This window comes from Castanea sativa, chromosome 8, assembly GCF_040712315.1.
Source record: "Castanea sativa cultivar Marrone di Chiusa Pesio chromosome 8, ASM4071231v1".
NCBI classification, from domain to species: domain Eukaryota; kingdom Viridiplantae; phylum Streptophyta; class Magnoliopsida; order Fagales; family Fagaceae; genus Castanea; species Castanea sativa.
In genome coordinates, this window is record NC_134020.1 from 49967909 (window position 1) to 50108294 (window position 140386).

The following is a 140386-nucleotide window of genomic DNA, read 5'->3' on the forward strand; positions in this document are numbered from 1 at the left end:
CTTATGAAATTTCTAACGGAAATATATAAGATTTAAATTGCCACTCCCCTCAGCTATAGAATTATTATAAAAAAAAAAAAACACAACACAATTTATCTATAGAATCTGCTCATCATCATCTTGAAGAACTTAAAGTTTTTTTCTTCTCTTTTTTTGGGAGGATAATTGTTTCAATAATAAGGGAATGGGGATTCAAATCTTAATTACCCTCGTAAAGAAAACCAGACTATGCCTAAACTATAAGACTTTTGGCTCGATGGACATAATTTTCAATAATATCCATGTGTCAAAAACTCAAAATTGATGAAATAACTTGAATTTAAATAATATTTCCTATATTATTATGTTATTGTCCCTAACGCATGTAACTATTAAGACAATTTAAAAATTCTTAAAATTGCACTCTTTCTTTTGGTGCAAATGGAAATTAAATTATAACTGGGGAAATTAGGTACAGTATAGTCTAGGGTAGCTAATACTCCAAGCTTCATGCCCACACTAGAGTCAGGTCTCCTCAAAAAATTAGAGAAGGAACCTGCAATCATGGATCAGGGCACTGCAAAGATGACAATCAAAGCAAGAGTTAGCACTACCAGTGAGGACTAAGGATAGCTTTTGAATGCCCAAATTGTATGTTATCAAAGAATTTGTGTGTCCTATTTGAATTCTATAATCCATCTTTAAAATTGCACTCTGCAATTGTCATTCATTCATAAAGATATTTTTCCTTATCTTTTGGACTTTTAAAATTTTGCATGTGAATGGAGGCACCAATTGAAAGGGAACAAAGATATATATATATATATATATATATATATATATATATAAGATTATTTTTTCACAATCTCAATGAGCTGAAATTACCTACCTATTCTAGCATTAAAAAACTCATTCTTGTAAGAGCACCAGCATTGAATGGGCTAAACCCATTCTCTATGCCAAATTCTAAAGTAGTATAGCATTGAGGCCCAAAAGACAGCTCCATTGAATGTTGGGTTCTATAAGAATTGTAAAAAAAAAAATACCATGGAGCTACAGTGCAATTCTAAACATAGAATCGCACTGTAGCTCAATGGTATAAAAAAAAACTATTTTTTATTCGATTTATCTTCTCTCTCCTCTCTCTGCAAATCAAATTTCCATTATCTTTCTCTCTCTTTCTTTCTACTTGTAGACGACTAAATTTCTTAGTTCGAAATAAATCAAACAAGTAAAATAGTTTCACAAATACGAATTTGTATTGATAAATGTGTGGTATAATTCTCTGTAATTACAAAAGAGTAATCCTCTGATTCGATCTCCTTGAAAGATCTATTGATTGGAATTGTGGTAATGTGATTTTGATTTGAACATAAGATATTCTTCCATTTGGCTGAGGAATGGATCAAAGATCTTTGAAACGGAATTACAATGAATCTCTGGCTATGAGCTTGTTAGAAATTCTTTGTTCTTCGTGTTCTTCGTGTGTTCTTCGTGTTTGAAGGTTTGTGGTAGAAATTCTTCGGGGCTTTGGAGGCTTGAATCCGTAGAGCTTCACCAATTTGTGGTTTGTTGAGGTTTCTGGAGACTTTTGAGCTTGATTCCAGTGAACTTTGAGATCTGGACGAGTAGTTTGGATAATTTTGCTTCAAATGTTGTTTGTATTCGAGGTTGAAGTTCTTGAAATTCTTGGAGGCTTTGGGGTTTGATCCTGGCAGAGCTTCTGGGTTTCTGAACTCAAGATATCTTCTTCCTTCTCTCTGTCCTGTCTGTATTCGAGGTTGAAGTTCTTGAAATTCTTGGAGGCTTTGGGGTTTGATCCTGGCAGAACTTCTGGGTTTCTGAACTCAAGATATCTTCTTCCTTCTCTCTATCCTGTCTGTCCTCCTAAATGTCTTAGGAAGGCTTCTATTTATAGGAGTTTAGGGGTAGGTGAGCGACACGTGGCGGAGTCTGATTGGTGACACTTGTCACAGCTTGATTGGTCCGCTTATGTCATCGCTTACACGTGCAGGGCTGCTTGTGTCATCGCTTACGCATGCTGATGCAGTTTCATGCCATTATTTCAATAACACTTGGCAAATTTTTATTGGAATCTGAATAGTGATGGCAAAACCTAGCAGTAGTACATGGCGCTTTGTAATTGGTTGTATTTTGTGGACTTGGTAGTATGATGTGTCAGCTTGTGATAGGTCGGGAATTTTCCCTCTCTACACTACTCTCTCTTCTTCCTTCTCTCTCTTCTTCAACGGCATGGAGGCAACGGCATGGAAACTTGATCAGCTTCTGTGGTAGAGACGTGGAGGTCGTGAGTTTGTTCATGGGTTTCCGGCGTTTGGGTCGGATTTGGGTTGGCGTTTAGCGTTTGGGTTGGCGTTTGGCATTTGAGTTGGCGTTTGGGGGAATTGTTCCGATGGGTTTTCGGCGTTTGGGTCGGATTTGGGTGGCGTTTGGGTCGGATTTGGGTTGGCGTTTGGCGCATTTGGGAGAATTGTTCCGATGGGTTTGCTGGATTTGATGATGGATTTTGATTGAATACTAGTGGATTTGGCTGGATTTTGAGTACGGTGGAGATCGGCATGGGTTTTGACGAGATCGGTGTGGGTGTTGACAATGGTGGAGATAGGTGGGTGGCGAGATTGGGGTGGCAAAGATCAGTGGAGCTGTGGTGGCTGTGGCGAGATTGGTGTTAATGTTTTTTTTTTTTTTTGTGGGTTTGTTGGTATATGTGATCGGCGTGATGGTTTTTTTTTTTTTTCAGTCTCGCCGATCTAGGTTGATATGGATGAATGATGATGAAGGAGTTGTGTGGAGGAATTGAGTTGATTTGGATGATGGAGGAGGAGTCTGGAAGGTGAAAAATAAAATAACAGGATTCTGGAAGGAGGATACAATTGGAAAAAAACAAAAAAAAAAAAAAAGTAAAAAATATATTTTATTGTGAAAATATATTATTTTAATGAGTAAAATAGAAAAATAGAAATTTGGATGTTGGGTGAATTGAAAAATAGTATTGTATAATTGATATAGTGATTTTTTGATAGTAAAATAAGATAGAATTGAGGAAAATGAACATGGATACTCTAAGGTCAAATAAATTATGCCATACAGATATTTTTTTATACAATTGTCATTCATTCATAAAAAAATGCAGTTGTCATTCATGACGATTTGATTACTGAAGCACGTACTATCAAAATTTTAGAATAATAGATGCACATCAATGGTACGGTTTTGAATTTCATATTAGATTTTCTATTGAAAGTTTTGTGCTTTTGCGGTTGGACTTTTCTATTGATGGAATAAATAGGTACATGTTTCAGCATATTCTCTAATTAACCCATAAAATATGTGGGTTGATTAGCCTGGGTGATGCTAAATCGTGGCTATGGGTTTAGCCAGCAAATTCATTTAGGTCCATTTGAAATACATATTCAAATTGAGTTTGGTTAATGTATGCCCTTAGGACCTGTATTAACAAATTCATTTTTGAAAATTTTTTATTAAGAATTGAAAAAGCTATCAAAATTTTTTCAATTCCCAATAAAACTTTTTCCAAAAATTGTATACGTGTTAGTAAAATCCATTTAAATTTAATACGTGTTACTATCGCATTCTTGATGTAATAGTCATTTTACAAGTATAAATTTTTATGAATGTGAAAAAGAGGCAAGGACTGGAGTTATATTCTCTAGAAGAAAGTTTTAAAACATGAAATTGATGATATATAATGTACGATAATGAATATGTAAGGATCAATACCCTAGCATACTGCATATAGTTATCTCTTTTTGGGGGACATTTTTTTTTTTTGGTTTAATGGAAAGAATCTTTTATAACTTGGAGGATATCTATAATTGTACGTACAATGTCACACAATCAGTTGAAGACTACTATAATAACTAAAATATTGCCTGTCCTTTTCCATGTCTTTTTCGCTCATTTGATTTTTTTCTTTTCTTTTTAGATAAATTAGATTACAGTATTCCTCACTTCTTAAATAAAAAGCCAGCAGATTGCAGCTAGTGCTACACATTATAATCAAAATCAATAATGGCATTTCAAGGCTATCCAATCTTAGGCCTCCTAGCTCTTCTTGGCTCATTGATTAATGTCGTTGGTGTTACACAAAGCTATGACACCACTTCACTCAATCGGAGTAGTTTTCCAAGAGGTTTTATTTTTGGGACAGCAGCATCAGCAGCTTATCAGGTAATTAAGTCACAATTTTCTCTATGCTAATTTGTATCATAATTTTTATTCAAATGTCCTGAGATGTCAAGCATATGATGAATATAATTATGTGCACATGTGTGTTCTTTCAAATTTCCAGCAAGAAGGTGCAGCAAAAGAAGATGGTAAAGGACCAAGTATATGGGACACTTACACTCATAGATATCCAGGTCTCTCTCTCTCTCCAACGATATGAAATTTTTTTATTTATGAGTAGAACTTATGACACTTGAAAGTTGAGTTATCAATGAAATATTAAGTACAAGTTTGTCTTTCCATTCTAGATGCTCAATTCTCTGTACAAGTATTGGCGTCATAATTTTTTTTTCTTTGTTCCTGTTTTCCACTGGAGAAAGTGTACACCAAATTTGACAACAAATTTCACATTTGTTGACGTGACAATCTATAATTGATATGCCATAAAGTGATGTTAACGATGGTTCCAAATGACATTGATGTTGCCATTGATTATATTCTGCCAACTCAACAAGGTGTAAAAAAAGTTGTAAAATTTATTGTGCTTATAGCATTGTTCTTTTCATTGGCCTTGACTTTTAACTAGCTCTTGGGCACTAGTATTCATAATGTTTAATATTCCACATTTTTACATACACTTTGTGTTAATTGTCCTGCGTGGCAGATTGTAAATTATAGAGAAAAATTATGAATTTATGTGATAGTGACAAATAATCAATCACAACTTATCACATAAAATAATTATGAAAAAATATGTGAAAGTATATAGTGTTAGCATTATCAGCAATGTTTTTGTGTAATATTATGTGTCTAAAGGCTTACTGTATGACAAAAGAATATTACGGAAAATAACATACTCGGCAAGGGAAATGACAGGAGTCAATGTCAGAGCATACAAAACACTCCAAAACTGATAAGTTAATTCTATTACCAGTTATTTTATCTATTTTATCTTCTTACCTTATAAAATATAATATTTTTAATTTAACTTTTAACGTAGTAAAATAACCTAAAACACTCAATAAAATAATATATCATTTAACGGATAAAACACAACCACAGCCACCGTCAAAGAAAAATATGAGCAACCCCGATTGAAACTAAAAGAAAAAAAAAACGCAGATCGAAACCAGATCAGAAAAACCAAAAAAAAGAGCAGAAATATGAGCAACCCAAATTAAAACCAACAGATCGAGAACAACCAGCCCGAAACACAGAGAGAGGCCGAAACCCACACCTGAAACACAAACCCGAAACGCAAACGAAACCCAAAACCCAGCCCGGAATCACGCCGAAACACAAACACAAAACGCCGAAACCCATACCGAAACAGAAACACAACCCAAAACTCAGCCCGAAATCCACTCTAAAACACAAACACAAATGCCGAAACCCATACCGAAACAGAAACACAAACGCCAAAAATGGGTCAGCGATGGAGGCTTGGGGCTTGGGTCGGCGGCAAGTTGAGGAAGAAAGATGGTCTGAGCTTGGCAGGGGAGATGGAGGAAGAGAGAACCAAGAGCTTGGGAAACAAAGGGTGTCTGTAACGGGAAGAGAAAAAAAAAACATTATTTTAATAAGAGGTAAAATAACAAAATTACTAATTTTTTTTTTTTAGCTTTCAGCTAAAAATAGCTTCTTAGTATTTTAGCACCATTGTGGATGCTATAATGAATGTTGTAACCATTGACCCAGTAAAGGCCATTAGTTGGTACCCCTTTAGATTTATGATGATATTTAATTTAAGACATAAAATAAATTCATTTTTAATAAAGAGGATTTGCCCTTGTTTTAAAAGTCAGGGTCCAACACTTAGAGGAAGCCATGGCTTCATGGTTCATGCAAAGAGTGACGTGGGGATTTTTTAATATATATTTTATTTTATGGAGTTTTAATTTATGACGTACATTAGCTTTTGATGATTGTGTTTTTTATCATTAAATCAAGTCATCAATTCATTTTTGATATTGGCGATGATTGAACCATTGATCTCTTATTATATCATCAGAAATTTTATCTATTGAGATAATTAGAATTTTAATATATAGTAAACTCATAAAATTTGATAGTATTGTTGTTTGGAGAAAAAAAAAAAAACCTCTCTCTCTCTCTTGTGTGTGTGTATATATATTTATATATATATTAGGGCAATTTGAAGTTCTCTAAAATTTTTAGCGTGATTTCATTCTAAGATTTTTACAATTTCAACCATAAGTTATTTAGATTTTGTTACATAATTAATAACTTAAATAAATATCAATATAATACTAATAATGTTTATATAAATATTGGTAAGCTGACAATATCTACACCATTTATTTTGTTTTAACAATTATGATAGAATTTTAGAGGGTTTGGCTTACTTTTAGTACTTTTTTAATGGACATGTCATTTTGTTTTAAATATACATTGACAAATGGTCTATTTTTAATGGACATGTCACAAGTGGGTGATGTGACAGTCTCTCCTTAAAACAAAATGAGATTTAAAAAAAAAAAAATATTGGAGGTAAGCCAAACCCGACTTTGAGGATACTCTTCTCCTAATTGATTTTCTTTAAACAGAAAAAATAAAGAAATAAATAAATAAAGAAAAAGAAGAAGGAGAAGAAGAACACCATAGAGTGTAAACATTTCTATTTTTTACGGCTCAAATGACTAGTTCTTAGAAAGGAAAAAAAAAAAAAAAACCCTTTGGTGTTCTCTAAATACAATATTAACTTATCATGAATTTGTAGGTAGGATAAAGGATGGTAGCAATGGAGATGTAGCTGTTGATCAATATCATCGGTACAAGGTATGTTACTCCATGTTCATAATGAAAATTGAAAAGAAAGCGACTCATTTTAATTAGCATAGAAGTCGTGAATGTCAAAAGTTTTGTAACCCAATAATATAGCTTTGTTTGTTTTAAGTTTCTTTTATAAGTTAAAAATGTTTTGAAATCCGGACCGTTCATTAAACCGTAAAAGGGAGAGGTTCAAGGTTTTTGAGGTTGAAGCGGGGTCGAACCGTGATGATGTCATAATTAATTAAAGCCTAAATATAGATATTAAATTTATAAAACTAGCAAAATTGACTAATATATCTATATATTTGAGGGAAATTTAATAATTTTCAAGCTTATATTTAATAATTAAATAAGGAAGTTAATAAAATAAAATAATAACTATGAAAATATTAAAATTTATGATTAATTTTTGAAGTAAAGTTGAATTTCTTTGAAGGATTTTAATTATAATTTTTTTTTTATTCCTTGTAAGAGGTGGATAATTTAATTAAATAGAATAAAATTGTGTTAAGTTGTTTTTATATAAAAAAAAATGCTAAGGGGTTGGACTGCATGGTTCTTGACACCAGTTCGTGCGGTCCAACCCCGGTTTTAGGGGTTCACGGAATTAACTAAAAATACAATTTTTTATGTTTAAAAAACCGATTTTCATCCCAGTTCTCGGTTTTCATGGTCCGACCTCCTGGTCCGGTCCGGTTCTGAAAAGAGTATGATTCAAATCACCCCTCCCCTGCTTATTGCAACGAATTATCAAAGAGTAAATCAAAAAGTTCCTAATGAGTAGTGTGTTTTGACTTCTTTTACATTTTTTTGGGCCCAATTATGTTTGCCACATTGTACTGTCTTCTATTCGAAAGAAGTAAGCACATTTAATAAAATACAAAATAATCACAATATTAGAAATCTTCATTTAGATTTTTTAAAACAATTTTTATATCTTTTTTGCTATACATTGTAGGAAGATGTTGGGATTATGAAAGAGATGGGTTTAGATGCATACAGATTCTCAATCTCATGGTCCCGAGTACTACCAAGTAAGATTGTCCTTTTCATAGTCCTCTATTTTCTAATCTAAAAGGTTAGATCCATCTAATGATCAAAAGAACATAAAAATTTGTACCACGAAGTAAACATCTTAAATTGGAATGGAATGGCTACTGTTTTATGACCATATTATGTTCTTAACAATCTTATTTGTGGGACTAATTTCAGAAGGAAAACTATGCGAGGGTGTGAACAAAGAAGGAATCAAATACTACAACAACCTAATCAATGAGCTACTAGCCAATGGTCATGATGCATTCTTAAATTCCATCATGTGTCTTCAACTTATCATGCGCTCTTAATTCGCTATTGTTTGCAATGATTAAATGCAGGTCTACAACCCTTTGTGACCCTCTTCTACTGGGATCTTCCTCAAGCATTGGAAGATGAGTATGGTGGTTTTTTAAGCTCTCATGTTGTGTAAGTGGTTAATTTTTAACTTATGATTGACCATTTCTTTTTCATTGGAATTCTGATTAATATAAATTTCAAAAAATTTATCACGATGATTTTTAAAATTTAAATTAATTAGTGAACCATTTTCAATAAGGAATATGTTAACGTGTAATAGGTTGTGGCTGTGGGCTTTAAACCCATCTTGTTTACTTATATAGCATACATATTTGTACTACACACTTTTGAATAAAACGGGAGCCATTTGATGATTTTTTTTTATTTAATTAATGACCTATTTGTGAGGTTGCTAGCTCATTGTCTAACAAAAATATTGATTTTGATATCATTTGCTTAGATTTAATCATTACAATTTTTTATGTGAAGTTGTGATATGACATGTCAAAATAAAATTAACCTACAATTTCAGTAAGACATTTAACCTCCATTCATTTGCAATATAACCCTTCTTCCACGGCGCTCCAAGTAAGTCCACTAAAATGATATCGTTTTGAAAGAATAAATATATGTATATATATGTGTGTGTATATATATGAGATGGGTTTAAGTTACACATTCTCTAAACCATTTTAAATAGATCCAACGGTTAAAAAAGACACTCATTAATGCTAATATTTTTATTAGAATCTCATTAATTATCCCTTATTTATTGCATTCTACCGTTTCTCAAAAAAAAAAAAAAAAAAATCCTCCACTGCACGTCTCTCTATCTCTTTCTCCTCCACCGCTCTTCCACCTCCATAATCAGGTCGCCGAAAAAAAAAAAAAAAAAAAAAAAAAAAAAAAAAAACCGCTGGTTGCACAGCCAGTTGTGCACAACTGGTTATAACAAGGGAAAATTTAATAGTTAAGATAAAGGAAATGCGTTGGACAAACTTTCTCAAGAAAAAAAAAAATGTTCATCCTATGTAATTAGTTTTTTTTTTTTTTTGTCAAACACCTCAATTAATGGAAAATTCTTGATTTTGAAATATATGACATAGCTCAATATTGAACTATACTTATGAATGTCAAATTATATCTTTGTTTTTTAGGGTGAAGTGTGTGTATTGGTTTAATCATCAACGTAATTCGAACTCCATTTGTGGCATACCTAGTGAATTTTTTATGGGTTTTTAATACCAATATATATATCTCCATACCAAGATTCATCACAAGTATTGGTGTTGATATTGAACTAGTGTTACTATGTTGATACAAAAGCCGTTTACAAATGCAGTAGTTGTAAAGATCTGCAATGTTAGCATATACATTATCTAGTTCGCGAAAAAACGAAGTACCATTTGAAAAGATCTGCGATGTTGGACCATATGAAGAAAATGAACAATGTGGTGATGGCCGGAGATGTGACAGAGAAGGGAAATGAAATTGTACCTGACAACTTCAAAAAGAAACCATATGAAGTGGGTAACGAAATTGTACTTGACAACTTCAAAAAGTGGAAGACTAACCAGTTGTGCAACCAATAGCTTTTTTTTTTTTTTTTTTTTTTGCCGGTGACCTGGCCGTGGAGGTGGAAGAGCGGTGGAGGAGAAAGAGATAGAGAGACAAAGAAACGTGCAGTGGAGGAAATTTTTTTTTTTTTTTTTTTTTTTTGAGAAACGGGGGAAAAAAAATTAGAGAGAGATGTATACTTTTTTTTTGTGTTTTTTTAGGTTTAGAGATAGGTATGAAATGCAATAAATAAGAGGTAATTAATGAGATCCTAATTAGAATATTAGCATTAATGAGTGTCTTTTTTGATCGTTGGATCTATTTTTTTTTTTTTTTTTTTATACAAGATAGAATTCTACTCTAGCCTAATCCAAGTGTATATGTGTGTGAAACTCCCTCCTAGAGACTTGAACCACGACCCTTGCCCCCCACACCCTACAAGCACTTATACTTGTAGAGTGACTATCGCACCAAGGGTGTGCGGTAGTTCGTTGGATCTACTTAAATCCAATAGTTTAGAAAAGATATAACTCTAAAGAGTTATACCTGGTGTAACTTGAACTCATCCCTCTCTCTCTCTCTCTCTCTCTCTCTCTCCATATATATATATATATATATATAACTAAGACTAAGATTTAGGTACAATACTTAGGTGTTGTTCCTTAGATTCCCCTTTTAAGATTCTGCTATATGAATTTTTTTTTCATGGGATGGAAGTGTATTTTTTAGTTAAGTAGTCACATGGCTAAATCTTAAGATGAGAACCTAAGGAATAACACCTAAGATATTGTACCTAACTTTTATCCATAAACTAATGGCAAGATTAGAGCAATTTAGACGAAATGACTAAATTAAAAATATATTAAAATCAAAAATTAAAATGACAAATATGGGTTTAATATGTATAAAAGCTTTTTGCTATTTGGATATTTAGACCTTCTAGGTCATATAACTAAATCAGGCTAGCTAAAAATTTCGCGCTCAACGTATAAATGCACAATTAATTAGTGTAAGGCCAATTTCTAAATAGTTTGGGGACTTTTGTATGGTTACGTTTAGGGATGATTTTCGGGATTATGCTGAGCTTTGCTTTAAGGAATTTGGTGATCGAGTTAAGCATTGGACCACACTAAATGATCCATGGGGCTACAGTCTAGGTGGTTATGCATACGGGGCGTTAGCACCAGGTCGATGTTCTGATTGGCAACAGTTAGGTTGCATCGGTGGAGATTCGGGGACAGAACCGTATTTGGTGTCACACAATCATCTTCTTGCTCATGCATCTGCTGTCAAAGTATACAAGCAAAAATATCAGGTTCAACAGGCTGTATTATTTCTTGTATTATTTTAAAATGAACTCCATTCATTTTATCCAAAAGACAATCTAAGTTACTTCATTTTAAAAACTTCAAAATTTGCAAATTAAATTGCTTCAGTAATAGTAAACATTTCTCTTTTTGGTTAGTGTGGGTTTGAACTTTAAATTAACTTTTTGTTATTTTTTGTTAATTTAGTTAGTTGACAAAAATACAGTTCTCTTAGCTTGAGTATCTATATATAATTAAGCAAGATTTTGCTATGCGCAGGCAGCACAGAAAGGCATTATAGGTATAACCGTAGCTGTAAACTGGATGGTGCCATTTTCTGATGCGAGGCAAGACAAAATTGCCGCCCAAACAGCGCTTGATTTCATGTATGGATGGTAAGTATACTAGAACTATAAGCAATTTTTCTCTTGCTGTTCATCACTATCAATTTCCCTTTAACATTTTGGCTTAAATATACTTTTGCATACTGGTACTACTACATTACAATTAGCATCATGATCTAATAAGCTCAAATCGATCTATTGGTCATCAATCTAGCCAGAAAAAATTGTATTTGTAATGTCAGCAGGACTAGTACATAATAATGACACACTTTGATATGTTATTTTAGGATTTGTGAGTCTAATTAAGAGAACCAAATCTGTAGGTACATGCATTTTTATTAAACAAGTAAACTAGGCATTGGCAAAGGAAGGGGAAGCTGGGAGATATTACCATAGAATTTCATTTCCCCCTACCCTCCTGCATTTATAAGTATATAATTTAACATAGCTCCATAAATCAAAATATATTCAAGATACATTTTCCTAAAAATAGATAAATTTATATAAATAATTAATGCATTATTGTTTCCTCATATATCTCTTGTACCATAGTAGTTCATTAATTCAAAGCATATTCAAGATACATGTTCCTAAAAATAGAAAACTAATCCATTTTTAAAAAAAAAGCTTTTATTTTATTTACCAAAATTAATCTAGAATTTTCTAGTCTATAAATCTTATATTGAGTTCATTTTTATTTTTATACAATGCCCTCAAGATTATCTAAAAATTTTCCCATATCTTTTTTCTTTTCTTTTCTCTTTCTTTTCTTTTATTTATTATTTATTTTTATCTTGCTATTATTTCAAGTTTATTGGTAGTGAGATGAAGTTTTCCTTTAAACTAATTGAACTACTACCAGTCTTGCCATATCTTTAATTTAATTGAACTACACAATTCTTAATTTGTTTCAGACTTCTATTTGACTGGTAGTAGTTGCTTACAAAGAATAGAATTGTGGCAGGTTTATGGATCCCCTGACCACTGGTGACTATCCACATAGCATGCGATGTCTAGTTGGCGATCGATTACCCAAATTGACGAAAGAGCAATCCAAGCTAGTAAATGGTTCATTTGATTTTCTAGGGCTAAACTACTTCACTGCTACCTATGCAGCCTATTCAGATTACTCCAAAGCTGAAAACACAAGCTACATAACAGATTCGCAAGCTGATCTTTCTTGTACAAACTCAAGCATTTGGAGCTATGATTTACATTTTCTTATCTAACTCATATATATATATATATATATATGTATATGTATGTATGTATGTATGTATGTATGTACTAACAAGACCATGCTCTTTTTCTTTTTTTTTTATACTTTTGTTGTGGTAGCTGAACGCAATGGTATCCCCATCGGTCCAGAGGTGCGTATGACATACATAAGATTATATTTGTATGCTTGGAAAATATCATTCTCTTTTGTCTAATTATATGTTGGCAAACCAAAATAGCAGTAGTACTTCACAAATTTGAAGTATTTTTGGAACACTTCTTGAAAATTCTTATGACAAACTCCATTTTCTTTAAAATGAATTTTCAGGCTGCTTCAAATTGGCTCTATGTCTATCCAACTGGAATTCGAGACCTTCTATTATACACAAAGAGAAAGTATCACAACCCACTAATTTATATTACCGCAAATGGTACTTTTCTTTTTTACTTTCCAATCATGGTCACATAAAGTTATGATACTAATTGTAGAAATACAAAATTTGAAAGGAATGATAATTTGGTGTCTAATTAAATCTAAAAATCTGCCACTATATTATAGGAGTTGATGAATTCAATGATGCCTCCTTGTCACTTGAGGAAGCCCTTGAAGACTACCATAGAATTGATTATTACTATAGTCATCTTCACTATCTTCTTAGTGCTATCAAGTAAGTAATTAAGAACCTTCTCAAAAAAAAAAAAAAACCAAAAAAAACCAAAAAAAAAAGTAAGCAATTAAGATCTCTCTCTCTCTCTCTCTCTCTCTCTCTCTCTCTCTCATAGATCCACTATTTAATATTGTTTTATTATTACCAATAACAATATGCCATATTAAAAATTGTGAAAAAATAAAATTTGATGAGGCTAAAGTCCAATTTATCCTTTTTTTTTTTGTAGGGACGGTGTTAATGTGAAAGGATTCTTTGCGTTTTCATTGTTGGACAAGTTTGAGTGGGATGTAGGTTACACCGTTAGATTTGGCATCAATTATATAGACTACAAAAATGAGCTAAATAGACATCCCAAATTGTCAGCCCATTGGTTTAAGAATTTCCTCAAGAAATAGTGATGACAGATTATGGATGATACCCATGTTGAATTATCTAATAGCATCGAACCATCTCCAAACTATAAACTTTAAGATAATTTATTCTCTATTTTTTTCTTTTATTTCTCTGAATAATGTTTGTATTTAATAATAAAAAAAAAAATATTGTCACTCTTTACGAACTCAAATAATATTTCTTAAATTATATATATATATATATATATATATATATATATATATATATATATATATATCTCACATGCATGAGAAGGCTTTCCCACTTATTTTGGCAATCTCACACAACAACTTTGGAATCTTGTCTTTTGTTGTCAAATTCTCCTCATGACCGTAAGCATCATGTTCTTGAATGCCCCGCAGGGCAAAATATTATACAAATATTGGGCTTACTCAAATAAGTGTTAGTTCTTCTGTTTTGTTTGTTTGTTTGTTTGTATTTTTGTTAATTGAAGTCAAAGACGAGTTAAAGATGTGATTGATCACCTTTATATCTAATTTGTTTCACTTAATTGATCTAAAATCAATTCAAGAGTCTTTAAATTAATTAAGGCAAACCAATGTCTTCGAACCAAGGATTCTTGAACTCAGAAATTTGGTTATGGTAAGAGAAGATATCAGGCACCCCAACTGGTGAAGCTAGAGGGGCTGGGGGGCCATGCCCCCTAAGTTTTGAAAGTTTACATTAATAATAGTACTTTAAAAAAAATAATCTTAAAAATTAGGAAAGAACTTAACCACTGGCTCCCCCTAAGATTTTTGACCAAAAAAAAAAAAAATGTATGCACATTTCAGTTCTAAGAAGTAAAAACTTCCAAACTGTTCTATGGACTTTGGCCCATAAACAAATTTGCATAAAAAAAAAAAAAACTCAAATCCCTTCTTTTTTTTTTTTATTATTATTTTTTTATACAAGATAGAATTTATACTCTAACCTAATCTAAATGTATATTTATGTGAAACTCCCTTTTGGAAACTTGAACCCCAGCCCTTGCCCCTTACATCCCACAAGCATTTATACTTATGGAGTGACCACCACACCAAAGGTGCGCGGTGGTTAAATCCCTTCTTAATTAGGATTATTAGTGCTAATTAAATTAGGACTCTAAAATCCAAATAAATGCACATAAATCTTGAAATCAGCTTTACAAAACACTACCCAAACTTCTCAAGTCACGGGCCTTTACCCTTAAAATAAAATCTAAATTTATTACAAAAAACAAATTGTCATTACGCTGTCATCTAAAACCGTGCAAGTGGGACACCGATTAGTGATCCCTTTAAGTCTTTGATGCCATCGAAGTTCTAAGCAGTTGAGTTTAAGGCCTCATTTGGGAGAAGGAAATGGAATAGAACGGAATGGAAATGAATGGAAAGAATAATTTAAGAATATTCTTTCCTTTCCTTGTTTGGGAGTTTAAGTGGGAAAGAATGTAATGGGTAGGAGGAAACAATCATTCCTCTCTATTTCCTTATAACCTCACTTTTCATTCCCCCTAAAATTGGGAGGGATGGGAGGAAATAAAATTAGATTTAATGATTTTTTTTACTAAAACTCCTAAAATACCTCTATATATTCAACCCTTTTATTTTAAAATAGGGGTCTAATAGTAGTATTGTTATAAAATAATTTTATTCCATTCCTTTCATGTTACTCCTAAAAGTTCGGATTTGTGTGAAAACACAAGAGCTTGTTCAGACCCCCAATTAAAAAATACGGCTAGATTGCTTTTACTCTAACTTAAGCTAAGTGCAGAATAAGAGTAAATGAGCGCAAATAACCGATAACACTACCCTAAGCCATATTCATCCATTATTAACAATAAAAGAGAAGCTTAAAGAGTAGGGAAGAGAGATGTAAGCGCAAGATAAGACCAAGATGTGTTATCAAAAAGGAAACTGAAGAACCCAGCAAAAAACCTCTCTGCGACCCTCCAAGTCGAAATCGATCCGCTAGAGAATAAAGTTTGAGTATATGAATAATAAAAGACCCTCCAAGCCTAGTCTACCCCTTATACTTGAGCCCTCCATGCTTCTGCTACCAACTAGCTTCTTAGAACCTTGTTTTCTCTTGCTTTCCAAATCCCGCAATTCAGCCCGATTGCATCCGCCAATAAATGGCTCCTTCCAATACTTCTCAACAGCATCAAAATCTCACTTGACACTCAGAATGGGTGTGGTAAGTGTTTGAGCTATCAACGTCTCAAGGATATGGAGATGGAGAGGTAGAAGTTGACGAAAACTACAAGGAAATGTGTAGATAATTGTGGGTATAACAATCTCTAACTCTCAAGCGTATTTTTTATGGTTTTCTCTCTAAAAAACACTCCTTACAATTTGTGGGTAATAATGGTATATATAATGTGGGTTAAGACTTGGTAAAGCAAAACACAACTTTTTGTCAAACAGAGAGTTTTGTGAGTACTTCGCGGGATGACCCTTCCCGCGAGACATTCGCAAAAACCTCCAAGCTGGAATGACTCTTCATTTTCCAGTCATGTGCTCTACACTTGGCTCTTTCGCGGGTAAGCTTCTTGTGAGGCACTTGTGAAATCCGCTTGTTCATCCTTTTAAGCTTGAGTCTTCACACTCTCTCACACTTATCCCTTACAATTAAAAACCCACATAAATACAAGGAAATATGATTGAAGAAATTACAATCAAATTTGGCACGGAATTAAAGCCAACATAAAATAGTTGTAAATTACAACTTTACAACTCCCAAACAAGATTACTTATATTCCATTCATTTTCATTCTTTTCCATTCCTTAATTTTAAAACATCATATCAAGGTTATTTAATTCCATTCCATTTTATTCTTTTCCCTTACTTAAATACATTCCATTCCTTTCCTTCCATTCCATTTCCTTATGATCATTTCATTCCATTCTCTTCTATTCCATTCCCTTATGAACTCTCAAACGAAGCCTAAGTGATGAGCCATACGTCTCTCTCTCGTTCTCTGCTGCAACTTCAATTTTTTCTTTTTGATCCTTTTTGCTACTATTTAACTTTTGCTTGAGACAAGTTCAAGTTTTCTGGATAGAAGAGTAATGTAGTCTTTGACGTTTTGCTAATATAGAAAAATGTACAGATAATAAATATTATGGTTTGATTGAGTTTGTGGTTTCAATTAAGCTATCAATAGACTCTTTTAACAGTACTATAGCAATTTATTATAATTTGATAATAATACTTTTTTGTTAATTGTTTGTTTAATTGATAGTAGTAGCTTGAGCAATTAAATTAAATGATTGTTAGACTTGTTTATTCTCCGGAATTGAAGATTATAAAATTCAATATTCATATTTTCTATTTGTGAATAATTTACAAAGAACTAGCTTGAATCTTTTAAAAGAAAAAGGTTTTTATATTCAGAGGTTAATATCCAATCTTCTATCTCAAATGTTGAAACTGCAATTGCTGAAACACCTAGAACAACTCAAAGATTTGAACCTAAAGAAACAAATATTGTTCCTATAAAGCGATTGCTAAGGAATTTAGTTCAAATTCAATTACAAATTATTTTAATGTCATGAAAGAGAATAGGGCACAACTTTGTTCAGTTAAATTTAATTTATGAAATAAAAATATGTTAGTTTTTTTTTTAGTTAACTTAAGAACTTTATTGTATTTACCTTGGCCTCTCCTGGTAAAAATTCCTAGCTTTGCCACTGGGCACCCTACACCGCCTATCCAAAAGATAGTACATTTTTTAATTTAATTCTAATGTTAACATTTTAGGGAAAACAAATTAAATACTTGGCATTTGATTTTGATGAATTTTTGTACAAACAATATATATAGCATTTAAAAGAATTTACTACGATGCAATAAAAAAAAAAAGTATAGCTAACATGTGAGTATTTATTTATTACATACTCAACATATGATTATGTACATAAAATAAAAGATAGGAGATGAAAGATGTTACATTTTAGCACTTTATTCTTCACATTTTCATTCTCATGCACGAACACAATGAACTAAAACATTAGTGCAAATGGGAGGGGAGAATATATTAGCTTAATAGGATCTGTTGGTTCAATGGAAATGAACCACAAACACAAACCTATAAAAAATAAGTGCAATTCCAAAATGTTCAAAAAAAAACTTGTATCAAAAGAACCATCTAATTTTCTTTTGGAAAGATAAGCAATTTCTTGAACAAAACTTTAAAGGAACCAAACTTTCAAAATAAGTATTTTCCACTTTTTGACCCTGATTTTGGCTGCTGTTTGGAGGCCTTTGGTAGCTCATATTTCTTTAAAATTAGTGTTTTTGGAAAGTTCTGGATGTCTAGTTTCCATAGGATCTGACCTCATGAGATTTGGAGCTATAATTATCGAGATATTATATCTAGGACGGAGGGGACACAATGCAAAAAATTTAATAGCACTATTCTTGAAAAATTCATTTCTCCCATTCCGGAGAAAATATTGTCAACCACTTTTATGGAAGGTAGCTAACCCATCATGCTTCAATTTGTTCCAGGTGGTTCGCACTAGTTGTGGTTGGATTGGTATAGTTTATTGTACTATAAGGTTGAAATTTATCAACCATTTTGTTAGCTTTATTCCATGCCAATTTATTTGTATTTCAGCACTTAGAAACCCTGTATTTAGGTGGGATTCATGTAAGGGTAGTGTGTGAGAAAGTGAGAAGAAATGCTCAAGACTGTGCAGTGAAGCAGGGACTCGCGGTTGGATCTCGTGGGTGGCTCGCGGCTTGCAAGATGCCAGATGATGCACACGAGTAAAGCATGCAGAGAAGACGAACAGTCATTTCAGCTGGAGCACTATAGGACAAAAAGTCCAGTCTGGCCATTCTGTTTGCTTGCGACTTGAACTCGCGACTCAATCAAGTCGTGAGGCCAAGTTGCCAGCCAGCTCTATTTAGAAAATCTTGACTCTTCGCATTCCATTCTCACTCCAGTATAAATACCCATTATACCCACGAAATGTAGAGAACTTCTAGAGAGAATTTTTGAGAGAGAAACCCTAGAGAAAAACAAGATTGACTCATCCACAATCTTCACATAGAGACTCTTCAAATTCCTCTACTCTCTTCCTCTCCATTGTTACATCCTTGAGAGGTACATTACCAAAACCTTTTCTCACTATACCTATATCTGTGAGAAGGCTATTTGGTGCTTTGGGAAGCAGTTAAGAAGGGACCAATTTCATATTGATTGATGCTATGGGTCAGAAAGCGAATCGGTAAGCTAAAGAAGAAATAGGTTCGACGCAACTTTGTTGGAGTAGGAGCTTGGAAGGCTTAGGTACACTAGATAGATTAGGCTTGGAGGGTCTTCTGCTATTCATGTATCCCAACTACATTCTTTAGTAGATTATTGACTGCTTGGAGGGCGGCGGAGAGGTTTTACGCCGAGGGCTTCGGTTTCCTCTTCGATAACACATCGTTGTGTTGTCCTTGTGTTTGCATATCTCTTCTCTTAATCTTTGCCCTTTAATTTCTACTGTGGATGTGATTTTATTTGGTTTAGATTGTTTATCAATTCTGTTATAAGCTTATGTTCATTTTCCGCACATACTTTGTTTGATATTAAGATTGAATTGGTAATTTGTTTTTTGGGGGGTCTAAACGTTCGAAGGTGTTTTATACATGCTATTTTGAACTTTCATGTACAAAAGGCCCAAAAAACAACCATTTTACTTGAAAATAATATATTTAAGGTGAAAATATATTTTTGGTCCCTATATTTTGGGTTAATTTTCATTTTGGTCCCTAAATTGATTTTGCTACTAATGCAGTCCTTAAAAAAAGAAAATCGATTCTATTTTGGTCATTGTCGTCAACCCACTAACGGAAACCTCCTGTGTGGCAGACGAAGTGCCCTACTTGTTGACATGGCCATTAAAATATTATTAAAAAAAATTATTTAGCATTTTTTAAATGCCACGTCAGATTGAAATTAATAAAAATTAAAAAAATCAATTCCTCAATTTTAATTTAAATTAAAAAACAAAAAAAAAAAATTTACTTTTTTTAGATTTAAAGATTGAAGCTCTCTGTTCACAAATATATATATATTTCATATGTTCCTTAAAGCTGCTGGTGACCAATTTGTGTAGAACTTTTAGCTAATTAAAACACTCATAATGAAACTATAAAGACGTCTTCTAAGATTCTATTCAAAATAATTGGAAGAGAATAGCATGAAAATCAATCGATTAATAATCAATTGCCAATTACAAAAAAAAAAAAAAAAAAAAAAAACCCAAATTTGGAACATAACCCAAATACTAAACCCTAACTCTATCCTCCTCAACCTCCAAAACCATAGAGAGTCCTGCCCTGACTCTTCAAAGCATGAACAACATCTATGGCAGTAATAATCTTGCGGTGAGCGTGCTCGGTATAGGTCACAGCATCACGAATCACATTCTCCAAGCAGATCTTGAGCATCGCGAATCATGTTATCCCTTAGAACCTTACTGTGTTGTTTCGCTCCTACCTTTCCCAAACTCTTGCCTCCTTTTCCTCTTCCTGACTTTTCTCTCTCTTTCTCTCTCTCTCTCTCTCTCTTTGATTCTTTGTTTTTTTTTCTTTTTTTTTTTAGGGTTTGATTGGTTGTTTTTGTTTTTGATGGGAAGATGGGATAGAAGGTTGGTGGGTTTATATAAGGGGAGGGGGTGGTGGTATGGCTGTTCGATGAGGGAGCAATCTGTGCGCATTATAAGATCGGTGGGGTGGTGGTGGTATGATTGTGTTGGTTAATGGTGGTGGGATTTGGGTTTGATCGTGTGGGTCGGCGGTGGTGGTGGTTTTGAGATTTGGGTTTGATTGTAGTAGTTGGGGAAGAACATGAAGACTTCGATGGCCTGGATTTGTAGTAGATCTGATGGTGCTGGGTTTGATGATCTCTGAGTTGTTGAATTTGGGTTTTCTCTGTGGTTTGATGATTTCTTTGAGGTTTGATGAATTTGGGTGATTAGGTTGTGTTGATGGTGCTGGGTGATTATGATGAATTTGGGTTGATTTGGGTTTGATGATTAGATTGGGTTCATTGTTCTTCATTCTTCTTGTTAGTATTTGATTTAAGGGATAATTACACTTTACCCGCCTATAGTTTGCCTCTAATTTGATGTGCCTACCCGTGGTTTAAATTTTGACACTTTACTCACCTGTGATTCCCACCGTTACTCTGTTGTAACCCAACTTTCCCTTAGCCGTTACTCTAACACAGAATATGTAAAAAAAAAAAAAAAAAAAAAAGGCCTAAATAGATCAAAACACACTCATTCCAAAAACTCACTCACTCCCATCCAGCTTGTTCACCAAACTAAAATCCTACAATGGGCTTCGCTTGAGATAACTGGGTTTTGATCGTGCATGCAAACCGAGTCAAGGAAGAAGGAGACACAGTTGCTCTTCTGTTCAACTGTGGCAGGTAGATCAAAATCACCTAAGACAATGCAATGTGCTTCGCTTTGCTTAAGATAACTGGGTTTTGATAGTGCATGCAAACCGAGCCGAGGAAGAAGGAGACATAGTTGCTCCTCTGTTTAGCTATTGCAGGTAGATTAGGATTATTAGTTTTTAATTTTTGAAATCTAGGGTTTGAAATTGGGTTTTAAAATTCTTTCTTCCAAATTGGGTTTTTGCTTAACCATGGAACTGGTAGTGCTATGATTGAACTGGTAGTGCTTGTTAAACAACTATGTTTTAATTTCATCAAACTGGGTTTTTGCTTCCTAAAGTACAAGTTGTGATCTATCATGGAATTTGTTAAACAACTGGTTTTTGCTTCCTAAAGTACAAGCTTTTTGTTCTGTTAAACCTAAGGATTACTATGTTTTACATACTGTGAATATGTTCTGTGCCAACATATATATTCTGATTTTCAAACCAAATGTGAAAAAAGGAATATGCTTGTCATAAAAATATGTTCTGTGCCAATTACATCCATTTTCAGTCACCAACAAAGGAATATGCTTGTCATAAAAATAAAAATAAAAATGAAAACAAGGGGCAATGCAGACAGGTTCAATTCTAAGCTATGCTTTCTCATGAAATTGGGTTTTTGCTTCTATTTTTCAATGTGGAGCTGTTGAACCATTTTATTGATTATTGCTTTTTTGCTTTCCCTTTCCATGGGTTTGTCTCCCAAAAACAGAACAAAAACTTTTAATAATATTGTCTGTTTCCGTGTTGTGCTTTGTGTGGACCACAAGACCACATGATACTTTTCCACATGCAACCCTTCTCATACTTTATTCTGTTGTATTTTATATGCAGATGGCTAACTTGACATTCAATTTTGAGATTCATCATGGTGGCCAGTTTGTGTGGAACCCAGATTTGGTATATTTAGGAGGTAGTACTTCTTTTATTGATAATGTTGACCTAGATAAACTTAGTTATTTTGAAATACAAGGTATTTGTTCTAATGTGGGGGCAATTAGTACAAGTAGATTTCATTATCTTATTCTTGGAGGTAATTTGAAGCAAGGGTTAAGGCTTATAGATGGAGATGATGATGTAGCTTATATGTGTGAGATTCATGTTGCATGGCCTACAGATAAGATAACACTATATGTTGAGGGTGGTGAGGAGAACAACCATTTGGTAATGAGGAAGTAGCAAATGATGATGATGTGCATGAGGCACCTCAGAATGGTGATGATGTGCATGAGGTGGGTCAGAATGATGATGATGTGCATGAGATGCATGAGGGAGGTAATGTGGATGCTGAAGGAGGTGGTGGACAAGATTTTGATTGGTTGGAGGAAGGGTTTGAGGGGCCAGATTTTGATGATGATGTATTTGGAAATGTAGATGATGGGCCATCTACACATGATGGAGTTAGTGTCAATGCAGCAGCCCCACATAGGCCCTCTGAGGGAGATGATGGACCATCTACACATGAGGATCTACCTATGTATGCAGCCCTACATAGGACTTCTGCAGCTGACAATGACCCACCTCTTGAAGAGGGTGAATGGGTTGACCCACCTCTTGAAGATGACATGGAAAGTCTAGTAGGGTCTGGTGATGATTAGTCAGCACTAAATGTTGGAAAAGAACCTGAGTTTAATGTCCAAACTGACATGAGAAAACTAGAGTTAAAGAAAGGAATGAAGTTTCCGAAATCTAAGGTATTTAGGGAGGCATTGAGGGAATATGCTATAAAGAAGCCAGTAGATATCAAGTTCAAGCTGAATGAGAAGAAGAAGATATTAGTTTATGACATAAATGAATGTGGATGGAGGTGTTATGCATCTCAACTATCTAAGGAGTTGACATTCCAAATAAAAACATTCAATCCAGAGTGCACCTGCCCTACATCCTTCAGACACAGCTAAGTGACTTCAAGTCATGTTGCAAAGAAGTTTATGCAGGAGTTTGACAAAAATCCCAATTGGAAAGTGGTTGGTGTTCAACATCATGTGAAGCAAGTACTTGAAATTGACATAAGTTATAGTCAGGTGTATAGGGCAAAAAGGAAAGCTACTGACTTGATTATTGGGGATGAACAATGCAATATGGGAAGCTTAGGGATTATGCAGAGATGATAAGATTGAATGATAAAGGAAGTAGGGTTATTTTGCAAACTGAAATGGAAGATGAAAAGGCACAGCCCAAATTTAAGAGAATGTATATCAGGTATAATGCACAAAAATTTGGTTTTTTGGGAGGTTGTAGACCAATCATTGGTTTAGATGGCTGCCCCTTAAAAGGGAGATTTGGGGGGCAAATATTTTCTACCATAGCTAGAGATGCAAATGATAACATTTTCCCAGTTGCATTTGCTGTTGTTGAGCAAGAGAACAAAGAGTCATGGGTATGGTTTTTGCAGCAGGTTTCACATTGGGAATCCAGAGCAACTTAATCTGGTCTTCATCACTGATAGACACAAGGTATGACCTACAATTGTACTAACATATTTAACCCACATATTTAAAGTTCAATAATACATGCGTCAGTTCATTTCAACATGTTTAACTAACATATTTACTTGATCTGTTTTGCATATGAATTAGGGCCTTATACCTGCAATTGAGATGTTGTTCCCAACTTGTGAGCATAGGTATTGTGTGAAACATATCTATAATAATTTTAAAGTGGATCATAAGGGCTTGGAGTTGAAGGATGCACTGTGGAGATATGTTGGAGCCACAACAATTAGGGAGTTTGAGAGAAGAATGCAGGAACTGAAGGATTTGGATGTCAAGGCATGAGAGTATCTTGCTGACATCAACCCTGTACAATGGTCTAAGTCTCACTTTAGTAGTAGAGCTTTGTGTGACTGTTTAGCTAATAACTTGAGTGTCTCTTAATGCCATGATCTTAGAAGCTAGGGATAAGCCAATTTTAGCAATGTTGGAGTGGATCATAGTTAGGTTCATGAACAACCAATACAAAAAGATGAAAGGTATAGCAAAATACACTGGAAATGTGTGTCCTAATATTCAAGACAAATTAGAGAAGTTAAGGACATGGGATCTTTGCTATTGTTAAGAACCTGGAGAAAGTGGAGGACTATATGCATCCTTGTTACATAAAAGAGACATTTGTTTAAACTTACAAAGAGATAATACAACCAATGCTTGGCCAGTCTGAGTGGGTTGAGACTAACCAACCTGCTTCTATTGCTCCTCATGTGTATAAACCAACTGGCAAACCACCAAAGCAAAGAAAAAGAGATCCTGAAGAGCCAAGGAACCCTTATAGAGTTTCTAGGACGAACAAGACAATCAAGTGTGGGAAGTGCTAGAAAGAAGGACATAATGCAAGAGCGTGCAAGGCAGGCATCACTGGTGAAACTCCATGGCAGAGAAGAGATAGACTTGCTAAATCAAAAGTTGTAAGTATTTCCATGCTTTGAACTATATTCATTTCCTCAAGTATTTCATGTGTATATAACTTGTACAACCCTCATTGTAGGTACAAGGCAGTAAATCTACAAAAACAAAGCAGACTGCAACACCTCAAACTGCATCTCAGCCATCAAGTACTGCATCTCAGCCTGCATATAGAGCTTTTGGTCAAATTGCATCTTAACTAGCACCAAACAATAGATCTAAGGTAGCAACTTAACCTCCAACTAGATCTAGGGCCAACTAGTTCTCTTCATCCTCACAACCGAGTTTCCATACCCCTAGAGAGACATGGGATTCTTTACCATCTCAGGCACCTCTACTTTCTTCTATTTTGTTTATTTTTTTCCTCTTACTTGCTATTGTTGGACCATCTTGCTAACTGTTGGATTTTGGTTATGCAACCAAGTGTATCTGTGAGCACTAGTGGATTACCAAGTCAAGGAAGCAGTGGTGGTGCTACTAGGGGGTTTAAAGGCAGAAAGTTTAGTGTATTAAGGCCAAAAAAGTTTCAACTAGTTGGTAGAAAGGGCAAGAAGGCAGCTGGCAAGGGCACCAAAAGAAGTAAATGAAGATGGAAGATGTTAAAGTTTCAACCACTTTTTTTGTTATAGTTCCCATGCTTAATGTATTTGCTTAAAGTATTTGCTTAAGCATGGTCAAGTGTCAAAAACAATATTGGCAATTTTGGTTGGAAGATGTGTATGTCTGACGTGTGGTGGACTAGTAGTTGGGTTTTGGTTGGAAGATGTGTAAAGTCACAAGATGTGCCAAAAACAATATTGGCAATTTTGTATGCATGTGACATAAAGTCACAATGACTGTCTTCTCTTTGATTAATGTTAATGTGCATTGACATAGGATAAAGTATTTTGTTGTGTTGTACTTGTCTTTGCTTTTGGTGGATTTACACAAGACTATGTGTTTTGCTTGTCTTATGCTTTTGGTGGATTTACATAGGTGTATGTATTCACACAACAAATCATGTGTATGTGTAAAACATGTTCCATTTATGGGCAAGTGTGCATTGACACAGCAAACATGTTCCATGTTCTATAAATTAATTTTGCATTGACACAGGTGTATGTATTGAACCAACATGTTCCATTCATGTTATTAACATTTCCACGTAACACTTTGTGCCATTAGCATTTCCACATAACACTTTGTGCCAATAACATTTCCACATTTCCACATAACACATTGTTCCATTCAGGGACTTTGTATTTCAATTACCTAATAACATTTCAACATCCCCCCCAAGCATCATGGCAGATTAAGGCTCCTCACCCATACATTGTCGTTCACTAAGGCAAAACACAACAACAACATTACAAAAATGAAAAATAACCATGATAAAACTAGTGCCACTTTGTGCAATCTCTCACTCTCTCTAACCCTCTTAAGTTTCTCCATAACTTCTACATAAGGCTCATGAGTTTTTCTTTCCCTCCGGTTAGATCTTTCTTCCATTTCCCTAGTTGTCATTTCTCTCTGATTTGCAAGCTGCAGTTCATTCTCAAGAATACTTATCCTTTTACGGTCTTTCTTACAAGTTTTGTTATCCACCCACTGAAATAAGCCACATTTGGGACCAACCTGATCATTACAATTATAACAATTAATTTCACAGTTCACAATTAATCATAACTAATAATTCAATTCAATTCAAATACAACAATGTAATTGTTTCTAACATTAAATTGACTACAATCGAGGAATCTCCTTCCATAGTTACCAGCTTTTCGACTTGTTCGTAGGGCACAATTCTTAAGGGTACATAAATGACCATCTCTAGCATGGTAGAAACCACTAGTTGTAGAGCCATTGCTAGTTGATGAAGACATAGAAAAAGAGTGGTATTTCTACTGCCCTAGGGATAGGAAATACAGAAACAGTGCAAGGCTTAATCGGGTAAGTAGAGCTAGGTTTTGGAAAGCCACAGGAACTGACTGGCCTATTTACTCCTCTGAAGGTTCCAAGTGCATTGGCTCTTGATGAAATCCCTTGTGGACAAATGCATTCCTGCCAATGTAAAGTGTCTCATAAAACTGTACTATTCATTTAGATCTTTGCCTATGTTTTAATGATAATATTATTAACACAAATTTTTTCCCCAGTTTGCTAAAGTGACAAGTTATTATTAATTTTTATATAAATCAATTATAAACATAATTTGAGTTCTAGATATCTATGTTAAAAATACCAAAAAGTGTCAGTTGACCTAAAAGTTATTGGCTCCATTATTATTTAAACACAAAGTGACTGAATCTATGTCAAATTTCGCAGTTTGTTAACTTGTGCTAGTGGACACTTTTTGCCCACCTATTAACTTGACCCACTACTTTTTGTCAATTACTCATAATTGTGAAATTGAGCATGAAAATGGTTGTGTTCATAGTATTGATGGTTGGAATCTTACTAGGTAACAGAAGAACATAGTTGTATATGACAGGGGAAGCTAAATGAATAAAAACCCAAGTACCATGATTAGCCAAATAAAATAGAGACTTTTGAAGTACCATCAGTACAATTAAAACTCAACCAAAAGAGTGTGATAGCTAGTCTGCAAGAGTACCAAATCTCCATCTTTGGTAACCTCTGAGATCAATTTATGATAATACATCAAAGCAAAGCTACTTGAAGTCAAACTTGTAACATATAGAATTTTTGCTTCTAATACAATACTATTATAGACTCCTATTAACTAATTAAGATGTTGTTTCAAATGTTAGTTAATTGTGACAAACTTTCTTTTGTAACAGTTGATGGATATCAATGAAAGTCCTGTTTATGTTCTTCTCAATCCCTCAATTAATCATGCTCAAAAGGATCTTCTAGTCACTATATATGAAAGTGGTATGTAACCTGCATCATTACCTCTTAGAAGGAAGGATAATCTCAACTAAAACAAGTTAAAGTTAAAGTACAAGTACAAGATAAAGAGACCTAGGTTCATGCAGCCCCATATTGATGAAGGAAGGGTCCAGCAGCCCCACATTGATGAATACAAAAAAAAAAAAAAAGATTTGCATTTAAATCGTCCTTGCAACAACCCAATTTCGGGAAAAAAAATAATAATAAAACCCTAGGTTTCAAAAAATCAGATGAACAGAGCATATGAAAGTAAAAAACCAAAACTTAAAGCTCACCCAAGCAATAGATGAACCCAGAATCAAGAGAAAACAAACAGATCAAATACAAAAAATCAAAAATATAATTATTGCACAATGAACTCACCTAAGCAATAGAAGAACCTAGAATCAAAGCTCCTTCTTCCTCGGGTTACTTGCACGGTCAAAGCCCAGATGGTTCTTGGTCTAGAGTCTCAAGGGAAGCGCGTTGCCTTATGTAGGATCTTCGTTTGGTGAGCAAGTTGGGTTGGATGGGAGTGAGTGAGTTTTGGGAGTGAGTGTGTTTTGATCTGTTTGGCCTTTTTTTTTTTTTTTTTTTTTTTTTACATATTTTGTGTTAGAGTAACGGCTGAGGGAGAGGTGGGTTACGACAGAGTAATTGTGGGAATCACAGGTGGGTAAAGTGTCAAAATTTAAACCACAGGTAGGCACATCAAATTAGAGGCAAACTACAGGTGGGTAGAGTGTAATTATCCCTTGATTTAATTTTTTTCTTCTTGTTTTCATTTAAGTTCTAGTGATTTGGGCTTGAGTTTTTGGGTTGCTGGGTTTGTGTTCTTGTGATGGGTTTGAGCTCTTGGTTGTTAAGTTTAATTTGGAAACAATATGAAGAATAAGTTGTAAATTGAAGAACAAGTTAAAGAACATGAAGAACATTAAGAATTTTTTTTAATTTAATTTATTTTAAAATTTTTTTGACATGTTATTTAAAAAATGCCAGATAATTTTTTAATAATATTTTAATGGCCACGTTGGCCATATCAGCAAGTAGGGCACTCCATCTGTCATGTAGGAGGTTTCTGTTAATGGGTTGACGGTAGGAGCTAAAATAGAATGAATTTTTTTTTTTAGGGACTACTTTTGTAGCAAAATCAATTTAGGGACCAAAATGAGAATTTTCCCAAAATGTAGAGATTAAAAGTGTATTTTCACCTATATTTAATCAGGATTTTGGTAATTTCAATATATTTTATCCATTTTAAATTTGATTTTGGCCAGTGAACTGTCGTTTCAAAAGAACTTTCATGATATTTAAGATGGTTGAGTATCTCAATAAGTTGGTTGGATCAAAAAGTCAAAAAGGGCAAGTTTGGGAGTTTAAAATCTTGGATGGTTTGTTTTGACATTTGATGAGGATAAACATGACCTTTTTCATGTGGTTCTCTATTTTTGGTTTTAAAAATGCGATTTTCACATTTTTAGGGTCTAAATCAGCATTTCTGACACATTGATTGAGGTTGGATAAAATAAGCTATCGACACCTTTTAATCCCAATTTTATCTAAATAGAGTTTGAAGCGACAGAGTATGAAGAGAGTGAGACAATTATAAAAATTAATATTGATAGGTAGCCATACTAAAATAGAATAGAAAAAATAGGTAGTTATACTAAAATAGACATGAAATTTATATTTTGAAGAAATAGAATTTAGAATTGATAATTTGATATGGGTGTTTTGAAAAAAATGATTAAATAAAATAGAAAAATGGGTTTTTATGCTAAAAATCTAAAATAGATATAAAATTGATAATTTAATGAAATAGAGTTTAAAATAGATAATTTGACGTGGATGTTTTAAAAGCGTTTCTAAATAAAATAGGAAAAAAATAGATTCTTCTTTTAAAATAGACATAAAGTTTTCCATTTTTCCATAAACGATAAACAATCAGCTGGAAAATAGCTATGATCACTAACATATTATCCATCCAATTCCATTATTTATCCTTCCTAAATAAATTAGATCATGTAGTGCTCCTCTATAAAAAAAAAACCTGGTGCGACGAGGAAAAAAAAAACCAAAATCAATTATGGCATCACAAGGCTATCCAATCTCAGGCCTCCTAGTTCTTCTTGGCTTATTGACTAATTTCATTACTGTTTCATCAAGCCATGAGTCTGCTAGATTCAACCGTACCAGTTTTCCCAAAGGCTTTATTTTTGGGACAGCAGCAGCGGCTTATCAGGTAACTAAGTCAAAATTTTCTCTATGTTAATTTGTATCATACTTTTTTTTTTTTTTTCAAATGGCTTGGGATGTCAAGCATATGATGAATATTATTATAATCACATGTGTGTTCTTTCAAATTTCCAGTACGAAGGTGCAGCAAAAGAAGATGGTAGAGGACCAAGTATATGGGACACCTACACTCATGAACATCCAGGTCTCTTCTCTCTCTCTCTCTCTCTCTCTCTCCAACGATTTGAAACTTAAAAGTAAAGACGTACCAAGGCCCACACCCCCCCCCGGCCCAGAAAAAAAAAAGAAAAAAAAACATTGGGCCCCCTACCCAAAGAAATTTTTTTTTATTATTTTTAATTAATTAATTAATTTTATTTTATTTTTTTAGAGTTGCGCTTTCCTCTTTCAAAACATCCAAGTCTCTTCTTTTTATCTCTCTCTCTCCCCCAACGATATGAAACTTAAAAGTAGGAACGTATCCAGGGTGGCCTAGAGGAAAAGAAAAAAAAAAAAAAAATTTGGGTCCCCTGCCCAAAGAAAAAAAAATATATTTTATTTTATTTTATAGAGTTGTGCTTCCCTCTTTCAAAACTTAGACCTCCTTCCTTTTAATTAGCCTAACTCAACTAGCAACTACTCAACTCAAGAACTTAACAAAAAGAAAACTTTAAAATAAAAAATAAAAATCCTAGTCAACCTAGTATTAGAGTACTAGTATCAAGTGTTCTAAATGCAAAATATTTAGTGTGTAGAACACCAAATACCAAAAACATTACTATACGAGACATTTCAAATGCCATATTAAAGTAGAAAAAGTAATTTTTGGTTTGTGAAAATAATTTTTTTTTTTTTGCAATAGCTAATGCTCTTAAGAAACAATATTATTTTATGTTTTTTTTTTTTTTTTTTGTCGTTGTTGGAAAATGATTGCATCTTAATGTATTAAAAAATAATGATTTTGTTTATTTATCTGGGTTGATAGTTTGTTAATATTATATGAATACCTATTTGGTTTTTTTTCCCCCCTATACTTTGACCCCTCTAGCTTAAAATCCTAGGTTTGCTCCTACTTAAAAGTATGAATTACGAATGAAATATTATGCAATATTATGATGAAATTCAATTCTAGAAATAATTATTTCAAGGCATCTCCATTTCGTTAATTTTACGAATTAATTTATATATATAAATTTCTCAATGTACAGATTATCATATTATTTAAATTTTGAGTAAAATAATAGTCTATACAATTTTATAGATTTTTAAAGTTTATTTTTAAAATGGTATCAGAAGAGAAAATTGACAGTGAAAATGAGATGGAGAAGTGAATGGGATTGGGTTTTGAACTTTTGATTTTGTATTTAACCCAAACGAAATTATTTTTAACATGAAACAAATATGTTTGCTGCCACTTGCAATGCAGTGTGGTTAGTCCAATTTGTTGGTGGTTTTGGTCAATTTGGAGGAGATCATACAGTTTGAGAAGTTTGGTAAACACCCGTAACTACAACAAACAATATGCCTATAGTAATGAAATGTTTTTTGTCAAACAATGTACCTATCTCGTCACCAAAGACATACTACCCCGGGTCTCCAAATGTATTTTTGTTGCCGAATATTTTATAATTGTTAGATTTTTCTACATTATTAATAAAGGTATATTTAAAAATTTTAACAGTAAGTTATTTAGATTTTGCATCATTATTAAAAGTTAAACAAATATCAAGATAATATTAATAATATTTATTTAAATATTGTTGACCCAACAATATCTACTCCATTTATTTTGTTTTATCCAGATCTATGACTGAGTTTGAGGATACTTATCCCCAATTGTTTTTTTTTTTTAAAATAAAAAATAAAGAAAGAAATAACAACAACAACGTAAACGGTAAAACTTCACATTCCTAAACTTCACGTAAAGGATCCTTTCTTCCATAACGGAACCCCAAAATAGAAATAAGTTTTATATGTTATGGATGTGAGGCTTAAGTACTAGTTCCATTTTTCTCATGGCTTAAGTTGTATATTACCAGTTTTTTAATGGTAATAAATAAATAAAGCAATCCTTTGGTGTTTTTGTTTTTTTTTTTTAAGATAAAAATTCTACTCTAGCCTAATCTAAGTATATATATGTGTGAAGCACATTCTTAAAGACTTGAACTCTGGCCCTTGCTCCCTGTGTACCATAAGTACTTATACTTGAATCTCAGCCCTTACTTCCTGTGCATCACAACTACTTATAATTGTAAAGTGATCATCGCACTAAGGGTATGCGGTAGTTAGTGTTTTATAAACTCAATATTAACTTACAATGAAATTGCAGAACGAATAAAGGATGGAAGCAGTGGAGATTTAGCTAACGATCAATATCATTACTACAAGGTATATATGTTGTTTCCTGCTCATAATAAAATTTCGTATTCATAATAAAATTGGAAGGAAAACAACTCATATTAATTAGCAACTAATTGCCAAGAGTCTTGTAGCAACTTATAGTTATTTACATTTGCTTGTTTGCTTTTTTTTTTTTTTTTTTTTTTCTTTTCATAATATTGATTTTTTTTAGGTTTTGTTTTTTTATATTTAAAATATGGTCTTTAAATCTTGGCCCCGACCTAAAATCCTAGCTTCACCACTAAATTATATATATATATATATATATATATATATATATATATAAATATAAATATATTAGCTCCTAATTAGTTGTTAATTTTTGTGTTTTGGCTTTTCTAGATTTTTAGGGCCCGATTATGTTTGTCATATGCCTTTTTCTAAATACGTAGCATGCCTAACCAAGTACAAGATAATCACAATATAAGAAATTTATATTTCAGATTTTTTTAACAATTTATATACGTTGTGATTATACATTGCAGAAAGATGTTCGGATTATGAAAAAGATGAATTTAGATGCATACAGATTCTCAATCTCATGGTCTCGAGTACTGTCAAGTAAGATTATCCTTTTCATAAACCGTAAAAGTTTATATCCATAAAATGAAAAGGACATAAAAATGGGTACCATCAAGTACACATATTAGGTTGGAGTGGATTGACTATTGTTTTGTGACTATATTATGTTCCTAACAATCTCATTTTTGGGACTAACTTCAGAAGGAAAACTAAGTGGCGGTGTGAATCAGGAAGGAATCGAGTATTACAACAAGCTCATCAATAGGCTGCTGAGCAAAGGTCAAGAATCAATAATAAAATTCCAAAATATCATCAACTTATTTAACTTTTTATAATGCACACTTTATTTTTCTATTACTGAATGTAGGTATAAAGCCCTTTGTAACAATGTTCCATTGGGATCTTCCCCAAGCCTTAGAAGATGAGTATGGTGGTTTCCGAAGTCCGCATATTGTGTAAGTGAATGATTCGCCAACAAATTACACCCCCCCCCCCCCCCCCCCCAAAAAAAAGAAGAATAATTCACGCAATAATCCACCCCTCTTCTCCACTGATTATAGACATTTTACATATAATAACCATATCATATATAATTATTTATACTACTACCATTTTTGGATTAAAAATAAAAACAAATTAAAGATTGAGCCATTGAGGACAATAATATTGTGATAACCTACCATTTCTGTCAACACCTTAAAATTTTAAATTTATCCATTATTCTAATATTTCATATATTGATTTCAAGTCCCCTTAATAATTGGGGCCCAATTCATTGGTGGAGCTTAATATATGAGATTTTTTAAAAAATTTATTTATAAAAATAATGGGATGTAGAGTGGAGAGACAAGTTCAAACTCAATACTATGATAAAATTAGTAAGTCACCATTTGCCCCCCAAAATGTTAATCTAACATTTATGCATCTAATATTCAGTGATGATTTTCGGGACTATGCGGAACTTTTGTTCAAGGAATTTGGTGATCGGGTAAAGCATTGGATCACACTAAATGAGCCATTCAGCTATAGCAGTGGTGGTTATGTAGGAGGATCGTTTGCACCAGGTCGATGCTCTGCTTGGCTAAATCTAAATTGTACTGGTGGGAATTCAGGGACAGAGCCATATTTGGTGTCACACAACGAGTTACTTGCTCATGCAGCCGCCGTTGAAGTGTACAAGAAAAAATATCAGGTTCGACTTACAAAACTTTAACATATTAAAACCAAATATTTTCAAGTTATGCTAATTGATACTAAATATATGCCAAGAGCCATGTAGCTCATCTTATATCTCCTAGTGTCTCAGATGGAGACATTTAGGATTTAAATTCCCCTTCCCCGTAACTATGTCAAATTTATAATTTTTGGTTAAACTTGGTTTATAGATGATACAAGACCATCTGGATAGCAATTTCTGAAACTGATTTGAACAATTGTAGTGAACTTTAACTTAGATAAATATACAAAATCCCATGCATAAGCTTTTAGTGTAAAAAAATGTTCACCATGCAGGCAGAGCAGAAAGGAGTGATAGGGATAACACTTGTGAGTCACTGGTTTGTGCCATTCTCTGATGCAAAGAAAGATCAGGATGCTGCGCTACGTGCTCTTGATTTCATGTTGGGATGGTAAGTTTTGCTTTATGGATTTTATTTTACATTTTATAATTTAACCCTTGTAGTTTGGAGTCCAAATCTTCAACCTCACTCTCCCGGTTTCCTTTTATGCTTTACTAATAATTTTTTTAAAATGAATAAAAAATTTTAAAAATAAAACATAACGCATCCTTACCAGCCACCACTATCAACCTTGGCCGACGACACTGGCAAAAGATTGCCAAAGTCATTAACACCGCCAGTCATAGCCATACTATTTGGTTATAGTGAAAACTGAGGAGAGGAAACAAAGTGAAAGTGCTATTTTAGATTACAGATTGAGAGGCATTATTACATTGAGAAAATTTAGATGCCCGTGACTTAATTTTTGAACTTGATTTACAAAGATCAATTTTGGTTAGAAATTATAGTTCGATTGCTTGAAATTATTTTGTTATTGGGGGTTTTTGATGAATATAGAGGTGGGAGTAGCCGAATAGGTCAGTTGGGTTTAATTTATGCTTAGAAGTTATGAGAAGTTGTTTGAATTAAGTTGGGGCCAAATTGAAAATTTCTAGCTTCAGTGTTGTTTGTCTACTCTGTAACCATTACGAATGTGTGATACTGCTTTGGCTATTTGGAAATTTTGGTGTAATTTTTTTTTTTCTGGTTTACCACAAATTGGGCTAGGTGGATTTGGTGGCCATGTTTGCCGTTGATTACGTTGGCGATTTGGTAGTGGTGGACAAGTGATGGTGGCTGGTCAATGAGTATGATTATTTATTTATTTATTTTAGGAAACTTGAATAAAAAAGGGCAGAAAATTAGTTTTTACAAGTGGCAAGTTTTTATTTGTAGAGCATAAAATGGAGCGGGGAAATTGAGATAAAAGATTTGGATTCTATCTTTTGAAAAACTTAGTTAATGGGTACAATTTGTTAATCATACCCATATCACAAAATTTCTCAACCGAAATGAAGGCAAAATCAAAAGTAGATCTCCCAGTGATTAATTATATATTGAAGTCAGGGACAATAGTCGGAAATTTTGCTTGGGTGTAGGTAGCACCTATATATATGTTTTTTTTAATAAAAAAAAAGAATAAAGTCATGAATTTTTTAAAATGCTAAAATAAGTTATTATTCATTAGTATGTGTGTATGTGTGTGTGTATATATATATATATATTAATATTCAAAATTTAGAAAAAATTCAATTAGATTTAACTGAATTCTCAATTTTGCGCTACATGTTTTATTTAATTTTTAATTTTGTGCTAAGAGAATTATTAAATGTAAAAACCGAAAAGTCCAAATTCAGTTAGATTCTAAATGTAAAAACTATTAAATAGTTTAATTTTATCAGATATAGGAAATTTCATTCAAATATTTTTCATTTAGTATTTTAGCATATATATACCAGCCCGCATCTTGAACTTTCACAATAAAATGCATTCATCTCATTTATTTACCTTTAGCAAATAAGCAATAATCCAATCACGGAAATGCATCCAAACACACTATTTCTTATAATTTTCTTTTTGACCATGCATTAAGATGAAGTAGTCGCTTTCAAATTAAATCACACCACCTTTTCAGTGGCTTTCTTTAAAATTTGTTCAACTTAAGTATGTAAAAATTTAATAGATTAATAATATGCATAAAGTTAAAAATTTTCTTTGTTATTGCAGGTTTTTGGACCCATTGATAAATGGTGACTATCCACATAGCATGAGATCTCTCGTTAAAGATAGATTGCCCAAGTTCACCAAAGAGCAATCCAAACTGTTAAAGGGGTCATTTGATTTTCTAGGAATAAACTACTATACTGCTAATTATGCAGCTTATGCCCCTCAAGTAACTGGTGATAAAGCAAGTTACACAACAGATTCTAAAGCTAATCTTACAAGTAAGTACAAATTCAACACCTGAAGCCATGCTTATGAGTTTCTTATGTATCGAATATGGTAATAATAACTAGACCGTTCTTCTTTTTTTTCTTTTTTTCTTTTTTTTTGTCTTTGCAGCTTCACGGAATGGGATCCTCATTGGTGCACCGGTATGTACTATCTAGCTAAGTACATGTCAACATATATATTCTAGTAGTTAGAGGAAGAAAAAAAAAAAACTAAACTATATTATGAAAAACTGTAAAGAAAATAGTAAAGCTACCATCAATGGGTCAGCCTTTCAGAAATTTCATAAAGGATATAGTCAAGCTACTATCAAATTTATGATTTTTTTTTTTTAAAACATTGATATGGTAATAAATATGTGATGTCATATCATTGACATAATGAATATCTTAATTTTAAAAAAAAAATATTTTACCTTGCAATTAAAGATAAAAACATTGTGTTTGGGCCTTATGTTAATATGCCTAAATAATTGCAGGCTGCTTCAAGTTGGCTCCATGTTTATCCAAGAGGATTTCGAGATCTTCTGCTCTACATAAAGAGCAAATACCACAATCCACTAATTTACATTACCGAGAATGGTGATTTCCTCTAACTTCATTTTTCGTTTATTATCCCATAAGGTCATGTAAAATTGGAACACTAGTGCTAGTTATTACATGTCCATTTGAAGCTAAATTCCACTAACTATATTTGTAGGAATTGATGAGTTCAGTAATGCCACCTTGTCACTCAAGGAAGCCCTTATTGACAACCAAAGAATTGATTATTACGATAAACATCTTCGGTTTCTTCTTAGGGCTATCAAGTAAGTGCTCTCTCTCTCTCTCTCTCTCTCTCTCTCTCTCTCATAGAATTGTAACTACATTTCACTTCTTTCTCTGGTATATTTAGGGATGGCGTAAATGTTAAGGGATACTTTGCATGGTCATTGTTGGACAATTTTGAGTGGGCCTCAGGTTACACAGTTCGATTCGGAATTAACTATGTAGACTATGAAAATGGGAATAAAAGATACCCTAAGCATTCTGCCCGTTGGTTCAAGAATTTCCTCAAGAAGTAGACACGAACTATGCTCAAATTATGAACTATCTGTTTGCATCGGACTGTCTCCAAACAATAAACTGATGATAATTTCTACTCCATTTGTATGCTCTTTAAATTATGTAATTGGTATGGTGTACAAGACTATAATGTAGAAATGCTTGTTAAATAATATATTATCTTAAATGTACTACATAAAAGACACTCCAACTGGTTTAAACTTTCAACTCCAAGAAGAAGGAAAATGTTATAACTACTGTAAATGTTAGACTCTAACATGCTTCACCTCTTCCCACAAAAGAAATTTTGTCTCACATTTTTCTATGAAAAAAACAACAAAATTAGTATTGTATTTCTTAAGTAAAATAATATACATGAGTGCCTTTATATAGGAGGCATATGAGTGCTGTACAAGTAAATATGAGTGCAGTACAAGTAGTACAATGTGTGCTCTACAAGTAAGTGATCTAGATGGGCCAAGCCCATATATGAGTGTACGTTAACAGCCCCCCTCAAACTCAAGGTGGATGTGAGACCAACTTGAGGTTGTCAACCAAATCACGAAGGCGTCCCTTAGGATGAGACTTGGTGAAGATGTCTGCAAGTTGATCTTTGGAGGAGACGAAGAAGAGCTTGAGAGTACCATGAACAAGATGATAACGGATAAAATGACAATCAATCTCAATATGTTTAGTCCGTTCATGGAAGACATCATTATGAGCAATGTGAATGACACTCTGATTATCACAATAAAGAGGTGTAGCAGAGGATGTAGACACACCTAAGTCTGTAAGAAGCCATCGTAACCAAAGAAGCTAAGATGTGGTATCAGCAAGAGCACGATATTCTGCTTCAGTACTGGAGCGGGCCACAAAGGTTTGTTTCTTACTTCGCCAAGAAATCAAGGAAAAGCCAAGTAGAAAACAATAGCCAGTGGTGGACCTACGATCAGTAGGATCTCCTACCCAATCAGCATCAGAGAATGCACGAAGTACAAAAGGAGATTAAGCTGAGTAGAAAAGGCCATGGAAGAGAGTGCCCTTCAAGTAACGAAGAATGCGCAGAACAGCAGCATAGTGAGTCGACCGTGGAGCAGACAAATACTGGCTGACCTGATGAACAACATAAGAAATGTCTGGACGAGTAACTGTGAGATAAACTAGGCTGCCAACTAATCGTCTGTAAAGAGAAGGATTAGACAATGGTTTCCCCCTCGAGGGAGTCAGATGTGCATTAAGCTCAACTGGAGTGTCAACAGTCTTGCTGTCAGTGAGTCCAGTATGAGACAAAAGATCAGAAGCATACTTGGCTTGAGTAATATAAAGACCATCTGAGGAACGAGTGATTTCAAGCCCCAAGAAATAGCTAAGATGTCCAAGATCTTTCATCTCAAACTGCTGACTAAGAAAATCCTTGAGTTCTTGTATGCCACTAAGGTCATCACCAGTTATGATTATATCATCCACATAGAGGAGAAGTAGAATGGTGCCTTTATCAGTACGACAAAGAAATAAGGCAGCATCATAAGGACTGGCAGTGTAACCCAAGCGAAAAATAATAGAGCTAAATTTTGCAAACTAGGCTCGAGGAGCTTGTTTAAGACCATACAATGCTCGGTGAAGGCAGCAAACCTTGTTGGAGTCAATGGAGAGACCTGGAGGAGGTTGCATGTAAACTTCTTCACTCAAGTCCCCATTAAGGAATGCATTTTTAACATCCATCTGAAAAAGATCTCATTTTCTAGTAGCTGCAACAGCCAGGAGGGCACGAACAGATGAGATGTGGGCAACTGGTGTAAAGGTCTCTTCATAATCAATCCCATACTCCTGTGTAAAACCTTTTGCAATAAGGCGAGCCTTATAGCGCTCAATGGACCCATCTGAGCGAGTCTTAATCTTGTAGATCCACTTACAACCAACCACAGACTGTCCAGGAGGGAGAGGAACTAAGTCCCAAGTATGGTTTTTGGTTAATGCATCAATTTCCTCTTTCATTGCAATCTGCCATAAAGGGTCAGCGGAGGCCTCACGATAGGTTTGAGGCTCGTGGAGTGTAGCAAGTGCAGTGTAACAATGGTAATCAAGTAAATGTGTAAGAATGGATCTTACCCGGGTTGAGTGACGAGGTGGAATGTCTTGTGGAGGATCTTCAGGCGGAGCAGGAGCGAGGGACCCAGGCTCGAGTTAGGGTAGCTCGTCATCAATCTGCTCATCTTCGACCTGTCCAGAAGAGACATTAAAAGGATTGGGTGTTTGTATAGAGAAGTCTAAAGGAGGATCAATTGGAGTTGGAGAAGGAACATGAGACTCCTCTGGAAAAACTTCAAGTACAGATGAGGTAGTGAGGGAAGAACGAAAATGAGAGAGCTCAACAAACAAGCGATGTTCCCAGAAGACAACATTACGAGAAACACGAAGGCGATGAGAGACAGGATCATAACAACGATACCCTTTTTGTGTTTCTCCATAACCAAGGAAACAACAAAGTCTAGATCGAGGCTCAAGTTTGTTGTGCTCATGAGACTGAAGAAGAACGAAACAAGCAGATTCAAAAGAGCGAAGGTGATGATAGTTAGGGGGTGACCCAAAGAGGCGCTCATACGGAGTTTGATTATGGATGAAAGTGCTTAGAATGCGGTTAATGGTGTGAACAGCATGAAGAACAGCTTCACCCTAGAATGGAGGAGGAACCTTGGCAGAAAGAAGAAGAGTACAAACAGTGTCAAGAATATGACGAAGTTACGTTCAGCTCGACCATTTTGCTGAGAGGTACCTGGACAAGTTAGATGATGTACAGTGCCATAGGAGTGTAACAGAGCTTGAAAAGCATATTGAGTGTATTCAAGAGCATTATCAGAATGAAATATTTTGATTCTTTTGGAGAATTGGGTTTCAACCATTTTTGCAAAGTTACTGTATATTGGCAAAATTTCAGAACGAGATTTCATAGGAAATATCCAACTGTAACGAGAATAATCATCGATGAATACAACAAAATATCGAGATCCACCAATACTAGCAACAGGAGAAGGTCCCCAAATATCAGAATGAATTAACTCAAAAATACTATTAGAAATAGAATCACTATTATTAAAAGGTAAAGCTGGCTGTTTTCCTAACTGGCATGAAGTACAATCAAAATTGTCTTTGGACACAGAACCTAACAAACCCTTAGAAGCTAACTGTTGTACCTGAGAAGAGGATGCATGACCAAGACGAGAGTGCCAAAGTGAGAGAGAAGGTAAGGAAGACACCGCAGCAGCAGCAGCAGCAGCAACAGACACCGGAGCAACAGGTGGAAGATGAAGATTGTCCACTGAAAACATACGCCCAACTCTAGAGCCGGTCCCAAGCTCTTGCCCCGTCCTCGGATCTTGCACAATACATCTAGAATAGTAAAAAATAAGGCGATAACCTAGTTCAGCTAATTGTCCCACAGAACACAAATTATAGGATAGGTCAGGAACATGGTAGACCCCAGGAACAGAGAGGTTGGAGGTTGAAACAAAATCAAGACTATTCCCATGCATGATGGAACCATCAGCTATGTGAATATTGAGGGGATGTGGAGCAGGGTCAAGTTTGGAGAATAAGGACGAGTGAGGTGTCATGTGATTGCAACAGGCAGAATCAAAAAGCCAAGTTTGAGACTTACCGGGTAAAACTGAGAGAGCAGTGGAAAGAGATGCATTACCAGCCATACGAATAGCTTGAGCTATGATCTCCTGTAGGTTAGTGGGTGAGAGGTTGATAGTGGATCCAGAAGACTGGGACTCAGCTGAAATGGGAGGCATTGGCGAAGTAGACTTAGTGTTAGCAACTGCAGCAGTAGATTTGTTGCGACGGTAACAAGTCTCAATAGTGTGGCCAGGGCGCTTGCAATAGTTGCAGAACTTTTTATTGGTCTGTCTGCGACGATTGCTGGAGCCAGAAGAATCACCTGAGTGCTGAGGTTGCTCTATGGAAGGAGTAAGGGCCAGAACATTAAACTTATCCTGGGCTCGAAGAGTTGCAAGGCGAGCTTCTTCTCTGACTAACTCATTTACAGCAGTATCAAGAGAGGGAGGAGGACAACGATTCAGAAGTTGACCTCGAATGGGCTCATAGTCCTTGTGGAGTGACATCAGGAACTCATAGAGACGAAATTCATCTCTAATAGCAGCATATTGTTGGGCATCTTTTGAGCATGCCCAAGTTGGATCAGAAAGGTCAATTTGGTCCCAAATGAAGCGAAGCTGATCATAGTAGTCATTGATGGACTGCCCCGGTTCTTCCTTGAGTTGATGCAATTCAACCACTAACTGATATTTCATGGATCCGTGAGTGGTAGAGTATCTTTTGGCCAACATATCCCATGCTGATTTCGCATCATCAAAGCTGCCTAGCAAATTGGAGATGGAGGGAATGGAAGTATTTCGAATCCATGTGAGGATCATGTGATTGTGACTATCCCATTCAATCATGCGATTGAGAAAAACAGCATCTTCTTCACTTGTCCCCTTCACAGGAATAGTGATTGCACCAGTGCAATAATGCCAGAGCATGCGACCCTTAAGGAAACTGCGCATAGCTTGAGACCAAGATAAGTAATTCCTAGTCCCCTCCAATACAGTATTGATGGGGCGAGGAAGAAAAACCTCATTTTTATCCATTTAGAGACACAATATGCAAAAAATAGACTGTAAAAATGAAATCTACGCGAAAAACTGAGTAAGAAGCAAATTGGAGATGGAGGGAATGGAAGTATTTCGAATCCATGTGAGGATCATGTGATTGTGACTATCCCATTCAATCATGCGATTGAGAAAAACAACATCTTCTTCACTTGCCCCCTTCACAGGAATAGTGATTGCACCAGTGCAATAATGCCAGAGCATGCGACCCTTAAGGAAACTGCGCATAGCTTGAGACCAAGATAAGTAATTCCTAGTCCCCTCCAATACAGTATTGATGGGGCGAGGAAGAAAAACCTCCTTTTTATCCATTTAGAGACACAATTTGCAAAAAACAGACTGTAAAAATGAAATCTACGGGAAAAACTGAGTAAGAAGAACCTGGCCTGAAAAAGTCAACTCCAGAAAAAGTCAACGATCAAAGTCAACGGTCAACGGTCAACAACCAGAGGTGACGTCAGCAACGTGTTGGAAGTGACATCAGCGATGACGTGGCAAGCTGACGTGGCTAGGGCTGACGTCAGCAGGATGAACCTGGTGCGTGGCGGCGCGTGAGAAGGAGTTTCGGCGCGTGGCGGCACGTGGCGGCTCGGTTCGGCGTGTGGAGGCGCGTGGGCGCGTGACCTGCAGTGCAGAAACTTTGGGCGGTGCGTGAGGGCGCGTGGAGGCTCTGATGACTGTAAGGTTTTCATGAACAGGTAGATCGGAGCAAGACGATCTTCGTGGTACCTTCGGAAAATTTTTCGGAGCAATATTCATGGCGGAGCCGGAAAAAGGTAGTGGTCTTCGCAGTGTTCGAACTCCCCAACGGCGGCTGCTACAGGTCCGGAACCTGAGGACGATGTTTGGAAGACTCGAAGGTTCAACAGCGAAAGACTGTGGCAGTTGTTGTGACAGCGGAAGCAATATGAAGAATGGAGTTACACCAATAAAGACAAGACTGCGAAGAATAGGTCAGAGCAGTGGCTCTGATACCATGTTAGAAATACTTAATTGAATAGTATTGTATTTCTTAAGTAAAATAATATACATGAGTGCCTTTATATAGGAGGCATATGAGTGTTGTGCAAGTAAATATGAGTGCAGTACAAGTAGTACAATGTGTGCTCTACAAGTAAGTAATCTAGATGGGCCAAGCCCATATATGAGTGTACGTTAACAATTAGTTTTTTTTTAGGTAATAAAAAAAGGATACTAAATGGAAAAACTTCTTTCATCAATATTGTTTGTTCTGTTTAGACCCCTTTAAAACATATTAGTTTAACCTAATGAATTAGCCAAGTAGTTATTTAGGTTAATTATGAGATCTAAGTTAAACACATGCAAACATATTACTTAGTGCAGAAAAGTAATAAAGACAATAATATTATGACCCAAAAAAACTAATAAAATCAACAGTTTTCAGGTTAAACAACATAGGGAGGATTTAACCTAGCTATCTTGTAGATAAAAAAATCCACTATGATAGAATGAAAGTTTACGATAGATTTAAACCCTAAGGCTAAAGCTACTTTTTGTAGAAATTACTAACATGACCACATGCAGCTCCGATTCCACAAACTCTTCTATCTTGAATTTGCTAAACACAAATTCCATGTTTGTGAAATTGAGATCCCACTCAAAGTTTTCAAATCACCATCAGTATTAGATCTTTATGCAACAACTTGTTTCTACCAGTTCTTGATTGTAGATCTTGTTTTGATAGATGCTTGTAGAGTCAGAATGTTACAGAAACCTCACATATCTCACAGGAGTAACTCATAAGTCTTCCAAGAGCTTCTAAAATGTAATTAAGGTTTTCCTTTTATACCTAGCAGTGTTGGACTGAAATGCTAAACGTTTTCGCGGGTTTGGGCTTAATTTAAATTTTACTGAACACGATTTTCGATTAGTCAAACCTATTTTTCGATCGGTCGAGCTTCACAGTAGCTTACTTCTTCTTTTTGCAAATTGACAGTTCTTGAATCTCAACTTGATCAATCTTGAGTAATGTCTAACATCTAATTTAAACATGTTTTTGTTCTTGGTTTCACAACACACAAAAATTTGGAAACTAAACATTTAATCCTAAATATTTAGAACCTAACAAATATAAACAAACTAATTTTTCGTTGTTGTTGTTGTTTTTTTTTTTTTTTTTTTTTTTTTTTTTGACATCATGAGAGCTTGCAACACAAACTTTGAAACTTCCACAATTTTCCATATAACAAAATGTTTTTTTTTTACCACTCAATTACTTATTTTTTTCTGCCCGAATTTATTTGAGATAGGCTTCTTTATCGTAAGATTAGGGAGAAAAGAATAAAACCCTAAACTGGCAAAGAAAGATGTAATTCAACCTATTTTATGTTTTTCTATTGTGCGTTTGTTTGCTAAGAAAAGCTCATAAATTAGGCTAAGGAAATTCACCCCCAAATCTTTGGTTATTTTTATTAGGCTTTTATCCAGTTGAGGTTTTTATTGGTTTTTCAAGGTTAATTTTTGTTTGTGGTGTATGTCAGCACGTGGTGAGGACTTTGGACTAGTGTTAAATATCATAGAAACAAGGTCAAACCCTAAAAAGGAAGACCTAAGACCCTTCTTGTAAATCACTGCATTATCGTTGGAATCACATGTAGTCTAAGATAAATTCATATTGATTGGCCAAAAAAAAAAAAAATCTAAGCACATTCATAGAATGATTTTCAATAGACTGGCCAAAGAACCATAAGAACATGATTCTCTGTATTTCACTCTTTATTTTTTATTTGCCTCTGTATTTCACTTGGTATGAAGAAAAAATAGCAAACAAGCATTGGTTATAGACGTTTGTTATAGATTCAATATACAACAGAATATCCATAATTAATTTGAATGGTCAGCAATTGTTTATTGTAGAGTCCATACCACAACAGAACCATTAGCACATACATATGGGTAAAATATTTCTCACACACTGTTTTGGGGGGGGGGGGGGGGGGGAATCAATAAAACAATATGCCCGTGTGCTTGATAAAACAGTGAGCTCATGGGCCCATTAATGAGAAGAAAGAAAAGTATACAGGATGCAGTGGAAAACATCCGGCCCTTAAGCTGCCGCAGGGCTTATACACCAAAGATCCAGAGAAGAGGTTTGACCTCGGCAACAAAAGAGGGAGGTTGGGGAAGCCCCCCCAAGGATACCCCGTTCGTCAACCTAGTGTTGAGGACTCTCCTCAAAGGAAATGGAAGGGGGGAAAGGTGTACCAGTGAAAAGGGAAGTACCTTTTGGGAAGTAAAGAGTGGTAGCGTTCAAATTCAGAGTGGAAACAAAAGCACGGTAGTTTACTAAAATAGACATAAAATTTATATTTTAAGGAAACAAAATTTAGAATTGATAATTTGATACGGGTGTTTTGAAAAAATGATTAAATAAAATAGAAAAATGGGTTCTTATGCTAAATATCTAAAACAGATAAAATAAAATTGATAATTTAATGAAATAGAGTTTAAAATAGATAATTTGATGTGGATGTTTTAAGAAAGTGGCTAAATAAAATAGAAAACAATAGGTTCTTGTTTTAAAATAGACATAAAGTTTTCCATTTTTCCATAAACGATAAACAATCGGCTAGAAAACTTGTCCAAATCTTCTATCTCACTCTTCTAACTTCACTATATACTTTACAAATAAAAACATACCACATGTCCATCTATTTTATTAAATGCTAAATTTATGTCTTCTATTATTTCAATTGCCTAAATATGATAGGTTATTTAGCATAAATTTAGCATTTAATGAAATAGATAGACATGTGGTATGTTTTTACTTGTGGAGTATATAGTGGAGTAAAAAAAGTGGGACAGAAGATTTGGACTCTTGAAAAACGGGAAATTATTGTGTACTCCCAGAGTACCTTAAATGCACTCCCTCCTCCCATCATTCACGTGAGAGGGGGAAGTACGTATTTATGATACTCTGAGAGCACCTAATAATTTTTCCTGGAAAACAGCTGTGATCACTAACTTTTTATTTGTCCAATTCCACTTTTTATCCTTTCTAAATAAATTAGGGGTGAGCTTGTTTTAGCCTTTTGAAACTGGGCTTTTTGAAAAAGTGGGAGTTTCAAAAAGTGTGGTACAAAACTGGGTTTTTTTAAAATCTGAGTTTTGGTAAAAGTTGTTAAAAAATGCTTTCTGAAAAAGTTGAGCGTTTGACTAGTACTTATAAAAGTGACGGTTTGAATTATAAAGTTTCAAAAATGACAATGTATATATAAATGAGTTTAGTTCATACTTAAATCAGCTACTTAATAATACTTACTTAAAAAAAATTACTTAATAATAATAATAATAAAATTTATTGTTACGTAAAATTTGTTGTAAAAATATTTTAAAGATAGCATTACTCTAATATAATTTTTTTTTCTTTGAGCTTTAAAAAAAAAAAAAAAAGATTTGTTCATGCCCTTGCCCCACACCAAATGTATAACCAACACAACACCTTTTTTTTTTTTTTTTTTCTTTGCCACATTTTCTTCGCTTCGTCTTTTTTTTATTTCTCCCTTATCTCTATCTTCCTCCACACACACACACACTTTTTCACATTTTGTCTTCTTTCGAGGTTCAACACCTCTCTCTCTAACTCTATGTTTCACATATTGCATGCTTAACCCAGTACCCACACTTCAACAAAGTAATTTTTGTGAGTCACAGTTTCCTTCTCGCAGTGAGGCTTTGCCTCATGGCTCATCAAGAATCAAGACCCACTTCGACACAACCATTTGAGGCAGCTTTTTCATCGTTGTGTTGATCAGTGACTCCACGATTCTCATCAAGAATCAAGACCCAATTCACTTCGGCAATATCCACTGTAGCAGAGAGATGAGATCTAGTTCTGGAACTAGGGACTACAAATAGCCTGATCTGCCTTTTGAAACACAGAAGGCAATTTGGAAAATTAATAGTAGATTCCAACGGTAATATTAATAACACACTGTGGCTTTTTGCAAAAGCTCGTGCCCAAATGCCGCACAATATCTTGCGAGTCTTTTGTATTTGGAAAATAGGCTTTTCTAAAACGCGCATTTGCATTTCGTTACCAAACACGCTTTTTGAATTTTCAGCTCAAAAACTCGCGTTTTGGCTCCTTAAAGTGGAACCAAATGCACACTAGATCATGTAGTGCTCCTCTATAAAAAAAAAAAAAAAAAAAAAAAAAAAAAAAAAAATTGTGCGACAAGGAGAAAAACAAACCAAAATCAATTATGGCGTCACAAGGCTATCCAATCTCAGGCCTCCTAGTTCTTCTTGGCTTATTGACTAATTTCATTACTGTTTCATCAAGCCATGAGTCTGCTTCATTCAACCGTACCAGTTTTCCTAAAGGCTTTATTTTTGGGACAGCAGCAGCGGCTTATCAGGTAACTAAGTCAAAATTTTCTCTATGTTAATTTGTATCATAGTTTTTATTTTTTTATTTTTCAAATGTTTTGGGATGTCAAGCATATGATGAATATTATTATGTGCACGTGTGTCCTTTCAAATTTCCAGTACGAAGGTGCAGCAAAAGAAGATGGTAGAGGACCAAGCATATGGGACACGTACACTCATAGATATCCAGGTCTCTCTCTCGCTCTCTCTCTCCAACAATATGAAACTTAAAAGTAGGGACAGACCCAAGGGGGTCCAAAGAAAAAAGAAGAAAAAAAAAAAAAAATTGGCCCCCCCTGGCCAAAGAATAAAAAGAAATTTTTTTTATTGGTTATATTTTTTTTTTTCTAGAGATACGTTTTCATCTTTCAAAAATTTAGACCTCCTCCCTTTTAATTAGCTTAACTCAACTAGCAACTATTCAACTAAAAAACTTAATAAAATAAAACTTTAAAATAAAAAATAAAAATCCTATTTAGCCTAGTACTAGAGTACTAGTATAAAGTGTTTTAAATGCTAAATATCTAGTATTTAGAATACCAAATACCGAAAATACTATTGTACGAGACATTTCAAATGCTATATTATAGTAGAAAAATTAATTTTTGGTTTGTGAAAATAAATTTTTTTTTGCAATAGCTGATACTTTTAAGAAACAATATTACTTTTATGTTTTTTTTTTTGTCGTTGTTGGTAGATGATTGCATATTAATTTATTAAGAATTAATGATTTTGTGTATTTATTTTGGTTGAGAGTTTGTTAATGCTATATGAATATCTATTTGGTTTTTTTTTCTTATACTTCGGCCCCTCCTAACTTGAAATCTTAGGTTTGCGCATGCTTAAAAGTATGAATTACCAATGAAATATTATGATAAAATTCAATTCTGGAAATAATTATTTCAAGGCGTCTCCATTTGTTAATTTTATGATTAATATATATATATATATATATATATATATAGATTTCTCAATGTACAAATTATCATGTTATTTAAATTTTGAGTAAAATGATAGTCTATACAATTTTAGATTTTTAAACTTTATTTTAAAAATGGTATCAGAAGAGAAAAGTGAGAGTGAAAATGAGATGTAGATGTGAATGGGGCTGGGTTTTGAACTTTTGATTTTGTATTTAACCCAAATGAAATTTTTTTAACATGAAACAAATATGTTCCCTGCCACTTGGTGTGATTACTCCAATTTGCTGGGTGGTTTTGGTTGGTTTCGAGGTGATCATGCCGTTTGAGAAGTTTGGTAATAAACACCCCTAACTAAAACAAACAAATGCCTATAGTACTGAATTTTTTTGTCAAAGAATGTACTTATCTTGTCACCAAAGACATACTAAACCGGGTCTCCAAATGTATTTTCGTTGCCAAATATTTTATAATAGTTAGATTTTGCTACATTATTTATAAAGGTATATTTAAAAATTTTAACAGTAAGTTATTTAAATTTTGTATCATTATTAATAAGTTAAATAAATATCAAGATAATATTAATAATATTTATTTTAATATTGTTGACCCAACAAGATCTACTCCAAAATAGAAATAAGTTTTATATGTTATGGATGGGAGGCTTAAGTACAAGTTCCATTTTTATTATGGCTTAAGTTGTATATTACCACATTTGAAAGTCTATTTTCCCAACAACGTTAACACTTCACAAACACATTCTCTATCTCGTCTTTTCTTCTCCTCACCTCACGGTAGGAGTCTTTTCTTCTCACGTAGTGTGAGTGTTTCTTACTTTCTTGTCTTCTAATGTCGCCTAAGAGATAAGAGAGCTGGTGCCCCAGAGTGTCCGTGTGCTGGCATACCAGCAGCACCATGGATGCAGACTTCTTAGAAAGGATTCAAAGATTGCAGCTTACTACGGATGAAGATGAAACTATAACTATACGTCCAGTGCGAAGAAAAGAGATCCTGGAGGAGTACTCTCTAAGCCTAATCGGGAAGTTTCTAACCAAAAAACCGATTAACTTAAGAGCAGCAAAAAACGTACTACGATCTTTGTGGAAGATGGGGGACGACTTGAAGATTGTGGAGGTAGGTGATGGATTATTACAATTTAAATTTACTCTGGAAAGCCAACTACTATGGGTTTGGAATAATGGCCCTTGGTGCTTTGATAACCATATGTTGGCCGTAAGGAGATGGGAGAAAGGCATGACAATCAGATCAGTGACTTTCACACACCTTCCTTTCTGGGTCCAAGTGTGGGGCCTCCCATTTGATTTAATGACTGAAGAAGCAGGCCACGACATTGGGAGGAGTCTCGGCAGAATTATTGAAGTAGATTGTAAGGCATTCAAGGCCAACCAAGCCCGCTTCTTGAGAATACGAGTAGAAATTCCAATAGACAAACCACTACGACGGGGTGGTCCAGTGGTTAGCCCGGAGGGAGATGAAGTCCGAGTGGCATTCCGTTATGAGCGCTTGGTGGGGTGGTGTTTTGCATGCGGCAGAATTGGACATGATGAGAAGGAATGTAGTATGGCTGGAGGAGAAGACACGGGTATGGGGAATGGATGAAAGCCGGTGCTCGTATCCGTGCCGATGATCAGAGGACCAATCAACACAGCCCACGCCGCCGCTGGAGTGAACCAGCCACCCAACCTGATCCAAGTCCGAAGACAGCTGGCCCTACCTAACCCATTAATGCTGAAGCGGACAAGCCGGAAAATAAGGAAACAGATGAGTTGACCCACACGTTACGGACGTTAATGCAATCAAATCACCAGCTTTTACTTCCTGATACGTTACAGGTGGACGTGAACGATTCAGGAAACAGATTTAATGCACGATCAAGCCCGACCAAAATGCAAACCGGAAACATGGACACTAACCTTTATTGCGTGCCAATCAGCTATGGGGAGTCAAACACAAGTCACATGACATGTACCAAGGAGTCACGTGCACACGTTACTGAAGAAAAAACAGCGCCCACAACCACTTGGAAAAAAATACAAAGACCGGGGCTGTCCATAAACGAAACAAAGAAGGATGATCGAGTATCAGTGGGGAAGAAAAGACAACCTGAAACCAGTGAGCTTGATGATAGCCAAGGCATCAAAACCAGCAACAAATGGCTTAAGGGTGTGGCCGGATTAACACAACCTACCTCTTCAACAGTAATGGCTGCGTCACAGCCCGCCGATCACAATGATCGTCCTAAGTTGGAACTGTCGAGGGATCAGGAACCGCTCGGCAGTGGAGGTTCTTGCCGAATTGGTGAGAACACAAGTTCCCACAATTTTGTTTCTAATGGAAATAAAATTGACAGTGCGTGAGATGGAGCCGATTAAATCGGAGTTGGGTTTCTCTTCTATGTTGGCTGTGTCAAGTGAAGGAAGAAAAGGTGGACTGGCTATGTTATGGAAGTCCGATGTGGTGATTGATACACAGGCATACTCCCCACACCATATAGATGTCCAGGTGCTTGTCCCGTCCACCCAACCATGGAGACTAACAGGTATTTACAGTTACCCGGAGGAGCAGAGGAAGACTGAAACTTGGAGATTAATGCGGCATCTACGTAACAAGTCCACTCTGCCATGGCTATGCATAGGCGATTACAACGAGATACTACATTCTGAGGAAAAAAATGGCAGACATCCTAGACCATTACCACCGATGGTTGCATTCCAAAATGCCTTGTTAGCTTGCGGTTTGATTGACTTAGGCTACAGTGGGTACAAGTACACATGGCGGAATGGACAAGAAGGCGAAGCTTTCGTTGAGGAGAGATTGGACAGAGCATGTGCCTCCTTGGAATGGTCTGAGTTATACCCGGCGGCCAAGGTGAAACACCTGACGGCATCATACTCCGACCATGATCCAATTGTTATTAACACAATTCCCATGAACCACCAGCAAATACGCAGGAAACAAAAGCTTCACCGGTTTGAAGAAAAATGGGTGGCCAACCCGGAATGTGAAGGGGTAGTCCGAGATTCATGGACTCAAGTACAAACGTCGGGCAGCCCTATGTACTGCCTATTTGAGAAGATTAAATGTTGCAGAGCACGCCTTGTAGCATGGAGTAAGTCAGCCTTCGGGAACACAAAGGCTCGCCTAACAGAAAAACAAAAGGAACTAGAGGAACTAGGAACTAGTGAAACAGGGATATGCACTAAATCTGGAACGTATAAAAGTATTGAGAAGGGAGGTCAATGAATTGATACACCATGAGGAGGTTTTTGGGAGGCAGCGGTCTAGGTCATTGTGGCTTCCGGCGGGTGACAAAAATACCAAATTTTTCCACCAACGGGCCAGCCAAAGAAAGAGGAAAAATACCATTGATGGACTGTACGATGAAAATGGAGTGTGGCAAACAGACATGGAAAGGGTCTCTGCTATTGCTGAGAGGTACTATGCTGATTTGTTCAAAGGCCAAAGTCATACAAATATGGATAGGGTGCTGGATGATGTTGACAGGGTAGTCACGGATGAAATGGTGCAATTGTTGAACCAACCATATACCGAGGAAGACGTAAGAAGAGCTCTCTTTAGCATGCACCCATCAAAATCACCCGGACCAGATGTTATGTCTCCTTTCTTTTTTCAAAAAGTTTGGCACAATGTAGGGCCGGATATAACTTTGGCTGTGTTATCTGTCCTATAATTTGGAAAATATTTGAGGAAAATGAATTTTACATATATTGTACTCATACCTAAGAAGAAAGACCCACAAAATATAACGGAGTTCCGCCCCATAAGTTTGGGTAATGTCGTATCCTGTATTGTATCAAAAGTACTTGCAAATCGGGTAAAATCTATTTTACCCAATATTATATCTGATGCCTAAAGTTTTTTTATTCTTGATAGACTTATCACAGATAATATTACAGTTGCGTATGAAATGCTTTATCGAATGCGCAACAAGAGAAAAGGAAAAATAGGTCACATGACGATCAAGCTTGATATAAGCAAGGTGCACGATAGAGTCGAATGGAGTTTTCTCCGATAGATTATGCTCAAGATGGGACTACTGGATCAATGGGTGAATTTGGCTATGAAAATCGTGAGTATAGCCTCCTACTCCATACTCATCAATGGAGAACCAAAAGGCCTTATAAAACCAACCCTTGGAATAAAGCAATGTGACCCTTTATCCCCTTACCTCTTCTTATTTTGTGCTAAGGGACTATCTTCTATGATCAGGAAGGTAGTGACTACCAATAAATTTAAGGGTGTCTAAAGTTGCCGAGGTGGTGTTCATATCTCCCACCTCCTCTTTGCAGATGATAGGATGTTGTTTTGCGAGGCTAAGAGAGGTGAATACCAGCAGCCCCTTGACATCCTTACACAATATGAGGAGGCCTCCGGACAAGCAATCAACAAACAAAAAACTACAATTTTTTTCAGCAAGAATACTACCCCAAGAGTTAAGGAGGATATTCAGAATTTGTTTGGTGCATAAGTCATGACAAATTGTGAAAAATACCTTGGCCTTCCTATGGTGGGGGGAAAATCTAAGTTGAAGACATTTAAGGATCTACAAGAGAGGATAACAAAAAGGGTGATGGGGTGGAAGGAGAAGATAATTTCTAAGGCGGGAAGAGAGGTGTTGATAAAGATGGTGGCCCAAGCAATACCCACTTATTCGATGAGTATCTTCAAGATCTCTAAGAAGGTGTGTGAGGATATTAACTCAGTGTTGGCTAAGTACTGGTGGGGCCAAACACGTAATGAGAAAAAGATACATTGGATAAATTGGAATAAATTGTGCACCCCAAAAAATAAGGGAGGAATGGGCTTTCGTAATATTCACGCCTTCAATCTAGCTATGTTGGCCAAACAGGCATGGTGATTGGTCACAGGTACACAATCTCTATTTTATAGAGTATATAAAGCTAGATATTTTCCTCGGTATTCATTCTTGGAGGTTGAGTTGGGTGATTGGGTCCAAATCCATCATTTGTGTGGCGTAGTTTGATTGCCGCAAGAGAGCTCATCATAGAGGGATCACATTGGCAGGTTGGGAATGGGCAGAGCATCACCATTAACAACCAAAATTGGCTGCCCTGTCCACAATTATTCAAACCGGGGGTTGACACATCATTGAAGGTAGGGGACCTTATTGACAGACACACCAATCAGTGGAATAGGCCACTGGTACAATCCATGTTCATGCAGTCCACACAAGAGGATATTCTTAGCCTTAGCTTTGGTGACCTCCAGACAGAGGACCGAATTTATTGGAAGGAAAGTAAAGCCCATCATTTCATAGTAGGGTCAGCATACCATGTTGCCCTTCGCTTGAACCAAGAAGGCATGGTGGAGCATTCCAGAGCGCATGAAGACAAGAAGTTGTGGAATAAAGTATGGAGATTGCGTGTAGCACCGAAGGTGCGAAACTTCCTATGGAGAGCATGTTCAGACGCTCTTCCTACTTGGGCTAATATTGCGCGACGTAAACTCCCTATTGACCTTTGCTGTGCAATCTGTGGCCAGGCAGAGGAATCGGTCTGCCATGCTTTATGGGAGTCTCCATTAGTAGCCAATGTTTGGGCACTGGTTAAAGGAAAAATACAGAAAAGCCCAGCGGTAGTGCAGGATTTCCACTCCCTCGCTAGACAAATGGAAAATAAGCTCACGGGTAAGGAATTGGAGGTATGGGCAATGGTTGCTTGGTCTATTTGGAACGCTAGAAACCGGTTCTGTTTTTAAAAGAAGCAATCCCAACCTGGAGACATACTCCACAGTGCCATGACCCTACTACAAGACTACCAACGTCTGACTCAGCACACTGCCGGATAGGACCACCCAACATGAAAAGGACTCAGTGTTTATATGTAATGTAATTTCCTTAGATGGTATAAGTGGTCCATGAAATTGTAAGCTACTCTGGGGTTTCCCCGTTTTTTTTTAATGAAATTCTATCTTCACTGTCAAAAAAAAAAAAAAAAAAAGATGTATATTACCGGTTCTTAAATAGTTTTCCATCCATCCTAGTTTGTTTTTCCTTTATTTCATTTTGAGATATTTTAAAATATTGTCCTGTTTCTAAAATTGAAAATCATTAATTTACTAATATTCTTATTATGCCCCTACTATATTTTCAAAATCATTTGAAAAAAAAACAACAAATATTTTAAAAAATTCAAACTAATTGGGCACCTTTCCTGTTGCTTTATTAAGAATAACTCTTAAAAAAAAAAAAAAAAAAAAGATAGAAAACTCAATCTTACACGCCATTTTCTTTTTTTCTTTTCTTCTTCTTCTTCTCGGATGGGATCTTACACTCCATTCTCTCCAAATTATTGACCCCCAAAAAAAATCTGAATGGTCCACTCATCTTACTTTATCAACTAGCAAGTCACTCATCTTACTTTGTTTGAAAACACAAGAATTGAAGAGAGGAATACTCTGGGTCTGTTTATGTATGAGAATTTTATAGGCAACGAAATATTGCAAAAAAAAAAAAAAAAATCACTTAGGTGTAATTCTTTTTTGCCGCCACCATTAAAAAAAAATTTCAAGTTTGAATTGGCGCCAATAAAACTCCTGACTTAGAGTAGATAGAATTTGTCTTTTAGAAGTATTGAGTTTTTAAATTTTGATTAAAAAAGATAAACTAGAGTTTGTATTTGAAGTAATCCAAAATTGCTTGGAGCCAATACCTGATAGTTATTGTATTGTGGCAATTGTAGATTTTTCAAATTTGAGTTAGAGGATAAGTTACAATTTGTGCTATGTAATTTCAAAAATGCTAATACGCATAAGGAACATATTTTTGTGGCTGTAATTTCAGATTCAATATTCCAATTTTTTGATAAATTTATTTAAGGGTAGTTTTGAAAATTTATACATTTTTTAAGGCAGACAAGACAATAAATGATTTTCTCCTAAAAAGTTTAATTTTTGAAACAAGACAATCAAATTGGGCCAGAGGGTGTAATAAATAAATAAATAAAACAATCCTTTGGTGTTTTATAAACCCAGTATTAACTTACAATGAAATTGCAGAACGGATAATGGATGGAAGTAGTGGAGATGTAGCTAACGATCAATATCATTACTACAAGGTATATATGTTGTTTCATGTTCATATAAAAATTTAATGTTCTTAATAAAATTGGAAGGAAAACCACTCATATTAATTAGCAACTAATTGCCAAGAGTCTTGTGGCACAATTGCATAGTGTGGTTTTCCAATTACTAGTTTTTTGTATGTGGAACCCTTCAAAAATGCTTTGTCCCTTCTAAAATAGGAAAAAAAAAAAACAAAAAAACAAAACAAAAAGCTGTCCAAGAAAAACAGCTTTGACAACAAGAAAAAAGAAAAAGAGTTACACAGTAATACAACATTTAAATACTTTGAAGACTACAGAACAAAAAGGATGAATTCTATTTTTTTTATTTTTAAAAGCAATCAAGGTGGTGAAATGCGTATACAACTTTATTGGTGTATCGATATAATCTTATTTTAAAGAGTCAAATTAGATATCAAAACTTTATATATTTAGATTAGTCTTTTTTTTTTTTTGGAAGCCTTCTTTTGCTATGATTGTTAGTAAGTGGTAACTATGAATTGGCTATTTTTGTTTCATTATTTTAGTGAAATAATATATATATATATATATTTGTAGTAAAATAAAATTATGGAGAATCAAGAGCATAATAATTAGCCTAAATTGAATTCTACTAGTTCGTATCAAGGTATATTTTACAGACCTTTGTACAATCCCCCTTTTAGAATAAAAATTTCGGAAAAGATGAAAAAAAGATCGAGAGCTATTGAGAAAAATAAACTAAGTACAAAAATTATAGTTATTTACATTTGTTTGTTTATTTTTTGTCATAATATATATTTTTAAAATATGGTCTTTAAATCTTGGCCCCAACCTAAAATCCTAGCTTCGCCACTAAATTATATATATATTAGCTCCTAATTAGCTGTTAATTTTTGTGTTTCGGCTTTTCTACATTTTTTGGGCCCGATTATGTTTGTCATATGCAATTTTTTCTAAACACTTAGCATGTCTAACCAAATACTAGATAATCACAATATAAGAAATTAAGAAATTTACATTTCAGATTTTTCTAAAAATTTATATATGTTGTGATTATGCATTGCAGAAAGATATTCGGATTATGAAAAATATGAATTTAGATGCATACAGATTCTCAGTCTCATGGTCTCGAGTACTGCCAAGTAAGATTATCCTTTTCATAATCCGTAAAAGGTTAGATCCATACAATGAAAAGGACATAAAAATGGGCACCATCAAGTACACATTAGGTTGGAGTGGATTGACTATTGTTTTGTGGCTATATTATGTTCCTAACAATCTCATTTTAGGGACTTACTTTAGAAGGAAAACTAAGTGGCGGTATGAATCGGGAAGGAATCAAGTATTACAACAAGCTCATCAATAGGCTTCTGAGCAAAGGTCAAAGTCAATATTAAAATTCCAAAATATCATCAACTTATTTAACTTTTTATAATACACACTTTATTTTTCTATAACTAAATGCAGGTATAAAGCCCTTTGTAACAATGTTCCATTGGGATCTTCCCCAAGCCTTAGAAGATGAGTATGGTGGTTTCTTAACTCCACATATTGTGTAAGTGAATGATTCGCCAACAAATTACACCCCCCCCCCCCCTCCCCCAAAAAAAAAGAATAATTCACCCAATAATCCACCCCTCTTCTCCATCTGATTATAGACGGTTTACATATATTAACCGTATCATATATAATTATTTATATTACTACCATTTTTGGATTAAAAAAAAGAAGAAGATTGAGAACATTAATATTGTGATAACCTACCATTTGTGTCAAAACCTTCAACTTTTAAATTTATCCATTATTCTAATATTCCATGTATTGGTTTCAAATCCCCTTAATAAATGGAGCCCAATTCATTGGTGGAGCCTAATAAATGAGATATTTATTTATTTAAAAATGGGATGTAGAGTGGAGAGACAAGTTCAAACTCAATACTATAATAAAATTAGTATGTCACCATTTGCCCCCCAAAATGTTAATCTAACATATATGCATCTAATATTCAGTGATGATTTTCGGGACTATGCGGAACTTTTGTTCAAGGAATTTGGTGATCGAGTAAAGCATTGGATCACACTAAATGAGCCATTCAGCTACAGCGTTGGTGGTTATGTAGGAGGATTGCTTGCTCCATGTCGATGCTCTGCTTGGCTAAATCTAAATTGTACTGGTGGGAATTCAGGGACAGAGCCATATTTGGTGTCACACAATGAGCTGCTTTCTCATGCAGCCGCTGTTGAAGTGTAAAAGAAAAAATATCAGGTTCGACTTACAAAACTTTAACATATTAAAACCAAATATTCTCAAGTTACGCTAAATGATACTAAATATATGCCAAGAGCCATGTAGCTTATCTTATATCTCCTGGTGTCTCAGATGGAGACATTTAGGATTTAAATTCCTCTCTCCTATAACTATATTAAATTTATGATTTTTTAAAATAATAAAAAAAACCATAAAAGTACATGGTTGGTATAACTTGGTTTACAAATGATACAAGACCATCTGGATAGCAATTTCTGAAACTGATTCGAACAATTGTAGTGAACTTTAAATTAGATAAATATACAAAATCCCATGCATAAGCTTTGAGTGTAAAAAAGTGTTCACCACGCAGGCTGAGCAGAAAGGAATGATAGGGATAACACTTGTGAGTAATTGGTTTGTGCCATTCTCTGATGCAAAGAAAGATCAGGATGCTGCGCTACGTGCCCTTGATTTCATGTTGGGATGGTAAGTTTTGCTTTATAGAATTTATTTTACATTTTAGAATTTAACTTTTGTCATTTGGAATCCAAATCTGCTATCTCATTCTCTCTGCTTCAATTTATGCTCTACAAATAATTTTTTTTTTTTAAAGTTTTTTTAAATAAATAAAAAATTTTAATAAGAAAACATAACACATCCTTACAAGCCTCCACTATCAACCTTGGCTGCCGACACTAGCAAAAAATCGCCAAAGTCATTAACGCCGCCAGTCGTAGCCATTCTATTTGATTATAGTGAAAACTGAGGAGAGGAAACAAAGTGGAAGTGCTATTTTAGATTACCGATTGAGAGGCATTATCACATTAAGAAAATTTAGATGCCGTGACTTAATTCTTGAACTTGATTTACAAAGACCGATTTTGGTTAGAAATTATAGTTCGATTGATTGAAATTGTTTTGTTATTGGGGTTTTTGACGAATATAGAGGTGGGAGTAGCCGAATAGGCTAGCTGGGTTTAATTTATGCTTAGAAGCTATGAGAAGTAAATTGAAAATTTCTAGCTTCAGTGTTATCTGTCTACTCTGTAACCAGTACGAATCTGTGATACTGCTTTGGCTATTTGGAAATTTTGGTGTAATTTTTTTTTTCCGGTGTACCACAAATTGGACTAGGTGGATTTGGTGGCCGAGTTTGCCATTGATTACGTTAGCAATTTTGTAGTGGTGGACAAATGCCGATGCCTGGTCAATGAGTATGATTATTTATTTTAGGAAACTTGAATAAGAAAGGGCAGAAAATTATTTTTTACTCAAATAGATGGACAACTGGCAAATTTTTATTTGTAGAGCATAGAGTGAAGCGGGAAAAGTGAGATAAAAGATTTGGACTCTGTCTTTTGAAGGTAATTAATGGGTACAATTTGTTAATCGTACCCATATCACAAAATTTCTTAGCCGAAATGAAGGCAAAATCAAAAGTAGATCTCAGATAGGTAGATGCTAATGAAAACATACAGGTTAATGGGTCATGGAAGAAGCCTAGTCATAAGGAGTTGGCAATGTTGTCCGAGGAGGGGTACCTTCTCGGCTAAGCAGAGCAGAGGTCAAAGGTTCAACCCTTCATTAAGAACAAGGCAACAGACAATCCTACTAGCAAGGATAAATATCAAATGTGCATAAGACAAAAGAGAGTTGTGAAATATGTGAGAAAAAAGCTGCACTACCACCGCATTGAATGCTCTGCAACTAACCTCCTGGCCACATTAATGTGGAGGTGATACCTAAATAGTAATACTTAGCCTTATAGCTACCTACAAGAGACTTCAGGAAGGTGTTGAAGCTAGCAATTTGATCTACATGTGGAAGGCTAAGATAAAGGGAGGAATGTGAATATAAAGGAGAAAAACCCCATTACAAAGGGGATGATGAGAAAATCTAAGAAGAAAGGACTATAGACTCAAGAGTTGTAATTTTGCATAAGTGTAAGAGAGATATATAAGAACAAATCATAATTGGACTTTGTGGAGGAGAACTTTTCTTGATCCAAATTGTATGTTTTATTCTTCCTAGTAGTAACTAACCTTCCGTGATTACCATCCACTTAACTCATTGAAAATTCATCTTAAGTCCACTCTCTAACAAATTCATTGTTTTAGGTTCTTTGGGCCACTAACCCTTCATTTGGGCTTTAGCAGCAAACCGTGTCCTTACAATTGACACCGTCTGGGGAAAGCTTTGAAAATTCTTGAGTTCATCCAACCATGGTAGGTTCAAGGCCAAATCGTGAAGAATCTGTGGGATCCTAAGGTCAAGATCAATTCCTTAATCTTGAACAAAGGAGAGACCGCGAAGTTAGCATACATACCACTCATACAAGTGGGAGTCATTTGTCCCATGGAGAGAACACCAGAAACATGTAGTTGGAGATAGACCACGTACAAAGGAAGTTACGCCGTAAGCAGTGGAGGGGGACTCCATCAAGCTCAGAGTCTCCCTTTGATGGTGATGATGATAGTTACAAGCCCAGGTCAAGGACTCCTCCCAGCGAATCTTTCTCTTGTGACGAGGATCACCATTATAGGCAGAGCAGGAGAAGCTTATCTCGCAGAGGCTTGGGCAATGATGCTTTAAGCAAGGCCTTGCGCCAAATTTCTAAATCCCCGTTTGCATAGAGGATTGAGAGAGGAAAGCTTCCTCAGTGGTTTACTCAGCCAACATTTACTATGTATAATGGTAGAACAGATCCTGTGGAGAATGTTAGCCATTTCAATCAAAGAATAACTGTTCACTCAAGGAATGAAGCCTTAATATGCAAGGAGTTCCCATCTAGCTTTGGGGCCGATAGCGATGAGATGGTTTGATGGATTGGAGGAAGGATCAATCAAGTCCTTTTAGGAGCTTACCAAGGCTTTTGGAGCCCGTTTTGTTACTTGTAGTAGGGTTCCTTGTCCATTGGATTTTCTGTTGTCCATGGCTATGCGAGAGGGAGAAACCCTAAAGACGTATTTAGACAGGTACTGGGAGATATTTAATGAAATTGATGGAAACTTTGATGACATAGCAATAAGGACTTTTAAGGTCAGCCTGCCTACTGAGCATGATTTAAGAAAGTCTTTGACTAGAAAGCCTGCTAGAAGCGTACGTCAACTCATGGATCAAATTGATGAATATAAACGGGTCGAGGAGGATCAACAACAAGGGAAAGGGAAAGGGAAAGGGAAAGTAGTTCCCCAAGACTGAAGGGATTTCAAATCGAAGAGGTACAACAACAATTGGTCCAGGAGAGATTTTGCTGGCCATACTGGACCTGTTATTGCCTAGATAGTTAGTACTGTGTTTAGGGAGCCTGTGCACCAAATCTTGGAGAAAGTAAAGAATGAGCCACACTTCAAGTGGCTAAATAAGACGGGAGGAGACCCCATGAAGTGCAATCAAAATCTTCATTGCCAGTACTACTAGGACCGAGGACACACTAACGAGGAGTGTAGGACTTTGCGGGATCACCTGGAGTAGTTACTCAAGATTGGGAAACTAAAGAAATTCTTGTATCAACCCAATGGACAGGGGGGCCAGGCAGGGTCGGCACATCAAAGGGATGCTTCTTCAAGACCACCCTTGGAAACGATCAGTGTTATTATTACTACCCCAGGTAGAACTGGTTTCCATCCATCTAGGGTGATGTCTATAGCCCGACCACATGCTGAGGATTTGACCCTTGATTCTAAGAGGGGTAGAGTGGAGGTTCGACCAACTCTAAGCTTTTCTGACAAGGATAAAGGAGGAACCCTGCAGCCACATGATGATGCCCTTGTGGTTACCCTTAGGATTGGAGGGTATGATGTAAAGAGGATTTTGGTAGACCGAGGCAGTGGTGTAGAGATCATGTACCCTGACCTATACAACAGGGCTCAAGCTGAAACCTGAGGACCTGGCTTGTTATGATTCCCCTTTAGTGGGGTTCGATGGGAAAACGATTATCCCAAGGGGCCAGATCAGATTACCTATTCAGGCAAGGTCGGAGGTTGTGGAAGTAGACTTCATTGTGGTAGATGCATACTCTCCCTACACTGCTATTATGGCTAGACCTTGGCTTTATGCTATGAGAGTTGTTTCGTCCACCTTGCATTTGAGTGAAGTATCCTTCAGGGGACCAAGTTGAGAAGTTAATCGGCAGTCAATCTATGGCCAGACAATGTTTGGTAGCGACAATTAGACATCAGTCTGGAGGTGAATCTTCGATCTCTACAGAGAGAGATTTATAGCAATCAAGGAAAACAGTGTTGTCCTCAGATGTTGTGGTAGAAGGGGCCAAGTGTGAAGAGTTGGAAAAGATCATCATTGATAATGATGAGGAGAAGTTTTTCCAAGTGGGAGTTCAGTTGCCTCCTCAAGAGAAGGAAGAACTGTTTGTTTTCCTCAAGAAGAATGTTGATGTGTTCGGGTGGAGTGCTTACGAAGCTCCTGGGGTGGATTCAATTTTCATCTGTCATCATTTAACTGTTAATCCATCTATCACTCCTAAGAAACAACCTCCTCAGCGCTCTTCTAAGGAACATTCTGATGCTGTTAAGGAGGAGGTGATCAAACTTAAGCGGGCAGGAGCCATAAAGGAAGTGTTTTATCCTGAGTGGTTGGCCAATACAGTGGTGGTGAAGAAGAAGAATGAAAAATGGCAAGTATGTGTGGACTTCAAGGATTTAAACAAAGCTTGCCCTAAAGATCTGTTCCCAATACCTCGGATAGACCAATTGGTGGATGCAACAGTTGGTCATCCTCGAATGAGCTTTTTGGATGCCTTTCAAGAGTACCATCAAATACCATTGGCTCTAGATGATTAGGAGAAGACTACTTTTGTTTTTCCTATTAAGAATTACCATTATAAAGTGAAGCTCTTTGGACTGAATAATGCAGGATCCACATATCAAAGAATGATGGCTAGGATGTTTGAACCACAACTTGGCAAGAGTATTGAGGCCTACGTAGACAATATGGCTATGAAGAGCAAGGAAGTGTCTGAGCATGTGAAGGACCTCAGAAGTATTTTTGAAGTGCTGAGAAAGCACAAACTATGCCTTAATGCTTCTAAGTGTTCTTTTGGCGTCAGTTTAGGCAAATTTCTGGGTTATATGGTCACTCATCGTGGAATTTAAGTTAATCCAGATCAAATTAAGGCAATCAATATTTTACAACCTCCTCAGAATCCCAAGGAAGTCCAAAAGTTGACAAGAATGACTGCAGCCCTGAATTGATTCATTTCTCGGTTTGCGGACAGATGTAGGCCTTTCTTCCAATTATTGCATAAATGGAAGGGATTTGAGTGGACAGAGGAGTGTGCTCTAGGCTTTCAGCAGTTGAAAGATTATCTTTCTCGGCCACCCATTATGTCTAGGCCCGAGGAGGAAGATATTTTTTTCGCCTATATTGTGGGGCTTTCCATGCAATTAGTCTAGTACTGGTAAGGGTGGACAATGGAGTACAATGACCAGTCTACTATGTGAGCAAGTCACTACATAAAGCAGAGGTTTGTTATTTGCCTCTGGAGAAGGCTATTTTGGCTGTGGTACATGCTACACAGAAACTCACTTATTACTTCCAATCTCACACAGTTGTGGTTTTAACCCAACTTCCTTTTCAATCATTGCTAATTATACAGGGAGGGTCGCCAAGTAAGGAACAATTATAGGGGCCTTTGACATTAAGTATTTGTCTTGGACCTTTATTAAGGGCGAAATTTTTGCAGATTTGGTAGCTGAATTTACTAAATCTCTTGTAGAAACAGAAGACTAGGAGCAAGGCTTGGAAGAAAAACCAGTTGATACAATTTCTCTACTGGGATCCTCATTTTGGAAATTGTATGGTGATGATGTAGCTAACCAGAGAGGATCTGGAGTGGGACTAGTTGTGGTGTCCCTAGACCAGATCACTATCAAGAAATCTTTAAGGTTGGGTTTCTCGGTCACAAACAATGAAGTCGAGTACAAAGTTTTGTTGGTAGGGATGGCCATGGTTCAGAAAATAGGAGGAAAGGTAGTAGAAGTGTTCTCGGACTCAAGGTTGGTGGTAGGCTAGGTGAAGGGAGAGTTGAAGGCTAGGGATTTGAGAATGCAAGGATATTTGAGTCAAGCTAGGCGCTTGTAGTAAAGTTTTAAGTTTTTCACTTTGCATTAGATCCTGAGAAGCAGAAATACACATGTTGATCCTTTGGCTACTTTGGCAACCTCATTTGGGCAAGGCTTATCTCGAGTTATACTTGTTAAAGATTTGCATAAGCCTACCAAGGAGATGAAAGAGAAGGTCTAAGTTCACCAAATCATGGTCGCTCCTAGCTAGATGGATCCTTTGGTCCTGTTTCTCAAAAAGGGTACTCTGCCTGATGAGAAAGGAGAGGCAGATAAGTTATGGAGAAAAGCCCCTTGTTTATGGTTGTCCGAGAAGCAAAAGTTATACAAGCATTCCTTTTTTGGACCATACTTGCTGTGTGTCCATCCCAAAACAATGGAGCCACTTTTGGAGGAACTGCATGAAGGGATCTGTGGAAGTCATGTAGGGGGCATAACATTATCCCATAGGGCCCTCACCCAAGGATATTGGTGGCCAAGTATGCAAAAAGAAGCACATGAGTATGTGAAGAAGTGTGATCAGTACCAAAGATTTGCTCTGAACATTCATCAGCTAGGGGGCGTCCTCAATCCTCTATCTAGTTCATGGCTATTTGCTTAATGGGGCTTGGACATTGTAAGACCATTTCCTAAAGCTGTGGGAAGCTAGAGATGGCTTTTGATTGAGATTGATTATTTCACAAAGTGGGTGGAAGCTGAGCCACTATCTAATATTAAAGATTTGGATGCCAAGAGTTTCATATGGAAGAATATTGTCACTCAATTTTGAATTCCCCACAGTCTCATCTCGGATAATGGGCTCCAGTATGACAGTAAAGCCTTCAAAAGGCATTGCTATGAATTAAGCATTAGAAATAGATATTCAACTCCAGCTTATTCACAAGGAAATGGGCAGGCTAAGGCAGTTAATAAAGTTATAGTGAATGGATTTAAGAACAGATTGGATGAGGCAAAAGGTGATGGGTGGAAGAATTACCACATGTTCTATGGACATATCAAACTACTCCTCGTCAGTCAACAGGGGAAACACCTTTCTCAATGACTTACCGAACCGAGGCAAAGATTCCTTTAGAAACTGGGTTCCCAACACTGAGGACGAGCATGTTCACCCCTAACAGCAATAATAAGTTATTGGAGAGAAGCCTAGATTTGGTTGATGAACGAAGGGAAGCAACCATGGTTCAACTGACATATTATCAGCAGAAACTTAGGCGAGGGTATGATGCGAAGGTGAGGGAAAGGCCCTCAACCCTAGAAGACTTGGTATTGATAAAGGTTGTGGGCACTGCAAAGAACTCTTCCTAGGGAAAGCTGGGACCAAATTGGGAACGACCATACCGCATCACCTTAGTGGCTGGTATAGGTGTTTATTTTTTGGAAGACCTAGATGAAAATGTTGCACCATGCTCGTGGAACGTAAATAACCTACGAATGTATTATTATTGTTGAAAGGCATTTATGCCATATTTTTGTTTCTATTGTTATATACTGTGTTCTTACTTATCTAAGTATTAAACAGAACCTTGGTAATGCCTGGTTCCTTAGACCACATACCTTGGGTAAATTAATGCTTCTTGTTCTTCTAAGTGTTAAACAAAACCTTGGTCATGCCTGGTTCCTCGGACCACATACCTTGGGTAAATTGATACTTCTTGTTCTTCTAAGTGTTAAATAGAACCTTAGTCATTTTTGGTTCTTCTAGCCACATACCTTGGATAAATTAATACTTCATGTTCTTCTAAGTGTTAAACATAACCTTGGTCATGTCTGGTTCCTTGGACCACATACCTTGGGTAAATTAATACTTTTTGATCTTTTAAGTACTAAATAGAACCTTGGTCATGCTTGATTTCTCGGACCACATACCTTGGGTAAATTAGTATCTAATCTATCTGCAAGGGATAACCTATATTCTTGTTGTAAGGCCTGAATTGAAGAAATGTCTATGAACGTCACTTAAAGCATTTGCAAGTATGTCCATGAAATATTCTTTGCTAGAAATTGAGATTTCATTAAACTGCATTTTTCAGTGTTAAGAACGGAGTCTTGAGTCACACACAATCTTTTGAGCTAAGTGTCTCACGTGCACAAGGTATATTTCTATGTTAAATTACAAATCATCCATAACTTGAAGATTAAGTTATTAAGTTACTAGTTACCTGAGATTTAACAACAAGGTTACTAATTGTACACATATCTATCGAGGTTAAAGGCAGTACTATACTTTACTTGGAAAAGGTTAGAAGTTAATCTGGCATTAATTAAGCTGTATTCAATTATGAGATAACTTCTTATTTAATGTAAACACATTGAAATTGTGAAAGAGCTTGACACTTTTCATTAGATAAGGCCTCAAAGGGGCAAAGAGAGAGTACATGTTTAAAAGAAAAAGAAAAAAAATCCTAAGTAACTAGAGAAGTACATAAAAAATCTTAGGTAGACTTAGGAGGGGGATTGCTCTTTGTTGCAGTCTGGGCAAAAGCCTTTGACGTTGTTGTTTGAGCCACACCCTTGCTCTTAGGTTCCTCTTTGACGGTGAAGGGAAGCATGGCCAACACCAGTACCTGGCCCTGGGATGCTCTCTTCTCTTTGGAAGCATTCTTGGCTAGCTCCTTGTCAGGGACTTTGTCCTTGGCTATTTCCATGCCCTTATTCATAGCTTTGGCTTGGTCGGCCTCTTTAGAGGAGATAGAAGGGGCTAGAGGGCAGTAGCAGGGGCAACCTGACTAGGCACAGTTGGAGACTTGGAAGGGCTTGCCACGTGGAGAGTTAGGGGATAGTATACATTTTCTACCTTCCTTAGTGGAGAAGCAGCATCTACCCTAGCTTGGTTCAAGGTCGCATTCCATACTTGGAGGCAGTAGCCTCTGCAGACCCCAGTGACTTGGGCCCTAAGGCTTTCCCAAGTCTCCGCTACCCCGACCTCATACCCTTCTTGTTTAGCCTTATCTGCCTTCTCCTATGCTGCCTCCAACTTCTTCTTTAGGGCACCTAGTTGTTCCTTGGTTGTGGAGAGCTAGTTCTCGGCCTCACGCAGCTTTTATGCTGGTTCTCGAGCTGCTTTTCAGCCCTAGCCAGAGTTGCCTTTGCACTCCTTTTGTCTCGATTTGCCTCAGTCAATTTGACATTGAGGTCTTTAATCCTCTGTTTAGCAAGGGTGAAAGCTTCCACAACAGCTATACGCCGCCCCTCCTCCTCCTTCATCTATTTATGGGAACTATCTACCAGCTCCTCGACGATATGCATTGCTTGGATCGCCTACCAAAGAAAGAAAGAAGTTCAAATAAAGTAGTAATGATACTTAGTAAAAATGAAAATGCCAGAAGAAAATTTACCATTGCCAAATTGCTTTTTAAGGTCAGAAACATTTCATGTTTCCTCAATGTCCTCAAGTTTGCCATATCTTGAGATAGCAGTAATGGTTGCTCCAAGGCGTTGGCCACATAGCCCGCTTTCTCCTTTTGGAATTCCCTGATGGAAGAGTCTAGGGGAAGTGGAGCCCCATCTAGCTCCAAAGGAGGATTCCAGATTAGCATCTTGGAGCGAAAATCAAGTTCTTTTTTTCTATTAGTGCCCCTTACTTGAGGAGTTCTTTTGGGCTCCTTTAGCCATTTTGGCCCCCTTTTGGGGCTCAGGTTCCTTGAAGGGGATAACTTATCCCTTCTCAACCACGTCTTTCCCTTTCCAATCCCGCTTCCTTTTCTTGTCTGCCGGGTCGGGCTGGGAAGTGTAGATGGGAAGGGGAGTGGGAGGCTTGGTCTGGATAGCCACCTCGGGCATTGATCCTCCTGCATGGGATTCAAGGAGCTGTAGTTAGCTCGTCTTTTGCTTCATTTATAGCACCATTACATCTAGAGCGTTAGAGGCTTCTTGGACGTTGTTGACTTGAGCAGGGAGAAGGTGGCTGAGGGCGGCCCCTGGAGATTTTGAGGAACGAAGCTGGTTAAAGACTTCAAAATCTTCCTCGGAGTTTGAAGCCTACACTACCTAAGCTGTTTCTTCAAGATCCGCATGAGAAGATGTAGCCTCTTCCTCGGTGGCACGCTGTGAAAGGAGTTCTACTGGTTGAATTCCTTTGGGAGTGGGACTAGTGGTAAGGAAACCAAGCACTATAATGATGATTTGGCGCAGACGAGGATCATTTGCTTTGATCACGTACTTGGGGGCTTGGAAGCTACTAGAGATAGGTTGGTATCCGAGGATAAGATAAGCTGCTTGTAATTGCCCGTCCGTATGTACGAATATCTCTAATCAAAGTATCCTCGTCAGGTTGGGTTCGTTGACAAGGTTAAGGTTAGGAGTGTTAAGGTATTTATCTGCAAAAGTTCCGACATCAAAGTCATTGTTAGAATAGAAAATCATTAAATGGAGGCAAGTAAATTCATGAATTGCAAAGAAGAAAACGGGAGTGCGTTAGTGACAAATGGGTAGTGTTATAGTAGTGAACCTAAAAATAAGTACCCCACCTGATTTCCCGTCTTGCACCGGGCAGTGAAGTCCATCGTGCCATTCTCTCGAGACAATTAAGAAGTCTTTGTCCATACCTTTGTTTGTATCAGGGAGACACGATATGAGCCTGACTTCAGGGACCCTGGTTTTGCGGTAATATCCTTGGTCTTTATAGTGCTGACAATTATAAACCCAATTAACGTCGTGATGGGTGAGGTTTACACCCATATTTTCATTAAAGGCATCTACACTACCTAATATCCTAAACATATTAGGGGCACATTGGATCAGGTAGAGTCTATGGGCTAGTAAGAAATCCCTAGTCATTCTACCCATAGGGATCCTCATCCCTCCCTCTATGAAGGCAATCATAGGGATTGCCACTTCCCCCTCCGATCTTTTAGTATGCCATTCTCTTTGGCGGCAATACCAGATCGAGACCCCTGCAGGTATGTGGTATTGGACTTTAAAATTTTCTATGCCCTTAGGAGTGCTTACTAAGCTAGCGAATCTACCCATTTGAAATGTAAGTGGAGAAATTTAACGAAACAAGGTGAAAAATGAGGGCCGAGGAAGAAAATGTCCTAGAAATGTGAAGGAAGACTAACGGTTACTTACGAAAGCATATAAGGGCACCTTGGGTTGGTTCTTGAGAAGTTGAAGATTCAGAAAGTGAAACATTTGGAGCCTTAGCATCATTTTTATAGGGAGGGGAAAAGTAAGCGGGAGATTTCCCGCTCAAATCCCTATGAAGAAATCTACACCATAGAATTTCCATCATACCATAGAATGTGGGGGACAGGGCGTCGTAGGAAGTAAATGCTAAAGCGTTAGGTGCGTGTCTTTTTGCAATTGAAAAGACACTTGCACAGAAAGAGGTGACATGAGAATAGGAAGGGTAATTGCCAAAAATCAAAATCCCCATTTTTTCCCTGAGGAGCAAAAGAGTGGAATTTTGAGGGGCTATTGTAGGGATGGAAGGCCTAGATATGGGTATTAGGCCGCGAGCCGTGCCCAAGGACATCAGATATCTTGAGGATAGGTAGATGTTAATGAAGACATACAAGTTAATGGGTCGTGGAAGAAGTCTGGTCATTAGGAGTTGAAAATGTCTTCCGAGGAGGGGTACCTCCTTAGCTAAGCAGAGCAGAGGTCAAAGGTCCAACCCTTCATCAAGAACAAGGCAATAGGCAATCAGACAGACGAGGATAATTATCAGATGTGGATAAGACAAAAGAGAGTTGTGAAACATTATGAAAAAAGCTGCTACCACCGCATTGAATGCTCTATAGCTAGCCTCTTGACCACATTAATGTGGAGGTGATACTTGAACAGTAATACTTAGCCTTACAGCTACCCGCAAGAGACTTCAAGAATATGCTAATGGGACAAGTATCAAAGCCAGTAATCTGATCTACATGTGGAGGGCTGAGATGAAGGGAGGAATAGGAATATAAATGAGAAAAACCCCATTACAAAGGGGATGATGAGAAAATCTAAGAAGAAAGGACCGGAGACTCAAGAGTTGTAATTTTGCATAAGTTTAAGAGAGATATATAAGAACAAACCATCCTTGGACTTTGCCGAGGAGAACGTTTCTTGATCCAAATTGTATGTTTTATTCTTCCTAGTAGTAACTAACCTTCCGGGATTACCATCCACTTAACTCATTGAAAGTTCATCTTAAGCCCACTTTCTAACAAATTCATTGTTTTGAGCTCTTTGGGCCACTGACCCTTCATTTGGGCTTTAGCAGCAAACCGTGTCCTTACAGATAAAGTCTTGAATTTTTTTAAATGCTAAATAAGTCATTATTCATAAGTGTGTGTGTGTGTGTGTGTGTGTGTGTAATAATAATAGGTGAAACTGAGAGAAACTCAAATTAGAATTCCAAATTAGAGTTCTAATTTTGCGTTAATTATTTATTCTCAAAGAGTTGTAATTTTGCATAAGTTTAAGAGAGATATATAAGAACAAACCATCCTTGGACTTTGCCGAGGAGAACGTTTCTTGATCCAAATTGTATGTTTTATTCTTCCTAGTAGTAACTAACCTTCCGTGATTACCATCCACTTAACTCATTGAAAGTTCATCTTAAGCCCACTTTCTAACAAATTCATTGTTTTGAGCTCTTTGGGCCACTGACCCTTCATTTGGGCTTTAGCAGCAAACCGTGTCCTTACAGATAAAGTCTTGAATTTTTTTAAATGCTAAATAAGTCATTATTCATAAGTGTGTGTGTGTGTGTGTGTGTGTGTATATAATAATAATAGGTGAAACTGAGAGAAACTCAAATTAGAATTCCAAATTAGAGTTCTAATTTTGCGTTAATTATTTATTCTCAAAGAGTTGTAATTTTGCATAAGTTTAAGAGAGATATATAAGAACAAACCATCCTTGGACTTTGCCGAGGAGAACGTTTCTTGATCCAAATTGTATGTTTTATTCTTCCTAGTAGTAACTAACCTTCCGTGATTACCATCCACTTAACTCATTGAAAGTTCATCTTAAGCCCACTCTCTAACAAATTCATTGTTTTGAGCTCTTTGGGCCACTGACCCTTCATTTGGGCTTTAGCAGCAAACCGTGTCCTTACAGATAAAGTCTTGAATTTTTTTAAATGCTAAATAAGTCATTATTCATAAGTGTGTGTGTGTGTGTGTGTGTGTGTGTGTGTGTATATATAATAATAATAGGTGAAACTGAGAGAAACTCAAATTAGAATTCCAAATTAGAGTTCTAATTTTACGTTAATTATTTATTCTCAAAGAGTTGTAATTTTGCATAAGTTTAAGAGAGATATATAAGAACAAACCATCCTTGGACTTTGCCGAGGAGAACGTTTCTTGATCCAAATTGTATGTTTTATTCTTCCTAGTAGTAACTAACCTTCCGTGATTACCATCCACTTAACTCATTGAAAGTTCATCTTAAGCCCACTCTCTAACAAATTCATTGTTTTGAGCTCTTTGGGCCACTGACCCTTCATTTGGGCTTTAGCAGCAAACCGTGTCCTTATAGATAAAGTCTTGAATTTTTTTAAATGCTAAAATAAGTCATTATTCATAAGTGTGTGTGTGTGTGTGTGTGTGTGTATATATATAATAATAATAGGTGAAACTGAGAGAAACTCAAATTATAATTTCAAATTAGAGTTCTAATTTTGCGCTAATTATTTATTCTCAAAGAGTTTTATTTCTCAATTTTATAATCAAATGTGGGACCACATCATAAATATTCATCCAAGTGAGTTATTAAGTACAAAAACCAAAGAATCTAGAATAAATGAATCTTAAAAAAAAATAAAAATTGCTTCACAATAATTTTTTTAAAAGTATCATGGACAATTTTCATTTTATACCTAATAATATCCTTACAAAAGAGTTAGCAAAATATAAAAAATGACTATTAATAATATTTAAATTATATATATAAAAATTATATTATACATCGTATTGTATATCTTTAAGTGTTCCATGCATATGCATGGGGTTACAAGCTAGTATATATTAATAGTCAAAGCATATAAAAAATGTAATTAGATTTTAATTAGATTCTCAATTTTGCACCACGTGTCCCATTTAATTTTTAATTTTGTGCCAAGAGAATTGTTTAGTGTAAAAACTGAAGAGTCCAAATCCAATTAGATTTTAAATTAGATTTCAATTAGAGTCCAATTTTTCGCCACAATTTAAGTTTTTACTTTTATGAAAAGTGAATTATTGGGTGCAAAAACCAAAAAGTCTAAACCCAATTAAATTTTAAATCATATATATATATATATACACATTTTACATATTTTAGAAATATATGATTTAAAAAAAGTGTAAACTAATACTATGTATAATTTGAACCACTTTTCCACAAAAGAAAATGTATAATTTAAACTGTATAATTATGATTATTTTTAATTACACCTGTGCATATGCACGGGGTTAAGTATAGTGAATATAAAAGCTATCAAAATATTTTTGTCTACAAAAAAAATCCTAAAAAGAAATTCATATCTTTTTAAATTCTAATAAATAATACCAAGTTCTCTAATTTGATACAAATGCCTTTTTTTTATTAAAAATTCTAAATTCTTTGCACTTTGGAGAGTCAACTCATTCTTAGGGGTCAAATAATTCTTTTTCGGTGCCCAACTATTAAATAGTTTAATTTTATCATCGAATATGTATAAGATTAGAATTTTTTTTAATGTCAGATATAGGAAATTTCATTCAAATATTCTTCATTAAGTATTCTAGCATAAATATCCCAGCCCGCATCTTGAACTTTCACAATAAAATGCATTTATCTATTTTATTTTACCTTTAGCAAATAAGCAATCAACGAAATGCATCCAAAGATTCCAAGCACACTATTTCTTTTAATTTTCTTTTTGGCCATTAACACCACCTTTTCGGTGGCTTCTTTTAGAATTTGTTCAACTTAAGTATGTACACATTTAATAGATTAGTAATATGCATAAATTTTAAAATGTTCATTGTTATTGCAGGTTTTTGGACCCATTGATAAATGGTGACTATCCGCATAGCATGAGATTTCTCGTTAAAGATAGATTGCCCAAGTTCACCAAAGAGCAATCCAAACTGTTAAACGGACATTTGATTTTCTAGGAATAAACTACTATACTGCTAATTATGCAGCTTATGCCCCTCAAATAACTGGTGATAAGGCAAGTTACACGACAGATCCTTGTGCTAATCTTACTAGTAAGTACAAATTCAACACCCGAAGCCATGCTTATGAGTTTGTTATGTATCTAATATGGTAATAATAACTAGACCGTTCTTTTTCTTGTCTTTGCAGCTTCACGGAATGGGATCCTCATTGGTGCACCGGTATGTACTAGCTAGCTAAGTACATATCAACATATTTATTCTAGTAGTTAGAGGGGAAAAAGAACTAACAATTTTATGAAAAACTTTAAAGAAAATAGTAAAGCTACCATCAATGGGTCAGCCTTTTAGAAATTTCATAAAGGAAATAGTAAAGCTACTATCAAATTTATGAAAATATCTTTTTTTTAAAATTGATATGGTAAAAAATATGTGATGTCATATCATTGACATAATGAATATCTTAAATTTAAAAAAAAAAAAAACATTTTATCTTGCAATTAATTGCAGGCTGCTTCAAGTTGGCTCCATGTTATCCAAGAGGATTTCGAGATCTTCTGCTCTACATAAAGAGCAAGTACCACGATCCACTAATTTACATTACCGAAAATGGTGATTTCCTCTAACTTCATTTTTCGTTTATTATCCCACAAGATCATGTAAAATTGGAACACTATTGCTAGATCACCATTTGAAGCTAATTTCCACTAACTATATTTGTAGGAATTGATGAGTTCAATAATGCCACCTTGTCACTCAAGGAAGCCCTTATTGACAACCAAAGAATTGATTACTACGATAAACATCTTCGGTATCTTCTTAGGGCTATCATGTAAGTGCAATAGCTCTCTCTCTCTCTCTCTCTCTCTCTCTCTCTCTCTCTCTATTATAGAATTGTAACTAGATTTCACTTCTTTCTTTGGTATATGTAGGGATGGCGTAAATGTTAAGGGATACTTTGCATGGTCATTGTTGGACAATTTTGAGTGGGCCTCAAGTTACACAGTTCGATTCGGAATTAACTATGTAGACTACGAAAATGAGAATAAAAGATACCCTAAGCATTATGACCATTGGTTCAAGAATTTCCTCAAAAAATAGACACGAACTATGCTCAAATTATGAACTATCTATTTGCATCAGACTGCCTCCAAACAATAAATTGACAATAATTTCTACTCCATTTGTTTGCTCTTTAAATTATGTAATTGGCATGGAGTACAAGACTATAATGTAGAAATGCTTGTTAAATAATATATTATCTTATAGGTACTACATAGAAGACACTCCAACTAGTTTAAACTTTAAACTCCAAGAAGAAGGAAAATGTTATAACTACTATAAATGTTAGACTCTAACATACTTCACCTCTTCCCACAAAAGAAATTTTGTCTCACATTTTTCTATAAAAAAAGGATACTAAACAACGAACTTCTTTCATCAATATTTTTTGTTCTATTTAGACCCCTTTTAAAACATATTAGTTTAATCTAATGAATTAGCCAAGTAGTTACTTAGGTTAATTATGAGATTTAGTTTAAACACATTCAAACATATTACTTAGTGCAGAAAAGTAAAGAAGACAATAATATGATGATCCAGAAAAACCAATGAAACCAACAGTTTTAAGGTAAAAAAACCTGGAGAAGATTTAACCTAACTATACTCAAGGTAAAAAAATCAACTATGATAGAATGGAAGTTTACAATAGATTTAAACCCTAAGTTTAAAACTACCTCTTGTAGAACTTACTAACACGATCATGTGCAGTTCTCACTTCACAAACTCTTCTATCTTGAATTTGCTGAACACAAACTCCCATGTTTATGAAATTGAGATCCCACTCAAAGGTTTCAGATCACCATCAGTAGTAGATCTTTATGTAGCAACTCGTTTCTACCAGTTTTTTATTGTAGATCTCGTTTCAGTAGATGCTTGTAGAGTTAGAAGGTTATAGAAATCTCACAGCTTCTAAAACGTAATTAGGGTTTTCCTTTTATACCCAGTAGTGTTGGATTGAAATCCTAAACTTTTTCATGGGCTTGAGCTTGATTTAAATTTTGCAGAACACGATTTTCGATCAGTCAAACCTATCTTTCAATCGGTCAAGCTTCACAGTAGCTTACTTCTTCTTTTTGCAGCTTGACAGTTCCTGAATCTCAACTTGAACAATCTTGAGTAATGTCTAACATCTAATTTAAACATGTTTTTGTTTTCAGTTTGACAACATACAAAAATTTGGAAACTAAACATTAAATCTGAAATATTTAGAACCTAACAAATATAAACAAACTAATTTTGTTGTTGATGTTTTTATTTTTTCGAAACTTTTGAATTGTTGTTGACATCATGAGAGCTTGCAACAGAAACTTTGAAACTTCCACAATTTTTCATATCACCAAAGTGTATTTTTTTTTTTTACGTTTTATTTTTGACCACTCAATTTTTTATTATTTTCTGCCCGACTTTATTTGAAATAGGCTTCTTTATTGTACATTTAGGGAGAAAACAATAAAACCCTAAACTAGCAAAGAAAGATGTAATTCAACCTATTTTATGTTTTCTATTGTTGCGTTTGTTTGCTAAGAAAAGCTCATAAATTAGGTTAAGGAATTCACCCCCCAAATCTGTGATTATTTTTATTAGGCTTTTATCAAGTTGAGGTTTTTATTGGTTTTTCAAGGTTAATTTTTGTTTGGGGTGTATGTCAGCACGTGGTAAGGACTAGTGTCAAATCCTAAAAAGGAATGACCCAAGGCCCTTCTTGTAAATCATTGCATTATCGTTGGAATTACATGGACCCTAAGATAAATTCATATTGATTGGCCAAAACAAAAAAACAAAAAAACAAAAATCTAAGCACATTCCTAATATGATTTTCAATAGACTGGCCAAAGAACCACAAGAACATGATTCTCTGTATTTCACTCTTTATTTTTTATTTGCCTCTGTATTTCACTTGGTATGAAGAAAAAATCTATTTGCAGCAAACAAGCGTTGGTTATAGACGTTTGTTATAGATTCAATATACAACAGAACATCCATAATTAATTTGAATGGCCAGAACTTGTTTATAATAGACTCAATACCACAACAGAACCATTAGCACATACATATGGGGAAAATATTTTTCACACACTGTTGGAGGGGGGGAGGGGGGTTGATAAAACAATATGCCCGTGTGCTTGATAAAACAGTGAGCTCATCGGCCCATTAATGATAAGAAAGAAAAGTATACAGGATGCAGTGGAATACACCCAGCCCATAAGCCGCAGCAGGGCTTACCGAAGATCCAGAGAAGAGGTTTGACCTTGGCAACAAAGGAGGGAGGTTGGGGAAGCCCCCCAAGGATACCCCGTTTGTCAACTGAGTGTTGAGGACCCTCCCCAAAGGAAATGGAAGGTGGGAAAGGTGTACCAGTGAAAAGGGAAGTACCTTTTGCGAAGTAAAGAGTGGTAGCGTCCAGATTCAGAGTTGTAACAAAAGTATGGTAATAAATAATGTTGGTACTGCTTAATGTGACGATGGAACTATTAAATGTGAGAGAAAAAAAAATATAATCACTGAATATTACAAAAATACAATTACATGTAATGTTATTACTGCCTAATTTGATAATGGAGCCGTTGCATGTAATGTTTTAGTAACCTACCATAGCACATTGCCTATTTTTAGATACCATACTTTCAAATAAAGAAGATCTTTATACATACTAATTAATCAATCAGCCGAATGTGGCAAAAGAAAATCTTTATACATACTAATTAATTTATCAGCCGAATGTGACAATGCGATCGAGGATTGAATCATAAACTTGAGTAAACACTAAAGGTTCATATCATATAATTACCCTATATAAACAAAATCTTTGTAGGGAAAAATCTATTTTGGAGGATATCTATAATTTAATTAATTCTACGTACAATGTCAAATAATTAGTTGAAGGACAGATGTGATCACTAACATATTGCCTATCCTTTTCTTCTTCTTCTTTCGTTCATTTCTATTTTTTTCTTTTCTAAATAAATTAGATTATGTAGCGCTCCTTTATAATTTTTTTTTAATAAAAACTAGTGCTACAAAAAATACCAAAATCAACTAATATGGCATTTCAAGGCTATCCAGTCTTAGGCGTTCTAGTTCTTAGCTTATTGACTAATGGCGTTGCTGACTCACCAAGCTATGACACTGCTTTAATAAACTGGACCAGTTTTCCTCAAATGTCTTGAGGCGTCAAGCATATGATGAATATTATTATCTGCGCAAGCTGTTCTTTCAAATTTCCAGCATGTGTTTTTTTCAGGTCTCTTTCTCTCTCCAACGATATGAAAATCTTTTAATTATTAGAACTTATGACGCTTGAAAGTATGAGTTACCAATGAATATTAAGTACATTGTCTTTCCATTCCATTGGAGAAACTCTTTTTTTTTTTTTTTTACAAGATAGAATTTTTATTTTAGTCTAATCTAAGTGTATATGTATGTGAAGCTCCCTTCTAGTCCTGGAAACTTAAACTCCGACCCTTACTCCCGCAACCTACAAGTATTTATACTTGTGGAGTGACTACCACACCAAACAAGGGTGTGCAGTGCATTGGAGAAACTCTATGTTCTCACAATATTTGACAACAAATTTCACATGTGCTGATGTGGCAATTGGTAATTGATTTGCTATAAAGTGATGATAGTGGTAGTCCTAGATGACAATGTGTAAAAAGAGTTGTGAAATTTGTTATATTTATGGCCTTGACTTTTAATAAGCTCTTGGGCGCTAGAGTATCCATAATGTTAGTATTACACATTTTCACATTTACTTTGTTACAATTATTCTACGTGGCAGATCCTGAGTAGTGGAAAAAAAATTGTGAGTTCATGTTATAGTGACGAACAGTCAATCATAGTTTGCCCCATTAAATAGTTATGAAAAAATGTGTATGAAAATGCGTAGTACTAGCATTATTGTGAATATATTTACATGTCTAAAGAATGGTTTAAAAAACTAGACTGGATTAGCTGGTTCAATTGGGAACCAAATTACAATCCGATCTGGTTACTATTAAAAACTGAAAATTGGAAGGTTAAATTGGAGTAACTATGGACTGAGGCGGTTTAACTTGTTATACATCAGTTTTGACTAGATGGCAAAGATCTGAGCCATCGACCATGGCCGTCCTTGATTAATCTGTACGATGGAGGGTAGAAATAGCTGAAAATCCTTTGCATACTACGACAACGCCGACAAGAAGAATAAAAATCTTTGGAGGCTGGAGATGAATATATCCATTATTATGAGGAAAAGAAAGAGGCACAATACTTACGAATTGACAGAAGGATATCGATGCACATTTTTCTAATAAATTACCTCTAACATTATTTTTTATTATTAGTTTATTACTTATTAGAGTCTTTTTATTTTTTTAGAGAATTTAAACCTATAGTGTTCGCTTTTGATGACATCTCTTTATTATCAAATTAAGACACCAATTGGTTTTTGGTGTAGGTGGAGATTGAATCTCATATCTCTTATTCAATCATCAGAGATTTTACTCATTGACCTAACTGTAACCCACACCTATTAGAGTCTTTAGTTTGAAAGGCACAAACCCATAGGTATGAGAATTAAGGATATGGGATGCTGCACCCACAAATGGCAGCCAGGTGTCTTCTTTATTCTACTTTTTTTTCTTTTAATTTTGTGTTTATGTTTTTTTTTAATAATATCAATTGACAAATAATACAAAAATATAACATAATTAATTAATTATTAAAAAAAACAATGGTTTGAATTTTAATCTTTACATTTTAATTTAACACATTTTTATTTTAGAATATGTAAAGTTGTTATTTACAACTATTTTGTGTTGACTTTAATTCCGTACCAAATTTGATTGTAATTTTGTTCAATCATGTTTACCCTGTATTTTAAGTGGGATTTCATTATATGGGTTATGTGTGAGAGTGAGTGTGAAGACTCAAGCTTGCATTGAAGAAGGAGTGGTTTTGCGGGTATCTCGTGAGCAAACTTCCCGCAAAGTAAGCCACGTGAAAAGCACATGAATGGAATACGAAGAGTCATGACAATCTGGTGACAGCTGGTTTTCGCAACTATCTCCCGAGTAAGGCCTTCTAGCGAAATACCCGCGAAACATTCTGTTTTGCTATTTTGGCTTATTTGCTCCACCATGTTTTTACCCACACTATATATACCCACATTACCCACATATTGTAAGGAGTGATGTTTAGAGAGAAAACCCTAGCATACACACTTGAGAGTTAGAGATTGTTATACCCACAATCATCTACACAATCTTTTGTGGTTTTCTTCATACTCCTACCTCTCCATATTCATATCCTTGAGAGGTTGATAGCCTAAACACTTATCACACTCAATCAGAGTGTCAAGTGAGGTTTTGGTGCTGTTAGGAAGTATTGGAAGAAGCCAAGCTTTGGCATATGCAATCGAGTGCATTACGAGATTTGGAAAGCTAGATAAGACAAGGTTCCGAGAAGCCTTGTTGGAGTAGGAGCTTGGAGGGCTTAGGTGCATTGGGTAGATTAGGCTTAGAGAGTCTCTTGCTATTCGGGTATTCCAACTTATTGTCTAGTTAATCGATTTATCGATTGAAGGGCGGCGGAGAGGTTTTTTGCCGAGTTCTTCAGTTTCCTCTTCGATAACACATCGGTGTGTTATCTTATGTTTGCATTTCGCTTCCCTACTCTTTTAGTTTTCATTTTACTGCTATTATATGATGAATATGGCTTAGAGTAGTTTTATTAAGTTAGAGTAAAATTAACCGAGCCGTTATTTTTTAAATTGGGGTTTGAACAACTCTTGTGTTTTTACACAAATCCAAGCTTTCAATTATTATTTGAGTGGGTACATTTATTGTGGTTTCATTACCTAAGTGTGATTCTAGACCCCTTTTGTGATGGATCGATCACAATCGCTCAATGCTCCACCATTCTTTGATGGGAGCAACTATGCATTTTGGAAAGTCCGTATGAGTTTGTATGGGATTTTGTTGAGAATGTGTATGTTAGACCCACGACTGCCAAGTCCGAATGGGACAAGGCAGCTCTTGCTTTGGCAAATTCCAATACTAAACCAATTAATGCTATCTTTTGTGATGTGTTTACTGATAAATTTCACAAGACATTGCAATTGAAGACCGCCAAGGAAGCTTGAACGATTCTTGAGACTACCTATGAGGGTACCAAAAAAGTCAAGGGCACAAAGCTCCAAATGCTTACCAACCAATTTGAAGAGCCCAGGATGAGTGACGATGAGTTATATGATTCATTCTATGGGAAGCTGAATGAAATTGTGATTGCCAAGCTCAATCTTGGAAAGAAGATTGAGGATGCTAAGGTGGTAAGAAAGATTTTGAGGTCCTTACCAAAAAGCTTCCGTGCAAAGGTCACAACTATAGAAGAAAGCAAAGATTTGGATGAGATCAAGATTCAAGAGCTTATTGGATCCCTCCAAACATATAAGCTTGGACTTCCTTCCCACAAGCCAAGCAAATCACTTGCTCTCAAAGCCATTAATGAGAGAATGAATGACTCCTCCTCCGAAGATGATGTGGAGAAGGAGGTAGCATTCCGTGCAAAGAATTTTCAAAAATTTCTGAAGATGAAAAATAATGGGAAGTCTTTCAGCAAAGGAAAGTTTTCATCCTCCAAAGGTGATAGGAAGGAGTTAAAGAAGAAAGATGGGAAGGACTCTCAATCCCCTCAAGAAATCATGTGCTACAAATGCAACGGTCATGGATATCTCAAGAAGGAATGTCCCAACTATTTGAGAGGGAAGGGTAAGGTGTTTGCCACTACTCTTAGCGACTCAAAAATTTCAAATTTAGATATGGAAGGAGAGTGTGACAGTGATGAAAATTATAGGGCCTTCATGGCAATTACTTTCGTTGATTCTAAGGATGATTTGAGCAATTTGGTTGATGAACTTGGTGAGCATTCCGAGGGTGAGGAATTTGAAGATTCGGAAGATGAAGAGGTATGCCAAAATGAAGGTAAGAACAACCTTCATGAAGCATATGATGCTTTGCTAGAAGATTGTGGAAAATACGCCAAGGTTTCGAATCATATTGTGAGAAAGATGAAGAAGATTGAAGAAGAGCATAGGTGTACACTTGTGCAACTTAAGGAAGAAAAATGTGAAGTAGAAGGACTTAAGGGAGAATTGGTTGAAGCTTACTCTAAGATCAAGTTTCTTGAACTTGAAATTATCCAAGCTAATGTCAAGGTTGAGCGTATCTCTGTTGGAAAATTTAGACTCCGGTTAATAGAATTAACAAGTTTTAAACCTAAGTTGTTAATTAGATTTATTGTGCATAAAACTTGTTAAAACAAACAAACATCAATATCATGTCAAAACTAAGTGTAGTGAAAAAATAAATAAGACAAGATATGATGACCTAGGAAAACCAATGAAACCATCCAGTTTCACAGTAAAAAACCTGGGAGGAAACCTTCCCGAAAAGCAATTCACTATAGTAAAGAGGAGTTTTAGATCTAGTACAAAACCTTTGTCCCTAAAATTTACAATCCCCGTAAATGAACTCACAGAAGAAACCTTCTACCACTTCAAAACCTCTGAACTCTTCAATATACGAACATCACCCTTTGATGCATGGATCCTAGTACATAACTAACTCCTTTGCACGAATCCCAGTATGTGACTCACTCACCAACTTGAGAAATAAGAATGTTGGCTGCAAAGTTCTTCACTTCATCAACAATGAAGATCAAGAAGCACTTTGTTATAAAACCCTAAGGCTCAAAGACGTAGTAGCTTCTTTTAGAGAGAATAAGGCTTCGGTCACCTTTTGCATATGTTCTCCTTGTATTCTCTTATGTGATGGCTTCTAAAATAAGCCTTATTTATGCCTAAGGTTGTGAGAAAAGAAATCCTACACAAATACAAAAGCCTAGCCCAAAAATCAGATCTGAAAATTCTAATTTTCATAACCTCGATAGATACCTCGATAGATAGCAGGTGTCGAGCCTCATTAAACCTCGATAGATAGCTATCTGTCGAGCAGCTGTCGAGCAGCTATCCATAGGTGTTTAGCTATTTGTCCAGCTTTAGTGAACACCTTTTCTTCACTTGTTTCTTGGTCCAATCTTCATGGCTTTAATACTAGACTTCAATAACATGTTCTTTGAAGTATTAAACATATCCTCGATCTGTCCAAATACAAATAAAGTGCGTTTTGTCAAAGGATTAGCCAATTACATAAAAGAATGACATATGTTCTTAAGAAGTGAACCACATATGTCCTAACAATCTCCACCAAGAAACTTGACAATGTGCTATCCTCACAAAAATCTTCACATGATAAAACTGGGTTAGGCTATATCGGAGAAGGAAGCTCCAGTAGCGAACCCAAGAAGGAAGTAAGGTTCGTATCAGCCAAGAATGTTGAGAAACTCAAAGAAGTGAAGCTTGAGATTGAGACCCCTGTTGCTGTAAAAAGAACCATTGGTGCAAAACCAAAGGATAAAGGGAAGTCATTACCCAAAAATCAAAGGGGACCTTAAGTGAAGCATGTGTGTCATCATTGTAGTGTTTAAGGGCACACAAGGCCGAATTGTTTCAAGCTTCATGCACTTAAGAAGGCTAACTCTATGTGTGGCCAAGAAAGTTCGAAGAAAAGACCAAAGGGAGCACAAGCTAAGGGAGAAAGTGAGGGACATCTCATTGGAGACATTATGGAAATGTTGAAGAACATCTCACTATGCCTTGCTAGCTTCATTCTGAGGTTGAAAAGTTATGTTGGTCGTAGCCCTCCATTTAAGGATCTCACCCAAAACACTCGTAAAGTGTGGGTGAAGAAGGGTACACATGCATGATCACTCTCTATGCCCATGCATTAATACTTCTAATGTTTAGGGTCATAGGTTCATGCATCATGACATACATAATCCTCTTGTATCATTGCTTCCGGTTTATAGCATGTTTCTTTTACAAGTTTTGCTTTGTATTTGTTATTTTTGTTGATCTTACTTTTCTTGTTCTGTTTTTGAGTGTGTTGAAAAATTCAAAAACCCATAAAAATTAAAAAATTTCCAAAAAGTTTGATTGCCTGTGTTGTGTTTATCACATGTAAGTTTGGCCTAGTACCTTCGTAGTAATGGTATAGTGCATTTACGAGTTTAACTTGTTTTGTATGCACATCTATCTTTGTGGAAAAAATCTTGAAATCTATGTGTGATTGTTATAAATCGATCTTCAAGCTTGTCATAAATGATTAGTTAATAATCTTGTTGGTCTTGATACATCCATAAACTTGTGCCTATATATCTTCCCACGATTTTATGTTTTTGCTCTAGCTCAACAAATGTCAAATCTCGAAAAGAGGTAATGAGTTGCGAAAGCTTTCGCACATACTAGTATTTGACTAGGAAAAAAGGAAAGCAACTTGTATTGAAATGTATGGTGCCTCAAAAAGCCAAAGGCTTACTCACAAAATTGAAATATAAAAAATTTCAGGCATCGATCTCAAGATGAGATGTAATGTTCTTATATGATCAAAAGTTATAAGTTATAAGAAGCTAAAAAAAAAAAGTTTCAAAGTTTTATGATCATTTTTTTTGTGGGAGGTCATATATATTCATTTCTATAATTGAGATAGATCGCTTGACTTAGTACTAGTTGTGTATGACTTGATTGAATTGATTATTGAAATTTCACTCTAGGCTAAGGACTATTCCACATTTGATACACAAACACAACACACAAGTCCATTGTTCAATGAATGCTTATTTCGTTTGTGTAATTGTGCATGATCAAATGTGATGTGTATACTTAATTACTTGTCAATCAAACTCAAAAAGATTTTTGATTATTTTATATGTTTTTAAAAATGTTTTTATGCTTTTGTGTTTTTGAGTTTTTGTTCATTTTGCATTTTTATTTTTTCATCAAAAACTCCTTCAGAGACGTTTTCGCGAGAAGCTCACAACTAAGCTCTTCCCGCGAAAACGAGACTGGCAAAAAAATGAAAACACATGTAATTCAGACAAACTTTCACGACTGTCTCGCAAGCAAGTCTATCTTGCGAAAATTTCTATGCTACAATGGCATTCTTCGGGAGTAACTTCGTGAGAAGCTATCTCGTGAAAAAAGCATGTTTTCGGTTTTTAAAGGGGTCATCATGACAGTTTTTAAAACATAACCCTTTTACCTCCCTCAAGCTTCTCTCAACCCTAAACCTATTTTCTCTAAAAAACCCAACTAAATCTCAAGAGTAATCATCTCCTAATCATCTCTAAAGTATGTTCATTCAATCTTTTCTCTCTATTTCATAAGATAATGCCTTAGATTATAGTTTTTGCATGAGTTGGGATATTTTTGAAAAAGGGTTGGGAATCTTCTATTTTGTGAAATTTTTTTCAATTTCTTGATTGGGCTTTGTCCTATTTGTTTTGTTTGTTTGTGTTGGCCCCTTGTGGCATTTTAACATGTATCTAGGCAAGATCCACACATGTTCATGCCTTGCTTACATGTTAATTATAGTGGTGCATACCAAGTGTTTGATAAAATGCCCAAATGGCATTTTGGTGTTGTTTTGGACTCTGATGAGTACCAAATTTTGGAGATTACCATGATTATGCATGTTTATCATGTTTTGATAATTGGTTGTGTGTGTTAGGTTCTAAGGATTTTGGGTCTAAATGTTTTAGAACTTCAATGTGTATATGTTGGCAAACCATGATCAAAACGTTTAGTCTAGATTTAGGCAGCTCAAAGTGTGTGCTTGTGTGAAGTTGGAATCGAGTAATTGCAGAAAATTAATATTCAATTTCTGCAAGGCTCGATCGATTGATGATTAGACTTGATCGATCGAAGCTCGTGCAGATTGTTTTTCTGCTGAATTTTTCAACTCAGCCCAAGTCCATATGATTTGTAGGGTTTTATGTTTTTCCTTAAGTATAAAAGAAAAAACCCTAGCCATGTTTTTAGGTTGTTGTTTATGTTTTGTGTGTGAATCTCTTGTGAGATCTAGAGGTGTTTGCCTTCATACATATTTAGAGTTATCAAGATCAAGATTGATGTCGAGAGCGAGTGATCGTTTTAGTTGCTGCATAATGAGCTTAAAGAAATACAAGTGGTATACTTGTGGATGTTGTGGATCTGAGAAAGAAGTAGTCCGTGGACTCGGAATTGTCACGTGGTCGTGGTAGTAAGTTTTCTACTCGAGATAGCAATAGGATGTTAGTGGTCTATGTCGCTATTGTAAAACTTCAATTCTTTCATATTTGTTTTACCTTAAGGTTAGCTAGGTTAAATCCTCTCTAGATTTTTTACCGGTTTGACTTTCCTAGGTTATCATATCGTGTATTATTTACTTTTCCGCTTTGCTTTACATGATATGATTTGTTTCTGTTAACCTAAATTTGAATAATTTAACTAAGTTAATCACTTGGCTAAATAACTAGGTTAAACAACTTGTGTTTAAGGGGTCTAAAAACGTACAAGTGGTATTAGGGTTAGTTCTAGTATTTAGATCCATTGACCTATGAGTTGATCCTTGATCTCTGTTGTCATGGAACACGATCACTCTCTTATGATCCCACCTCACTTTGATGGGAACAACTATGTCTACTGAAAAGTACAGATGAAAGAATTCCTAAAATCCATTGATGAAAGAGTCTGGAATTCCATTGAATATGGATGGGAGAAGCTGACTACTCTTGTAAGCGAGTGGCAAACTTCTCAAAAAGAAGCAGCTGTTTTTCATAGCAAAGCCATGAATGCTATTTTCGATGATGTTTCTATGGAGGAATTCAAGAGGATCTCTAATGTTGAGGTTACTCATACTGCTTAGAATATTCTCCAAACTGTGCGTTAAGGCATAAAGGCAGTTAAGATCAATAAGTTCCAGTAGTTAACAACTAGATTTGAAAGCATTAGGATGTCTAATGATGAAAGTTTTAATGAATTCTATGCTAAGCTTAATGACATTGTTAATTCTGCTTATAATTTGAATGAAATCTATGATCAACCTAAGATTGTTAAGAAGATACTTAGATCCTCGACTGAGGACTTTAGACCCAAAGTGACTGTTGATTAACTTGTAGGATCTCTCCAGTCCTATGAGTTAAACTTACCCAAGACAAATAAGTCCAAATCAATGGCTCTTAAGTTAGTTGATGATGTAGATAGGAATGGATTTGATAATAAACTCTCTGCAATAGAGATTGAATATCTTGTCAAGAACTTTAGAAACTTTCTTAGCAACAATAACATAAGGGCAAGAGGTAAAAACAATGCTGAACCTAGAAATTTTAGGAGGAATGATCCCACTAAAGTGAACAATGCTGAAAAACCTAAAGATAAAGTAGGTTAAATTTCTAATAATTCTATGGATCAACAATGTTTTAGCTGTCAAGGGTATGGTCATGTGAAATCAAAATCTCCTACATTCTTGAGATCAAAGGGTAAGGCTATGGCTGTAACCCTTAGTGGTGATGAAGTTTTTGATAATGAGTCTGGTAGTGATGAGGATGGAAATTTCATTGCTTTCACAGCTATTATTGTAGTTGATGAAAGTGATGTGGTTGATGAGAACCCTTCTAATGGGAAACTCTCTGAGAATGTTGATTTGCAAGAAGCCTATAATAAGATGCGCAAGGTTATCCCTAAGGATGCTATGAATGTTGAATTAGGCTTAGAGAAAATTACTTCTCTTGAACTTGATAAGAAAAATTTGCTCTTGAAATCGTTTGATGCTAATGAATTGCTTGATAAGGTGAAGACTGAGAACATGTTGTTGCTTGACAAAGTTAAGAACTTGAAACTAGAATTATCTATTTCTAGAGAACAAACAAATAGGTCTACTAGTTCTAAACTTGATCACATGTTGAGTATTCAAAAGTCTCCTTTAGACAAAATTGGTCTAGGTTTTGTTGAAAGCATCTCTTTGTCTGAAACTAATTCCACAAAATTTGTTCCTTCTTTTGAGCCTCTCGTGAGTGAGATTATCAAACTAGTAGAAGTGACACCTCCTAGGAAGATTATGGTTGATCTCAAAGAGTCTAAGTCTAAGACTCCTAACCCTCCTAAGGATAAGTTGCATGATAGACCTGTATGGGTCTGTCATTTGTGGAAAGTCTGGGCACATTCGTCCAAATTGTTTCAAGTTACAAGCTGCTAAGCGAGCAAATAAGCCAAAAGTACCTGTGCCTCAAGCACAAGATCCTATGGTACTTATTGGTGAATTGGTAAAGGTTATAAACCTTTATTCCAATCTTGGAGTTGCTCATCATTCTAATCAGAATAATAACTTCAATGCTAGAGTTTCATCTAAAAAGTTTTGGATGCAAAAGGCTCAATCTAATTGAGTCTTTCTGACATGGTCTTTGTGCTTCATCTCTCTATTCATTGTGACCATTCTTCATTGTTATTCTTTTTTTTTTTTATTTGTTTTTCTAGGATTTGTATTGCATATCATTCATGCATTTTATGCTAGGTTGTTTTTTTTTTTTCAAAAATTGAAAAAAAAAAGGAGAAAAAGGAAAGAAAAAATGTGTTTTACATTATTTTTCTTCGATTTGAAATCAAGGCTGGACATATTATCTTTACATAACTTATTTATGTACTTTGTTTAGCTTGGATAAGTTTATTTTATTGCACTTTACTAGTTTGAGCTTTGTAGTGCATGTTGTATGAGAGATGTTTATAATTTTTGATCATTTGATCTTAATCTTGAAGTCACATGCTTTTGATTGTTGGACTTGAACTTAATGAGAAAGGCATAAATAACCATCTCACCACTGTTTACTAGCCAATCATGAACACCTTAGTGCATATCATAAAATTTTGTGCTCGAGAAAGTGTAGCACATAAACAAAAAGAACATAAGTAGTAGCTTCGGATTAATGATAAAATTAGTGTGTACATTATTGGGCTATAATCAATTCACAATGAAATGAATTTGGTGTGTTCATTATCTTGACTATTCTAATAATTTTCAAATCAAATAAAATTGGGGTGTACATTATGAGGCAAAATAAGAAATTTACATGATTGCAAGCTTGTTTTCTAGGAGATGTGGGTGTTATATGATGTAACTCTTTAAGTTATAGTCTCTTTAAACTTTATGTGATGAATTTTGTAGAAATTGTGATTGATTACTGTCTACATGTCACCTCACATGTATCTCAAGCTTCTGCTAGTTGCACACACTACATAAGTTACTCTTTGTTAAACTTAGTACATGATATTGTGTGTGATCTTGTTGTGGCCATCCAAGATTAAAAACTCTTTGATTTTAATGCAAAATGTGTTTTAAAGTTTGAGATTTTAGGACAAATTGATTGAAAATCTTGTTTTTGGAAGATTTGGGTTAAATTCAAGGATTTTTGAAAAACTTTTCATCTCATACTCATGCATTTCATTCATAAAACAATGTGCTTTGAGATGTTTCTGCATTAAAATGCTCTGTTTTTAAAAAATTTGAATTTTTTTAAAGATTTTCGATTGATCAAACTTGTTGCCCGACCAATTGAAATTGCGATTAAAATTTTGGTTTAAATTTGCCTGGCTCGATCGCTGCTCAATTAATGCTGGATCAATCAAATGTGATTTTCAATCGATAGAATCTATTTTTTGACCGATCGAAAATTGTAAAGACAGTTTTTTAAAACATGAGATTTTCACGTGTTCTTCACTATTTCAAAAGTTTTCAAAAAGTTTTTGTCTCTCTCTTTGACCGGTCCATATTCAAAGTGAAGTTTTTGTCGTTTTTCGTCCAATTTTTTCTCAAGGTTTTTGTCTTCTTGTGCCGGTATGTCATTTCTACCCATCCTTTTTCATTTTATTCACATTTTTCATGCATTTTAGGTGTATTTTGGACTTAATGATTTTTGGGGTTTTCAATGTTTGAGTTGGTTTTTGTCCAAATTGATTCATGGGTTTTTGTCTCTAGATACTATTCAATTGATCCTCATGCTTTAATTTGATTAAAATTGTGTTTTGGGACAATTTTGAAATTCTAGGGCTTGTAACTACCTGAATTTGGGGATTTTGTTCAATTGGACTTAAATGGGTAAAATTGACTTGTGAAATTGATTGATTATATCATTATATGATGATTTCTATCTAGTATAATGATTAATTACTCAATTTGGTTAAATTTTTCAAAGTGGATTTTCAAAATTTGGGGTTTTTGTACTAAAACTCTATGTTCAAGTCAATTGTTGGTTTTTCAAGTATAATTGGACTATTCTAAATGCATTAGAGCATGCATCATGTGTTATTCTGTTCGTGCATCATATAGATTTTGGTTTCTATATTTTTGTGCTCTACCTCTGTCTGATGCAGTCTGCCCTTGGTTTTTCTTTATTTTTGTTCTCCTTTGTCTATCCTTTCCAATCTCTTCGTATCATGGTTCGGAAGACTAGAGCCCATAGGACCACCCCCTCTTCTTCTCTAGCATTAAAGAGTGATAGGTTTCTAACTGAGAAAAACCAAGAAACCTTTGAGAAGATGAATTTATATAGGAAGGTGTGGGCTGAGAGGAAAGTGATTTTAGATGCGCTGGATTTTGAGATTCTTAGGAACTTTGATCGTAGGGGTTGGTTGCCTCTTTTAGATGTAGATCATCCTCTTCCGGCTATTTTGATCAGAGAGTTCTATTTGAACCTCTTTGTTCACTCCACTTTATCTAACATTTAGTTTGTGAAGAGTTGGATAAGAGGAGAAGAGTATACCATTACTCCTCAGGTAGTGGCCTCTGCTCTTGGTGTACCTTTGTTACAACAGACACTTTATCCCTATACTGAGTCTCCTCCTCTGAACGACATCATGTCCCTCATCATTGGTACTACCATTCAGTGGGGTACTAATCCTCATATCACCTTTCATGAGCTTACTGAGCTCAATTATCTATTTTTCCGAATTTCTTGTCATTCCATCTGGCCCATTTCTCACTTGCACACCATTCCTATTAAAGGTTATGCATTTTTGTATGCCCTTGTGACAGATGCTCCTATGAGTTTTCCTACTCTTTTCATTCGATCCTTGGTTGAGGTTCATAGGAGTAGTTCTAGGTCACTTGGTCTTTTCTTCTCTGTTTTCATACATCCAATTTTGTTACACTTAGGATTAGACAATTTTCCTGCATCTGAGCTCGTACACATTATGGCTCCCATAGGTGCCACCTTCCTTCAGTAGAGAGCTGCTCAGATGAGAGAAATCTCTAAACACCCTAGAGTTGAGTCTTCTTCGGGTGTTGCACCTCCTCCTCCTCCTCTTTCTTCAAGTGATCCCACTGCTGAAGAGTTTGTTGATCTGACTGTTGCTGTTGATCCTCCACCTTCTATTTCGAATGATTCTAGCATTTGTCATATGTTAGACACTGTCGTGACTGTTCAGGCGGCTTATGGTCAGCTTTTGGTGGATGTACTTACAGAGCTTTAGACTTTATGTGCAGAGTTGGCGAGTATTCGGTGGTCACCTCCCCCACCTCCTTTTGATGATGAGTCTTGATTGCCCTTTGGCAATTCGTCACAAAAAAGGGGAGTACATATGGATGGAGATAGGGGGAGATTTTTTGTTTTGTTTTGTTTGTTTGTTTGTTTGTTTTTGTTTTTTTTTTTTGTTTTGTTTTGTTTTGTTTTGTTTTTTTTATTTTTTTTATTTTTTTATTTTTTTTTTAGAGCTATGGAGCTTTAGATTGTATCTAGGTGCTTCATCTTATTATTATTTTTTTGGCTCATGATGTTTTTATCTAGATGTATTTATTTTTATATGATGTATATGTTAGGGGGAGACATTTTATTTATTATTTTTGTTCCTTGTTTCACATTGTGCTACATTGGCTATTGATTTATATTATGAGGTTATTCATGATATATGTCTTTTATTTTATGTTATGTGAAATCAAGAATTTATTTTGTTTTAATTGTATTTTCAACACATGCGTTTATGTGTTTGTTGAGTGTTTCAGGAATATACCGGTTAATTCAGTCGTGCTGCTGTCTACACTTGCAGCTGATAGATAGTGGTTAGGTTGATTTTTTTTGGTCGGGCAATTTTAATGAAATGGGCTGTTTTTGTAACTTTGAGCATTTTGTTTATTTTGTGTTTTGTCACGAATTGCCAAAGGGGGAGTTTGTTAGGTTCTAAGGGTTTAGGATCTAAATGTTTTAGAACTTCAATGAGTATATGTTGGCAAACCTATCAAAACGTTTAGTTTAGATTTAGGCTGCTCAAAGTGTGTGTTTGTGTAAATTTGGAATCAAGTAATTGCAGAAAATTATTGTTCAATTTATACAAGGCTCGATCGATCAAAAATTAAACTCAATTGATCGAAGCTCGTGCAGATTGTTTTTCTACAGAATTTTCCAACTCAGCCCAAGCTCATATGAAGTGTAGGGCTTTATGTTTTTCATTAAGTATAAAAGGAAAAATCCTAGCCACGTTTTTAGGTTATTGTTTATGCCGTGTGTGTGAATCTCTTGTGAGATTTAGAGGTGTTTGCCTTCAAACACACTTAGGGTTATCAAGATCAAGATTGATGTCGAGAGCTTGGTGATCATTTTAGTTACTGCATAAAGAGCTTAAAGAAATACAAGTGGTATGCTTGTGGATGTTGTGGATCTGAGGGTAGCAATAGGATTTTAACGGTCTAAGTCGCTATTGTAAAACTTCAATTCTTTCACAGTGGATTTGTTTTACCTTGAGGATAGCTAGGTTAAATTCTCCCTAGGTTTTTTACTGGTTTGGTTTTCCTGGGTTATTATATCGTGTGTTATTTACTTTTCCGCTTTGCTTTACATGATATGATTTGTTTGTGTTAACCTAGATTTGAATAATTTACCTAAGTTAATCATTTGGCTAAATGACTAAGTTAAACAACTTGTGTTTAAGGGGTCTAAAAATGTACAGTGTGTTTTACACACTTTGGCCCATATGTGTCTTGTCATGCCTTGATCATGCACCACATATGCACACCACATGCACATTTGTTGCACACTCTTTTTCACTTGTCATGTTTTGCATATCGCTCATGCTAGATAATTGTTATAACATGGTTAGCTTACATAACATGATATTGTCACTTGTAAGTGCATAAGGGTTTTGAATGACTCTAGGTGATCCAAGGGATCCTTAGACTCGTTATAGGCTTCTATCTGCGGCGTACAAAACTTTGGTGGAAGGGGGAATGAAGTGACGGGTGCAGTAAAGGGCGTGTCCATCCGGTGGACCAGCTCGTCGAGGTTGTTTGACACCCGTTCCCTAAGAGCTTTCATCATTAAGTCCATCCTCTCTTTCATCATCTGCATCTCTGCAACCATGTACGGTGGTGCAGTATCTGCGACGGATGGACGGCTGGCGTTTTGTCGCTCTTGTCTGCTTAGGGCGTTGCTGCCTTCTGGTCCTTCTTGATCCTTTCTTTTGGCGTTGGTATCCTCTTGATCCTCCCAATGATTGTTGGGTCTTGCGTTCCTTTGGCATAGCTGTTCTTCCAGGTCGTGGTTTTGCTTAGTAAGGCGTTCTACAGCCGTGGTGAGAGTTTGTACCTGCCTTTCGAGGGCAGTAGTGCGTGGTTCATCTCCTTGGTTGTTGTTGGTTGCCATCAAGCAAGTAAGTACCATACAACTCTTTGTCTGAGAAGTGTAGTATGTCTTCTACTACGATCTTATTCTTTCCTACAAACGGCGCCAACTGATGATGATGGAAAAAATTGCCAGTGAGTTGCGTAGACCTCACGTGCTCTAGACAAAACCTATGAAACAAAAACAAAGAAAACCCTACAGAGAGTACCGGTGTGGTACTGGACAAATATCCTTCAAAGGCTAAGTTAGGGAGAATTTCTACAAATCTAGAGTGCCAAAGCTGGGAAGAATTACACGTACCTTTGTTTGGGAGGGATTTGAGGTTTTTATAGTGGTATAGAGTTGACCTCTATTTCTTGATGGAGAAGGAGTTTCATTGTAGAGAAGATCCTCTTCAGTGTTCATATATCGTGGGATTTTTTCCTTGTATGGATTCTGGGCGTGAGATGCAAGACATTTCCATATTAGGTTTCTTGGAGACCACTTAGGCTACGTAGGTGCCACGTGGCTTGGCTACCTGTCTCCCTCGTGTTCGTTCGTCTTTCTGCCTTTCCATCCGAGACACGATTCCCTCTACCAGTGCTTTGATTGTTAGGCCATCTAGACTGTCTCCTTTAGCAACACCGTTGCTTATGACTAACTCTGTTAATTGGATTTGTCTGCCATAGGATTTATCCTTATCAGTTATAATCATGAACTTTTACTAATAATCAGCTCAAAATTTAAGAGGCACTAAATAAAATTTAAATGATAGTTTAATAATAATCAACTCAAAAAAATAAAAAACCCTTTTTTATAAGAAATGTTGGTAGCATAAGACACTTGTGTCTATCATGTGTAACATGTTTGTGATTTGAGGCAATTACTGTAACATGTTTACGTACGATATCTATCACGTGTACAGTATCATTTGCAAAGTCTACAACATTTTCGTTAAAAAGAAGCAAAAGAAAAGTAAATTGTAATCAATGTCAATTGAAGAGCTTACAGTTCAATAATATTGACATGAGCACATGACTATCAATAATTTTACAGTTTTTTTGTTTTTTTTTTATAATTTTTTTAATAGGTAGTTTCAATATATAGCGTCTGTTCCTAATAATAATTTTTTATCGTTAAACTAAAATATAAATTCAAAGATGAGAGATTTTACTAATTGAGCTAACTGAAACTCACTGCAATAATTGTACAAATTTATTCTCCATGTTTTGTTTTTGGTACAAAATTTCATCTAGACAAATGTGGAAAATACTTAGATAGTCTTAAAGCACTGCTTCAATCGCTCACAAATGGGACGGGCCCAACACATGGGCCCCTACTATGGTCCTCCCTTTATGACAGCCGAGAGTAGTCTTCCAGGGCTATATAAGTATTGCTTGACAAATGGGGAGGCATCAATTTAAAGTGGAAAAAAAAATGCATACTATCTTTGGAGAAACTTTAAAATAATGCTTTTATATCATCCAATAGATTAGAGAATCAAACCCTAGAAAAGACATGTCATCATTAGCTAAAAATCAAATCTGAGATTTTAGGATTTTTGAAGCTCGATAGATCTAGAAGTATTGAGGTTCATTAAAACTCTGATCAAGTTGCTTTCTCTTCTACAAGTGTGTTCTACAAATGTGTAGTGAAGAACTTTGAACTCAACAAGGAGTTTCAAGTTGCTGAGAGTTGGTCTTAGATTGAAGATTTGTGCAATTGAAGTCTCTCCAAGATTAAGTCTAATTGGAGATTAGCATAAGAGTTCTACTGTAGATAGGTACTTTGGGATAGGCTAGGAGGGTAAGATTCCTTATACTTATAACTGCTTGTTCTTGATTAGTAGATTCTTAGGAGGGGTGACTTGAAATTCATCTGGTGAGGTTTTTGCGTTGTGAAAGTTTTCCGTATTAGGCAGCAAATCATTTTGTCAAATTTAATTTCCACTGCACTCTAGATTAAAATTGTGATTTGTTGGTGTCTCTACGAAATTTCATATAATTTGATCTAATTAATTAATTAGGATAATTGAATTAATTAACTGGGGTCAATTTATAACCCAACATATATAAATTAACTAATGAAGTCAGTATATATAAGAAAATATATCAAGCAATGTGTCATTTTATCCAAGTCTAGATGTTCAATCAAAATTGCTAATCCAAATTTTGTAACAGTTTCAAATTACGAAACTTCCATTTATATGCTAAACTATACGTATAAAGATTCTTCTTATAATGGAGTTATTTACCGTGTTGAAAGACCTTTGCTTTACTTGATTGATTTGCATCGTAGTCAGAGGTCCTTCAATAGAACATGATAAGGTAAAGATTGGGTTCAGTATCCAGTGGTCTGGAGCGATTGAGATACGATGCAGACATGATGTGAATTTAGAAGTGATAGTTTAACACTATCCTACTTTGACATTTTCTTGCGGAAAAATTCAAAGAATAATAGTGCGTGATTATTGTCTTTGTCTTTTTTAAGATATAAATTCAAAAAAATACAAAGTCCACAAATTTGGGAACGTGGGGTAGACAAGCAAAGCAAATCAACTCCGAAAAACAAAGGAAGAAACTAAGCACAGGTCTGTTTCACAAGGCGAGGCAGAAAAAAACACAGATCGTATACTTTATCAAAGAGAACAGTTTTGTTTTGTTCTTCCTATGATCACATCAAACATGAAAATTATGTTTGCTATACACATCAAACAGGAAATTATTAACATCGATCTAATGCATGCATCTTTTGACCAAAGCCTCACCCATACCCTCATGACCGAGTTTTTTGAGAGAGAGAGAGAGAGAGGACATCTACTTAGAATAAGCACAATATGTAAAGGAAATTCTTTTATACTTCAAATTTCAAAATGATAAGAGAAAATAATTATCTTATTTATGAAATATTTGAATTTTAAAATTTTCATATTTTTAAAAATTATGTACAAAACTTAAGTTAATTGATAAAATAATAAATAGTTAATTTTATATCTACACAAAATTAACCTCAGAAATATTTTTAAGATTCCCAAGGTACGTTTGAAAACTACCGAGAGTACCAGTTTCTTTGAATTATTTCCAGCAAATACATCGGATGCACCCAATAAATAGTAACCGCTAAATCAATTATGTGACAAGAACTTTCTAAGAAAGAGGAGATTCATTAATGGTTTTTTTTCTTTGAGGATCGAAATTCATTAAAGATTAATTAGTAAGATATTCATATAACATAAAACCAAAAACATCGAAAAATGTTTGCAAAAATGACTGAAAAAGTGTTACCTCTAAATTTATCGACTTAAAAAAGACTATGAAACACTTACAATTTTCCCCTCTAAACTTATTAAAATGCGACAGTTCTTGTTTTCGGTACTTACATGGTATATAAATTTAGGATCTAGGTCTTTTATATAAATGGATTTACAAAAAAAACACTTGTATATTATTAATGCCCAATCTCCCTCAATCTCTAATGTATGTGCTCAAAGAGTTTTATAGTTTAGTTGCAATAATTTCTCTCTTTTTTATATAAGCAAAACTATGGTTTAAGTCCTCTTTCTCCAATTTGTAATAATTGAATTATTTTTAAGGAAAAAAAAAACACTAATATATGTGGGCTAATGACCTTTAAGTCAAATGACATTTCTTAGTATTTTAATATTCACATATCCAAATCCTACCTCCCAACTTAAAATCTACAAATAAATAAATAAATAATGTATACGAGGTATTTATGTCTTTCAATTCTGGAGTCAGCTATGTTATAATTTTGATAGAAATGAAACTATAGATTTTGCAATTACGAATAAAGTATGGGTTTCAAAAAACTTGAGACATTTCATTAAAAAAAAAAAAAAACCCTACGAGAATTTTTTATAATTTTCCAAATGAGGAAGCTAATTAATTCCAATTGAATAAGTCCAATGAAACTTAAAAAAAAAAATTGAGATAAATCATTAAAAAATAAAAATGTTATGCTATTGATTGGTATATGTAAAGATGATTGTTTACATCACCAGTCACAACTTCCAATTTTAACAAATTATTGAATAATTATGTAAAATATAGCGGCTTTTTTTAAAATGAAATAATAGTATATTAATTACTTGAATTCAAATGGGTAAAAACTTTGTTGGTGTGCAAAGTTTTATCAAACTGCCTCTGTCTTAAAAGAGAAGGAAAAAAAGAAAAAAAAAAAAAAACGAGCATAATTCTTTAGTGGTAGATAGGTCATGCACAACTCATTGTTCACGGGTCGATATATATCTCATGCCCTACACAATTTGTTTAAAGTTCAAACTATATATATCCATTCATGAAGGTTTTGACTGGTTAAACATAAGTGTTTCTCCCAGCAAAGTTTTAGAAATTTCAATGGGTACCCAATGCTAGCTTATCCATATTTTTAGTAAACAATAGTTTCCCGTTGGACTTCTGAGTTTTGAGTCGCGAGTGATGGAAGAGATATATACGCATAGACTCAGATGCCAGTTTTGCCAATTTTTCTATGACACACGTGCTTTGATTAAGCTGGTTCACTGTAAGTCTTTGCAATGTTAATTTTATACAAATTGGTAGGGGGAAATAATAAACTAATTAAGTTATTCTTTGGTTGTTAGTTTGCACCCATCGTTTTAATTGGGTATTTATTTTAAAGAATGAATTCAATCAAACCTCGATGATGCATTAATCAACTGGACTATTGGCAAATGGACTCGTTCATATAGATTAACTCCATAAACCCAACAAACATGTGTTGCAAAGAAAGATTGGCATATTGGCAACTTGTTCATTAAACTATGGAAATTAAACCAAGGATTGCTATCTTGTTCATTAAACTAAGAGAATTATGAAAAAAATATCTATCTTTATTAATAGCCAAAAATTATATACACACATATATATATATATATATATCTCTTTTTCTTTTCTTTTTTTGGTTAAGAGGGATCTTTTTTAAACTTGCTAGCCATGAAAGGCAAAGTATTGGCTACACGCCTTACATAGTACAAACCAGTGGCATCTTCATTAACAAAAGTTACAATATCAAGGGTAGGGGGATTAAACAAAATAACAAACTCTTCTTGCTGCACACAGCCCTCCTTTGCCAGTCCATCAGCTACCCTATTTGCTTCCCGATAGGTATGATTCACCCTGCTTTGTTGGAACCTATTGAGAAGGTACCTACAATCATTCAAGAGAAAGGAATAGTCCCTGTTAGTGACTGAATTAGACAGAACCAGGTCTACCACCACTTTTGCATCGAGTTCAACTTCCAAGCAATCAACTCCCGATTGTAATGCAAGCTGGAGCTCGTCCCTCAATGCCCAAAACTCAGCTATAACACTTGTAGTGAATCCTATATTACGAGTGTAACCTTTGATCCAGGCACCTCTATGATCCCGAATTAATCCTCCACCCCCTGCTCTCCCTGGGTTTCCCAACAATGCTCCATCTGAATTTGACTTACTCCAACCTTCCATTGGTCTATTCCATTTGACACTGGAGTACCTTACTTGTATGGTTCTAAATGATTTCCCCACTCATATATATATAAATATATATATATATATATATATCTCTCTCTCTCTCTCTCTCTCTTTGTGTGGATGGAGTAGACAAGAAATCCCTTAGAGTTTGGACCTTGTCAACTGAGCTTTGTGTGGATCTAGTGTGCTTGGCTGACAAAGCCTATTATTTTATCTAATTTTTTAATCGGATCATGGATGTTAAATTTTTTTTAAGTTAATAAAGAAAAAAGTACCACCGATAGCCGAAGATGGATCAACGTGGGAGGAGTGAGAGGCTCTTTGGATGCACAAAAGGGTAGCTTAAAACTAAAGATGCCCTTTAATTTCTTCAAAATGTTTGTTGGATTTTTTTTTTTTTTTTGTGCGTTTATCATCATTTTTGTAACATTTTAGGTAGTTGTCAAGTTTCGAAATTACTTGGCAAACTAGTATCTCGAGTGTCTAAAAATCGAGTTCAAAGATGGAACTCAAGTTTCTGAGATTCGAGTAACAAGTGATGGCAATCTGACATGGAAAAAAATCTACATGGAACTCGAGTTCCACTATTCTCTACATACATCTGTTCCTCTTCTTCTTCTTCCTTCCAGATCTGGTCCTCTGTTCTTCTTCTTCTTCTTTTTTTCCCTTCCAGATTTGGTTCTTCTTCTTCTTCCTTCCGGATATGGTCCTCTGTTCTTCTGAATTTGGTCCTCTGTTCTTCTTTTACTTCCTTTTTCAGATCTACTTCTATAGAACTTGAGTTTAAAAAACTTGAGTTCCACGTGGATAAATTGTTCCACATCAGCACTAGAACTCGAGTCTTAAAGGCTCGAGTTTGTCACCAAACTCAAGTCTCAATGACTCGATATGTTAGTTTTTTTAATAGTTTCAAAGCCATGCTTGCTAACGAAATAGTTGATAAAAATTAATGCTAGTTTGGAAAATTTCCCCCTATTTGTAGGTATCTGCTATATATGGGTCTCTATTACAGTACACACACCTTGCTCTTCCTATATATTATTAGATCAAATCATTATGAAGTTGAAATAATAATAAGATATGATTTCAATCTGACAAGTGAGGTCCAATTCTTCCTATATATTATTAGATCAATCATTATGAAGTTGAAATAATATTAAGATATGGTTTCAATCTGACAAGTGAGGCCCAATATTGGGAGTGTATAAAGATCAACTCACTGTATATTTCTGGAAAAAAAAAAAATCACTATATATATATATATATATGTGTGTGTGTGAGTATATTCATTTATCTCATCCCTCTTCTCCTATGTGTGTGTGTGTGTGTTTTTTTTTTTTCTATAAAAAAAAAAAATACTTAGTATTGTTGAGTAGTCTCACATGGTAAGGTGTGATATTGAGAAGGGGTTTATCACTTACTCTGTGACACTAACTGCCATATGTAGTTTTGGTGTTGGCGTGTGAGTGTATTCCTTTATCTTATCCCTTCCCCGATATTTTTGTGTGTGTGTGTGTGTTTCTAAAAAAAAAAGATACTCAGTGTTGTTGAGTAGTCCCACATCGGTAAGTGTAATATTGAGAAGGAGTTTATCACTTGCTTCGCGACCCTAACTGCTGCATGCAGTTTTGGTGTTGGCGCGCGCGCGTGTGTGTTTCTAAAAAAAAAAAGATACTTAGTGTTGTTGAGTAGTCCCACATCAGTAAGGTGTGATATTGAGAAAGGGTTTATCACTTGCTTTGCAACATTGACTGCCGCATGCAGTTTTGGTATTGGCGTGTGAGTGTATTTCCTTATCTCGTCTCCCTTCCCCTATATATATGTGTGTGTGTGTGTGTGTGTGTGTTTCTCAACAAAAAAAAAAAAAAAAAAAAAAAAAAATTTATTCATCTATTAAATTCTGTACATGATTCTCTAAAAAAAGAAATTCTAAGCCATGCTTGTATAAAATGCTTTACAAATAAAGTTCATTAAGATATTGTTAACAAAAAAAAAAAAAAACCATTTTAATTTTTAATTGTATTATTATTTTTAGTTACATTGAAAGAATTTAATGTAAACAGGAGGTATTTTTTTTTTTTTTGTTAAATTACAACTTACACACATGTGATTTGGCTGAAATTTAACTTGCTTACTTGGGTTTAAAATTTGACACTCAAGTATTACTTACTTGAGGTTTGACCAAAATTTAACTTGCCTACTTGTGGTTTGAAATTCCATAATGCATACAAGTGTTTCGATGAAAAGTTTTTGATCTTGTATTTTTATTTTATTTTTGTATTTTTGGAGGAGAGAAACATAAAAGTGGAGCAAAATTATATGTTTAACTCTATTTTGCTAACCCCAGGTGAGTAAAGTATCAAATTTCAAATCACAGATTGACAACTTAAATTTTGACTAAACTATAAATGAGTAGGGGGTGTTTGGCAAGTGTGTTCAAACACACAACTTCACATTTTAAACAGTATTATACACATTTTCACTCACATGTATATAAAAAACACTCAAACAACATAACTTAAACTACTCTACCAAACACCTCCTAAATTGTAATTTTTCCTCTTTTTTTTTTTTTTTTTTTTGATTTTCTTGAGAAGATAAACAGGAGGTTATTAATTGACAGTGATTTTATTAAAAAAGCCATATAATCATTTCAAGTGCTGATAAGTTTTACTGTGTACCATCGCCTGTCCTTTTCCTAGTTTCTTTTTTCTTTTTCATTTTTCCCAGTTCCGTAATCATTTCGATAATATATTGCTACTCTATAACAGGCCATATGGTGGTACCTAGAATAACCAAGATATCAGTTATGGAGTTTCAAGGCTATAAACTCTTAGGCTTCCTACTTCTGCTTGGCTCTTTGAGTCATAGCACTGCTATTGCACCAAGAAATGTCACTGCTTCACTCAACCGGAACAGTTTTCCGGCCGGTTTCATTTTTGGGACAGCGTCGGCTTCTTACCAGGTAAGTCCTTGGTTTTGCACATGTTTGTATAATATCTAATGGAGTTTTGCTTCAAGTGTCCTGAGAGTCTGAGATAATATGCATAACGTATATGTGATGTGTGTTTGAATTTCAGTATGAAGGTGCAGCAAAGGAAGGAGGTAAAGGACCAAGTATATGGGATACTTACACCCATAAATATCCAGGTGTCTCTCTCTCTCTCTCTCCACTCACACTACACATATGCTTACCCTCTATCTCTAAAAGTTACGCACTGACCTCATGATTCACACCATGTGTAATAAACACTACCTACGATAAATAAGTTCATTTCATTTTTTGAGTAAAATACTGAAATTATTCTGAGGTTTGAGTTAACGCTAAGTATTATTAATTTTTTTTTTCAAATATATTGAATTTTCTCCCTTACACAAAACTCACTTAACAGTTAACATCATTGAAAAATTATGTTGTTCTTCTAGCTTCCTTCCTCATCTCTAGATACTATTTATTTACCATGACTACCCAAACACTTTCGCGATCATATAATTGCCACAATATAGTCATTTGTAAGAGTAGGGTTATGGAAGGAAAGTCTTTATGATCCATTACACTCGTGAATTTAAGAATTGTTAGTTCAAGTAGTGACAAGTCTAATTATTGCTCAAACAGTCCTACACTCTCACGTCATACAAGAGTAAAGATTAAGTGGGTGAATATAGAGACTACATGCACAAACTTTCTTTAATTTTTGAAAAAGTCTGGTGTTACAATTTGTGACACAACTCGTTCATGTGGCGAGTTGTAATTGGTGGAAGGGTGTCTTCACATGGACTCATTTTTTGTTTTATATGTTTTTGCTAAAACAAAAAAGCTTTGACTTTAAGGAGAAATAGATTTACAGAAATCAAACCATGTGGTTTCAGCAGCTTTAGGGGGAGAAGAGGACATAGATGAAAGCTGCGAAATTGCATTTCTTCTAAATTGCTGTAATAAAATTTCGATAAGTACTTCTCCGTTGAACCAAATTTTTTTAGACCGGACAAAATTGACACTAACCCGATAAAAAAAGAGTATGGATAAGAATATTTGGACTCATGAGGAAGTTTGAAACCGACCCGTGGATCACATGAGTTGGCCTACTTTATTTCAAATGGATTTTTTAAATAATTTAATTTAGTTTAATTTTTTTTGTTTTTTCTGAGTCTGTGTTAAATGTTAATCCTATCTCACATTTTCACTGTTTGTTGGTTTCGTTATTTCCTATTTTTTGCCTTGCCTATGTTTTGTTTTTCTCACAAAAACTTAAAAATTCTTTTTTCACACTTTAAAGTTCACCTATAAATGTGTAAATAAAAGAATTTATGCATTATTTAACTTTTGTTATGAGTATTTTTGTTTTTTATTTTATGTGTATTTGTTCTCTTGTTAGCATTGAAAGGAAGATAAATACAATATTAAAGTGATTCTTTTTTAAGTATTATTAATTTTGGCTTATAAAAAAAGAGAGAGGATCATATCGAGTTTACTTGTGCCTCAAAGTAAGGCATAACAAAATTTACATCTTCTAAATATAAGATTTGTGATGAAATTACAGATAAGATAGCAGATGGAAGTAATGGAGATGTAGCTGTGGATCAGTATCATCGCTACAAGGTACATGAACTGATGAACATAACATAAAATGAAAATGAAGCCTCACCCATACGTGTTTGGAATTTTTTGAAGTTTTAGGGTCCATCCTGCTTACAAAATTTGATTATTCCAAATATTGAGCCAAACTAATAATTACAAACCGGAAAGGAACTTAAACTATTTTTGGTAAATATTTATTTATTTATTTATTTATATTATTTTATTTTATTTTATTTTTTCTTTTAGGAAGACGTAGGGATTATGAAAGAGATGAATTTAGATGCATACAGGTTCTCAATCTCATGGCCCCGAATTTTACCAAGTAAGATTATTTGCATTAATATTTACTTTGAGATTTATGAGGTATAATTGAGTATACATGAGGGACTTGAATCAATATAATTATGCCCTTCTATGTTCCAAACAATTTTATCATGGGGTCTAATTTCAGAAGGAAAACTTAGTGGCGGTATAAATAGAGAAGGAATTAAGTACTACAGCAACCTTATCAATGAGCTTCTAGGAAAAGGTCAAGATTCAATCTTAAAATTTCATCATATCATCAACTTATTTCACTTTTATAATTCATGATTTAATTTTTTCCATTAATGAATGCAGGTTTAAAGCCCTTTGTGACAATTTTCCATTGGGATCTTCCCCAAGCCTTAGAAGATGAGTACGGTGGTTTCTAAAGTCCCCACATTGTGTAAGTGACTGAGTTACCAAATTAATAATCTGCTCACCTCTTCTCCATCCGTTTATAGACTTTTTACATACAGTTATCATATCATAACTAATATTCAAATGACTCCCATTTCTAGAATAAAAGAAAAAATATTGAGGACCCATAAGGATACTAAGTGAATTTAATTATTTAACTATTATTTTAACACTCTTAGAGTTTAAGTAATAACTAAATGGTAATGACATATTTTATGGTATCTTATGTCTATGATTCAGACTCCATCTCCCTTTTCCATGCTATCTATCTATCTCAAAAAAAAACCAAAAAAAAAAAAAAAATCTGCTCTCTTTTGGTCTTAGACTCACCTTTGTTAGGTGGGGCACAATGTGGGGTGGAGCATAACATAAGAGACTAAAGCAGAGATAGGTTCAATCTCAATGTCATGATAAAATAAATAAATTACAATTTGTCTCAAAAGGTTAAACTACTAAGGAAAAAAATTAATTTAATTATTTAATGATTATTCTAACATACACGTCTAATATTTAGGGATGATTTTCGGGACTATGCGGAACTTTGCTTCAAGGAGTTTGGTGATCGGGTAAAGCATTGGATCACACTAAATGAGCCACATACCTTCAGCAATGGTGGTTATGTAACAGGGCAGTTAGCACCTGGTCGATGTTCTGCTTGGCAAAATCTAAATTGCACTGGGGGGAATTCAGGAACAGAGCCATATTTGGTGACACACCACCAGCTGCTTGCTCATGCAGTTGCGGTTAAAGTGTACAAGCAAAAATATCAGGTTTGACTTATCAAACTTTAAAATAAAGAAACCAAATATTTCCATGTTATTACTCTAAAAAGATACTCATTGCACATGATATAATGAGTATCTCTTAGACCACATGAATGTCAATTTCTAAATATGATTTAAGTTAAGTTTGGTTAAATTAACTAATAAAGTCTCTTACCATCGAATAAGAGATCTAAGATTTGAATCCTGCCTATACTAAAAATCAAATGGTGTCTTAGTTGATGATATGAGCAATCATAATGAAATTGATACCATAGGTTAAAATTTTAATGCATCTATCAAAATACTTTGATAAATATAGAAAATCTCAAGCATAAGCTCTGAGTGTCTCAAAAAATGTTAACAATTCACATGCAGGCAGCACAGAAAGGTGTTATAGGGATAACACTAGTGAGTCACTGGATGGTGCCATACTCTAATGCGAACGACAACCAGAATGCGGCACAACGTGCCCTTGATTTCATGCTGGGATGGTAAGTTCTGCTTGCTGGTTTTCATTTTACATTTTATATATTTAATTTAATCCTTACCCTTTGACAAACTTAAATATTTCTACCTACAAAAAAAATCCCAAAAAGAACTAAATTTCTTTTTAAATTCTAATAAATATACAAAAGTTATTACATCCACATAGCTTGTACAAATTTATTCAAGTTATGTATGTACAAATTTAACAGATCAATATTTAGCATAAATGTTAAATATTCCATTGTTATTGCAGGTTTTTGGACCCATTGACAAATGGTGACTATCCACATAGCATGCGACCTCTCGTTAAAGACCGATTACCCAAGTTCACCAAAGAGCAGTCCATGCTAGTAAAAGGGTCATTTGATTTTATAGGATTAAACTACTATACTGCTTATTATGCAGCTTATGCACCTCAACCAAATGGTTTAAAAGCAAGTTACGCAACAGATTCTAGTGCTAATCTTACTGGTAAGTACAAATTCAACATTCGAAGCCATGCTTCTGAGTTTCTTATGTATCTAATATAGGAATACTAACTAGAACATATTTTTTCTTCTTTTCGCAGCTTCGCGCAATGGGAAACTCATTGGTGCTCCGGTATATGCACTAGCCAATTAAATACATGTCAACATTTTTGTTCTAGTAGTTAGAGGAAAAAAAAAGAAACAACATTTTTTTTTTAGTTTAATGAAGGTCCTTAACTATCAATTTTACCAACTCAATGCAACTCAATTTATACGACAAACAAAGTTTGGTTCTAATTTCTAAACATGTTTGAATCTATCTTTTCCAATTCATTTTGTAGAAAATTATATGACTATTTATGTCTATTATTTAAACAAGTCACATAATTCATTAAAAAATTCATATGACTAAAATTACACATGGATAGTCTCTTCAATTATTACATCATGGGTTGAGCAATATAGCATCAAACATGTATGGAACCAAAATTTGATTTTTATTTTCTTTTCTTGTATTTAAAAATTTAAGCACATCGTGTTGAGGCTTATGTAGTTACGTTAATATCCCTAAATAATTGCAGGCTGCTTCAAGTTGGCTCTATGTGTATCCTAGGGGAATTTGAGATCTTTTGCTCTACACAAAGAGGAAGTACCATAATCCACTAATTTACATCACCGAGAATGGTAATTTCCTCTAACTTATTTATTTATTTATAAGCCCAAGTTATTAGTTTTCCATTTGATGCTAAATTCTCCTAACTATATTTATAGGAGTTGATGAGTTCAATAATGCCACTTTGTCGCTTGAGGAAGCCCTTGCTGACAACCAAAGAATTGAGTATTACCATAGCCATCTTTGGTACCTTCTTAGGGCTATCAAGTAAGTACTTAACATTAACAATAGAAAGTTTGATTTACCAATGAAACAGTCTTTAAATAATATAATTATATAACAATCTAAAATAAAATAGATTTCATATCCATAGATCTCTCTCTCTCTCTCTCCCTCCCCGCAGCAATCTAACTGGCGTTGATTTCTTTTCTATGTTATAGGGATGGCGTTAATGTAAAGGGATACTTTGCCTGGTCATTGTTGGACAACTTTGAGTGGAGTTCAGGTTACACCGTTCGATTTGGAATCAACTATGTAGACTACAAAGATGGGTTAAAAAGACACCCAAAACATTCAGCCCATTGGTTCAAGAATTTTCTCAAAAAGTAGACACAAACTATGCTTGTATTATGAACTAATAATTTCTTCAAATAATAAACCGAATTAAGGCACTCCAATTGATTTGGATTTTCAATGAATTAGGGCCCGTTTGGTATAGGAGTTTAAGTAATGTTATTTGTGATTTTTTGAAATACGTGTAAGTGAAAAAGTGTGTGAAAAAGTGTGTAATGTTGTTTAAAAACTGAAAATGTGTTGTTTAACTACTCTACCAAACAAGGTCCTAATTTTGCCATCTTATACTTGTTTCTAAAGTCTTCAAGAGTGTGAGTACCTACCTAGATACTTTTGAATTATTTGTTACATTGGAATATTTATTGAAAGCTCAATTAGTGTGAAAACACTATTACTTGTTCAGACCCCAATTTTAAAATTACAGGTAGATTGCTTTTACTCTAACTTATCAAAGTGCGGAATAAGAGTAAATAAGCACAATAAACCAGTAACACTACTCTAAGCCATACTCAACCACAATAAACAATAAAAGAAAATCATAAAGAGTTGGGAGGAGATATACAAACACAAGATAAAACTAAGACGTGTTATCGAAGAGGAAACTGAAGAATTTGGTGGAAAATCTCTTCAATACCCTCCAAGTAGAAATCGATCCACTAGTGAATAAATTGGAGTACACAAATAATAAAAGACCCTCTAAGCCTAATCTACCCCATGTACTTGAGCCTTCCAAGCACCTACAACCAACGGACTTCTTGGAGTCTTGTCTTTACTAGCTTTTCGGATCCCACTATTCAGCCCGATTGCATCCGCCACTTAATGGCTCTTTCCAATGCTTTCCAAATGCACCAAAACTTGACTCAACACTCATATTGGGTGAGGTAAGTGTTTGGGATTGATAGGCCAAAAATGTATTGACCTCTTTGGCAAATTAACTAATTAATTATCCAAGTTAATTAATTAAGTTAATTTAACATGCAATAGTGCGGTAGCACAAACAAATCACCAACTAAGTTAAATGTAACGAAAAATAAATTTGACACAGGTGATTTGTTTACGAATCAGAAAAACCACCGGGCAAAACCCCATCGGGTGAATTTAAGTTCACCACTTCCAAGAATCCACTATTATTAAAACAAGCGATTACAAGTAAAAGGAAAAGGAATCCTAGTACTTAATACTAACCTACAGCTAAACCCTTACCTCAATACCCAATTGGACTTATATTGTAGTGACAATCTCTCATTTCAATGCACGATTCCTAGTACGCGACTAACCAATGATGCACGGATCTCAGTACATGACTAACTCCTTTCCATGAATTCTAATACGTGACTAACATACCAACTTAAGGAAGATATTGGCTACAAAGTTCTTCAGTTCATCAACATGAAGATCAAGAAACTCCTTGGTTACAAAACCCTTGGCGTAAAGACATAGTAGCTTCTATAGAGAAAAAGATGAACTAGAGCAATTTATGTCTCTGGTCACAATATACATGTAGGGATACCAAAAGACCTTGAGACATCTCTTAAAATAATCTTTATATATGTCTAAGGTTGTGAGAAAAGAAACCCTACACAAATACTCAAGGATATGCATGAAATCAGATCTAAAAATTTTGAGTTCGTAATTTTCAACAGATATAGCTTCTGTCGAGCTTCAACATTAATCCTCGACAGATAGGCTTCTATTAAGATATCTGTCGAACTTTAATGAACAATACTTCTTCACTTGTTTCTTGGACAAATTTGCATGGTTTTAATACTTGACTTGAACAGCATGTTTCTTGAAGTCTTAAACCATCCTAAATCTACCCAATTACAAGTAAAATACGTTTTGTCAAATGATTAGCTAATTACATCAAATATGTCCCTAATAGGGCTAAGAACCTATCAAGAATGTAGCGATGGAGAGGTAGGAGTAGAGGAAAATCAAGAGAAAATGTGTAGAAGATTGTGGATATAACAATCTCTAACTCTTAAGTGTTTTTGCTAGGGTTTTCTCTTTGAAAGTACTCCTTACATTTCATAAGTAATGAGAGTATATATAGTGTTGGTAAAGAATTTGGTAAAACACTTTTTCTTTTTGCCAAACAGAGAGTTTTACGAGTACTTCACAAGATGTCCTTTCTTGCCAAGTACTCGCAAATATGATAGTCTGGCATGACTCTTCAACTTCTAGTCATGTGCTTCACACGTGAACTTTCGCGAGTTACGTTTCTCGCGAGCTAGTAGCGGATTGCATTGATTCTTCTTTGACACTTAATTCTTCACTAATCTCTCACACTCATCTTTTACAAATAAACCCACATATATACAAGGAAATGATTGATGAAAATACAATCAAACATGGCACGGAATTAAAGCCAACAAAGGCTATACGGAAATCACAACTTTACAATGTGTGAGTCTTATGATTACTTATGCACAAAAGTCCCACATTTTTAACTTTTTAAATAATAATCTACCTAATGTAAATCCTATAAACAAATAATTTATATTACGAAAATGATAGCTTGTGTTGGAACTAGACACCATAAAAAAGGCTGAGTCTCTGCCCTTTCTAAGAGGTAGAATTGTGTTTTTTTTTTTTTTTTTTCTCTGTGAATCTCGTTTAGAAGGAATTTCTGTTACCTCTGGTATGCAATAGGTTTACTAGCTAGTAGGTCTCGTGGGTTTGTCTTTCATGGGACTTGGGAACAGTTTAGCTCTTAGAAGATGGAGAACATCACAAGGAACTAGAGCAAGCTCTCTCTTTCTGAAAGAGAAAACAAGGGATAAGATCACGAAAAGGATTCCAAATTAGAGAAGTTGGAGACCATAAGTTACTTTTTTAGTTTTGTTTTTTAAATAAGAGACTGATGTAGAGAGGTTAGGCTTAGGTTCAGTATCCAATGGCACTGGACTTGTTGAAATGGTGACATGTGTCCACTTTTGGATACGTGTCACCATCAAATCTAATACAGTGCATTGGATGCACTGGACCTAAACCAAGTCCGATACAAAGAAGGTGTTAATGTGCAAGCTATGGATGTTTGACAATCATGATATGCCCATTATTTTTCACTACCATGATTTTTTCTCAAAATAATTATAACTTTATAAAAAAAAATACATGTAATACAAACATTTTGGGTAAAGACACCATTTATTTATTTATTTTTGTATATACTTACCGGAAAAAAAAAATCCCATTCCACTACTATTTTGTTATCCATATGCTAATGTAGTATTCAAGGTTAGGTTGAAGGCTAGTTCCAATCTTTAAAAAACATATGCCATTTTTATCAACTTCAAGAGATAAGAGATAATAAAGCTCTTAATAAAGGTTTTTTTTCCCCCTTTTAACTTTCAACATGAACATAGAATCACAGATTATGGTTTTACATCACTTTATTATAAAAATTATTAATTTTTTGAGATATGTTTTCTAATTACCATTCAGCATTTGGCCCAATTCAGTCCATTTCTCCCATTTAGTTCACTTTAGTCCAGTTTGGTCAACTTTGGTCCATTTCATTCCATTCAGGTCCATTCATTCCATTCCGGTCCAATTCAGTTTATTCGGTCCACTTTGGTCCCATTCAGTCCAATTCGGTCCACTTCAGTACTTACTTAAGAAAGGGAAAATACAAATTTACGTTGAGATATGATAAAGTCTCTAATGGTTAAAAAAGAGATTTAGATTTCAATCTCCACGTACACCAAAAACTTATTGGTGTCTTGGTCTGATGATAAAGACTTATCATTAGAAGCGGACACTATAGATTGAAACTCTTTTAAAAAAAAATTATTTGAGTAATATCAATGGTAAGTTATAAAAATTAGAAGAATATGGACCACTTCAAAAAAGAATAATATCACACTAAAAAACCAAAAGTTATAAAATTATATATTTGTAAAGATAGAGAGAGAGAGAGAGAGAGATCACTTTTAGAAAATCACTTTTCATATCCAAAAATAAATGTTTTCTACCTCTTGTATCCTTTGGGCAGTGAGACTGTTATGTCGGTTGAACTTCATCGTGTAAAGATTGAACTCAATAGGCCATTATTTTAGATTCTCCAATTTCTGCTCTAATAAGGAGTGCATAATGCACATCTTGATTTTTGGAGGGTGAGTAATTTTTAAATATATACCCATTGTCTATCGAAAGAAGAAGAAAATGAAGAGTTCCCTTTTAATTTGTTAGCTACCATGGATTTTGCTGGGTCAGGCCCTATTGATGGTCGATCCAACCTTTGCCAAAATTATAATAATTTCTTATTTAATGTGATGAGATACTACATAAGTTATAACGACCCATGTGTCTGTACATTTTTTTTTTTTTAAGTTATCAAAATTACTTCTTTTTAAAATAAATAAGAAAAAGTTATCAAAAATACTACTTAGCCATGTCCACAGATCCATGCTTGCCTATTCCAAAACAGGAAATGGGATTTGTTATTTCCTAGAGGCCACCAAGAAAGAATCTTATCCATTCAAGATAAAAATATATTTAAAAAAAACAGCGACCACTCTCTCTCTATCTCTCCTGTCTCTCTCAAACTACTGGTTTCCTTCTTCTACGGCTTCCTTAATTCAGTTTCTTCTTCTTTGTTGCTCTTTTATTTATTTATTTTTTTGTACCTTACCCACATATCTCCAGCTCAGAGATTTCACATACAAAATGCTCTAACTTCTCATCATCACCAAAGATGTTACAAGTTACAACCCTCCAATATGTGACCAAAATTCATCATGGTACTCCACTTGTTCCAGTCAATCTTGTAATATTGTTGTGTTTTTTAAAACTCTATTTTGAGTTAATACGTTTTAATGTTGTATTTTTGAGTCACTCATCACAACTTCACAAGTAGTCTCTCTTCTTCTTATATCTTTGGTTTATTTGTTTTTTTTTTTTTTTTTTGGAGTTAATACAGATAATTTTTTTGAATAAGAGAATTAAATTTATATCAAAATAAAATATTGATTAATTTGAATATGTGTTTGGGTGTGCCTATCATCTATATATCTATATAACAGGTGAAGCAGAGAGAAACTCCAATTGAAATTCTAAATAAGAATTCTAATCTATTGTTGTGCCATGTGTCAATGTAAATATGAAATTGGAGTCTAATTTGTAATTCCGATGTGGTTTTTTTTTTTCCACATCCGTGTATTTTCAGGTTCACCTCCCTTTTCCATATGGAATTTCAAAGGAATCTCTCGGTATCAATGATGTATGTATTTGAGTATTTTTGTATCTTATATAAGAAGAGGTTCTCCAGATATTCCGATTATATATATATATATATATATATATATATATATATATATATATATATATAATAGGTGAAGCAGAGAGAAATTGGAGTCTAATTTGTAATTTCGATGTGCTTCTTCTTTTTTTCCTTTTTTTTTTTCCACACCACTTGTATTTTCAGGTTCACCTCCCTTTTCCACACCCATGTATTTTCAGGTTCACCTCCCTTTTCCACATGAAATTTCAAAGGAATCTCTCGGTATCAATGATGCATGTATTTGAGTATTTTTGTATCTTATATAAGAAGAGGTTCTCCAGATATTCCAATTATATATATATATATATATATATATATATATATATATATATATATAATAGGTGAAGCAGAAAGAAACTCCAATTGGAATTCTAAATTAGAATTCTAATCTATTGTTGTATCATGTGTCAATGTAAATATGAAATTAGAGTCTAATATGTAATTCCAATGTGCTTCTTTTTTTCCTTTTTTTTTCCACACCCGTGTATTTTCAGGTTCACCTCCTTTTTCCACACCTACGTATTTTCAGGTTTACCTCCCTTTTTCAAACCCATGTATTTTCAAGTTCACCTCCCTTTTCCACATGGAATTTCAAAGGAATCTCTCAGTATCAGTGATGCATGTTTTTGGGTATTTTTGTATCTTATATAAGAAGAGATTCTCCAAATATTCCGATTGTACTTGTCTTTACAATTTTCATGGTCCGGGTTTATGCTCTGCAAAACGAATTCCAACTATTCCTAAGGTTTGATTACTGCTTTCTTTCATTTGCCTATACTGTCGTTCCTTTTTATGTAAATTTTTTATTGTATAATTATATAATTTTGTGGTTTTCCTATGATTAATGTTGTATGTTTATTGTCTTTCATTTGCCTATACTTTCTTTCCTTTTTGTCAATAATTTTTATTGTTTAATTATAATTTTTTTTTTTTGTTTTCCTATCATTGATATTGCATTTTTTTTTTCATAACACGTTATCAGCACGAGTCTCTACCCAATTTCGAAAGGAAGTTGTAATCTCATTATTCTTCAAATATCAAAGATTATTTGTGTAGTTTTCTCAACTCACTTAAGTTTTCTTTTAAGGAATTAGTACTTATCCTATTTGTTTGACTTTACGTTTTATGCTCATAATTTTAGTGATTTTTAATTGATAATTTTATTTATTTATTTATGAGATTCACGTTATTCTATTGTTATATATTGTTATGAGATGCACGTTATGAGATTCACATGTAATTGATTAAAATATTTTGTTAAAAATGGTTTGTGATAAAGCAACTTAATTATAGTTATATGTACCATGTATTAATCAACCTTGAATATATATGTCTATGTAGCATTCTTTCATTAGAATTTCATTAGACTTTTGTATGATAAAAATATTTGTTAAAAAATTACATAATACTAAGTTTTATTAAACATGAATAAACTAAGTCTTTTAAACATGACTAAACTCATGATTAATAAATAAATACATAAATAACAAAACCAATAGTATCACTTAAATAATAAAATGCAATATATTTATTTCCATTTTTTTATTAAATTATATCCATTCCCGTGCGGAAGCATGAGTTACATACTAGTTTGTATAATATTAGGAGCAATTTTGTTATGATTTTTTTTTTTATTATCATGATAATCTCTTTTAAAAGAATGTTAAATTTGAATAATTTATTTAAAACTTAAAAACTATGCCATAACTTCGAAAAATATAGACCACCTCATATAGGAATAATACCAATCAAACATAAAATATATATATATATATATTATCATATATTGTTAGAGATAGAAAGATAAAATAATTTTAGCATAGAATGTCAAAATACGTTTTTCGTTGGATGTGTGAAGTTGCATATCAATTATCACCAATGAATCAGACATGATTTTGCGCTGCCAATAATTGGATAATACAACTAATGAATCGGTGAACATAAATCGTTGAACTTGTACACAACTACACATTTATCTATAGCATAGAATATCAAATTATAACGTGATCTAATCTGATGCAGTAGTTTTTTTTTTTTTTGGCAAAAGGTAAGTAATATTTATAGATGAAGTAAGTCAGTTTGAAAAACATCATTCAAATTAGGTGGAAGATCTTCTATCCACACATCAAGATATGCGGATCAAACTGCTCTTCTAGCAAGGAAATGAGCAAATTAATTACCTCCGCTCTTAGTATGCCTAAAACTCCACTTCTGTAGAGAACTTCATAGGTGGCAAATTTCTTCTATTACGTGGGCATACATGGTCTTGGATGGTCCCTGGCGGTTGATAGCATTAAGGACCATCTGGCTGTCTCTTTCAAATTCCACTTGGAAAATACAAAGCTCCCTTCCAAAGTACACTACTCTTCTAGCTGCCATAGCTTCCACTAAATCCACAAAGTGTGGTAACTGAATTCATGGCCGGCCCTAGGCCTAGGCTATTTTGGCCATGGCCTAAGGCACCCTAATATAGAAAGACCTTTAAATATGAATACAAATTCTCTGTACTATATTTTGTATTTTACTTTATGCTCTACCAATCATAGTTTGTTATATATTTGTTTAACTTTTCTTATATAATAAAATGGAAAAAAAAAAAAAAAAACACATAATAAGTTGTGATTGGTGGAACATAAAGTGCAGGGACGGTGCCAAGACTTGGAGTTAGGGGGGGCGACTCTGCTGCTAGTTGTGTGCGGCGGCCCTAGTCTTTGAGTCTATTGCTTTACTACTAAGGATTTTTGTTTAAAATTTTTTAAATGGCCAAATTGTTTGTTTGGGGTAAAATAGATTGATTGGGCTTAATTTTTTTAGTTTTATTATTGGTAATTTTTGTTGTTAGGCTAGTTTTTCTGGACTTATATATTTTGTTTTAGATTTAATTAATTGATTTTTTATGTCCTTTAAAAGGTGAAAAATGCTAAAACTACAAATTTTTTTATAAATTGCTAATATGGTGAGTAGTTATTGATAAGTAAAAAGTGATGCAAGTGTACGAACCAATAAAAATTTGCTACCTTAATAGTTTGTATAAATGTTGTAAAAAACGTTTGTGGCTATAACATTACTCTCAAAAGAATTGATGGCATTAGTAAGGGGGCAAAATATAATTTTATTGAACAAAATTGCTAAAATTAGTACCAATTAATATAGTAATATTTTTTTAAAAAATATTGGGGGGGGGGGGGGGCATTGCCCCCCCAAGTCCAATAATAGTTCTGTCCCTAATAAAGTGGAACACAATATGTGGTACAGAAGATTAGTATTCCTCAAATATGGGGTGGCATAGTCTTTTTTTTTTTTTTAATTAAATAAAAAATGTGAATTAGGTGTACGTGTTTTGCTCATTCTTAAGAATGTCTAAAATATTAGATTTATACTATTATATTAAAAGTTTTGTTACATAGGTTCTATAAATTGATGTGCTAATAATTTAGTATTCATTGATTCTCTTGTTGAAGGGAAACCTCGGTACCACATTGGTTTGTAAGAAGTTTTTTGTACTAAAACTTGTAGTTTTTTGTAAGTTTTTTCTCCACCAAAAAAAAAAATCATTAATAGATATAAAACCCATTCACCATTTAATGAATAAAAAATGCTAAAGCTAATACAATTTTTACCACAAAAAACTTACAAATTGATGTAACAAGAATATGATCAGTGTCATTTAAACAATATAATAAATGAATGTTTCAAAAACTTTTTTTTTTATTGGTGATATATTAGTTTGTAAAACTTATATAGTAAGTACCATTAACTCAATTAGTCATAAATGATTAAGTATTATTTAAGTAATATTTAGATGTAAAAAGGCTCCTTTAAATTTTTTTCCTTAAGCCCCAAACTATCTTGAGCCGGTCCAGGAATTTTCTGGCTAAGAGTTGCTATGAAAGTCCCACAAGACTCTCGAATCACCACACCAATTCGAGCTAAAGATAGATTAGGATAAATAAAAAGCTCCATCAAAGTGTGCTTTGTAAAGGTCTTCAGGTAGAGGGTTCCATCTGACCACACCTTGGTGCTGTATTTTCTTAGGTTGTTTTCTGTGTACTTCCAGGAACTCATGGAGGAGTTCTTCTGCTTATGAGGCCTGTTCACCTAATGCCCGTGTAGGTTTCTGTTCATCTAACCACACCTTGGTGCTGTTATTTTTACCCTATGATAAGGAATAATAAAGTACAATAATCCCTATATATCCTTTGTCACACACTACTCAAATAATTATGTTTTGAATATCTTACAGGGAAAAATAATAATTTAGTTTTGTATATCACAAACTTTAAAAAAAAAAAAAACCAAATATAAAATTAAAATAATTTAAATTTGAAATTGTCATGTAGCATTCCACATAACAAGGAACCATGTTCGAGACTAGGAAGGTAAATAAGGATTTAGCAATTGATTTTGACTTATCAACGCTTAATGTACATGTACTTGTTAGTTTTTAGACCCTTGAACAAACAATGTTTAACAAATTTTATGCTAAGTTATTAATTAAGTCATCTATGCAAGCCTTAAGTTAAACATAAATCAAACATATTAGGTATTGGAAATCTAAATAACATAAGATATGATGACCACTAGTGACTCTAGGAAATTTCTTCAAGGTGGTTAATAAGAAACTTAATAAAAATTGTAGAGTTATTTAGACCCCTTAAACACAATCGAATTAACCTAGTTAACAAGCCAAGTTATTACTTAGTCCAAATTCCAGATCTAGGTTAACACAATCATATAATCATATCAATGTAAAGTGCGGAATATAAAAACACAAAGATATGATGACCCAGGAAAACCAAACTGGTAAAAAACATGGGGAGGATTTAACCTAACTCTCCTCAAGGTAAACCTGAATCCATTATGAAAGAATCGAAGTTGTACAATAGCGACTTAAACCACTAATATCCTATTGCTACCCACCAGTAGAAACTTACTGACACGACCACGTGCAAGCACTGAGATCACGGACTCCTTCTTTCTTGGATTCTCCAATAAGTACAAGCACTCCCGCTTGTGTATCTTTAAGCTCTTATGGCAGCAACTGAATGATCACAAGTTCTCGATGAAATCTCCTTCTTGATAATCCTAAGCTTGTGTGAAGGCAAGCACCTCTCAGATTTCACAAGAGATTCACACAAATAGCAATATGAGCAACCTAAAAAACGTGACTAGGGTTTGCCTTTTATACCTAGAGCAAAACATAAAACCCTACACATCATATGGACTTAGGGCTGAGTTGGAAATTCTGCAGAAAAAATAATCTGCACGACTTTCGATCGGTCGAGTCTAATTCTCGATCGATCGAGTCAGGCAGAAATGCACAATAACTTCTGCAGTTAACTCGATTCTAACTTTACATAAATAACATACTTTGAACAAGTCTAAAACATAACTAGACACTTGTTTTGATCATGGTTTGCCAACAATACACGTTAGAGTTCTAATACATTAGTTCCTAAGTACTTAGAACCTAACAAACTCCCCCTTTGGCAATTCGTGACAAAACACAACTAAAAAGCTCAAAGTTTACAATGAAAAGCCCTTTACAAAAATATGCTCATTATAACAAATCCAATCCTAACTACTATCCATCAGTTGCAAGTGTAGACAGCAGCTCAATTGAATCAACTTGTATATTTCCTGAAACACTAAACAAAATGCATAAACATATGTGTGGAAAATACAATTAAACAAAAATAAAAATCTTGATTTCACAAAACACAAAATATAGACAAATATCAATGAATAACTCATAATCATAAGTCTATAAGCAGTGAAACAAGAATCAAATCCAAAAATAAAATGAAACTCCCCCTAACATGAATACTACAAGAGCCAAAAACAATAAGTACAAAATGAAGCACCTAGATACAATCTAATCTCCACAGGCTCTCACAAAAAAAGTCCAAATCTCCAAAACTCCCCCTAACTAGATACAAAAGCTACTCCCCCTTTTTGTGACGGAATGCCAAAGGAAAAATCAGAATCCATCATCAAAAGGAGGTGGCGAAGACGAACGTCTAAGAAGCGCCAAATTTGTACGCAAAGCACAAATCTCATCAAGAATGTCCACCAAAATCTGACCATGAGCCGCCTGAATGGTCATGACAGACTCCAAAGTACGACGAATATCAAAGTCATCCAAAGTCGATGTTGGAGGAACATCAGCAGTAGCATCACCCACAGGATTAGCACACTCCTCACCAGAGGGAACACCTGTAGATTAAGAAGGGGGTACGGTACTAGAAGACTTAACTCTAGGACATTTAGAGCGCTCTCTCATCTAAAAAGCCCTCTGCCTAAGAAAAGTGGCACCTATGGAAGCAATAACATGGACATGCTCAGAAATGGGGAAGTTAGACAAACTTAAAGACAACAAAATCCTATGAATGAAAATAGGATGAAAAAGAGCATGAGCCATAGAGGAACTCCTATAAACTTTGCTCAAAGAATGAAGAAACAGATGAGGAAAACTAATAGGAGCATTCGTAACAAAAGCATACAAAAATGCACATCGCTCCAAAGGAATGGTGTGCAGATGCGAAATAGGCCACAAGGAATGACACGCTATCCGAAAGAGAAGATAGGTAGACTTAATGAGCTCAGTAGAAATGATCCGAGGATCAGAACCCCACCGGATAGAAGTACTAGTGATGTATGACATGATGTCGTCTAGGGGAGGAGACACATCATAGGGGTAAACAGGATGTTGAACAAGAGGCACCCCAAGAGTATTAGCCATTACTGAAAGGGTAATGGTGTTCTCATCACCACGAATCCAACTCCTCACAAGAGTGCCGGAATCATAAGGGTGAATAGAGAGGTTCTAATAAAACTCTCTAATCAAGATGGCTGGAGGAGGGGAATCAAAATCCAAAAGAGACAATCTGCCTCGATGCTCAAAGTTTGCCTTAATGGCAAGATCAAGCTCGTCTAACAGAACCCTACACTCAACCCAAATCTTTCTCTTAATGTTAAGGGTCTCAAAGGTCTCTTGGTGCTTCGCACTCAAGAATCTGTCACTCTCAAAGGAAGGGCCAGAAGAAGAAATGGATGACCTATTGGCTCTAGTCTTTCTGGGCATGGTGCTAGAATAAGAAACAGAGACACAAAAGAAAGAAGAAACAAAACACAAGGGCAGACTGCAAGTTAGCACAACAAAAAATCTATATGATGCATGAACATATAAATGTCATGATGCATGCTCTAATGCAGTGACAACAAGTTCAAATTTTTAAGTTTAGAATCACAAAATTGGCTTAAGTATAGAATTTAAAACAAAAACTCCAAAATTCTAAAAAACCACTTGTAGAAATTTTACTCAATTGACCAATTGATCATCAAAAAAGTTTGAGAACAGTTTATAATGATCAATTATATCAAAACAACAAGCCAATTCCATAAATCAAACTCAATTTGAACAAAATCCCCAATTCGGATCAATACAAGCCCTAGAATTTTTCAATTCTTCACAAAAGACCAAATTGAACAAATTAAACACTATAGATCATGATTATAGTATTGAATGACAAAAACCCATTGATCAATTTCAAAAATAAGACTTGAATCACCAAAAACCCCAAAATATGCTTAGGTCCGAAAATTCCTCTTAAATGCATGATTTTATGCATGAAACATGAAATAAAATGCAAAAGAAAGGGTATAAAGGTCATACTGGCCTTGGGAGAGAAAAACCTTGCAAAAAGAACGAAGAAAAACGACAAAAATTTGATTGGAGCCTTGACCGGATCGTATAGAGAGAGAAAAGTTGAAAAACTTTTTGAAAAGTAGATGAACACGTGAAAAGAAATCCTTTTTAAAAAAGTCTCTACACGATTTTCAATCGATCGAAAAACATATTCGATTGGTCAAAAATGCTTTGATTGATCGAAAACCAATCGAGCACCGATCAAAATAGATAGAGGCTAACCAAAAATTTAATCGCAGTTTTGATCGATCAAAAAACAGGTTTGACCGGTCGAAATTCTGGGAAACATAGTTTTTGAAAAAATAGATCATTTTTGTGCAAAAACTCCTCAAAGCACTGAATTTTATGAATAAAATGCATGAGTATGAGATGAAATGCTTTTCAAAAACACATGTTTGGAACCCAATTTTCCCAAAATTTAGATTTTCAAACATTTTCCATGAATTCTCAAGCATCTAATCTATTTTGCATAAAACTCAAGGCATTTTCAAACTTGGTTGGTCAGACCAAAAACACATACAATAACATGTACAAAGTTTAGCAAAGAGTAACTTGTGTAGTGTGTGTAACTAGCAAAAACTTGAGATACATGTAAGGTGATATGTAAGTGGAAGTCAACCACAAAGTCTACAAAATTCATCACAAAGAATTTGAATGAGACTATCACCTAAAGAGTTACATCATATAACTCTCACATCTCTTAGATCATAAGCTTGCAATCATGTAAGTTTCTTAATTTTACCTCATATTGTACACACAAATTTTAATTGTTTGAGAAACTTCTTAAGAATAGCCGGGATAATGTACACACCAATTTTAGTTATTTGATTTAGCATTCAGTCCAATAATGTATATACCAATTTTAATTATATAAATCGAGACTACACCTTATGTTCTTTTTGTGCATGTGCTACACTTTCGTGAGCTCAAAATCTTACGATATGCACTAAGGTGTTCATGATTGGCTAGTAAATGGTAGTAAGATGGTTATTTATGTCTTTCTCAAAAGGTTCAAGTCTAACAGTCAAAGATTTGTGACTTCAAGATCACGACAAAGTAGTAAAAAACTACAAACATCTTCCTACACAACATGCATTTTTGTGCATGTGCTACACTTTCGTGAGCTCAAAATCTTACGATATGCACTAAGGTGTTCATGATTGGCTAGTAAATAGTAGTAAGATGGTTATTTATGTCTTTCTCAAAAGGTTCAAGTCTGACAGTCAAAGACTTGTGACTTCAAGATCACGACAAAGTAGTAAAAAACTACAAACATCTTCCCACACAACATGCACTACAAAGCTTTAACTAGTAAAGTGCAAGAAATAAGCTCATCCAAGCTAAACACAGTACATAAACATGTTATGTGTAAATAAAAATGACAAACCTTGTTTTCAAAACCAAGAGAATAAATGCACAACACATTTTGCTTCCCCTTTTCTCCTTTTTTAAATTTTTTTTTTTTTTTTTTTTTTATGATAAGAATAAACAAAACCTAGAATGCAATGTATGAATGCTATGCAATACAAATCCTAGAAAAACAATAAAAAGATGGTCACAAAGAGTAGAGCAATGAAGCACAAGGACCATGTCAGAAAGATTCACTTAGATTGAGCCTTTTGCATCCAAAGTCTTTTAGATGCACCTTAAGCATTGGAGTTCTTAGTCATATTAGAATGATTTCCAACTCCAGAATTGGAATAAAGGTTTAGAGTCTTTACCAACTCACCAATAAGTGCCATTAGATCTTGTGCTTGAGGCACAGGTACTTTTGGTTTGTTTGCTCTCTTAGCAGCTTGAAGGTTGTAACAGTTTGGACGAATGTGCCAGACTTTCCAAAAAAATGACAGACTCATGCAGACTTATCATGTGTCCTGTTCTTAGAAGGGGTAAATTCTGAGATTTAAACTCTTTCAGATCAACCCTAATCTTCTTGAGAGGTGAAACTTCTATGGGTTTGACAATATCACTAACAACCTCACTCACAAGGGGTTCAGAAGAAGATGAAGGAACAAAGATTGTGGAATTAGGTGCAAACATATTGATGCTTTCTACAAAACCTAAACCTATTTTTTTCGGAAGGAGACTTTTGACTACTCAACATCTGATCAAGTTTGGAACTAGTAGACCTATTCGTTTGTTTTCTAGCAACAGATAGTTCATGTTCCAAAGATTTAACTTTATCAAGCAAAAGCATATTCTTAGTCTTCACATTATTTAAAAGTTCATTAGCATTAAACAAATTCACAAGCAAATTTTTCTTTTCAAGCTCAAGAGATGCAATTTTCTTTAAGCCTAATTCAACACTCATTGCATTCTTTGCAACAACTTTGAAAAGTTTATTGTAGGCTTCTTGAAGATCTGCATTCTCAGAGAGTTCCCCATCAGAAGGGTTCTCTTCAACAGTTACACTCTCATTAACTACAGCAGTAGCAGTGAAAGCAATGAAATTTCCATCTTCGTCACATCCAGACTCATCATCAGAAACTTCATCATCACTAAGGGTTACAACCATAGCCTTACCCTTAGACCTCAAGAATGTTGGACATTTAGATTTCATATGACCATACCCTTGACATCCAAAACATAGAGGACCCATAGAATTATTTGAAGATTGACCTACTTTTTCTCTAGATTTATCACTTTTGTTAACCTTAATGGGGTCATTCTTCTTAAAATTTCTGGGTTCATCAATGTTTTTACCTATTGCCCTTCAATTGCTATTTCTAAGGAAATTCCTAAAGTTCTTGGCAAAGTAAGCAATCTCTGTAGCAGAGAGTTCATCATCAAATCCACCAACATCAACATCATCAACAGACTTAAGAGCCATTGATTTGAATTTGCTAGTTTTGGGTAGGTCCAACTCATAGGACTGAAGAGATCTTACAAGTTCATTAACAGGGATGGAGTCCACATCCTTGCTTTCAGTGATGGCAGTCACTTTGGGTCTAAAATTTTTAGTTAAAGATTTAAGAATCTTCCTAACAATTTTAGGTTGATCATAGATTTCACCCAAGTTGTATGCAGAGTTAACAATATCATTTAGTTTAGCATAGAATTCATCAAAAGATTCATCATTAGACATCCTAATGCTTTCAAATCTAGTTGTTAATTGTTGCAACTTATTGATCTTAACTGCCTTTGTGCCTTCATGCACAGTCTGGAGGATATTCCAAGCAGTGTGAACAACCTCAACATTAGAGATTCTCTTAAATTCCTCCATAGAAACAGCATTAAAGATAGCATTCATAGCTTTGCTATTGAAGGTAGCTGCTTCTTTCTAAGAAGTTTGCCACTCACTCACAGGAGTAGTGGGCTTCTCCCATCCGTATTCAACGGAGTTCCAAACTTTCTCATCAATGTATTTCAGGAAATGTTTCATCCTTACTTTCCAGTAAGCATAATTCTTCCCATCAAAGTGAGGAGGAATAACAAGAGAGTGTCCGTGTTTCATGACAACAGGGGTCAAGGATCAGCTCAGAGATCAAAAGATCTACACACAAGAGCTACCCACTCTGATACCACTTGTAGAGTTATTTAGACCCTTTAAATATAATTGGATTAACCTAGTTAACAAGCCAAGTTATTACTTAGTCCAAATTCTAGTTCTAGGTTAACACAATCATATAATCATATCAATGTAAAGTGCGGAATATAAAAACACAAAGATATAATGACCCAAGAAAACCAAACTGGTAAAAAACCTGGGGAGGCTTTAACCTAGCTATCTTCAAGGTAAACCTGAATCCACAATGAAAGAATCGAAGTTGTACAATAGCGACTTAGACCACTAACATCCTATTTCTACCCACCAGTAGAAACTTACTGACACGACCACCTGCAAGCTCCGAGACCACGTACTCCTTCTTTCTTGGATTCTCCAGCAAGTACAAGCACTTCCACTTGTGTATCTTTAAGCTCATATGGCAGCGACTGAATGATCATCAATTTCTTGATGAAATCTCCTTCTTGATAATCCTAAGCTTGTGTGAAGGCAAGCACCTCTCAGATCTCACAAGAGATTTACACAAACAGCAATATGAGCAACCTCAAAAATGTAACTAGGGTTTGCCTTTTATACCTAGGGCAAAACATAAAACCCTACACGTCATATGGGCTTAAGGCTGAGTTGGAAATTCTACAGAAAAAACAATTTGTACAACTTTCGATCGGCTGAGTCTAATTCTCGATCGATTGAGTCAGGCAGAAATGCACCGTAACTTCTGCAGTTAACTCGATTCCAACTTTACATAAATAACATACTTTGAGTAAGTCTAAAACATAACTAGACACCTGTTTTGATCATGGTTTGCCAACAATACATATTAGAGTTCTAATACATTAGTTCCTAAGTACTTAGAACCTAACAACAACAACAACAACAACAACAACAACAACAACAACAACAATAATAATAATAATAAAACTTGAATATATCAACATCATATAAAAAAACATGCAAATAAATAAAGTTTAAAATTTTCATATTACGAGTTTTCATATTTGGAAATCATTGTGTTAGGTTCTAAAAGTTTAGAACAATTGACAAATCATGAACACACAAGAACATACAAGCTGCAGAAAGAAGATTTTAGAAGCTGCCTAGTTCGACCAATCGAAAGTCAGGCTTGACCGATAGAAAGTCGTATCTGCAGAATTTTAATTAAGCCCAAACAGCAGTTCAAGCCCATTAAGGATTAGGGTTTTAGATCTATTTCTCCCACTATATAAAGGAAACCCTAAGCACGTTTTTATAAGGCTCTTTAGAGAGAGAAGAGTGTGCCTCTTTTGTATTTATGGTTTTGTTCCTTCAAAAGCTCTCTCATATCTTCTACCGGTGTTATTACTTGAAGAATCTCAAGATCTGGTATTGTACAAGTTGCTACTTTCTCTAGTCATCAAAAGTGCTGATGATCTAAACCTTCAAGAGTGGTCTTAGAGTCACAAACAGAAGAGTTTGTGTTGCTAAACCTTTGAGTGGGATCTCAAAGTCACAAACGTGGGTATTTGTGTTTTGCAAAGGCCGAGGAAAGAAGTAATCTGTGGACTCGGAGCTATTATGGGGTTGTGGTAGTAAGTTTTCTACTCGAGGTAGCAATAGGATATTAGTTATCTAAGTCACTATTGTACAAACTTCAATTCTTTCATAGTGGATTTGTTGTTTTACCTTGAGGATAGCTAGGTTAAATCCTTCCCAGGTTTTTTTACCAGTTTGGTTTTCCTGTGTCATCATATCATTGAGTTCTTCATATTTTTGCTACTTTATATGATATGATTGTTCTTGTTTTAACCTAGATCTAAATAATAAACCTAAGTATTCACTTGGTTAATTAATTAGGTTAAACAATCTAGTTTATAGGGGTTAAAAAACGTACACATTGTATGATAACTTCATTATCAATAGTATCAGTTACATCCTTTTCAATTTACAACACTAAGCAATCATTCATCTACCAACATCTTGTCTAAATTAGAAACTATTGCATCATCCTTATTTTTTTTATGATTTATTTTAACCAATTTTTGTATTTTTTAAACCAATAAGGACTGACTTGATCTATTGATGCAACGCTCCACTATATTTTATTTAGGAAAATCATGGCTAAGAGGTTGAAAAGAACTGCTTTGTAAATATGCTCTTCTTATTTCTCATGATCATTAAGATGAAAATATGAGACATTTTCTCATATCCTAGAATCAGAAATAATATTATTCAAGTCAATACAAATTTAATTAGAAGATTTTTTTTGGAGAAAGTTTCAACCTATGACATTCGCTCTTGATGATTGCTCTTTATTATCAAACCAAGACACCAATCCGTTTTTGGTGTAAGCGGAGATTGAATCCCAGATCTTTTATATAACTATTAGAGACTTTACCAGTTGAGCTAATAAAATTAGAAACTGAATCATGCAATAAAATTTATTTCCTAATAAGAAAATTGTCCATAATGCTAGCAAAATAATAAAGGATAAATTATAAGTTCATTCAATATATCTAACTTAAGCATTCAACTATTACATCAATCATGTTTAATAAAATATGCATGCATTATTTTAGTGCATATGCGTGATGTACAATGTAGGGGCAGAATAGTCAAAATACGCTTTTGGGCCTTGGGCCTGATTTAGAGGTATTAATTTGTGCGAGTAGAGCCTTGAAGTCCACAAGCAAGCTCTTGCTAGAAAGGTTGATAGGGTTGTCCGAGGAGGGGCATCTCCTTGGCCAAGTCAAGTGAAGATTGTATGACGCGTCATGGTGTTTGGAAGAGAATTCTGGAAGGTGTGTTGGGTAAAGATATGTTCCACATAGCTATAGAGAGGAAGAACACATGAGAAATATCATGGAAAAAGTTGCTACCACTGCATTAAAGACTATTCACCTACCCTTTTGGCCGCATTAATGGGGAAATGACATCTGAATAGTATAGATCAGCCTTACAATTGTTGTTTGAAGACTTCTAGAGGGCGGTGGATGAGACAAGTATCTGGATCATTGATTTGATCCATACGTGGAAGATAGAGAGAAGAAGGAGGATGACATAAAGGGAAAAGAAAGGCATTCTAAGAAGAGGGGGGAGAAAAAAGAAAGAAGAAAAAGAGAAAGAAAAAGAAAGAAAGAAACACTGTACACATCACCTTCAATTTTAATATATTGTTTAGAGAAAAAAAGGAAATACAAGTCATCATCGGCTTACGTCTGAGGAGAGTTTCTGTTATATTATCCATTTGTTGTGTAGGTAATGGCAATCTAGCCCACCATATTTGTTATCCAGTATCCATAAAACCTAAGTTTCTAGCCCACGCTCTATAAATTTGATTGTATAAGGTTTTTTGGGCCTGAACCCATCACGCGGTTGGGTCCGGGTACAAATTGAGCATTTACATACAAAATGTATCATATAAATCCAACAAATTCAATTAAAGACTAAAGCAAGCATTAACAAACTAATTGTTTGAAAAATAAAAGTGTTTATTTTTTAAAAATAGCGATTTTAAAATATGCCTTTTGAAAACAAAAATTTAAAAATCACAATTAAATATTTGATAAAATTTTGGTTTGACAATTGAGCTATTGATCGATCTAAAATTGCTGTTTCAATGCAAATTACTAAAATTATCCTTCAACGGACCAAAATTTTGGAGAGGTCAAAATTTATTTTTAATGGGCTTAAATTTTTATTAGGGTGTTCGAGGTATTTTTTAGGGTGGTCAAGTTTTTTTCTAGAATGGTTAATAACCTATATTAACTTAAAATTAATTTTTTTTAAAGGTATATACTTTTTTTTTTCTCAAGTGAGGGTTTACTTGATTCGTTCATATAGATTGACTCCATAAACCCAACCAACATGTATTGCAAATAAAGATTCGCTTATTGGCAACTTGTTCATTAAACTAAGAAAATTAAACCAAGGATTGCTAATTAACTTGTTCATCAAACCAAAAAAAATATGAAAAAAAAAATCTATCTTTATTAATGGCAAAACAATTATGGGCATGTTTAATACATGTGTTTAAACACATGTTTTCAGTTTTTAAACAACATTACATGCATTTCACACACTTTTTTATTCACACATATTTTTAAAAGATATAAATAACAATACTAGAACAACGTTATCAATCGACCCCTACATATCTCTTTTTCTAACTTTCTCTCTCTCTTTGCAACAGAAAATCAGTTCATGTGGACCAAGTGGCCAAGAAACGTTTTTCTTTCCTTTCTTTTCTCTTCCCTCAGTTGTAACTAAACAAAGCCACCAGTACTTACTGATCGGATTTCTAATGCTGTTTGTTGGTATCTAATATTAAATGTGAGGGCCATATGCTGCGAGTGTATAAAGATCAACTCACTGTTTATTTAATATTTTATGTATTTATTAAATTTTGTACAGGATTTCTCAACAAAAAAAAAAAACCCGTATTCATTTGTTTTCATTGAAACTACCACAAACCCATCAGATCAAAATTAATAAGCATGCATTGTGCATGTTTGAAAATGCATTGTTAATAGTAAATAAATGAGTGAAACCAACGAGAGATATAAATAAGAACAAGTAAAAGGTTTGTCATCTCATTTATTATACATGTACAGATTGATTTCAATTTTTTGAAGAATGTATAAAAATATAACTAAAAAAAGCATAAAATGCACCTTAATTAATCACTGTCAGTAAGACATTGTTAACAAAAAAACCATTTAAATTTTTAATTGTATTATTATTTTTAGTGACATTGAAAGAATTTAATGTAAACAGGGGTAATTAATCGACAATGATTTTATTTCCAATGCCATATAATAATTTCAAGTGCTCGTAAGATTTAATGTTTACCATCGCTGGCGCCTCTCCCTTTCCTTGTACTTTTTTTTTTTCCTTTTTAATCAGTTCCATAATCAATTTGATAATATATTGCTACTCTTATAAAATACCCATATGGTGGAACCTAGAATAACCAAGATATCAGTTATGGAGTTCCAAGGCTATACACTATTAGGCTTCCTAGTTCTGCTTGGCTCTTTGTGTCATAGCATTGCTGTTGCACCAAGCAATGTAACTGCTTCACTTGACCGGAAAAGTTTTCCGGCCGGTTTCATTTTTGGGACATCATCGGCTTCTTACCAGGTAAGTCCTTGGTTTTGCACATGTTTGTATAATATCTGATGGAGTTTTGCTTCAAGTGTACATGTCCTGAGAGTCTGAGACATCATGCATAACGCATATGTGCCGATGTGTGATTAAATTTCAGTATGAAGGTGCAGCAAGTGAAGGAGGTAGACGACCAAGTATACACCCATAGATATCTCTCTCTCTCTCTCTCTCTCTCTCTCTCTCTCTCTCTCTCTCTCTCTCTCTCTCAAAATAGCTAATCGGTCCTAATCCGTCACTGAAAGACTACTCACACTGCGCATATAGATATGTGTATATATATATATATATATATATATATATATATATATATATATATACACTTACCCTCTATCTCTAAAAGTTATACACTATCTAAAATGCATTGAAATGGAGATTTTAAGTCGTGAGTTCTTGACTTAAAATATAGAAATTGTTAAGTTTTAAAAGTTTAGAACAATTGGCAAACCGTGAATACAAACTTGTCTAGATATAGATCCTAAAGTCTATAGGTATTATTAGACAATGCTCACGGTGATTCAAGTCAAGATTCAAGAACATACAAGCTGTAGAAAAAAAAAATTAGAATCTGCCTAGTTCGACCGATTGAGAGACAGGCTCGATAGATCGAGAATCGTATCTATAGAATTTTAATTAAGCCCAAATAGCAGTTCAAGCCAAAAAAAGATTAGGGTTTTACATCTACTTCTTCTAGTATATAAAGGAAACCCTAAGCACATTTTTATAAGGCTTTTCAGAGAGATTAGAGTGCATCTTATGCCTCTTTTGTAGATCTAGGGTTTTGTACCCAAATGCTCTCTAAAGTCTTCTACCGGTGTTATTCCTTGAAGAATCTCAAGATCCGGTGTTGTAGAAGTTGCTGCATACAAGATCAACGTCTAAAGAGATCCAAAATCTTTGAGTCAAGTCTCAAAGTCACAAGCAGGTGAGCTTGTGTTGGTGCAAAGTCCAAAGAGAGAAGGGGTCCGTGGACTCGAAGCTTGCACGTGGTTATGTCAGTAAGTTCTACATGTAGTAGCAATAGGATGTTGGTGGTCTAAATCTTATTGTAAACTTCAATTATTTCTAGTGGATTTGCTTTTTACCTTAAGGATAGCTAGGTTAAATCCTCCCCAGATTTTTTACTGGTTTGGTTTTCCTAGGTGATCATATCATTGTGTTCTTTATTTTCCACTTCTTTACATGATATGACTTTATTGTTTTAACCTAGATCTTAATAATAGACCTAAGTATTCACTTGGTTAATTAATTAGGTTAAACAATCTAGTTTATAGGGATCTAAAACTTAACAAGTGATATCAAAGCGGGTTAGCTTTTGATTTAGGTTATTATACCTAGAGTTGATCCTTGATTCCTGTTATCATGGATAATTTTAAGTGTCTTACTGTTTTTTATTGTGATGTTTTGAATAAAAAGGACACTATTGTTTTAGTTGATCTTTTTCAGGCTTGTGAAAGGAATTTGCAGGATTTCAGTTTTTTTTAGAAGATTGGTGTAATCTCTCAACATCACTCTGCTTCTTATGGATTTTCGCCTACAAAGCCAAAGACTCGTGCTATATAGGTGAGAAAAGACTTGCTAAGGTGAGTGTTGTTTACTTGTCCCTGATTTAATTCTTTCAATTGTTTGTGGACATGTTTTGTTTCTGTTTTTGGTTGTTTTGTTTTTTTGGTTGTTTTTTATTAAAAAAAAAAATCCAAAAACATTGAAAATTTTCAAAAAGAGAAAAATATTTTATTTTCTATCTAGTTTCATTTTGCTTGAGGATTACATGAATTATGATATCCCTTTCTCTTGATTTAGAACATGCTTGACATTGCGGAGAAACTTGAATAGTATGTATTGCTCAACTAAGTGCATGATTATTTTGAGATAAATATGATTTTGTATGAGTATGTACTAGTTTGTACATGTACTTAAGGGTGCATTAAGAAATAGATATTTCTTGTTTGTGTGCCCTCTATAACTTAGTTAAGCACTGTCATACACTGCATTTGCATTTTTAATCATTTAGCATAATGTGTGCTTTTAGTTTTGGTCATAAAATTTTTTTTGAAACCAAAAAGATTTTTATTTCTTTTGTATTACACATCATGAATATATAATTGAGGTTGGCCTATAAAATTTGCATTCCATGATTATGTACCTTGTTTAGCTTGGATGAGCTTATTTTTATGATCTTTGCTAGTTTTAGCTATGTAGTGCATGTTTTGAGTGAGTTGTTTATCGTTTTTGATCACATGATCTTGATTTTGAAGTCACATGCTTTTGATTGTAAGTACTAAAAATCCTAAGAGAAAGGCATAAATAACCATCTTACCACTGTTTACTAGCCAATCATTAACACCTTAGTGCATATCATTAGATTTTGTGCTCAAGGAAGTGTAGCACATGCACAAAAATAAAATAAGGTGTAGCCTTAAAAGAAAAAGAATAAAAAAAAAAACTACATTCAATAAGGCAAAAAAAAAAAAATGCATGGTTGCAAGCTTGTTTTCTAGGTGATATGAGAGTTACATGATGTAACTCTTTTGGTGATAGTCACTTTCAAATTTATGTGATGAATAATGTAGAAATTATGATTGATTACTATCTACCTATCACCTCACATATATCTCAAGTTTTTACTAGTTGCACACACTTCACAAGTTATTATTTGCTAAACTTGGTACATGAAATTGTGTGTGAATTTGGTTTGGCCATCCAAGATTATATATTCTATGATTTTGATGCAAAATCTGTTCCAAGGTTGAAATTTTGGGGTAAAAAGGATTGAAAAGCTTGTTTTGAAGTTTTGGTGTGAAAAACTCATGTTTTTGAAAAACATTTAAACTCATTCTCATGCATTTCATTTATGAAATTCCTTGGTTTGAGTAGTTTCTGCATAATCTTCTGCAATTTTTCAAAAAAAATTCAGTTTTCTAGAATTTTGATCGATCGAGTGTGATTTTCGATCAATTGAAAATTGCAAGTTTTTAAAGGTTAACTCTCGGCCTTGCTTAGGTTCTATTCGATTGGTACCCGATCAATCAAATATTTTTTTTTTTTTTTTAAGTTTTGGATTGATTGAATCTATTTTTTGATCAATCGAAAATTTCCAAGTTTTTGAAGCTTGCTTCTGCTTGACTCGATTGGTATTCGATCGATGCTCAACCAATCGAAACTAAAAATTTTTCAGTTCTTAAGTATTTGATCAATTTTTTTTTTCTTTCATGCATCAATTGTGTTTTGGATTCACATGCATTGCACTTTTTTTTTTTTGGTATCTGAAAGCTCACTTGGTGTGTAAAACACTAGTGAATGTTTAGACCTCCTTTTGCAAAACAACCAACACAAGCTTATACTTAAACAATAGATGTGCGTAATGATAAGTAGAAGCAATATCCAAATAAATAAACAACTCTAAACCATAATTAATCACAACACAGTAGCAATTAAATTGCAAGAGTAAGGGTTAGAGAAATGCAAACACAAAGATAACACCGACACGTGTTATCGAAAAGGAAACCGTAGAACTTAGCGAAAAATTTCTCAGCTACCCTCCAAGCGGTGAAATGATCTACTAAAGAATAAAATTGAGATACTCGAATAGCAATAGACCTTCCAAGCCTAATATAACCAATGCACCTAAGCCCTATAAGCTTCTTGCTCCAACAAGGTTAAGCCTAACCGTGTCTTCTTTAGTTTTTCGGATCCTGCAATAAGCCCATTGCATCAACCAAATAAATTGGTCATCTCTGAATTGCTTCCCAAACAACAAATAATCTCCTCATAGATATGGGTATGGTGATCACGAAGCTCCTTGGTCACAAAACCCAACGGCGTACAAACGCAACAGTTTCTTCAAGAGAAAGATGAATCATGTTCCTAACATGATTCACGTATGTCCTAACAATCTCCCCCTTTGGCAATCCGTGATAAAACCATAACAAACAAATGAACATATGAAAGAAGTCATAAATCACTCAACTTATACTCACTTGTTAAATACAATAAAATCTATCCTAACACAAACTCTTGAAAATTTTGCAAGAAGAGAGTTCATGGCAAGAAAGACTTTGAGAACTTGTATTTCTGAAACACTTTAAACAAAACTCATCACGGCATCTTAGTGTGAAACAAAAATTAAAAGATTGCACACAAGTATAAGAAGCATGTGCATAAAGAGAGAAAAGAAATAACACATGAAGGGATAGGTGAAAATGTAATAACAACCTGAAATATATATATCAAGTTTGCTATCACAAAGTGGTTACAAGACCAAAGGTGCAAGAACAAAGTATCTAAAAGATAAAGAAAAGAGAAGATACATATGTCCTCACTACATCCCTCAAAATGTATAGACACTCCCCCTAACAAAAAAAAATATATCTCCTATACTAACTCTCCCCCTAAGTCCATGACTACTCTCATACCCAAAACTACTCTCCCTTTTTGTCACAAATGACAAAGGGTAAGTCACTAAGATGCAGTCATCTCATTGTCACTAAAAGAGCTAGCATCCTCATCCTCAGCATCACCTCCATCACAATCACCATCATCATCCTTGTCCTCAGATGCCTCTAGAGAATGAGAGGGAGACTCTACGAAACCACCAAGGTAAGCATGTCATCGGGCAATACGACTGACATGGGTGTTCACCTGACACAACTCATCACTGAGAGTGTCAAGGCGTGCATCCATATGCTAAAGCTGTGTTATGATTGCCTCGAAGGTCACACCATCAGCGAAAGAAGAAGGAGCGAGTGTGGATGGAACTGAAGAAGTTGGAGGTGTCGCCATCTCAGTTCGTGGCTGCGTCAGTCAAAGTTGAGCCTTACTCCTTCTAATAGTAGCAACGTCAATGGCAGCCATGATGAAAAAGTGATCAGACTCGGAATAGGAGACAAAAAAATGGCGAATGATCTATGTGATAGCCGAAGAAAAGATAAGCTTATCACGAGTTGCCGTATCCTTATAGACATATATAAGGGATAGAATGAAGTGAGAAGGGAATTCTATAGAAAGATCCTTAATGAGAAAGTGAATCATACCAGAGGAAGAAAGTGATCTTGAGGCCGAAGAATGAGTGGGAATGAGGTTTAGAGTGAAAGGAAAGTGTTTTTGAAGGTGAGGAGTCAAAAAGAGGTGAGAGAGATCAAGAAAAATGAATGAGAATTCGCACTAAGCCTAAATATAGAAGTCCACAATTCTCGAGGTATCGAGAGGTGTTGAGATTTTAAACTTGATAGATAGAGCTATTGAGGAGCTATTGAGAGGTGTCCATAGCAAAAGAACCTTGATGGATCAAGTAGCTATCGATATGCTATCAAGGAGACAGAAACTTTCTTGATGGATCGAGAAACTGTCGAGAAGCTATCGAGACAAATTCTCAAAAACTTCGATGGATCGAAATTGTGATAGCAACTATCGAGAAAGGAAGATCAAGAGCTTGATAAATAGCCTAGCTGTCGAGAGGTATCGAGAAGCTGTCGAGATTGCTCAAAAATAGTTTTTTTTTTTTTAAAAAAAAAAGGAAAAAACACAGATATGAATGCAATCAAGCATGCGATTCGACCAAAGATCCAAACAACATTTTAAGCTCTCAAAAACATCTCTCAACAAAACAATGTCAAGTATTTAGATCCAAAACACACACACACACTAAACAAGTCTAACCAATTTTATATTTCAAAAACAAGTCAAGATAGTTTAGTGAGCATACATTAACACATGTATTCCTTGTGATGGTCAAATCACATTGTACCTGCACATGTATCAAAAGTAGCAAAAAATATTGCGTGTTGTGTGTGAAAAACATCGCAAGATTGCAGAAGTTTCTACATGTTATAACAATTTGAGATATGAGCAAATCAATTTAAGTCGCACAACATCATAACTGCTTGATGGGGACTATCACCTTTGAGGTACATCCTATAACTCCCACATCTCATACAAGACACGTTTGCAATCATATATAAAGCATATTGATTCTTTTTTATTTTATTTTTCTTTGCATATTTTTTTTTAAGCATATCATGCATGGAGATATAAGAGAGAGAAAAGAAATACCCAATTATGTTTAGCTTTTGACATTACACTTTTTCTATGCCAAAGCATACGAATGTCATTAACATTGCACTTTTGCTATGCCAAAGCATACATATGTATTTAATGATTGGCAGACAACAGTGGTGAGATGGTTATTTATGCCTTTCTCTTAAGATTTTGTAGTGATTTCCGTAAAAAAAAGTGATACGAGTGTTAAGTACAAAAGGATACTTAATCTTACTCATCACAAACACGAGCCACAAAGGTCACTTGCTTAGTTGTACATAGAGGTGCTCATCTAAGCTACACAAGATACAAAGTTTAGAAAACTTTATTTCAATGGCCATCCAAGGTACAAAAGTACCAATGTACACAAATGCACACTACTTTTGTATTTTTTTTATTTTTCAAAAATTTTGACTTTTTGATTTTTATGAAAAACAAAATAAAGCAAAATTGAACACAAACAAACAAAAACATGTTAAACAAAAGCATAACATAAAACTAGATGCAAATGCATGAGGAAGGAGGAGGAGAAAAGGAGATCAATCCATGGAAATAACAGTTTTGGCAAAGGAATTCAAACCGTTTGCTATCAAGAGGTTTGGTGAACAACTTAGCCTTCTGATCATCAGTGTGAATGAATTGAAGAGTGAAAGTACCATTTTCGACAAGCTCCCGAATGAAGTGATCTCAAATCTCTATGAGTTTAGTTTGAGAGTGTTGAACAGGATTCTTAGAGATGTTGATGGCACTGGTATTGTCACAGTAAATTGTAAGATGTTCTTGATGAATACCATAATCAAGGAGGAGTTTTTGCATACATAGAAGTTGGGTGTAATAACTACTGACAACGATGTATTCAGCCTCTACAGTGGATAAAGAGATGGAATTTTGCTTTTTCCTTATCCAGGAGATAAGATTATTGCCCACATAAAAACCCCCCCGAAGTATTCTTTCTATCATTAGCATTCCCAGCCAAGACATCATTTGTGTCCTTGCTTATACTACACACCAAAGTCGGCAGTGGTTTTGACATACTTTATAATTCTTTTCAAAGCAATCATATGAGACTCTTTGGGATTACCCTAATATCTAGCACACACCCCCACACTGTAACTAATGTCAGGTCTACTAGTAGTAAGGTAAAGAAGACTACCTATCATGCTTCTATATAAAGATAAGTCAACACTTTTACCCAACAAATCAACAATGAGTTTAACATTTGGGCTTATAGGGGTTCTAGAAGAACTAGCAGATCCAAACCAAACTTTTCACAAGATTTTTAGAATATTTAGATTGAGAGATGAATATACCTGACTCTTGTTGACGAATTTGCAACCCTTGGAAGTGATTCAACTCTCCAATCCTGCTCATCTCGAACTCGACTTGCATGAGTTTGGAGAAACTGTGAGAAAGTTCATCCTTTGTCGACCTGAAGATGATATCATCAACATAGACTTAAGCAACTATCAACTTGCCATCTTCCCTTTGGATGAAGAGAGTTTGATAAGCTTTTCCTCTTATGAACCCATGTGACACTAAGTATTGTGTGAGCCAATCATACCAAGCTTTGGGGGCTTGCTTCAAACCATAGAGTGTCTTCTTGAGATATAACACATGATGCAAAAAGTGTGGATCAATAAATCCTTTTGGTTGAGCCACATAGACATTCTCTGTAAGGAACCCATTCAATGAAGTAGTCTTGACATCCATTTGGTAAAGCTTGAACTTTAAATGGCATGCCAGGGCTAGGAGAATCCTGATGGATCCATACAGGCTACTAGAGCAAATGTCTCATCATAGTCCACTCCTTCCATTTAAGAGTATCCTTGAGCCACAAGACGAGTCTTATAGTGGATCACATTACCCTCATCATTAGTCTTATTGCAGAATATCCACTTTGTGCCAATGATGTGCTCACCCTCCAGTCTAGGTACTAGAGTCCAGACATCATTCCTTTGAAATTGAAGCAGTTCATCATGCATAGCTTCAACCCAACTTTCATCCTGAAGAACTTCCTTAACCTTGGTGGGTTTAACTTGTGACAAATAACAATAATATGATACAAATTTAGCAACACATTTATCAACTGTAAGTTTCCTTACTGTAATTTTTCTTACTGTAAGTTCATTCATGTTTCCCAGAATAACTTTAGGATGATGATTCAACTTAATCCTAGAGGAAGGTCCTTTCTCTTCATGAGATTCAAAATCAAGTGAGGCAGGTATGTCTGCTGAACCTTCTACCACACTTGGAGTGCCAGGAGTACTTGGAGATGCGGGCTCTTGATCAACAATTTCTTGAACATCCTTGGGCTCAGAAGGAAGAATTTCTTTGGGGATTTCCTCACCAATTTTCTCAGAACCAGACTCTAAAGTTTCATCGATAACAACATTACCATTTCCATCACCTTCTTGGTTCTTTTGTTGTATACCCGATAAGCCTTGCTTGTGGAGAAGTATCCTAGAAATATTCCTTCATCGCTTTGGGAGTCAAATTTTTCCACATTCTCTCTATCCTTGAGAATGAAACAGGTACTTCCAAAGATTCTGAAATACTTAACATTTGGCTTCCTTCCCTTCCATAACTCATAGGGAGTCTTCTTGGTGCTGGGTCTAAAATATACCCTGTTGACTATATGACATGTAGTGTTAATAGCTTCTCCTCACAAGTTTTTAGCCACATCCTTGTTGTTCGACATGGCTCTAGCCATCTCTTGAATAACTCTATTTGATTAATTAATGTAGATGTTTTGGACTAGTATTGTAGTTTTTGCTCGCTAGGCAGGACCTATTTTTTGTTGAGAAAAACTTATATTCACGGTTTTACTTTATTTTGCAGTTGAATCACATTGGGGTTTTTCAAATACCCTTTTGAGGGGTCTTATGAGTTGCTTACAGTACATATTTGATGTTTGTTACAAGCTTCTTGTTTGGGTTATTCGTAGTTTCTTTGAAATGCTTGTGGCTTTGTTTGAGTTCCATAGTGAATTAATGATGATCTTTAGTTCTTGGTAGAATGGGAGCACTCAATGCCCTTAGATTGGAACCCAATAGCATTAATACCATTGAGAGTGTATGAAACAGTCTTTGCAACCATTTTTATACTCAGATACCACAGTTCAAGGTGCAATGCTAGTAAAGGCTGCTTTATAAATTTACAGCACAGACGACATATTTTTAGAAACCCTAGCTTTATTTGTTTTCATGTAACACTTTATATTGTAAATGTTTTCCATGTTTGGTGTAACACAAAATTGCTATTCAATGGAAAACATTTTCATGGTCAACAAAAAATTACACTGAAAGGACATAAAATCACAAAGCTCTTCCCTTTCCCTGCACTCCTCCCACCACCTTGGTTACTACAAATACTACTGTTTATCAACTCAGTTGAGGGTTTCTGGCTGGTTGTTCTTGCCACAAATATTTTCTATTAAAACATTTTCCTTGCAAGAAATGTTTTACACCAAAGCAAATAGAGTTTACTCTATATCATACAGTGCCTTGATGATCTTTGATGATAACCTTACATTGTTTTTGAGGCATTGAATAGGCCTGCATTCTTGCTCAGGTGAGTTATTTTGCTGAAGTACTACTTTCATAGCAATATGAATGTCATTGTTTTGTTGTGAAATGGCACACGTTAGTTTACTTTTCTTATAAATATTATATGAGTATTGTCAGATCTAAAAACATGATTGCTGAGCTGTCTTTACTCATACAAAACACTGCCAATATGTGATAAATTTGAAAACTACAGGAGAAATTGGAAGAAATCCTAATGTGGATTGTGAACAGTTCCATTGCAGGGTGTTTTGACATTGGCCTTGCCAAAGAGTTTTGACTTTGATTAAATTTTCTTTATAGATCATTCATGGGTGAAAGTTGTTTTTGTCTAAGTACTTGGTTTATCCATAAAAACTGTTACTCCTTTGTTTCATATTGTTGGTCCTATGAATCCTATTTAGAAAATAGCTTAGAGCTCTTCTACAGGCTCTTCAAATACAAATTTCTCTCTATTTAGGAGAGTAAACAAGCAAATTTGGCCCCAACGGACTTTATTTAGTTCAAAATTTTCAAAATACTACAATGACTCCACATGAAGAGCCTCTTTCTTTATTATGACGAATCAAAATGTTTATTAGCAAACAAACCAGAATACAAGTCATAGCTCTATAAACCCTTACTTTAATATTCTTCCCAACAACAATAAAAAATCCCAAATACAACACCAAGAAAATTCTCCACACCTATCTAGCCTTGAGGGCTTTTGTTGAGTATCTGGCTTTAAGGGCCTTTGATGAGTGAGGTGGTGGATGAATGCAACGACAAAGGAAATGTGAACAAGAACCGGTGCCAGCAATACCATCAGTAGCCCCAATCACAATGTGCCACGAGGGCAACGTTGTCGCCATGGACCCAAATCGTTTTGCAAAGAATTTGAGTTGACGATTGTTGCTAATACTCCTTGCTCCTCCTTGGCCTTGACAGTAGTGATTGAGCCAATTGTACCCTTAGGCTCTTGCTTTGGTTCCAGCCTTGTGTTTGACAAAGGTGGAGGAATTTATTGCCGAGAGCTCGAGCTCGGAGAATGAGACAAACGGAAATGGGGATGTTAGGACATATGTGAATCATGTTAAGAACATATGTCACTTAGAATTGGCTAATCCTTTGACAAAATGTATTTTACTTGTAATTGAGTAGATCTAAAATAGTTTAAGTCTTCAAGAAAGATGTTGTTCAAGTAAAGAGTTAAAGCCATACAAATTTGTTCAAGAAACAAGTGAAGAAATGCTGTATTTTAAAGCTCGACAGCTAGCTCGACAGATAGCATCTGTTGAGGTTTAAAAGACAGTTTTAGCCTAATGCTTAATAGCTGCTCGATAGATAACCTATCTATCGAGATTTACAAAATCAATTTTTCAGATCTAATTTCAAACATATCCATGTATACTTGTTTAGGCTTTTTTTTTTTTTTTTTTTTTTCTCATAACCCTAAACATATATAAGGATTATTTTAAGGGCCGTCTCAGTTGATGAAACTTGATGCAAAGGTTTTGTTCAAGCAAATTGTGACTGGCAGTGGTGGCGCCACGTTTAGGCCAGGGTGTTCCTAGGAACACCCTGACTTGAAAAAAAAAATTTATAATAATTAAAAAAAATTATTTGTTTACCCTTAAAAAAAATTAGGAACACCCTCAACCAAAATTAAGAACACTCTCAAATAAATTTTTTTTTTTTATTTGTTCTACTTTCCAGAAAAAAAAAAAAAAAAAAAGCAAATATAGAAGCAGTAATGGAGGTGAGGAGACGTGCTGGGTAGAGGCGGCTTGAGAGAGGAGCATGGAACATAGGTCATCACATCGCTTGAGCTCCAGAACCAGAACACATCGTGCATCGAAGATCAGTCTGATCGGATCGTGTCTCGGTATGCATTTTGAACCTTTTTTTCCTTGAATCTGAGGTCTGAATTGAGCCACAGCTTTTCTAGAAAGAAATTTTTTTTTGATCCACTGTGACTGTCTTCATCTCAATTCAAAAAATCGAAGGAAAAAAAAAATATAGTGGCAGCAAGAAAAACTAAGAAAAGAAAACTAAGAAGAAAAAGATGAGAGAATGAGAAAGAGAGAATGCACTGGTGTGATGGTGTCCAGCCGTTTGAAACTTTGAAAAGAATATTGACAAGTGTGAGAGACAATTGAAATAAATTGGATAGGTGAGAAAGAGTGGTTCACGTGGGTGGATTTGGACATGGGAAAGTGAATTTCAAGAAGGTTCTATGATTTTAATTACTCAAAATGTTGGTTTTATTTACAAAAATGCCGTTAATGATTTTATTTATTTTTATTTATAAAAATAACCATATGCAGATATGCTTACTATTTCTAAGAGTTGAAAAAAAAAACTAATATATTGAATTTTTTTATTTTTTATATATATGAATTGGGGGAAGTAAATGCACATGGGGTGTGTGTTATTGCAACTAATAAACAATAATTTAATTAATCAATAATTAATTGGAGTAAGCAACTAATAAACAATAATTAATAATTTAATTAACCAATATATTATAAAAGATAAATAAATTAAATTGTGTTAGGGTAAACAACAATTAATAATTTTATAATTAATGAAATATCAATATAACAAATTATAGTTTATAAAAGACAAACAAATTAATGAAACAACTAAACAACAATAATTAATAATTTTATTAATGAACTTATAATTTATTATTTACTCTTTTGCTAAAATTATGAACAAATATTTGATAAGAAAACAACGTAGAAGGCAAATTGTAAACTTTATGTATTTGCGTATTTTTTTATTGTTGTTGTTGTTGTTAATATACAAAATTTCCTTTTTATTAGATTGTGTAATTTATGCTTATTGAGGAACACCCTGAAAAAAAATTGCCGGAGCCGCCACTGGTGACCGGAGACAGAATTCGCTATAGTTCATCTTTCTCTTGAAGAAGCTGTTGCATTTGTACACTGTAGGGTTTTGTAACCAAGAAGCTTCGTGATCTTCATCATGTTGATGAGCTGAAGAACTTTGCAACCAACATCCTTTTCAAGTTGGTGTGTTAATTACGTACTTGGATTTGTGCAGAGGAGTAAGCCGTGTACTAGGATCCATGCATCAATTGGTTAGTCACGTACTGAGACCCATGCATTGAAAATGAGAGATTGTCACTACAGAACAAGTCCAATTGTGTATTGGGGTAAGGATTCAATTGTAAGTTGGTAT

The 140386-nt window shown here is 34.7% G+C and overlaps 4 protein-coding genes and 1 pseudogene across 4 annotated transcripts; all 5 read left to right on the forward strand.

Annotated features, from left to right (window-relative positions):
• The first annotated feature begins 4032 nt into the window (after positions 1-4032).
• On the forward strand, positions 4033-13912 carry LOC142606648 (beta-glucosidase 12-like). The gene is made up of 13 exons (XM_075777976.1): positions 4033-4191; positions 4313-4382; positions 6929-6987; positions 7940-8015; positions 8194-8271; positions 8358-8445; positions 10933-11188; positions 11460-11575; positions 12489-12706; positions 12863-12894; positions 13071-13173; positions 13302-13410; positions 13640-13912. Exons 1-13 carry the CDS (start codon positions 4033-4035, stop codon positions 13806-13808), a joined length of 1533 nt encoding a protein of 510 aa, XP_075634091.1. The 3' UTR covers positions 13809-13912.
• A 15632-nt stretch (positions 13913-29544) lies between these two features.
• LOC142607593 (beta-glucosidase 12-like) lies at positions 29545-37283 on the forward strand. Its single transcript, XM_075779136.1, has 13 exons — positions 29545-29748; positions 29877-29946; positions 32071-32129; positions 32627-32702; positions 32865-32942; positions 33031-33118; positions 33600-33855; positions 34176-34291; positions 35948-36165; positions 36284-36315; positions 36651-36753; positions 36872-36980; positions 37067-37283. The coding sequence occupies exons 1-13, from the start codon at positions 29593-29595 to the stop codon at positions 37233-37235; spliced, it is 1530 nt and encodes a 509-aa protein (XP_075635251.1). The 5' UTR covers positions 29545-29592; the 3' UTR covers positions 37236-37283.
• Positions 37284-47107: 9824 nt separating this feature from the next.
• LOC142607743 (beta-glucosidase 12-like) lies at positions 47108-73810 on the forward strand (annotated as a pseudogene).
• Positions 73811-100544: 26734 nt separating this feature from the next.
• On the forward strand, positions 100545-106330 carry LOC142607744 (non-cyanogenic beta-glucosidase-like). Its single transcript, XM_075779353.1, has 13 exons — positions 100545-100725; positions 100841-100910; positions 102302-102360; positions 102586-102661; positions 102791-102868; positions 102958-103045; positions 103574-103829; positions 104199-104314; positions 104563-104780; positions 104878-104909; positions 105358-105460; positions 105548-105656; positions 105830-106330. The coding sequence occupies exons 1-6, from the start codon at positions 100570-100572 to the stop codon at positions 103029-103031; spliced, it is 513 nt and encodes a 170-aa protein (XP_075635468.1). The 5' UTR covers positions 100545-100569; the 3' UTR covers positions 103032-103045; positions 103574-103829; positions 104199-104314; positions 104563-104780; positions 104878-104909; positions 105358-105460; positions 105548-105656; positions 105830-106330.
• LOC142606492 (beta-glucosidase 12-like) lies at positions 103591-105998 on the forward strand. The gene is made up of 6 exons (XM_075777831.1): positions 103591-103625; positions 103667-103829; positions 104199-104314; positions 104563-104780; positions 105548-105656; positions 105830-105998. The coding sequence occupies exons 1-6, from the start codon at positions 103591-103593 to the stop codon at positions 105996-105998; spliced, it is 810 nt and encodes a 269-aa protein (XP_075633946.1).
• Positions 106331-140386: the final 34056 nt, after the last annotated feature.

Coding starts and splice junctions, on each gene's coding strand:
- LOC142607744 (XM_075779353.1), top strand. CDS start 100,570: ATGGAGTTTCAAGGCTATAAACTCTTAGGCTTCCTACTTCTGCTTGGC. Junction 102,361..102,585: donor ATCAGTATCATCGCTACAAG/GTACATGAACTG, acceptor TTTTTCTTTTAG/GAAGACGTAGGGATTATGAA. Junction 102,869..102,957: donor CAATGAGCTTCTAGGAAAAG/GTCAAGATTCAA, acceptor TAATGAATGCAG/GTTTAAAGCCCTTTGTGACA.
- LOC142606492 (XM_075777831.1), top strand. CDS start 103,591: ATGCGGAACTTTGCTTCAAGGAGTTTGGTGATCGG. Junction 104,781..105,547: donor TTCTAGTGCTAATCTTACTG/GTAAGTACAAAT, acceptor CTATATTTATAG/GAGTTGATGAGTTCAATAAT. Junction 105,657..105,829: donor TACCTTCTTAGGGCTATCAA/GTAAGTACTTAA, acceptor TCTATGTTATAG/GGATGGCGTTAATGTAAAGG.
- LOC142607593 (XM_075779136.1), top strand. CDS start 29,593: ATGGCATCACAAGGCTATCCAATCTCAGGCCTCCTAGTTCTTCTTGGC. Junction 32,130..32,626: donor ATCAATATCATTACTACAAG/GTATATATGTTG, acceptor TATACATTGCAG/AAAGATGTTCGGATTATGAA. Junction 33,856..34,175: donor TGTACAAGAAAAAATATCAG/GTTCGACTTACA, acceptor TTCACCATGCAG/GCAGAGCAGAAAGGAGTGAT.
- LOC142606648 (XM_075777976.1), top strand. CDS start 4,033: ATGGCATTTCAAGGCTATCCAATCTTAGGCCTCCTAGCTCTTCTTGGC. Junction 4,192..4,312: donor CAGCATCAGCAGCTTATCAG/GTAATTAAGTCA, acceptor TCAAATTTCCAG/CAAGAAGGTGCAGCAAAAGA. Junction 6,988..7,939: donor ATCAATATCATCGGTACAAG/GTATGTTACTCC, acceptor TATACATTGTAG/GAAGATGTTGGGATTATGAA.